Source organism: Nyctereutes procyonoides, unplaced genomic scaffold (assembly GCF_905146905.1).
Source record: "Nyctereutes procyonoides isolate TBG_1078 unplaced genomic scaffold, NYPRO_anot_genome, whole genome shotgun sequence".
Taxonomy (NCBI): domain Eukaryota; kingdom Metazoa; phylum Chordata; class Mammalia; order Carnivora; family Canidae; genus Nyctereutes; species Nyctereutes procyonoides.
Window position 1 is genome coordinate 79,956,540 of NW_026575140.1, and position 101,623 is coordinate 80,058,162.

The 101,623-nt window shown below is 46.4% G+C and overlaps 4 protein-coding genes across 11 annotated transcripts; 1 reads left to right on the top strand and 3 right to left on the bottom strand.

The window, feature by feature from the left end:
• The first annotated feature begins 15,787 nt into the window (after nt 1-15,787).
• Nucleotides 15,788-22,423, top strand: NRGN (neurogranin). Its single transcript, XM_055305561.1, has 4 exons — nt 15,788-15,951; nt 20,704-20,930; nt 21,140-21,157; nt 21,570-22,423. Exons 1-2 carry the CDS (start codon nt 15,937-15,939, stop codon nt 20,923-20,925), a joined length of 237 nt encoding a protein of 78 aa, XP_055161536.1. The 5' UTR covers nt 15,788-15,936; the 3' UTR covers nt 20,926-20,930; nt 21,140-21,157; nt 21,570-22,423.
• Nucleotides 22,424-22,626: 203 nt separating this feature from the next.
• On the bottom strand, nt 22,627-28,231 carry VSIG2 (V-set and immunoglobulin domain containing 2). The gene is made up of 7 exons (XM_055305562.1): nt 27,328-28,231; nt 26,682-26,845; nt 25,878-26,085; nt 24,908-25,066; nt 23,852-23,971; nt 23,593-23,737; nt 22,627-22,898 (listed from the first exon to the last, which is right to left on the bottom strand). Exons 1-7 carry the CDS (start codon nt 27,386-27,388, stop codon nt 22,766-22,768), a joined length of 990 nt encoding a protein of 329 aa, XP_055161537.1. The 5' UTR covers nt 27,389-28,231; the 3' UTR covers nt 22,627-22,765.
• A 422-nt stretch (nt 28,232-28,653) lies between these two features.
• ESAM (endothelial cell adhesion molecule) lies at nt 28,654-36,778 on the bottom strand. Of its 2 annotated transcripts, none has more exons than XM_055305563.1 (7): nt 36,574-36,778; nt 33,211-33,398; nt 31,933-32,134; nt 31,588-31,743; nt 30,115-30,237; nt 29,715-29,841; nt 28,654-29,482 (listed from the first exon to the last, which is right to left on the bottom strand). In XM_055305563.1, exons 1-7 carry the CDS (start codon nt 36,641-36,643, stop codon nt 29,167-29,169), a joined length of 1,182 nt encoding a protein of 393 aa, XP_055161538.1. In that variant the 5' UTR covers nt 36,644-36,778; the 3' UTR covers nt 28,654-29,166. The 2 variants fall into 2 exon arrangements, with proteins under 2 accessions (XP_055161538.1, XP_055161539.1); XM_055305564.1 differs by lacking the exon at nt 36,574-36,778 and adding an exon at nt 35,770-36,560.
• Nucleotides 36,779-40,773: 3,995 nt separating this feature from the next.
• MSANTD2 (Myb/SANT DNA binding domain containing 2) lies at nt 40,774-72,898 on the bottom strand. 7 transcript variants are annotated; one of them, XM_055306158.1, is made up of 4 exons: nt 72,173-72,898; nt 48,471-48,726; nt 46,786-46,846; nt 40,774-42,320 (listed from the first exon to the last, which is right to left on the bottom strand). In XM_055306158.1, the coding sequence occupies exons 1-4, from the start codon at nt 72,683-72,685 to the stop codon at nt 41,468-41,470; spliced, it is 1,683 nt and encodes a 560-aa protein (XP_055162133.1). In that variant the 5' UTR covers nt 72,686-72,898; the 3' UTR covers nt 40,774-41,467. The 7 variants fall into 7 exon arrangements, 6 of the variants coding, with proteins under 6 accessions (XP_055162133.1, XP_055162132.1, XP_055162137.1 ...); XM_055306157.1 differs by having other exon boundaries at nt 48,471-48,570; nt 72,173-72,771; XM_055306162.1 differs by lacking the exon at nt 72,173-72,898 and adding an exon at nt 52,492-52,546 and having other exon boundaries at nt 48,471-48,570.
• Nucleotides 72,899-101,623: the final 28,725 nt, after the last annotated feature.

Consider the following 101,623-nt stretch of genomic DNA (forward strand, 5'->3'; position numbering starts at 1 on the left):
GAGGCTTTGTTACATAGTCATGATTGACTAAGTATTGCCTCTTGGCTGATTCAACTTCCAGCCCCTCCCCACTCCCAGAGGTTGGAGGAGGGAGCCTGAAAGTTCCAAACCTTTAATCACAAGGCTGGTCCTCCTGGCAACCAGCCCCATCCTTGAGTGGGGTCCAAAAGTCACCTGCATTAATAATGGGACACCCACTTCACCTTCATGGCTCCGAAATATTTTCAGAAACTCTGGATGAACATCAAATATATCTGATAGACACATTTTGGTCATCTGAATGAGTAAATATATATATATTTATATTTTTTATATATAATATTTATGTAACTTTTATTAATATATTAATAATTTATATAATATTTATATTGGGACGCCTGGGTGGCTCAGTGGTTGAGCATCTGCCTTCGGCCCAGGGCGTGATCCTGGAGTCCCAGGATCGAGTCCCACAGCAGGCTCCCTGCATGGAGCCTGCTTATCTCTCTGCCTATGTCTCTGCCTCTCTCTGTGTGTGAGTGTCTCTCATAAATAGATAGATAGATAAATAAAATCTTTTAAAAAATATTTATATTATATATTTATATATATATATACATTATATTGAATCTTCCCAGATCCCCTTTTGTTCAATTAATCTCTCCCTCCCTGGTCTAAAAATACCTGCATCTTCTCACCATTACTTTTGTTTCAGATCAGTAATCTATTCTTCTGTCTCATCCACTAGACGTTTGAACTCCCAGAAGCCAGTATATTTGCAATTTTTATTTTTTTAATCCCCTTCTTACTTCTAGAATATTTGCTCACAATAGATGCTCATTAACCTTTTTATTTTTTTATTTTTATTTTTTTAAAGAATTAGAGTGGTGGGTTTTTTTTTTAAGATTTTATTTATTGATTCATGAGAGACACAGAGAGAGAGAGGCAGAGACGTAGGCAGAGAGAGAAGCAAGCTCCATGCAGGGAGCCCAACATGGGACTCGATCCCAGAACTCCAGGATCATACCCTGAGCCGAAGGCAGATGCTTAACTGCTGAGCCACCCAGGCGTCCCTCATTAACACTTTTAAAATTTGTTCATCCCCATCAAACATGCATTGAGCCCTACCAAGACTTACACATAAGTAATCATGAAACATTCTCTATCATTTAGGAGCTCTTGGCCCCAGCGGAGGAAGAAAAATAAGCAGTTTTAAACAATGTGATGAATGTTGTAATAAAGATATGCCCAGAATTGCAAGAAGTTTCCTGAGGCAGGGTGAGGGTAGGGTGGAATATGAGCAAGAGAAACAGAAATGGTTTCATGGAGCTTACTCTTGAAGAGCGATTAACGTCCACCACTGGATGATCACTTCAATCAAGAAGAGCTTGTGTGGAGGTTCAAAGACCTAAGGGGGTGGAAAAAAAGGATTGGATTTAATTGAATATACAACCTGGGTCCTCAACAAGTGGAATCTCCTGCTGGCCCAGTTCTTCTCTCTGATACCCACACCCCAGATCCATGCCCACTGGTGTCTTTCCTCAGGAAGTAAAAATCTCTTCCCTCTCCTTAGCCACCTATTTCAGGCTGTGGGGAGCAAACTGCTGCCAGAAAGAAGATAATTAAGAGAGACTAAACAAAGCTGACACATACCACAAAGCCCCCTGTGGAGTCACACTCCTCAGTGGACCAAGAACTCATTCAGTTAGCTTGACCAGCCTCCAAAAACCAACTGTCAACTCAGGAGTGGCTGATGGGACTCCATTCGAACAGAGTAGGCACCTGTTTCTTTAGGCAGTGGGCATGGAACCATTGGACAGATGGCAACATCTCCTCCCCCAAATCCAAGATTCTTGACCTTTAGCGAGACAGAAACTGCAGCAGAAATTTCTAGGTGACTGCCATTCTGTCCTTTTTCTTATTAATAGAAACACTGATCTTACATGGAGCTGCAACATGGTCAGTTGAACGACCATACTTCTCTTGTAGGTGGGTGTGGACAGAAAGATAGAGGTGAATTTCTGGGATGGCTTACAAATAGGGGGACCCAAGACCAGAGTGGATCTTTCCTGCCCCCCTCTGCCCACCCCACCTTTCTCTTGCTCCCTGTCCAGAAGACAGATGTTCACCTAAGGCCCTAGCAGCCATCTTGGGCTATGAGGTGACCTCAAAGGTGCGTACCACATGCTGAGGATGACACTGTATAACATCACAGCACAGAGGAAGTTCACTACTGTCCCCAAAAAGCTGTTTATGTGTGCACACACAGTTTTGCAAACAATTTCCAGGGTTTTGTGAGCCTTGTAACCAATGCATGGACCCCAGGTTAAAAGAAACTTGCTCTAGACATATGGGGCGAGGCAAGCTCTACCACAACTGCTTAGATCACCACTGTTAGTGTGGGGAGAGCCTAGGATTGTGTTGTGACCACGTCCCCTGTAACCTGACAAGCCCTCCACTCCCCTCTCCAATTCCAGCACCAGTGCCTCCCCTGCCTCATTCCTCTTACTGGTTCTTAAGTGGGGCCACCCACCTCTCTCACCTCCTCTCCTCCCCCTCCCCACCTATTCTCCCCCCCTGCTGCCAGTCCCACTCCAAAGTCACTGTATACCAGGAAGGTAATTAGCATTTATGTTGGGACAAAAAGTGACACTGCTCAGCTCTCCTTGTCATTCTGCTCTTAATTAATATTTAACCTCAGAGATTGTGTAGCAGACGGAAGTGGCTGACAGGAGAACACAGCCAGAGCTGGCTCTCCTTTTCAGCGCTGCCTCCCCCACGCCCAGCCTCTCTCCCAGAGGGCCCAATGGGAAGTGACGAGGAGTGGCAGCGGACACGCCTGAGTCCCTCGATTGTACTTTCTGGATTTGCATTCTCAGGATCCCCTGTCTAAACAACCCTCCTGCAACAAAATGGGAGCAGTTGGAACCCAGAACTGGCTCCCAGTGCCCAGAGCTAGACCAGGGCCTGGCCTGCCCAGAAGGATGAAGAGACAGGCGAGGGCGAAAGAAAAGCAATGCAAATGTGCCCCTCAACAGATTATATTTAATGCACTATTTTTAGCTGCCTTCAATCCCTCGGGGCTGTCAGGGCGGTTGCAGCCCCACTCCCCCGGGGAGAGGAAATGACAGGCATTATTACCCAGCCCAGAACACTGGTGCAGTGCGTGGTGGGTGGGGGAGGTGCTGCTGTGCCAGCTCCAAAATTTGGGAACTTCACTTCCAGCAGAGAACTGAGGACACCAGGGAAGATCAGGCTACGCACCAAGGGCCTGGGACCCCCTCCTCCGCCTCCAGCCAGCCTGCCAGACCATCCCCAAAGACGCGTCCACTGGGCCCGGACCAGGAGTGTGGGAGGCTCCTCAGTCCCCAAGTGTCTCGAAAACTAGGTTATACAACATCCCTCACTGCCAAGTTCTTCCTTCTCTCTAATCTTAGCCCTGCCTTCGGTCTAAGCCCATTCCCCCTTGCTCTGCAGGCAGAGGCAAAGGAGGACAGGCGGTCACATCCCCCTCCAAGGGAGCCCTTCTTGGTCTTGAAGGAAATCATTCCGTTTCCCCCGGGCCTTCTCTTCTCCAACCTGGGTCATCTCCGCTCCTTTAACCTTTCCACACCTGTCACGCGGTTTAGCTGATCTCTTTGTCCCTCTAACCCTGCTCTGGGTGTATCTCCAACTTCCTCCTTGGATCTGAACAGTTGCTGGACCTTGGCCAGGGGGCACCCGAACGTCAACTTGGACGGAAGAACTTACCGCATACGGTCTCCGAGAGATTCTCTGATCGTCTTCATGATCCCGCCTCCCTATAAGACCAAACTCTGCTTACGGATTTCATCCTCTACTTCTGGAACCTCCCTCACCCTCCTCTGCACCCAGCTAAGTGCAAAGCTTATAAGAAGCGGTTGCAGACATTTTCATTGTGTTTAGGTTTAAATGAGATGCGCCTATACCATTTTTCAGCCAAGTTAGCTATCATTTGCTTTGTAAATTCTACAGTGGCATCTAAGTGGTAGCTTTTATCAGTTTGCGCATGCCAGACCCCTGGAGAATGCTTGTTTTCTAACCGTAGCGTTGCAAACCACAGCACTGTATCCTATTCATCCCATAAACACGGATCGAGTGCCTACTGTATTTCAGGCACCACGCTAGATCCTGAGATGTCAAAATGAAAGGCCAAATTCTGCTTCTACAGGAGTTCACAGTCTAGTGAGGAAGATACGATGTGAACAATTAGGGAGCAGTGTGGGAGCCACTGATAAAGCACATACACATCCTCCGGGTATAGGGAAGGAGGGACCGACCACAACTCTTTCCTTTCTATGATTCCACCTTGTTGGGCATTGGTGTGGCTGTGCGTATGACTGCCGGCATCCTGCCCAAGGGTCGGCCCGGTCTGTGTTGTCCAGAAGTATTGGTCAGCAATGTGGGCACATACCCAAGAAGGGCTGTTGCAGAATCCTGCCACAAAATTTGGGGAGAGATGGTCTCTTCTTCTGTAGTTCAGGAGCCTTCCTGTAGCCTTCTCATCAATCTGAGGGTAATCTAACACAGAGAGACTCTGAGAGAAGCAGTGTTGAAAAATGGAAAGGAAAACAGAGATCCACAACACCATTCAAGCCCCTAGGTCTAGCCATGCCAACCCAGTCAAGTGGCTCACTAAATCCTGGGCTTTGTTTCAGCTAGGAACTCCAGAGGAAGTAGAAGCCCCAAAAGAGCCCACAGCACCAAGATGGCATTTCCTGGAGGGTGGCTGAAGGGTAGAAGGTCATTGCCCAGTGTACAGACTTAGGGTAATTTGCCTTAATGGCTCCATAGATTCTAAGCATATAGATCGAGGAGAAACTACTCTAGGGAGGAGAGGTGGTCAAGCAATAGAGTAGTTTTGGAGTTAAGCAGACTCCAGTAGAATCACAGGCCTAGGGGGACCTGGGCGGTTCGGTCGGTTGGGTCTGCCTTTGGCTGAGGTCATAATCCTAGGTTCCTGGGATTGAGCCCCACATCGGGCTCCCTGCTTTGCGGGGAGCCAGCTTCTCCCTCTCCTTCTGCCTGCTGTTCCCCTTGCCTGTGCGCCCTCTCTCTCTCTCTCTCTCTCTCTCTCTCTCTCTCTCTCGATCTCTGGCAAATAAATAAATAAATAAAAAGAATCACAGCTCTATATCCTACCAGCTGTCTGACCTTGTTTGAGTTACTTAACCTCTCCGTTTCCCCCACACGTTCCTTGTTTGTAAAACATGGATAATAGTAATTGCCTCACTGGACTATTACGAGCACTTCCTGGCTTCACGTACTCAATTGGACATCCATTGCTCAGCCAGCCTGGTCGGGAACAACACCCCTTCTCTTATGGAACTGCTCTTCCCCACTCTGCCCACATGGTTCTGGAAAGCACTGCCAATCATATAATCCAGCTGGCCACACGGTTGTGCCACAGGCTGGGTCAATTATAGTACTTTATCCTTCTAGCCACAAGGATTGGTGCAGGGATGGGCGTGTGGTCCAAGTCTGGTTTATCAGAGACCTCTCCTAGGAATGTTTAAATTATTATTAATGAAATTGGGCTTGAAGAATGCTATTTCCTCTTTAGTTTCAAGACTATAATGGTTTAAGTTCAGAGCTGCCTGCAAGCCATAGTTCCAGGAGTATGAGGATGGCAGCATTATGCAGAAAGAAGCAAAGACCAGAAATTAAAAGGGAAAAGGAGAGTCTTATTAATATTTTATATTCCTGGATTTGGTTCTTCCTGAAGTTCCAGCTCCGTCCTCACAGTAAACTGATGCTTATGCTAATATAAATTGGGTTTCTATCCCTTAAAACCAAGAGAATCTTGATCAACACAACATGTGATGCCCTTAGTATAAAGGAGATGGGACATAATAAATGCTCAAAATAAATATATGGTGCAGCAAGTGCTCCCAGGAAATGGTTTGAGACCTTCCGGACTTATGACATATTTACTTTAAGGTAAACTCGGACGTTCTTGCATATATGTACTGGTTTACAATAATTAATAATAATAATAATAATTACCCTCCCAGTGTCCCAGGGGTTTCTGCTTATAGGTGCAAAGCATTCCCTTCTAGAGATTAAAAGTCATGCCTCTTTCAAGGGAGACACGCCTTCGTTACCCCAAGAACTGGTAGAGAATCTTCGTCCTGGGGGTATCTAATTAACCCTTCAGAATATCAGCAGGACTAGACAGGCAAGGTCAGGTGGGCGACACAGACTGTCTGCAGGAATGATGGAGGAGAGAAGCGTGCCCTGAAAGAGCTTGGAAGGCTGTACCGAGATTCTGGATGCATATCTGCTCTGCCTTGTATCTAGCTCCTTCCAGTGCTAACCCTGGAATGTTTTCTTTTTACTGAAAGAGGTGGGAACTTGCATCAGTACGTGACCTGTTATGGTTGATCCCAATTCCCTTGAATAAGTTGATATGTTAACAGCTTCTCTCCCTACCAAACTAAACCAGAGGCCTGTTGGGTGGACAAAGACCAGCCCATTGCTGCCATTTATAAAGAATCAAGGGTCTACCACCTATAACTTTTAAAAAACCAATATAGAGCAGCCATCTGGCTAGAGATAAAATGCCCAAACCCAACCAGTCCTCATCTAGCTCTGGGTTCTTGTCTCTGTGTTAAAGGAACTTTCCTTAATTGTCAGTAATTCTAATTATAGTGAACCCACACACCAGTCATGGGACAACTGAGAGGTTGATGTGATAGCAGTGCTGAGAGGCCAGGGACAAAGACTTTGAGCGTGACTACAGGAACTATAAATGGTCACTTAGAATCCTACAATGGTTCCTTTAATTATGCAGAGCCAATCTAGGACAACCAATCAGGAAGTCAGGCTGCATGAGATCACCTACACTCATGTCTGAATTACTAGCTATTTTAACTTAGAATTTTCAGGTCTGTCATCAAAGAATCCCTGGAAATCACCTGCACACGCAGTCCCTATCTTGTCCACGATAGGTACCCTGATCCGACGCTTGAACCTCTCTTGTATTACAACGTCATACTAGGGATTCATTTGTGTAAACTTTCCAGAAAGTTTGATTGATAATGCCTTAAATATAAAAGAGGTGGGTTTTTTTTTCCCTTCATGATTTCAGTATTTGATTTGCTGCATGGTCGAAAGATAGCGGATGCAGCTCTAGACTTCAGGTCTGTTTTAAGGCAGAAAGAAGGGGGCTGGTGGTGCCAGCTGCATCTGCCTCCTCCTCTCGGGAAAGCAAAAGCTTTCCCAGAAGATTTCTCAGCAGAAATTTGCTTATACCCCATTGGCCATATCTGGGTCTTGTGACCAGCCCTAGCTGTCATAAAAGCTGAAGTAGAAACAGGCTTAGTCTGATTATGGCAGAATGTCAGGTCCGGACCCATGACTGCTCCCAACAAAATCACAGTTCTGTTAGCAAGCAAGAAGGGGAAATGCGTAGATATTGGCTAGGAAGCCAATAGCGCCTGCCATGATGGATTTAGTAAGATCTATACGCATCCTCACATAGTATCCCAAATGTGGAACTTTCCTGCTATTATGATCTGACATATGTTTAGCAAATCATAACACAGCATAGCTCCATGATGCTGTTCCCAGTAGAACAGAAAGTGCTCTCTCTTTTTTAAGGACCAGGCTTTATACCCTTTTGCTTGTGAGGAATATCTGTGACATAGGATTGTGTCTACGGTATTGACCTTTGACTCTTGTCTCCCAGGTAGGTGTGAACACTGAACACCTGTAGAAAGACTACTTAAAGACCTTAAGGCTTCAGGGTCAAAGGACAGAATGGTTTTACCTGGCATGCCTTCTATCTAAGCAGCAGGAACATTTCCACTAACAACCCAGTCCCAAAACAGCTCATGTTCCAGCACTCCCCACTCACCCCACTCCAACACACAATCCCACGGCAGGCAAAGCAAAAATAACAAGAGTATACCAACCCCAAATAACTATCAGTGCTTACCTCGTTAAACTTAAATGCTCCACCCAAATTACAGAATAACAAAAGCTTGTAGCTAATAATCCTTTACTTTTCAGTGCTTCCATCTGGCCAAAAAGGGAAAAAAATGCAAACAAAACAACAGCACTTTCCAAGGCAGGGTTAAGCTAGGTAGAACTACTCTCGTTTTTACACTGAAAGACATTTGAACTAATGGCCAAATTCCTGTGTCATCCAATTCCAGGGGTATGTGACATGTCTTTCATGTTGGGTTGTGCCTTTAAGGAAGCTTTCTCCTGCAGATGGCCCACCACCCAGGCCTTACAATGGCTGAATTATAATATCTGTTCCCCCATATCTTGGCCATATTGGATGACAGTCTGCTAGGGAAATGCTGTCAATGTCTCCTTCCTTTGGAAGTTTGAGGGTAAGAGACCTTTCCATACCAACACTTACTGTTCTCATAGAAGCTCAAATGGAAATCCAATAGAAGATGATCATTGGTAGACCATCTCCAGCCATGTGGCTGATCTTTATTGGTCTAAGGAAAGTGATAGGTGGTAGGTCCTTCATTCCTTATAAATGGAAGTGGCAGGCCAGTCTTCATCTACCTATCAGACCACTGGATTGGCCTGGTAGACAGAAAGCATTAAGATATAGACTTATTCAAGAGAATTGGGATCAATCATGATCAGACCACCAAATGAAAGAAACTTCCCCTTTAAAAAACAAAAACAAAAAAAAACCTCTCCAGGTTATCAATGGGAAGAGAATCTCCCAGTGGAACAGGGCAGCAAGACCTCAAAGCTGGACTCTGATCTACCAAGAGCCACCTTCCTCATCAGATGCTCCATGAATGGCTGCTTTCACCAAGTTGGCTATTCCACCTTGGGCTCTTCAGCCTAAGACTGAGTATATAACTCTTCCTTAAATGTCCCCTTTCATAGCTCAGACAAAGTTGAAATGCTTAACCAAGATAAAGTAAAGAAGCAATAAAACAGAAATAGAAACAAACTCAATAAACTGGTTTATAGGCATGGCTCCTTCCCCTGGCATGATCCATCTCCAATGCTGCTCCCATAAAAGGGCCCCCTCCGCATGGACTTCCAAAGAACACATGGGTCTGTGTCTCAGCTCCTCAGAATGGAAGGCCTAAGACTGAATCTTATAGAGATAAAGGGTTCCCTCCCTACTTAAAATCCACCTAAGTGCTTTGCTGAAGACACACTTGGCCTCTAACAAATTTGATCGTTCCTGATCACAGATATACGCACGTGCCTACCCCTTGTTACCTTTTTTAAAAAAATATTTTATTTATTCATTTGAGAGGGAGATAAAGCATGAGCAGGAGGAGGGGCAGAGGGAGAGGGAGAAACAGACCCCCTGCCGGGGAGGGGGCCTGACTTGGGGCTTGATCCCAGAACCCCAGGATCATGACCTGAGCTGAAGGCAGGATGTCCAATCCTCTGAACCCTGCTCTTCGCAACCCTCCAACCTTGTTTCCCTGAGACAATATTATTCATTCACCCCCTTATTCATTCAATCATTCAAAGAGTATTTACTGAGTATCCACTATGTCCCATACACTGTGCTAAGGCTACAGTGGTAAAGAAAATAGCTCTAATCTCTCCCTCCAGAGCTTCCAGGCTATAGAACACACGCTTTAAAAATAGGTATTAAAGAGTTTGTATGTTTTAAGAATACATACTTCAATGTTTATGAATGAAATGGTAATGGGGGAATCATAACAAATATAGGTTATAGGAATTTGGTGATGAGCTGGAAATTACAGAATGTGGGTAATGGTACAGTGGGGTTCATTATATACTACTAACTCTTGCAAGAGTTTAAATTTCCTAAAATAAGCCAAATGATTTAAAAAAAAAAAGAGTACATTGGTAGATGCCAAATGAATGAGAGCCATGGCCAGTGGATCCAGCACAAAACCACCACTCTAACCTCTCAGATTAGACAGTGTGAACATAGGAAGTGTAAGGCTGGAATACTAACCCCATAGACACACTCCAAAAGATGCTCATTCTGAACAATTATGAGAGGGTGTCCATCTCCTAGATAAGAGTTTCTTTTCTCTGCCCTGAGGTAGACAATGATAAGGAGAATGGCTTGAACCTCACATGACACATATTGCTGGTTGAATCAAGAATTTCTTTTATCTGAATATCTGGGGGAACCACAAAAGAAAGGGTCTTTAAATGGATTAAAGAGGGGCCATCTGGGTGATTCAGTCAGTGAAGCATCTGCCTTCAGCACAAGTCATGATCCCAGGGTCCTGGGATGGAGCCCCGCATCGAGCCCAGCATCGAGCCCCACATCGAGCCCCACATCACATCAGGCTCCCAGGTTAGCAGGGAGCCTGCTTCTCCTCTCCCTCTGCCCTTCCCCTTGCTTGTGCTCTCTCTCTCTCTCTGTGTCAAATAAATATATAAAATCTTTATAAAAAATAAATGGACTAAAGAATAAGGTGAGAATTATACCTCCTGTAAGGCTTTTTATAAAAAAAACTAATTAAAACAGACATTTGCCTGGACCCCAACTGAGGTGGTTATTAGGTTCATGCTAGAGTTTGTCATTAAAATATTATCAAGATGGTTGTTCCCTTGTTACAAAAATGGTTGTGTTGGTCCAATGTTTACAGATGGCATGTGTAGGACCAGAAGGTACGTGCACTGCTTAGCCATCACTGGCTGTTATTCATGAGGAAAGGTGGGAAAGCAAGCTGAGGAAAGGGAAGTGAGTGGAACAAAACAAATAGATGTTTGGGGCAATTTAGGAACAAGGCATTAAGCATATCCAGGACTTTGAACTGCACAGGCCCAGAGAACAAAAGGGCGGAGGTGAAGGAAGCAGCCTCCTACCACATCAGGAGGAGCAAGGGGTAGGTGTGTGTTAAAGCACCAAGGAACAGCAGGCTGCTGACAGGCACAAGTACACATTTGCTGTGCACCTACAGGTCCTGGGGTGCTTCAAAATGTTGCCATAGGTAAAATCAGGGCGCTGGGCTTCAGACATAAAACCTTGTTGGGAGGCGAGGGGTGCAAGAGGGTGTCTGGATGGCTTAGTGAGTTAAGCCTCCAACTCGATCTCAGCTCAGGTCTTGTTCTCAGAGTCATGAGTTCAAGCCCGTGTGGGGCTCCACACTAGGTGTGGAGCCTGCTAAAAACAAAACGAAGCAAAAGGACGTTGTACGAGGGGGAAGGAAATTGGGATTGCTGTCCTCACAGTCTTTCTGGACTGGGGTAGCATGCACACAGTGCCACCACGTGCAGTGCACCGCTCACAACATTTGCTCCTGCCTACAATGTCCTTCTGTCCATTTCTAGCCCCCTCAGCCAGGAAGCCTGCCTGGATCATCCAAATTTTCAATCATTTCTCTCACAGCTCAACTCCCATTAACACTTATTGTCTGCATCACTCCTTTGGCACCTATCATTTATTACTTTAGGAGATACAAATATATCTCATATATATATATACACATAGATATATATATATACACATCTATTTCTATACATATATGCGCACACATATACATATGTACTTCTATCATCAGACTGTTGGATCCAAGAGAGAAGAGACTATGTCTGATTTGCTAACCACTGAAACCCATTCCACTGTAACCACTGCAGCCCAGTACAAGTCCTGGCTGTGGTACAGAGCAGCTTAGAGGTGAAAACACAGAATTTGAAGTTAGAACTCCTGTGTTTTAGCCCTGGTTCTGCAACTCACCAGAGGGCTAATTCTGGACAAGTCATGTAACCTCTCGAGACCTTACTTTGTCCTCAGAAAAAAGAGGTTAAAGATACTAACACCTCCCCAAACAGTTCCCACCAGCGGCAAATTAAATCTCAAATGTGGTAGCACTTTGGAAAGTACCATTCCTGTGTCGGATGATGTTATTACTCTGCTCTGAGTTTTGATCTAGATTCTTCCATTTAATGACGATATAACCTTGGGTAAATTCTTCAACCCTTTTGCTTCTTCATCTATAAATAGGAAACATAATGCCTAAGTCACAGGATTGTTGTAAGAATTAAATGCAACCATATACATGATGCTGCTAACTCAACACATGACACCTGGCAGTCACTCACAAGTGCCGGTTCCTTCCCCTCGTCTTTCCAAGTATATTAAACCTTTTCTATCATGTCCCTAGTAGCACCCTGCATGCAACAGAAGTTCAAGAAGTATTTCGTCTTCTGGATAATGCTGCTAATGATGATACAGCTGGTGGCTGATACTGACTATAGGGGAAGACTACTTAATGGTCAGCTAGTGCCCAGCAAACCTGATTTGAACGCAGCCCTTAAGCCATGTGCTTTCTCCCCATCTCCTTTAGGATGTGTGGGGTAAGGGTGGGAGGAGGCCTCCAGTCTGGCAGAGGCCCCTTTAAAAATGTACCCGGGCTCCTCCTCTGCCAACCAAGTTGCTAAAAATACTACTACAGCAAAAGCTGAAATATTTGCAGAGAAAACTGAATTTCCTGCTACCCCCACCCCCTCCATTCAAATGGGTGAAATCCTGACCTAAGAAGCCCCCAGATCAGCTCCGCCAAAGGCATAGGCCTCCTACTTTCCACCCCCATCTCATCATGGAGTCCCTCTGTGGGCTTGAGCTGGGATGTTATGTTCAGAAAGTGCCCACTCCAAGGAAGAGAAGCCACAAGTATTGGCAGATAGCTTGCCATGTGCCTTGGCTTTTCTCTCTGCTTACGAGGACCAACTCTCTCCAAATCCCCCACCATCTGTCCCCAGATGGATCTGTATTGGACCCCAGAAGCTTCCCACTAATCCATCGCCTCTCTTTTCCTTTGTCTAAAATCTCTTCCTGTGCTGGCCTTGGCTTCTGCTTCGCACCCCTGCCTCCCTGCTGGAGGCAGCCCACCGCACCCACGCGCCCCAAATCCCTCTCTAACCTGGCCCTCCGGAGTTCATCTCATTTCCGAGGCTTGCAGACCCTCTCCTTCCATGGCCGTGGGGGCCCGCAGAGTTTATGAAATGCGAAGAGTCGCGGAGGACAGCTACGGGGCTCAAGTCCAGCTGGTTAATCGATGACCCTCCAAAAGATGACCCCGGCACCCAGGTCCTAAGCCAGGGCAGGCAGTCCCTTGTGGGGAGGGTCATCTGGCGCCCCTCTGCCAAGCTCCTGAGCTTTGCAGACTGAGGCAGCCGGCCCCTCAAAGCAGCCAGCCCCAGGCATTCCACACGGCTCCTGTCCCTTCTCCTAGCTCCTCCACTTGAGCGGGGGCTCAGAGGCCCACCCAGCCCATCTTGCTGCTGGACCCCGGCCACCTAGCCCAAGAAAGGAGGCCCTCACCACGGAAGCATGTGCCCTCGGTGCACCATGGTGAAGGGGCCCACTTCCGTGCAGATCTTTGGATGGCAGTGGGTGGCAGCGGTGTCTCTGGATGTGAGAACAGGGGGTGTCTCTGTACCTCTGGGTGAGTGTGTGCCATTTAAATGAGAATGTACGTGTTGCTGCTCCTTCCTCTGGATTATCTGAGTTTGCATGTCTTCTGATTCCGGTCTCTGCCTTCCTCTCATCTACCTTCTCCTTACCTCGAAGACCGCCCATCCCCCAGGGCAGGCACAGTGGCCAGTTCTGCGTGGGCGCCTCAAGTGGGCTGTTGCCGAGATGCTTGTTTTGCGGATGGAACTGACAGTTGCCATGTCTGCTCTTCCACGGCCCGCCAGCGTTCAGAGACACCCTCACCCCACACAAGGGCGTCCTGCGGGAACAGGGGAGGGCTGTGCTGCCTGTGTGGGAGTTTAGGGGGCCATGTTGTAAAGGCACCCCCCCTTCAGCTCTGACCAGCAGGAAGAAGGGCCCAGAGGCAGCGCAGCCTGCAGAGGGATGTTGCCTAGCAACTTCGAGACTTTACTGCAAACTCGCTAAATCCCGAATTCCTCAGCTCTAATTTGGGAAGAGAAAAGCAGAGTCCAGGGCTGATACCCATTCTGTCCCCAATTTCCTCCTTCCCTTTCTCCTCTGGATTCTAGATTTGAGGCCCAACAGGAAGTGGTACAACCGAAAGCCCCCGATGCGCCCATCACCTAGGCAAGGGGCTGAGTTCCCAGGACATCCTGCCATTTGGTGGAGGTGGGGGATAGACGATGTACCAGAGACAGATTGGGGAACAGATTTTCAGTTACAAGGGTGGGTGGGTCCCAAACATGCTGGGAGAGACACCCCTGTACCCCGAGCCCTGGAATCCCGGCCAACATCCCGCTTAATTTTGGGGGCCCAAGCTGACTAAGCCTGTTCCCAGCATGAGTGGCCACCAGAATTTCCCTCCCACTCAGTTTCCCTTTGGCAAGCAAAGCCTGTAGCCCATTCAGGTAGGAAGGAAGCATGCAACAAGCCATGCTGTGACTGCCCAGTGGCTGTGGATTCACGGCAGAGCTGTTTCAGGGTCCCCTGTCCCAACCAGACCCACAGGGCACTTGCCTCTCTTTGCTCTGCTTCAGTCTACCTGCCTGAGCAGCAGCCATCCTTTCTACCTTCCCTTCTCTGGGACCTTAGCTGAGAAAGGCTTTCTATTTTCCTCCGAGGTGGCCCCCCACTTAACATGCCACACTGCCAGCAATAATACCCTGACAGGCTGGGGATCCGAGGGGGGCACTGGTCAGCACAATTATGGCTAGGCCACCGCTCCATGGTGTGCCTCCTATATCTTCTTTTTCCAGCCTCTCACAAAGCCCACATCCTTCCTCCACCACAGACCTCAAAAGACGATTTTTTTTTTTTATATTTCCTAACACTGGGGTTTAAGGTATTTTTCTTCTTCCCACAGGCAAGGTGAAAATGGCTAGTTTTTGTTTTATTCTGAAGCAATGGATCAGGAGGTAAGGGAGGGACAGTGAGGGACTCTTGGTTTTGGCTGAGGTCATGAACTCAGGGTGGTGGGATCAGCCCCAAGTGGGGCTTCTCTCCCCATCAGCTTACAGAGGAGTCTGCTTGCCCCTCTCCCTCTTCTCCTCCCCACCCTTGCTCTCTCCCTCTCTCTCAAATAAATTAATTTTTAAAGAGGTTAGGGAGATTCTGGTATGGGGAGTGAGAGGGAAGGGTATTTCTCCTAAGCCAGTGGCTATGCATAAATACATACATTAGACACAGGACAGATAATAGCTAATGAGGACATCGCAGGTAGGGCCAGCACCTGCCTCCATAGGCGGCGCACACGTCTGCATTGACCTGCCTAGTGTGCACAAGATCTGGGTAGCTCTTTTTTTCAGGTTGTGTCTGTAGAGTGTGCACGTAGAAGTGCACCATTTAGTGACCCCGGGGCACCACCACATTTGCACATTGCACCACGTGGGGCTCGTGAGCTTTTGTGTTGCTGTGTGCTCCCCCTCCGGTTTTGTCCGGACGGTTTTCTTGGCTCCCTAGCAGAGCGATGAGGGGACTTTAAAAATGCACGTCTTAGGGGGCTTTTCTTTGAGGACTGGCGCGGGTGAGGGGAGGAGGAGTCGGAGCCATACTGGGGACTCCAGCTAAGTTGTGGAAGTCTGGGGAGGTGGGTGAGGGGTGCGCGGTGTTCCGCATGCGGGCGGGAGGGGTGCCGCGCCCAGATGTGAGTGTATTTGTGCCCGGGATGTCGGGGGGCCCCCCCTCTGCCCGCGGCGGCATGAATCTGCCTGGCAGTCTGCCGCCTCGCCAAACAGGGGGGCTGGATTTGGGAGGCTGGGGTGTGTAGGAGGCAGGGATGGAAGCGCGTAGGCGGAGGGGTTGGGGCGGGGGGGCGGGGCGAGCGCGGAGGGGGCGTGGTCCCCGCGGCAGAGTCCCCGCCCACCCGGCGAGGGCCCCTCCTGATTGGCTTCCCGACCGAAGGGCTCAGGTTACATTCGCGAGCCGAGCGGAGCGCGGGAGAGAGGACCCGGGAGCGGAGCGGCTGCCGCGGCGCTGGTCAGCGGGCGCGCCGAGGCCCCCGAGTCCCCACCCAGCACCACCCAGACCCCACCCCCGCCCTGCGCCAGCCCGTGCCCCAGCCAAGGACCCCCAACACCAGCATGGACTGCTGCACCGTAAGTTAGAGGGCCGTGGGGACCGGCGCTCGGCTCGATCCGGGGCAAGGGGCTCCCAAGAACCCCCTGGAGGGAGAGTAAGGGATGGAAGCGCCTTGCGGGTGCAGAAGACCCAGGAGCAATAAGGGGCGCCTGCTGAGACGTGGGTGGTGGGTGGTGGAAGGTACCCGCCTGACTTGGAAGCCCTAGGCAAAATGCTCCCCAACTCGCGGGGGCGTCCGGGCGCCCATCCGCCAGGCAGTCTAGGTTGGACCGGGAGCTCGGCTGCAGGTTAGACGAGAAGAGGAACTTCCCACCCCCCACCGCCAGAGAGACGCTGTAGACTGCAGCCAAGCTGCGGCGACTCCTTTCGGTGTCCTTCACCCTGGCTTTCGCCCCCACCCCACTCCCCATCCCACTGCCACCGCCGTGGGTGGGCAGACAGGATGATCTCCGTGACCCTGGTGCACCGTCCAGCGCAGGGACGGGAGGGGGGGGCAGTCAGTCCACCCTGGTTAGCTCAGGAGTGATGCTGGGCAGCAGAGAGCCTCGTCAGTGAGGTTCTGGGGAGGGGTTGGCCCGTCCCCCAACGCCTTCTAGCCCCGGAGGGGGCTGGGTGAAGTGACCGCGAGAGAGCCCTGCTGGCGAGGCAAGGAAGTGTCTGCAATTTGTCAGCGCCCACACGAAGACCTGGATGCTGCGAGTGCCTGATGCCAAAGTAGGTTGCTGTTAAGGTGACTTGGGTATGAAAGCGCCTGGCACAGGACCTGGCTCCTAGCACACTAGTGGAGTACAGTGATCATACGTCTATTAAATGTGTTTATATATTTTTTTATTTTTAAGCATTATTTTTAGCCCCTATACATATGGAGAAAGACTACTCCAAAGTCCTTGCATTCTCTGTCATTCAGTCAACCCAGTTAATGATACGAGAGGTTAAGACTTTGCCAGCTCCCCACCCTCCACCCTATGGCTTACAAAAGAAAAAAAAAATGAGGTTTGGAAGGAAAGAATAGCCCACTTTAGAAGAGGTGAGACTTCCCTATGTCTGGGTACCAAGAGGGAGAAAGAACATAGGGGCACATCATTGTGGTTGTTCTTATGACTTTGACTCACTAATATCAATAATATTGGTCAACTGGTGAAGGCTTACCGTGTATCTAACTTTATATTTAATCATCACAACCGCCCTATGAGGCCCTGTCCCAGATCCGAAGGGCTAAAGGACTAAACAGGAGATGGCACCATTGTCAGACTGTGCAAGGGGCAAGAAAAGAGAGAAGAGGTGATGGGGGCAGAGGGCTGGGACAGGGCTGGGACTGAGCATCTTTTTACCCCATCCCCATTCTGTGGAGGTGGACTCAGCTGGAAGGGGGCTGGGACATGTAGAGAACAGAGTGCATCTGGGGTCTAGAGGCAGGGCCCTCATTTTTTTTCTTTTTTTAAAGTAAGCTCTACACCCACCCCCACCCCGTGTCAACTCCCTTCGCATGTTCTACCCACTGAGCCAGCCAGGCACCCCAAGGAAGGGCCCTCTTTATCTCTCATCCTGGGGCTCTCCTTGCTGACCATCTGACCTGGTGTTTGGGAAACAGTCTTGCCTTACTACCTTCTTGCCCCTTGGGAAGGAGGCTCAAACAGAAATGAGAAGAAAACAGCCTTTTTTTTTTTTTTTAAGAGGCAGAGCTGCTGATTCAAATGTACCAGTTGTTGATTTACATGGTCACATATATATGACTTCCCTCCATTTACTTAATATGAAAAGGCAGAAAAGGCAAAGAGACTTTTTTTTTTTTTTTTTTGGATCCTACTCCTTGCTGTTGCTTAGTCTAGTTGGCCTGGTCTAGCTGAACTCATAGAAATAATTACCTGCCCTGAGGCAGTGGCTAACAGGCAGGCTTCTGAATCCCATCACAGTTTGTTAGTTCTGTGGCCTTGGGTAAGTTACAAAATGTCTCTGAGGCTGTTTTTTTGACCTCTGAAATGGGGATTAAGTGAGGTAATGTGTGCAAGCACAGGGCCTGGCATATAATAAGCGATAGGCAGAGATAATTCTTAAGGCTTTTAGGATTGGGGACCTAAATAATTTATTCCTCTAAGCTGAGTTCTAGTTGCGACAGAAGAAACTGAGACCCTCAGAGGTGCAATGATATGCCCACCTGGAACCAGAAGCCATGGCTCCTATTTTACTCACTAGTGTATTTTTCCACCTCTGGTTATATGGAGCTCTCAGGCACACACCATAAATCTTGGCTTTAGAAGGCACCAGCCCAGAACCACAACCCTTCCTGGATTCCTTTTATTTTCTCTCCAGTTCTGCCTGCGGACAGGCCGCCTAGCAGCTCTGCCCTGAGAATTCAGCTAGAGGGAAAGAGAGATGATTGAGGGGAGGAGCAGTGTGTTGGGTGGCTTGGCCTGTATGGAGTTCCAGGTTTCCATTCTGGATCTGGCTGAGGTGGGTAGAGATAGCAGGTTGGTCATAGCATGGATGGGGGAAGATACCCCTTCCCCCATAACTGCTGGCCAAGGACAGGTTGGTCAGGAATGGGTTTGTGTTGCTGTTGTGCTGGGGTTTTTTTAAATCATTGTCCTCTGTTGAGGAGAAGCTTCACTGTTCCCTAAGGATATCCCAAGAGGGGCATGAGCTCTGAGAAGCAAGGAACCCAGAAGAGTCATTTCTGATTACAGGTAGAGACTAAGATGTCAGAGAGAGAGAGAGAGAGAACTAGACCTGCAAAGACAAAAAGGGTCAATCCCCTCCACAATCACACTGGCTTCTTAATAACTCCCTTTAACTGCATTTAAATCAATTGTGGGCATCTTGAGCACAAATTGCAGCACTCAGAAGCCCAGGAAATGAAAATAGCATTGCGAAGTATGATGAGGGGAAGCCATTTTTAAAGCAGTAGAAGTCCTTAGGTAAAAAAAAAAAAAAAAAGAAAGAAAGAAAGAAAACAATTCCTAGATGCCAGAGGGTCAGATCAAAAGAGAAATGCCTTTCTAACTCCCTAGTAACCATCTCCAGCCCAATCCACATTAATGCTGTGCATAATATTAAGCAACAGAAGGGCTCAGGGACTGAGGCCCTCTCCATTTCAGAGCCTTACCTCTAAAAGCAATACTTTCTCGGTTCCCTAACCCTCACCTGTCTCAGCTAGGGCAGGCTGTGGGAGATAGAAACCTGAGGCATGGGGGTGGATGTGATTATTACAGGCTGAACCGTAGGAAATTATTTTTATCTGGCCACCTTTGGCCTACAAAAACAACTATTTCACATCAACTTATTAATTAAAAGAATCGTCCTCATAGCTACCATTTATTGAGCAACTAGATTGTGCCAGAAACTGGGTGTAGATCTTGCTATTTATTCTTCCTCACCACCCTAGAGGCAGGTATTATGATCCTGATAAGAAAGCATTAGGTAACAAGAGGTAGAGCTTGGCTCCTTTTCTTGACTGCCTTTGCTTATCCTCCAGAATAGGGGTTGAAAATATACTCGGGCCTCTGACATACAAGGGTCTGAATCTTCGGTCCACTAGTAACTATCTGTGTGACCTCATGTCAGGTTTATAAACACTTAAATCATCAGTTTTATTAGAAGTAAACTAGGGGATCTCTGGGTGGTGCAGTGGTTTAGCGCCCGTCTTTGGCCCAGGGCGCGATCCTGGAGACCCGGGATCGTATCCCACGTCAGGCTCCCCGTGCATGGAGCCTGCTTCTCCCTCTGCCTGTGTCTCTGCCTCTCTCTCTCTCTGTGACTGTCATAAATAAATAAATAAATAAAATTTAAAAAAAGAAGTAAACTAGGATAGTGATAAAAGGTACATCATAGCTTTGCCAGGACTGAACAAAATAACCTCTGCAAAACATTGTGTTACTGTGCCTGGAACAGCAGGCGTGCTTAGTGAGTAGCTACTGTCATACTCTCTTTCTTCAGGAGCACACAACGCAAAGGGCTTCTTGCTCCTCCTTATCTTTCCTTTGTCCTTTTTTTGGATTGAAGCCTTTTCTCCCTAGCTTCTTCCTTCCAGACCACCTCCTCTGTTCTGTGTTTGCCTACCTCCTGGGGAGCATTGAAGAGGAAAGAATCCACAGCCTGGCAAAGCAGTTTCTGGGCCTCTAGCCCCAGGTGGAGGGAGGCTGACTCACGGGGGTGGGGGGGGGTGTTAGCCCCACCTTCACCCTAATTCCAGCTTTGAGCCCTGGTGTGATTTTCCTCAGGTTAGGGACTGGCCTGATTCTTCTACACCCTGTCCCAGGGAATCCTGGACTCCGAAGGGGCCCTTCAGAGCTGGAGGCAGCCTCTGAGGACAGGGGCAGGAGAGGCCACGTCCAGGAGACCTTACTGCTGTTCACTTTGCTCCTCCCGGCCCACGCTCCATCAGCTCTGCAGCTCTGCAGCTCAGCTGATGGTGACAGGACCCTTGGCTCGCGCAGGGCCATCCGGCGGTCCTGTACCCCATGCCACCGCGCGCGACTGTTTTCTGAGTTGGAAACAGCTGTGTCCACCTGACCCCCCCACCCTAACTTTTTTGCCTGCCGCTCTCCTGGAGGGACAGACGCACACGTGCACACAGGCGCGCGCACAGGTGCACACACACACACACACACACACACACACACACACACACCAGTGCGCGACCCCTCCTTCCCTCCCCGCGTTTCCCACGGGCGCGCCGCCCTGGTCCCAGGCCCCCAAAGCTCTGCTCCCACCCCACCCTCGCGGGGTCCCAGCCCAGTCACCCCACGAGTGCCCCCCTGCCCCGCCCCCAGGAGAGCGCGTGCTCCAAGCCGGACGACGACATCCTAGACATCCCGCTGGACGACCCCGGCGCCAACGCAGCCGCTGCCAAAATCCAGGCGAGTTTCCGGGGCCACATGGCGCGGAAGAAGATAAAGAGTGGAGAGCGCGGCCGGAAGGGCCCGGGCCACGGGGGAACGGGCGGAGCTGGGGGCGCCCGGGGAGGCGCGGGCGGCGGCCCCAGCGGAGACTAGGCCAGGTGAGGCGGGCGGCAGCTGCCCTCCCCAAAGCCGGGACCGCTCCCCCCACCCCGAGGAGCTCGACGACCACGGGGAGGGCTGCGGGGTGCAGTGGGAGCTAAGGGTGGGGGCCTAACCTCGGAGATGGGGAGGCGGGGGGGGGCGGGAGGAGGCGAGAGCTCACCTGTTCTCCTCTCTCCTCCTCCCTCTGCCCCGCCCTGGACCGAAGAACTGAGCGTTTTCAAAGGTAATGAATACGCCTCGCAAGCGGGTGCAAGGCCCCGGGGGGGGGGGGGGGGGCGGGGAGGACCAAATCCCCCACCCTGCCCTCTAACCCGCCCTCACCCCCGCCCCCAGCCTGCGGGGTTTGATACATCAGGACGCCCGAGGCTGCGGCGGGGACCCCCCTGGGCCGACACAGAAACGCGGCCACCCGGGTTTGGCCGCGCGAACACGGCCTGAGGCTATAAGCACCCTGGGCGCGCACGCACAGGCCGCCGGCTCTTTTCCGCTCAGTGACTCGGGGGGCGGGGGGGGCGGTTCTGGGTGACTGGGGTCCCCTGGCGCTCGCCGCCCCGGTGTCCTGGCTCAGGAAGGGGGGCAGGACGGGGGAGAGGAGGTGCCAGGAGGGCAGGCGCTCAGACCTTCTCTCTTCGCAGTTGCCGAGGAGCGATGGATGCCGCGTCCCCTTCGCAGTGACGAGACTTCCCTGCCGTGTTTGTGATCCTCTCCTTCCCACCACCTGCCAGCTTCAGGAGCCCTCCCCGCGTCCCTGGACTCCCTCTCCCAGGCAGGCTCCGTCGAGGAGTCGCTAAGTCCGCGCCCTTTTAGTTAGTCCTCCGGGCTAGTATGGTCCCCACTCGCCCCTCCTTCCCACCCGAGCCCCAAACCCCAAGCCCCGCGCTCTCCTGTCTTCCTTCTTTTGCTTCTCGCCCACCTCTGCCCGCGCCCCGCATGCAGCTCTGCCTCCGCAGCCGCCGTGCACTTCCCGCGCGCACTGCGGAGGGCGCCCTAAGCGTCGCCCAAGTACACTCACTTAAAAAAAAAAAAAAAAAGTCCTTCCGTTCTGTGCGCAGCTAAAGGGGGCGCTCTGCGTCTCTGCGCTGTTCGCGCCCCAGCCGCGCCCCGGAACTTTGGCTCTGGGGCGAGGAGAGAGAGGAAGAGGGTTTTCATGGTGTCGGATACCTCCTGCTCTGATCCTAAGGGAAGTACCTATTGCTCTGATCCTAAGAGAAGTACCCATTTCGCGCCCTCACCCCACGCCTGCCTGTAATCTGCTTCCCCCCTCCCCAGCGCACCCCGAGAGCCGCCTCTCCAGCTCTCACCTGGTTTATGCAAACGCCGAGCGCCGGGGAGGCTCGGTAGGAGGAGTCTGCCGCGGCCCCGCCCCCGCCCCTGCTAGCCCCGCCCCCCGCCGGGCTCCTGGGGCTGTGGCCCGAAGGATTTTTATCTCCGTGTGTGCATGTGACCGTGCTGGGTTGGAATGTGAACAATAAAGAGGAATGTCCAAGTATTCAGAGGGTGCCGGAGGGGAGGGAGTTTGGGTGCACCAGGCCATCGCCTGAAGCTTGAGCAGACTTCCCTTGACCAAACCAAAGAGCGGAGGGGGGAGGACGGGGACGAGGGGACGAGGGGACAAGGACGACCTTGGTTAAAACCCACTGTCTTGGCCGCCAACCAAACTTCCCACCCGCAGCATCACCTCTAGGACTCCAAGCCCATTCCTTCCCGTGCTGGTAATATTTTTGTGCCGCCTGGGGGAATTTGCTTTGCCACCAGAAGAGAAGAAGGGGAAACAGCATGGTACCCAAGGGCTTTAATTCTGGATATTCCCCCTTAAGGATAGGGGGAGAAATCAGACAAGCATAGGAAGCTTGGACTTGGTGGTTGTCGCACTGCTGGCAGAGGGGGGCCTCTCCAGGAACCCTTTGCTAGAATCGGCTCTCATGGAAGTTTGCCCAGAAATCCCAGGAGCAAGGGCATCCTCCCTGATAGACATAAGAAAATTTTTAGTGGAGGCTGAGAGCATCCCTCAGAGGATCCCCCCATTCCCCCCATCCTCTAACCTGAGGACTTTACATTTTTAATGTGCATGCAAATCATCTGTGGAATTGGAGTTAAAATGAAGATTCCAGGCCCCATCACACACACACATACACACACCACACGCACACTGCTTCAGGAGGGATAGGAAGTAGCGTGAATCTGAATGTTTAAGAAGCGCCTGGTATTTTCTGTCCAGGCAATCAAAAGACCACACTTTGAGAAATATTGCTCTGCTTCCTATTCTGGACCCCAGGACTGACAGCTAAGATGGATGACTGAAGTGGCGTTTGCCTCTCCTTTCCTTACTACCCCACACAGAAGATCTAAACTCAGTTGAAGGCTCTAACTCCCAGCATCCATATCCTGTATATGTATAGGAAAAGGCCTTAAAACCTGAGAAATTCTCTTAGTATGAGGAGGGTAAGGGAAGCGGTGAACCAAGTCCTCCACCCTCACACGCAAATATACTTGCTGTACTGCCACCCCCAACACCAAATCCCAGAGCTGAGCAGCACTGCTCACCCCAAAACAACCCTACAGATGTCAGAGTTTGAGGGCTGAAGTCACCTACTCATAACCCAAGCCCTTGTCTCCCATCCTGTCCCGCACACCACCACCCCCCAGCCCTCTGCTCACCGAATGTCACTGCCCCCATACGTCTCCTTGGGCCTCTTCCTCCGCTCTTTCTGGAATCTTAACAGGCAGAATGCAGCAACTGACAAGAACAGCACGACCAGGAGCACCCCAATCAAGGCCCCAGCCACTCGGCCTTTGGATGGGTCTAAGGGGACACGGGAAATTCAGAGCTGCGGACATTCTTGGCCCCCCCTCAGGTGTCTGGCACAGCCTCCCCAGCCCAGGCCCACCAGCGGGGCCTCTGCCCGGCATCCCCTACCGGTCACAGAGAGGGTCAGCTCACAGGAGGCACTGCCCATCTGGTTGGTGGCCACACAGCGGTAGGTGCCAGAGTAGGTCAGGGAGAGATTGGTGAGAATGAGCTGGCCAGACACCTCATCTAGAGGGTAAGGAGGAAGGGCTCCATCATTCACTCAACTCACAGTGAGCAGCTACCAGTTGAAGGCATGTCTCATTTCACCCTTCCAACAGTCCTGCCAGTCCTGTCAGGAAGGGACTAACCTCATTTATTAGGGGGAAACTGGCTCAGAGAAGGCAAGTGATTATCCGAGGTGACCCCGGAAGGAAGTGCCAAAGCTGCTGCTACTTCTGTGCTCTTTCCACCCTACACAGCGGCCTTTTTAGGGGAGGGGGAGGTAGCACACTCATGGAATTGGGGTGATGTCAGGTTCCTGGTTGGGAGGGGTGGAGAAGGCTTGATTGCTAGAAACTGTATCTTCTGGGGTGGCTCAAAGCTCACCCAAATGTTTTACTAAGCGGCTTGCCTTCCCTTTAGAAGGCAGAGCACACACCAGATGGTCTGGAGGGCTCTCTGCACTGATAAAGGGGTGTGCTGGGACTGGGGCTGGGGCTGGGGCTGGGGCAAGGGACGGGCCCTGGAACAAACATGAGGAGGCTCCGGAGCCAAGGCTCTTACCCAATGATATGGTTCCTCCCAAGAAGCTGACTACATGACTCCAGCCAGTCCATGCTATTCTGCCTCAGTTTCCTCTCTGGGAAGCTTACAAATGATTCACAACCCTTAAGAAATCCCCAGAAGTGGGAGTCATAGAAGACCCCCTGCTTTCCACTGTCTTCCAAGAGATCAGAGGACATTCAAGTTGAGAAATGCTCCCAGAACCACGGAGCCACAGACTGCAGGGAGGCAGACAGGAGGGAACCATAAGGACACCAAGAGAGAAGCAGGGAAATGTAGAGCCGTTTCTCTCACACCCACAGGGACAGAACCAAGAAGGGTGGGTGTGTGGAGTTTAGAGACCAGATTTGCTCAGATCCTGAGTCCCCCTTCCCCCCCCCCCATGCCCTGGGCCCTTACCTTGCATCATGCTGCCAGGAGAAGGTGCAGGGGAAGATCCGAGGCGTACCCAGTTGTACACTGGCCTGGGGGCTCCCTGGGAAGAGCTGCACTTCAGTGCAGCAGAGCCCCCCACGGAGGTCTGCCCACTTGCACTGCACGAGGGACTACTGGGGGGCACTGCAGAAATCACAGGAAGTACCTTAGCCATCTCTTAGCTCCCCTCCCCACCCAGTAAGTGCTAGATTTCCTGCTCTGACCAAATAGTAGTCCACCTCTGGTCATGTCCCACTGCATCCCCAGGAAATGATTCCCACTATTGGAAATTCTGATTGTTAGAAAATTCTTCCTCGTGCTGAGCCAAAATCTGTGTTAATACAACATCCACCCGTTTGGTCCCAATTTCTGTCCACAAAGAGAAATGAAAAATCTCTCATCCCCAGGACAAACCTTCAGCTATTTGAATGCAGTTGTTACACACCTCCTAAATCTTCACTTTTCCACCTAGACATCCCCAGCCTCTTTAAGAGTTTCTGTTTGCTCATCTCTGAGCAGGTTCTGGGGTGGAGCGAGATGGAAACTTGGAACAGAAGGTTGGTGCCTTAGTGGCAGGGGCCCTTGTTCCTTTAATGGCCACTTCCCTTCTCTGCCACTGACCTAAGGAGAGAAAGAATCTGAGCTACAATTGGGATGTTCCTCCAAAGAGAGAGTTGTTGGGGATGTGACTCAGATCCCTATATAAGGGAAGGGCTTTCTCTCTCTTGCACCCTTTGTTACTAGGGACTGAGGAAGGAGGCATTCTTTGTGGAGGGTGGAGCAGGAGTAGGACTATGGAGATTAGAGGATTTGGGGAGGGAGGTATTCTCCTTTGAGGTCCAGGTTGGAACAGGGTGTGCTTGGGCTGGAAATCGGGATATGGGGGTGGACTTAGCAGGCCCAGTGCAATCTTTCACAATACAGGGGTGGCTGGTGGCTCCCCAGGCTGCCTTACCGAGCACAGTAAGGTTGATTAGCCCCAAGCCATTGGTGTAGAAGTCTGGCGGGTTATTAACTTGGCAGAGGTAGGTTCCAGTATCTGAGGGCTGGACATCAGTCAGTTTCAGGGTGGCCACCCCTCTTGTGGGGGGATTCTGAAGCAGGCTGGCCCTCTTTGCCTTAGAACCAGTTGGATACAGGTGGCCATTGGTGAAATACAGGATCTGGAGAGAAGCAGAAGACACCCGTGTGTCCCTTTTTCTGCCTGGCGTCCACTCTACTGTCCTTTCTTGGAAACAGGCATAAGAAAGTATACGAGGCCCCTCCTTGTATACCAGGCAGGGAAGCTAATGCTCTGGAGCAGGAACCAGCAGGGTCTATCTGTCTCCAAATGCCATCCCTTCCTGGGTGCTAAATGAACTTTATTTGCTCATTTATTTGCTTGTTGTATTGCTTTCTGCTAAGCATGGCTCTCAATTTGGGGGGGGGGGAGTTAATGCAGATATTCTTGGAAGGGGCATCATTTGATCCTACTAACAATCACCTAGAGCTCAACAGCAGTGGGTTTATTTACTGGAAAGGCACTAGGAGAGGGGAGTTGCTTGTAGAAGGTAGGGGAGAGGAGGATGCACAGAGCCCTGTAGGGGATACCCCGGCAGGCAGACTGTGGTGCTAGGATCTGGGAAGAATCCATTCTTTTTTTTTTCATCCAAGCATGCCGATCCCCAAACCCACCCTCTCTGACCTGCACCCTCATCCTGGCTGGGCCCCCTGTTCCAGCCTCCCCCAGCCCCACTCCCAGCCACTGCTCTCTGCTCACAGGATGGGCTGCCGAGATGGGCTTCCCAGGCTGCACAAAGCTCCACTCCAGGGCGAAGTTGTCTCCCACGGACGTGCTGTAGCTGCAGGTCAGCTCTGCGCTCTTGCCGGCAGGGGTGCTCAGGGGCTCCACGGGCACCTTTACCTCCACGGCTAGCCCGGGGGCTGGGGGACACAGAGAGGGAAGGCCAGCCGAGAAGGGCTGGAAGGCGCAGGTCTCGGGTGGAGGGGAGGCCCGGCCCCAGATCCCTGGGAGCGATGTGGGGGTCTAGCCCAGACTGGGGGCACCCAGGGCCCAGGGTGGGGGACCCCCTCCCTACTCCTCCTCCTCCTCCAGAGCTCAGTTCCCTTCCATTCCCTCCCTTCTCGAGGTTTCCGGGAGGGAGGAGCGCACAGCTCGGCTGGGTTTTGTAGGTAAAAGGACGGAGCCGAGGCCCCATATGAGGGTGTGTTTGTCGGGGGAGAGAAGACAAGTGGGGGGGAGGTGGAGACCATCCCCAGGAAGCCCAGCTTGCCCCCTCCCAGCGCCCGCCTCTGATGGTCCCAGCCCCCCAGCGCCCCCAGCCCCCCAGCGCCCCCACAGAGCCAGCAGGCCCCAGGAGGTGGCCCGTGCCCCCAGCCCTGCCGGCCGCCCGCAGCCTCCTCACCGCCCAGGCAGACGAAGCCCAGCAGGGCCGTGCAGAGGAGCAGCCCCCGAAGCCTGGCCATGGCGTGTCCGGTCAGTGGGTGGGTGGGTGCGGTGGGTGCGTGTGGGGGGAGGGACAGCGGCACCCACGGGGGCAGCCTTGGCTGGGCAGGAGCGAGACTGGCTATCTCAGAGCAAACAAGGGGAGAGGCCGGGCCCTGAGGTAAGGGAATGCTCCTCCCTCCTCCAGCCCCAAGACTGGAGCCTTTGTAGGCCTACTCCCTCTTCCTCCCTCTTCCCCCCAAGTTTCTGAAGCTGCCAGCCAACACCACCCCAGTCCCCAGACCCGCTGGGCTTGGAAGGGCACCCTCCCCACCCGGGGCAGGCATCAGATCTGGAACTCTCTGTAGACCCAGAGGTGCCCTGGAAGAAGAGGGAGGCATTCTGAGAACCTGAGTTGGCCATCGGGGCGTCACCACTTTGGGGTCCCGCCTGGAGCATGAGGCCCAGGCCAAGACCCTTCCCGACCCCTCCAGAGATTCTTACTCCTTCCCAGGCCTTTTCTCTGAGTTCCCTTCTTTGGCACCTTTATCACTGCCTGCCGAGGTAGGGGTTTCCATGGAAACTAGAGCCACCTCCCCACTCCCAGAGCGACTCCATTTCTCCAGGAGAGAAACTGAGTCTTGGAGGAGATGCCACCTGGGTAGGAAGTAGGACAGGCTGTGGCAAAATTGGGGTGCAGGCCTGCACCCGGTCCTATGCCCGGCTTTCCCTCACTACATGGAGGGCAGGAAGATGTGTCTTTTAAGGACTTGATGGTCTACAAGTCAGGTTTCTCTCTCCCGTCCTTAAGAGGAATCAGAAGATTAAGAGGACCCACACCCCAAATCTGTGAGCAGTCAAGCCCTAGCTGAAAGGGCACCGGCTTCCATCCCCTTGCTGCTCAGAGTGGGTTAGGATCTTCCTGGCCTTAGATTTTCGGAGCCTTCCCCATGCCACCTGATAGCAAATGATCCTTTTAATTTTTTTTAAGATTTATTTATTTATTTATTTATTTATTTATTTATTTATTTGTTTGTTTGTTTGAGACAGAGAGAACATGAGCAGGAGGGGCAGAGGGAGAGGAAGAGAGAATCCATCCCAAGCAGACTCTGCAGGGCTGGATCTTAGGACCCTGGGATAATCACTCTGAGACCACCACCTGAGCCAAAACCAAGAGTTGGTTGTCCATCTGACTGCACCACCCAGGCGCCCCCACAAATGACCCTTTTAAAGACCCTAGGAGAGCTGTTCCAGGACGCTGTGTGGAGAAGCCCTCCTGGGTTTGAAAAGGCAATTTGACTCTTACTTTCCATAAAAACACAATGCGTCTTTATTAAAATTTGCAAAATAAAAACAAAAACACATATTTCAAGTTAGTTCAAAAAAATACCTTCCTTATCCCCTGCCCCCAACAAAACCCAACCAAGCCAGCAGGACAGGTTATATGAATGCAGGGAGCTGGAGTGGGAGTGAAGGATGCTGTTAGATGGGGTGGAGTACAGATCAAGGGCCTGGAGGACTCCTGGACTGGCCGTCCCTACCAGGGCCACCAGGGCCACATCTCAGCAGTGTTCCCTGCAGTCATAGGAAGGCCTGGGGGAGGGGGTGGCCCTCTTCCTAATCCCCAAGATTCACTTCCTCTTCTACCTCTTGAATGTTTGGATCTTAACTGAGACTCGGTTCCCCCATAGTAAAGAAAGGTGTGAGCAGAGAACTGGAGGTCTGGAAGGTGGTCTCCCAAGACTCAGGCCTCTGTGCTAGGGGGACCCATCTAGGAAGGAGAGAAACCAGATGGCTTAGCTGATGAGTGGCTGGACCATCACACCAGAGACCCAGCCTGACTCTGGGCGGGCACCATTACGGGGACAGCGCCCATGCGGCTCAGCGTGGAGGAAGAGACCCCACCTGGGCTGGGGGATATTGGCTGAGGCTGGGCCCCGTCTGTCCTGGGCAGCCTGGGTGAAGGCAGGACCTGGCTGGAGAGGCTGAGCGTGGGGGTCAGGGCACCGGGCCTGGGAGGCCCTTGCGGGTGCCGGAGGGCTCGAGCTGAGGTGACCGAGGAAAGGGTCCCATTCTTGGAGATTGTGTCTGAGCCCTTGGGCCAAGGCAGTGTCCGGGGAGCAGTGGCATCCTCCCTGGTCATCAAAGAAGTAATAAGAGGTCAGAAGCTGGAAGGGGGAGCAGGGGAGCATTTCTACATGCTTTGTCTTCCTCCCTGGTCACACACCTTTTCACTCTCCCCTCCCTTAAAGCCCACCCAATGGAAAGAGGGTTCAGCCACTGCCCACCTTTCCCTTAGAGGACAGCTGCCCAAACTCTGAGCGCCAAGGGAAGCAAGCAGAACCCCATTCGAGCAGAGACACTTACTTGATATCATTGGCCGGCTCCTCTAGGGCCTTGCTCCGGCGGTGGTACAAGAGGACCAGCCCGGCCAGCATCCCCAGCCCCACCAGAGTGCCCACGACAGCTCCAGCAACCACCGCAGGCCCTGGCCCTGGAAAAAGCCTTGGGGTCAGAGGGAGACTCCCAGCTGGTCCCCGCCCCCTCCAATCCCTGTACCCCACCGCCACCAGAAACCTTTTCTTTTCTTCCCGTCAAGCAGAAAATGGTCAGTCAGTGACCAGATATTTGTACAAACATTTGACCAGGACAAGCTCCTTGTCCTGTTGACATTGAGAGGCCTCAGCAGACAGGCCTCCTCTCCTCCTGCAACCCCGCCCCCACCTGTGTCCAATCTTCTCCTTAACCACACTTACCCCTCACTGACCTGTGCTCACTTCCAAGGTCACGTTGCACTGGGCACTGCCCACCTCGTTGTGGGCCTTGCAGATATAGACTCCAGACATGGGACTGGAAAGGTTTGTGAGGCTTAAAGATCCACGGATGGCATCTGTGGACACAATTTGGCCATCAGTCCAGGGACCCTCTTTCCCCCTGAAAAAATTCTGCCCCTTCTGGAACATCTTCTTTGTCTCTCTGGGAGACTCATCTGTCTGTTGCCTCACAGTGGGAAAAGTTGTGACAGCCAGCATGCTGGGTTCTGGCCCCAGGTACTGAACTGCGAACCCCATGCCCCTCACCATTTCCACTGCTCAGTGTCTCTGATTGACTTCTAAAAAGATTCAGAGAGGAACTGATGCCCAGAACAACCCAAATACCATTTTTACTTTTATTTCGGATTGGCTGTGTGACGAGAAAGAAAACATTAGGCTAGGAATCAGAAACCCTGAGATTCCCAACAGGCCATGTGACTTTGAACAAGTTACTGCCTATTCCTGGGTCTTAGTTTTTTTTTATCTGTAAAATGAGGTAATATGACCTCTTTGATGGTGTTGAAAGGATAATATAATATCACCATTGTAACAGTTGGAGTTTATTGACCACTTACTCTACCCCAGAGACTAAGTCCCTGACATGGACTAACTTATGAAAACTTCACAACAAACCTATGAGCTACGTACTATTTTAAAAATACAAATAATTTTTTTTATTATCAAACTGGTCAAATGAAAAGTAGAAAAAGGGACAAAATGAAAATCCATATACCCACTACTTTGATTCGATGATTGTTAACATTTTGCTCTACTTACTACATTTCTCTTTTTTGCGAGACATTTAGAAATAAATGCTTCAGCATAAGTCTCTAAAATATAAGGACATCAGCCGCATCACTACAAATCCACTGCTGCATCTGATAAGTTAATAATTCTTTGAAGGAATTATCTAACACCTAAGAGTAATTATCTGATTATCCATATTGAAAATATCCAGGGACGCCTGGGTGGCTCAGTGGGGTCCTGGGATTGAATCCCCTGCAGGGAGCCTGCTTCTCCCTCTGCCTGTGTCTTTGTTTCTCTGTGTGTGTCTCTCACAAATAAATAAATAAATAAATAAAATCATTAGGAAAAAAAAGAAAGAAAATGTCCAATTGTCCTCAAAACATCTTTTATAACTAGTGGGTCCAAATCAGGGCTATGATATTACCGTTTTAGAAATAGCTCAGAGTCACAGAGCTAGTAAATGGCAGAGCTGGAATTTGAATGCAGATTACCTAGCTCCAGAGCCACAGCACCTGAAAGCCCCCAGCACAGTGCCTGCACCTGGAGGGCCCTCTTTTCCCACCCCTTCTCCCCACATCCTCCTCCATCCCAGTACCTTGCAGCATTGCCTCCCCTTTTTGGCCCCGTCCCTCTGGTGCCTCTCATCTTTCCTTACCCCAGCCAGTCTCAAGTGCCCTCACCTAAAACTGGTGCAAAGAACACCTGGGCAGATGGGGGTGCCCGCTCCCACTGGTACTGGGCAGCTGGCTTACTCCTTGGGGACTGGCAGCTCAGGGTCACATTGGTCCCCACGCGGGGCACGCCCAGGAGGCGGCAGGAGGGAGGAGCTGGAGGAACTGGAGCAGAAAGATGGGTTAAAAACTCAAACCCAAGGGAAAACAGACCCCTGCCATCCTCACCCCCAAAATGTTCCCTGTACCCCCCTCCTCCAACCTCTACACTCTGCCATTTGGGAGAGAAACCTGCCTGTCCCCCCCTCCCCCCATGGGGCTGGGGAAGGTTTGCAAAGTGTGCTTCACACTCACCCAGCACACTGAGTTCTAAAGTTTTGCTGCCATGGCTCCTGTTTTTGCCTTCATGGTCTTGCACATTCACAGAGCAGCGGTAGGACCCAGAGTCTTTCTCCCGGAGGCCCTGCAGCCGCAGGGACACATTCTGGGAGGGCATGGAGTAGACCAGGGATACCCCAGATTTGCTTGACGTGGCCCCACTGATGTACGCCAACACCTGGTGGGGAGCACAACGCCTCCCCGTTATTCCGTGTGTGCCCTGTGCCCACAGGCTCAGCTGACCCGCCTCCCCCACGCTGGCAGTCTTCAAGTGCTCCTCCCTGTACTCATCCCTCTACCCTGTACCAGCTCCTCATTCACCTGCTGTCTCTCTAGCCTCCCTCTCTCTGCCCCTGGGTCCTCTTCCCACAACAGTTCTTGAACCCCTATGCTTTGTCTCTTCATCTCCCATTTGGGGCATTTAGAAAGGTGAGGGATAATGTAAACAAGGGTATTTATGAAAGAAACTTGGATTGCAGGGGTACTCCCAAGATTTTTTTAAAAAATCTTTTTATACTCTTCTTTTTTCTTGAAGATGTCCCCTTTCCCCATGTATAAGTTCAGACCCTGTGAACCCAGGATCTAACCCCGCAATCTCAATTTCTCACATACAGCCCCCCTGCTTATCAAATGACCTGTTGAATATACTTTCCAGAGCCTTCGGAGGAGCCAAAGCAAATATGGGCTTTGAAAATGAAGTTTCATTGGCTTCTGGGTAACTCTGCCTCGGAGAATAAGTCTGATGTCAGGAAGGAGGGAGGGTAAGTGTAAGGAGCCTGCAAAGTCTCTCAAAGGAGTGTATTCAGGGGACGGATTCAGGAAGAGAAGTGGCCTGTGACAGTGTCCAAAGCACAAAGAAGGTGAAAATAGGAAGATGCTCAGCTTTTCCATGTTGTGTGATCCTCGCCCCAACCCTCCCCTTGTGATGAAACCTCAGTCCTCACTGTCCCTCCCACAAAGCAAAGCAAAGCAAAGCAAAGCAAAGCAAAGCAAAGCAAAGCAAAGCAAAATGCTTTTCTGCTTTCCTGCATTTCATGTCCTGGATTTCGGGAGAAAGTTGGGGAAAAGAACATCGTTTCGGGCACCCTCCGAAGTCAGACCAAACACCCCGGAGGTGAGGAGGACCTCACTCCTCCTCCCCAACTCCTTCCCTGTCCCCTCTGCCCAGACCACCCCTCCCATTCCCGCCAGCTCGTCCCTGGGCCGGGTCACAGGCTGCCCCCAGCCTCTGGCAGAGATGCTTTCCTGCCTCACCTGGTTCAGATCCTGCCCTTGTTCCAAGAACCACATCACGGTGAGCAACTCCCACGGCCCAGGCTGGGCGGGCGATTGGCCTCGCAGGGTGTACCACACCGGGAGCACGACGTCCGCGCCTTCCACCGCCTTCAGCTTGGCGAGGCCCGCGGGCACGTGAAGCTCCAGCTGGGCCCGCGAGGAGGACGCTGAGCACAAGAGCGCGGAGGAGGCGAGAGCGTGAGCGCCCAGGACCGGCTCCCGCTCGGCCTGCGGACCTTGCCCCACGCGCAGCAGGAGAGGACGGAGCTCGCAGGTCCACCTCCTGGGCCTCGAACACCGCCCAGGGGCTGCTGCCCTACGGTCCTGCTTTTGTCAGAGCTCAGCCCTGGGCTCCTAACAGGGGTAGGGACACATTCCTGCGCCTCTATTTGTATCCAGAGGAGCGGTTTTCATTGCGCCCAGAGAAGGGGGCAGATTTCCCGCGGGGAGGGGACGACCCCTAAGGGGGGGCAGGTTTCATACTGTTAACCTGCACCCTTGCAGCACACTGGCTCCCCCAGTTTTCGGGGGCAGCGGCGCAGGTCTGGATGGCCAGCGTTCCTGCTCCTGCTTCTCGACCCCACGGGCGGGGTGGGGGGGTTGGGAGGCCGCCGGATTACCGATTAACCCGCGGCTCCGTCTGAATCAACAGCTCGGGCAGCGGAGAGCGGAGCCGGCCCGGCGCTCCTCCGCCCCCCGCGTCCGCACCGGGGCCTCCCCCAGGAAAGCCCAGGCCCAGGCCCAGGAGGTGGCCCCAAGCGTCCGGGCGGCCCGCCCCAGCAGGGCCGACAGAACACGAATGAAGGCCCCCGGACACTCGAGTACGAGTCTCCGGGGCGTGGGTGTGGCGTTCAGGGGTGGACGGGGTGTTGGGTTCAAGGAGACCACAGTGGGGTCCATGCTTGCGCCAAGGCGTCCAGAAACACTTGAGAGAGGCAGCCGGGCAGCCGAGTCCCCAGCCCCAGGAGGGAATAACCTTGGGCTTGTACGAGGCCAGGCCGAGGAGGCTGGCACCTCGGCAGGCCGAGGAGTCTGGGCCGCCGACCCCCGAGGTGACCCGCTCCCCGCCCCCTGGAGCGGATCCAGCCAGGATGCGCGCCACCCCCGCGGCTTTCCGGCTGCGCGTCTCTCCAGCACCCCCACCCCTATTCCTTGGCCTTCGCAGCACCCCCTGTCCGCTTCCTGGCGGGTCCCCGCGGGCCGGGGCAGGAAACTTGTGCCCGGTGATAAGGCTGAAGACAATGACGCGGGAGCCGCAGGGCCGGAGGTGCTACAGGAGAAAACAACCTCTGCTCAAGGAGCCCGACGCCCCCCCCACCCCCGGGCCCAGGGCGGACCGGCCTCTGCGGCCTCTGCGGGCCCATCGGGGTCCCCCTGGATCTCCCCCGGGTCTCCCCCGGCCTCCCTGCAGCGCACGCCCCGGTGGCCACAAGCGGTTCCCGTCGGGGAAACCAGCCTGCGCCCCGGGACACGCGCGGGCCCCTCCGCCACCGGCGCCCCCAGGCCCCGCGCTCCTCTTTTTCACTCTGCAAAAGGTGGGGGTGGCGGTGGCAGCAGTGATGGACACGCACCCCCCCGTCGGCAGCCAGGGGCTCCCCCGCCCGGGCCCCGGGTGTCCCCCGCCGCAGACGCCCCTGCGGCCCACGGCGTCCCTGCGGCGTTTGGGGAGGACGCGGGGCAGCCCAAGAAAGGGACCCTTCGGGCCCGAGTGAGGGAGCAGGCCGCGGCCAGAGGAGCACAAAAATGGGCCCGCTCCCCGGGGCTACTATTTTTAGTTTCCCTTCCTCTGAGAAACTCCCCCCGCGGGCTTCTCACGCCCCAGGGGCAGCGGCGCGGGCCTCGGGAGCGCGGAGCGCACGGCCTCCCCGGGTCGGCCGAGCCCGGATCCCAGCAGGGCCGCGGCGCTCGAGGCGCTCGCCGGGTGCCCGGGTGCCTGGGACTCGCGGGTGCGGCGGCCGCTCAGCAGCCCCCTGGGGAGGCCAGTTAGGGACGTGGAGCCTGGGCGGTCGTCGTCCTACAAACTGAGGCCCAGAGGGAGGGTAGGAAAGGCAGAGCTTGCAGGAGAGGTAGCGGACGACGCCCAAGCTGCGAACTTGGACTTTTTTCTCTTGCGTCGCAAGCGCCCCGCGGAGCTGGGCACGTTGGGGGTAGAGGCGCCGAGGCAGACGTTGGGAGAAGGGGGCTGAGACTTAAGTGAAGGGACCCTGGGGCAGGCCCACCAAGCCTAGAGGAGCAGAAATCTGTCCAGGCTTTGGTGTGGCAGGTGGGGACCCTAATGACTTCATGCCGCAACACCCTTGTGGCACATAGTAGGCTAAAGGGGGCATGGGTGAGCTTTAGGGGGTCCCCTTCTCAGTCCCCATCACTGTGGCTGAGTTCCACTCTAGGTCTCTCTGTATCTGGTGACTTGTGACCTGAGAGAAAAGGATTAAAGTTGACCTTGACAAACTCACCCTTCACCCAATTCGGGATCCCTGAAAAGAGATGGCAAGAAAGCCCCAGAGGAAGTGAAACAAGTTTATAACGGTTTGCTCTTACTGCGTCCTCTTTTCTCCAGATGCCGCAGAGGCCATCCCAGCTCCTGGGAGCTCCTGGAAGCCTTCGACCCGCCTTAAGCACTTGCTCCAAGGAGGCACCCTTCCTCTCCGACTCTCTGAGGAGCCTCCTCTCTATTTCCTTTGTCCCTTTGGCTCTAGGAACCAATGGGGGTGGTGGACCTCCCGGTGGTGGTGGTGGTGGGGGTCACAATTCTGCTCCTTTAGGCATTCAAACCCCTCCCCCATTTCCTGTGTCCCAAATGACCTCACGGCCAAGCTTTTGGGGCACCTCCCTTTATTCCCAGGGCAGGAAGCAGGAGGGGGCTAGAGGGAGGATCTGGGCTGGGGAATTGACGTGAAGTGTTTGTCCAGCCCGGTACCCAGGGAATTCCTGGGGGCTCTTGCATATGGGCTTGAGCGCGGGGTGGGGGATAGGTGGGGGGGGGGGGCTGGAGTTAAGTCCTTAAGCTCTTTAGCCAGTGTCTCATCTAGCAGCTCAGCTCATCTGGCCCTGCTGCGTGGAGGTGGGGAGTGCTGGGGAGGACTGGTTCGCACAACTCTCGCAGGGGTCCACCCAGCCGTGTCGGGACCCTCTCCCCCGGCACACATAGTCCACACCCAAGGTGATAGCTCTCTGGACATGCTGCCAGCTGGATGCCCTGGGTGGGGAGGGGGAGGAGGGCAAGAGCAGAGGCGGGAGTCCCCATCCATCCGGATCCTACACCAGGGCCCAAGACCACCTCCCTCGGGGTGGGATTCACCCCATTTCCCATCTCAGGCCCCTTCCGGGCCGGGTTGCACTCACCGAGGGTACTCAGCCCCAGGAACAAAAGCCGCAGCAAGCCGGTCGCGGGGCGCCCGGGCAGGGAAACCATGGCACTCCCTGGCCGGCCGGCGTCAGGGGCACCGGCTCCGGGACACACCGAGCGACAGGTGCTGTGCGCCTGGGCAGCCGGGGCGGACGCGGAGCCGGGCCACTGACACCAGGGCGGCTCTGGCCGGAGTCTGTGCGCGCGTGTCCCGCCGGCGGGTGGGGACCGGCGGGGACAGGGGGGCGGGGCGTCGAGGGGGCGGGGAGGTCGCGGTCTTCCCGGGCGGGGCGCGCGGGGACCCGCCGCCGGGGGTGGGGGCGGCTCGCGCGCTGCGACGGCGGATCCCGCGGCCTCCACCCGGGCAGGACGCAGGGTGAGGGCGGGTAAGTGGCCGCGGGGCCGGGGCAAAGGGGAGCGGTGCTGAGCCGCCACCCTGGGCGGCCGGAGGCCTGGGGACCCCCGCGCCGGGAGCCACCCGCACGCCCGCCCCGGCCTCGGGGGTGGCGCGCCCCCGCCTGCGGAGGAAGCCTCGGGGCCTCCGCGGGGTGTGCGGCCGGAGGGGCCCGGTCTCCCGCCTGAACGCACGGCTCTGCTCGGGGCCCGGCGGGGGGAGCGGCGGCCCGCGGCCTCCGCCCGCCCGGCCCCGCCCCGCCCCCGCCCCCGCCCCGCAGGGGCCCCGCGGCCGCCCCCGGGCAGGGGACCTGTGCACCTGCGGCGGCGGAGGGAGGGGCGGTCGGCAGGTCCTCCGAGCCTCCCTAAGCCCCCGGGGCCCCGGCTCTGGTGCCGCACACCCCGGGTGGGGAAAGGACCGGCGCGAGGAAGCCCCAGGAGCTGAGCGGGAAACTGAGGACAGGAGCCTGGCTCCCAGCTCCTCGCCTCGGAAAAGCCTGGTTTGTGGGCCTCACGCCGACTGCGGAGGAGGGGGCGGCTCTGGGAAGGTAGAGCGCACAACGCCCCCCGTTTCTTTATCCCCGTATCTTCGCTGCCCCCCATCCGTCATCAGGCCCTCTCTGATCCTTGGATTTCCGGGGCCAGCTCTTGTTGGCTGTGAATTTAATTTAACCGTCCCCCCCATCCCCCCCCCGCCAGGCGGCCCACAGGCACCTCGGCGCCCTCTGGCGGCCGCAGCCCCTCACAGAAGGGCGCGCACCTGTTCCTGCTTCTCCGTCCAACAGCCCAAACACAGATGCTTCAAACATCCGGGCACAGCTTAGGGCACAGCTTAGCCACCGAGCAAAGGTCACCGGGGCCAGAAAGCAGAACAACGAATTCTTGGCGCTGCCTGTTCTGGGTGCCAGTTGACTGGGAGGAAGAGCAGCCAGGCCTCCGATTCCATTTATTCCACACGGTTCTGCTCTATTTTAACACGGAATGTGGTCCTTGTGCCCGACTGCGCAGGGGCTTTTTCTACACCGCGCCCCGTAGACCTTCTCAGGTGCCTCTTCCTAGTGTGACTTGCCTGGCTGCGCTTCAAATACCTGCCATGCAGTGGCTTTGAGAAATGCCTGTGCAAACACTAGACCGCTCATGCAACCCCTGGAATCCAACACTTGGCAGCTCAGCGGCAGCCAGCAAAGGCAAAGAAAAGAGAACTGCGGGTCTCATACACTTATGCAAGGCCATACACACTTGGATTGTCAAGCGATTGCATGTGTGTGTATGTGTGTGTGTGTGTGTGTACTTGGGGGCTGTTGGTTTGGTTTTTCTACTCTACCACACTCAGATTTTTCTTTAGTTTACAGTGCAAACCACCACCTCCTGTATACATCCCTCCTTCATTTCCAGACCAGGGTTAAGTGACCCCAAATAAGGAACTCCTTCCAAGAAAGATAGTACAAAGTCTGTGGTCTGTGTCCAGGAATGCCAAAGCATCTAATTACACGAGTTGTGCTCAGCCCTATCAAGTGCTATACAAGGTAGAGTCTCAATATTCACTCTCTGTAGCTGACTTTTCCTTTGGAATGTAGATCCTAAATAACTTGCAACATCGGAAGTAAAGCTGGAACCAAAGATGGGTAGGCAGCAAATCTCTCCCTGTGACACAGGGGCAGGCCCTTCGGGACTCTCACACTGCCCTCATCCCAACCAAAAAATTTCCCACTCACTCCTATCCCAACCATTTCTTTCTGCTGATCCCGTGTCAAAGTGACAGAAATTAGCAGAACAGCTCCATTCCTTTCTGAAAGCTTTTGCCAGGATGCATTTTAGGATGAACACTGCTCCCTGCCCTTGTGTAATGTGCGGATGTTGGCAGATAACCTGTGAGTGACCTGGAGACTGCTTCCATAAACGTGTTGCATGCAAGAGCTAAGTTCATAGTTTGATATGTTAAGAGACATGCAGGCCACTAGCGTTTCTTCAAATCATACTTCACCTCATCTCTCAAAATGTGCTAATTCTTAGTTTGAACATGGTGTCTCCATCCCCCCGCCCCCGACTCAGATATATGGCTTCATTAAGGGTCCACTTTTTGTCTTTAGCAATGCTCATATAGTTATATGATACCCTGTTACCCTCTCTTATAGACTGTTCTGGCCAAAGAAACTGGATATTCAGTTATCAGCAATCTCCTTTCTTCCCAAGCTTCATTTCCCAGTGTTGTTTCATCCTCTTGCCCCTACTGCTCACCCATTCCAAGCCAAATGGTGAAAACATACTGGTTCCTGGATCCAGCCTTGGCCATCTTCTCTGTGCTGCCCACAGTGCTTTAGTAGTAATGCCTCATTCTCAGGTAGATTAAAACAGGTAAAATTAGGTAGATTTAAAACATCCACACTAAATGTTCCCCCAAATGACCACCCCAGCTAAGTAACAGCAACAGGGAATGGGATAGAAAGAAAAATGCACAAAGCATGATGGCTTTGGGGTTGGTTGGTGGCAAAGTTTGGGGGATACCAAAGTTTGGTAATGCTTTTTCCTGCAGCACTTAGCACTGAATATTAAGAAATTACTGCTAAAAGATGGTCAGTAGAGCCTCAGTCTTTTAAGTCTGTAACTCCAAGTTCTAAAGAAAAGCAAAGTCATGAAAATTCCCTAAGGCCCATTCCTACAGACTGTGCCCAGGGAGAAGAGGTGCTACACTCAAATTCCAAGAATATTTATACTCCCCCTGAACTAGTATCCATTGTTAAAATTTGTTTTGTTAAGTAAGCTCTACAACCAACGTGGGGCTTGAACTCCCAACCCCAAGATTAAGAGTCACGTGCTCTACCAATGGAGCCAGCCAGGCACTTCAACTAGCATCCATTTTTAGCAGCTCATATCAGAAAACAGCCAACTGCTTAAACCTAGACTAAAATGACATTAATAAAAGTCATCCCATTGATTAAAAGCACTCCAGCCATTCGAAAAATAAGCATCAACTAAGAGGTATCAGGATGAGAAAAATCACTGATTTGAGTCATTCAGGTTGTAGGAAGGAGAACATTTTTTTATCAATATGCAATTTTATCTTCAATAGTATAAAAAATAGGGAAAATTATAGCTCTTACCTGGATTTGCAGTCCATCTAAAGTAGAGAACCTGAGAGATGTTGGGGCAGTCATTAAAGATAAATCACCAATCTAACAAGTCCCGGCCATGAGACCAAAGTGACCCTTGACTGCTCTTCTAGTAAGCTCGTTGTTAGCCATGAGCACTAACCACTAAGTGGAGTGCTAGGTGATGCAAAGAAATCCCCGGAAGGTCTAAATGAGATAGCTACTTTCCTAATGGACTGATACCTTACAACTTCCTTTTCTGTGCATCACTCAAAAAAGTTTTTGAATGTTTCTATTGGATCTTCTCTTTTTTTTTTATAAACAGCATGATGACCACACTTCTCCACTTGTACTCTCATTTGAGAGAGCTGCCTTTGACTACTGAGTATAAAGATGAGGAATGAAAATCTCTTACAAATTCACGTACTTAGGGTCAGAAGGAACATCCCAGTCATTTAAAAAGAAAGAAAGAAAAGAAAGAAAGAAAGAAAGAAAGAAAGAAAGAAAGAAAGAAAGAAAGAAAGAAAGAAAGAAAAATGAAATGTCCAGTGACTTTGGTACTCTGACAAGAAATAATGATATTGGTCAGCGGGGTACAGAGAGTAAGTGAAGATATCCTACTCCCTTTGTTCTGTACATTCTCAGCAGAAAAGTCAGAGCACAGTCCCCAGTGCCAGTGAGACTATACCCTGCTACAAAAAGTTCAACTAGTACTCCAAGAGGTCAAGAATTACTTTAATATTTTTTTTCTTAAAAAGTTTAAATGGCAACACAACCGTAAAGTTGGTACATCACAGAAACAAAGGTCTTTGCAGGCAACACTGATTGGGAATAGCAAAACACTTGGGTGGTGAAAAAAATGAGACTCTAAATTATATACAATTGTAGCTAAGGGTGATATTGAAAAACAGTCTTATTTACTGTGACTCAAGATTTAACTTGCCATTATCTATTGCTTATTTATTCAGGGTTGTAAATAATACTTATATAGAGACATAGAGATGTGTAAAAATGAAACATTGTGAAAAAAATACAATTTTTCAATTTCATATGAAACTCAAAGTATAAGTTTTGTCCAATATGGAATGTACCTACATTTGTTTATATCAGGGCTCTAAAATCCATTTAAAAATTGTTTTTGTTTTTAAAAAAGAAAACAGCTGACCCACCATGCAAGTTCGCTGTATATCTTACTTGCTCAAAATGAGCATTTTCAGGTGAGGTCTGTTTTTTTTTTTTTTTTCTGCCCAAAGTCTAGTATGATTCTGTAGAAGTTGTACTGGCCCAATGGTGGCAAGAGTTCCCGTGAAGAGTCTGATGGCAGCATCTGGATGAGAGGCAGTCTGAGTAATGCCAAGTGAGTAGAGAAGAGGGAGGTAAGAGCCCAAATCCTTATGAAGGATGACATTCAGTTGTTAAATTTTAAGGGGTACCCAATGGCTTTTTCCAGGCACTCGACTAAAGAGCCAGCGGAAAGAAAATCCCTCTCTACTTCTACAAATTTGATATAGATGGATTTGGGGGAAATTCCGGGATCCACGATACAGTTTTGAGATAAAAACCCATTAATACCAACCCAATCTTTGCTGAAGGTTTTGGCATTTGCCTGGAAATGTAAAAATAAGCATTGCTGGAGAGTCCTGACCTCAGCAATCCCGAGGTAGCAATAGATTATTCGGGTGGGTTCGATTTCCACCTGTAATGAGGCTTGCGCTGAGAGGGTCTCCAAGTCAACCCGGCCCTCCTTTCCTGGGTCCAGAGGACGTCGCTCCAAGTGCGGTGAAGGGGGCCTCTCAATACATTCTTCGTAGCCAATGGCATAAAGGCCTGGACTTTTGGGAATGCCTCCTGGTAATAAATATTGAACCACGTTCCCACCAGTTGGTTTGGAATGGGCAATGGGTATCCAGTCAATTTCCATGTGCAGCTCCAGGCATCTAGCCTCACTAATGGTGATCTCTAAGAATTTGTAGTAAACATTTTTCCAGTTCATTTTCTGCACACGGGTCATAATGATTCGTCCCTCGGGCTTCTCGGAGTTGAAGTACTCCCGGAGTCGCTTGCCAAGGGGCACCTGGGAGCTGATCTCAGCATAATGATAACGGATGTCCTCTTTCCAACGGGTGTTATAACCAATTCCAAAAATGGCCAGTTTATTAGAAAGATGAAGCCTTGAAAAGTCTGTCCAGCTCTGAAATAGTTCCCATTTCAATTGTACTGATTCCAAAATCTGTACAATGTTTTGCATGATGTCTCTCTTCCTAGAAAGAGAAATACAAAGTCAAATTCCTCAGGGATCAGCACGGTCCAACAGAACTTTCTGCATTGATGCAAATGTTCTAGATCTGTGCCATCCGATATAGTAGCCATTAGCACTTAAAATGTGATCAGTGTGAGTGACACAGGAGATTTTTAGTCATAACTGGAAATTACGGTTAAATAATGGCTACCCTATTGGACAGTGCAGGTCTAGATAAACACAGCATTAAAATCTGAGAAATACTCTTTCCTAGGAAGTTTCTAGGAATTATTGATAAGCTGCTTACCATTACTTCTATAGTCTGGCTGTATTAAACTTAGTAACTATTGATATGTAAGACCCTAAGATTTCAGAAACCCAAGGATTGAGAATTTAAATTTTTTTAATTTGTTAATTCCAGTATAGTTAACATACAGTGTTATATTAGTGTCCGGCGTACAATACGGTGATTCAACACTTCCATACAACAGCCAGCGTTCCTCACCACAAGAGCCCTGCTTAATCTCCATCCCCCATTTCCTCCCCCCCCACCCCCACTCCCCTCTGGGAGTCATCAGTGTGTTCTCTATAGTTAGAGTCTGTTTCTTGCTTGGTCTCTCTTTCTCTTCTCCCTTTGCTTGTTTGTTTTCCTTCTCAAGTTGTATACAGTGAAATCGTATGGTATCTATCTTTCTCTGACTGACTTATAAAGTGGCTATTACAATGCATATGATGGCCTTCAGACCTAAGTACCAAAAGCAGATGAAGGATGTTGTATTAAAAAAGCTATCCACTGGGATCCCTGGGTGGCGCAGTGGTTTAGCGCCGGTCTTTGGCCCAGGGCGCGATCCTGGAGACCCGGGATCGAATCCCACGTCAGGCTCCCGGTGCATGGAGCCTGCTTCTCCCTCTGCCTGTGTCTCTGCCTCTCTCTCTCTCTCTGTGACTGTCATAAATAAAAAAAATAAAATAAAAAAATAAAAAAATAAAAAATAAAAAAATAATAATAAAAAAAAAGCTATCCACTATTACTTAAAGTAATGAATAACTTAATTTCTAATCTGGAAATTCTTAAGAGTTCAGTTACTTTGACCCATTCATGCTTCCTGTAGGAAATGTACAACAGATTATGACTAATGACCTGATGCAGAAACAAAATGGTATTTTCTTCTATTTGTCTGAAATTCATTACTACTCCCAAATTTAGAAGAATGGTCAGTTAAGCACAGAATCAAGATCTGAGAATTCAGATGGAAAAGGTTTACATCAAGCTTAGGATTTAAAAGGGAAAAATGAATGAATGGAGACTACTCTAGAAAAAAAAATTGTTTTTAAGATTTTATTTACTTATTCGTGAGACACACACACAGAGAGGCAGAGACATAGGCAGAGGGAGAAACAGGCTCTTTTCCCTGCAGGAGCCTGATATGGGACTCGATCCCAGGACCCTGGGATCATGACCTGAGCCAAAGGAAGATGCTCAACCACTGAGCCACCCAGGAGCCCCTAGAAAATATTTTCTAAAGGGGAACAAAAGTATAGAAATAATTTTGATTTGGATAGTAACAGGCAAAACATGCTGGGAAGTTCTTGTTTCACATGCTGCTTAACTCATATAATTCTAACTGATACTTCATGATAACTCATGTGCTATATATGAGGGGATATGTAATTACAAGTTTGTTTCTCAGGTATGGCAAAACTTTGATATTGAAAGATTGAAGTCTGTTAAATAATAACCTAGCAACAGTCTCTTACGGTTTATATCGTTACAGGTTTGAGTTACAAAAATATTCAACGACCACCCTTATGTACAATCAAATGTAAGCAAGAGACGAGGAGGTATATGGTTGCTAACAGGTTCTTGGAAGGAGATGGATGCTTGAAAGTTTCATATTAAATCCTTGCATCTTGGGGGTGCCTGGGTGGCTCAGTTGGTTAAGCATCTGCCTTTGGCTCAGGTCATGATCTCAGTGTCCTGGGATTGAGCCCCACATTGGGCTTCCTGCTCAGTGGGGAGTCTACTTCTCCCTCTGCCTCAGCCCCTCTCCTTCCCCTCCCTCTCCTCCTCCCCCTGCTTGTGTTCTCTCTCTTGCACTCTCTCTCCCTCTCTCCAATAAATAAATAAAATCTTAAAAAACAACAACAACAACATAAATCCTTGTATCCTCTAGGGGCAGAGTTTGGGGAACAAACTGGGGGAAGCTTCCACATAGTCATTTTCAATCTGTCCTCTTAACACTCTTTGGCTTTCTTTGCAAGATGACAAGAGACTAAGATTTTGTTATCTGCTGCTGCTTGGAGCCAAAGACTGCCCTAGACTCCTCTTCCACTCTTTAGTTTGTTATGAAAGTTCTCAAGCTTTGGAGTGGCCATCAAGATGAAATCACTGCATTTCTGGAGAACTGTTTTTCTTCTCAGAGTACACAAAGGCACTCAGTGATTGCTAATGTTTAGCTTGGTGTTCATGAGGTGAAGATATAGGACCGTGCTTCTACATGAATGCTTTAAAGAAAATCTCTCTTTTGTAGCCACCCAGCTTCCTCATCTTCTTTTGAAATGCTACACTGATCACAAGGACTAGGCTAAGGAGTTGAGATGGACGGCAGAGATTTTCATCTGTTCTGCTCATGATATATCACAATGCCTGACATAAAGTAGGCACTTGACAAATAAACATTGGCTAAATGAGATTAGGTGACTCTTCTTTATGGATGAAGGATGGTATATTTTAACTACAGGCTATGTCCACTAGCTCAGGCTAATCCCACCTATACTTAGAGGGGAAAAAAAAAATCCAATGCCCAGATGGAATTATTTTACTGAGCACTTTCCTAGCCCTAAATAATCAATAAGGAACAGTTCTGAAGAAACTTGCACTGGAAAATAAATGGCCTAATAAGAACCACTAAAATCTCTCACCATGTGAGCTAGAACCTGGAGAGCAAAGCTGTCTATTTCTATGGAACCTGTCAGTGTCTTGCCCTGCTGCTCTGATGCCAACCTGAAGATCCCTGGGCCTAAGACTCATCACATTTTCAAAACTATGGAGCACAGTGAAAATGAGACCCAGTTATTTAAATGGCTCTAGAAAACTGTCTATTTTAGTTCCTGATTTCTAAAGTTCCAACCACGGGAAAAGTGCAGATGGTTTGAGGATGACACTAATTCTGTGAGGTCTGAGTTCACATCAACTGGGCCTCCCCTGTAGTGAAACGAGGTGGTGGTGAAAGGACGAGTGGGATGTTTTAGTGAAGGAGAGACAATGGCCTTTTTGGGGACTAGGGGTTTGAAGGTAGGGACTAGTAATAATGCATCTTTAAAAATATTCATCAAAGTTTCCCTTCCTTTGGGACATTCTGATGTCACAATTTGAAAACAGACCCATTTCCTAACAAGAGATGGCCTCAGTAAAACCTACTGACTTGAATCATAAACTTCTTTTTTGAGGGGTAGGGAGTGGTTATAATTTTAAGGAATAATCCTGGATCCCTAAACTTTCACCATCTCCCCAGATATGGGAGCAGCTGGTACTCTGGTCCCACAGATACTCTGAAGACAGTAGCATTCGCAAAGCAGGTGGTGGTGGTGTTTTGCTCAGTGAAAACCACAGTTTCCTTTTCATATTGCTTGTTGCTTATCATACCACCTTGCCTGTTCTCCTTTTTTCCCACCATATCCCTCAAACATCAAGATCACATATGTGGAATGAAATACAGAAAGAAAAAAAAAAAATGGGTGCTGTCAATGCTTCCAGGTGACCAGGTGGGAAAAAAAATGGTGTTCCTCTACTTTTCCCATAAATTTATCTTTTAATATATTTGTTTCATACATTTAATCAGGGACTTCCTTAAAGTTAAGGAATAATTTCCTTAAAGTTATTGAAAAGAACCACAAACATAGTATCACTGAAACCCAGACACCTGTGCTATCCTTACAGAAGAGATACTGCTGAGGAGGGAGGATCAGGTGAAGTAGCTAGCCAGTGGAAGGAGCCTGGCCCCAGACTTCATCTTTCTTCTGGCAACTGCTTTCTTTTCCAAATGTATAAAAAGGCCACCTACGAGCTTGCTTTTTGATCCCCAAAGTGTAATATCATAAGGAAATGTAAGTGCCCCTCTGGCTCTCCTGTCACCTCACCCAACCCCAGCTAAACTCAGGGCCATTTTTGTGCTATAATTAAACACCTACATATCTACATCCGCGTACGGGGAAGCACCATCAACACATTTATTTTTGTGTAATACATTTATTTCTTTATGTTGTATACAAAATCCTCAACATTTTAGATTAAATACTGGCAAATGTAAGCTAAGAGGATGAGAAGCAGTGAGTACACTTGCTCCCTCAGTGGTACGGCAGTTACTTTCCATACGTGCCTACAGTTACTTTCCATACGTGCCTAATGACAGCAGTGACTTTCTAGGTCTTCCCAACAGTCATTAAATTCAGGTAAATATACTTTGTAGAAAGAAGCATCTACTTACTGCGCTTCTTCAGAAGACTCTTGTTTTATTTTTAATGTTCTCTTTGTGACAGGTATTTCATCTGAAAAGCAAGGTTTTTGAAACAAATTATATTTTTCTAAGTAGCATACATTTAGGCAGAGAAGTAACTGTGTTGACTGTTCATCCCATACTTTCCAATGCAAGGCTGTAATTGTAGTGTCAAACCCTGTCCAATGCCAGATTTATAAATATAACTCTTTTATAATGAGATGCATACATTTATATGCAAGATCAGAAACCAGCTCTACAAGTATAAAATTCTTCAAGGTCACCAGTGGATTGCTAGCTAGGAGCTCAAAGCTTAATTTCACTGCAAACATGATTTTTAAAGGAACGAGAATGAAAAACGATTCTCTTCTATTTAGATTTTCTGTGTAGGTTTTACAGAGCAATTTTTCCCCCAGTATCATGATCAATATACTCTGGACATTATTTTTTCCCTAAGGTTTGGGTGACTTAACTCTTTAGGGCAAAACTCCCAGTAATGGGATGCCAAAGCAATTTAGACCTTATTACCTTAGAAATTAAAAGGCAGCAATCACTTGGCATCAGCCCTTTTTATTCTCCCAATCTTTACATTGCGTTACTCTTACAGCTTTACAGCCTCTTTCTTCTCTCCCTTCCAATATTGAGAGATTTTTTTAAAATAGCATTTGTAGGAGATATTAGCATTTAATCCTTTTTCTTTTCTTTTCTTTTTTTTTTTTCCTTTTTCTTTTCAATTAGCATTTCTTTATCATCAGGAATTCTATGAAATGGTGCCTATGGATTTTTATCTTAAGCTAGGAAAGCACATTTAGAGTGCCAATCCTACTTATACTTCCTTGGAGGTTGCCTGAGCAACTCACTGAGGAGTCGGAACATTTACTTAGAAGTGAACACTCATCACATAACTTGCTATCAAAGCACAGTGGCTGCAGCAGAAACTGGATTCGGACTTCCAAAGTATGAAAATCCAAACTGGAGCATTTGTTGCAAAAAGAAACAACAAATATTAGGCCACCCCAGTTTGGACTTGACGGCCAGGAGTTTTGTTTTCCATCTTTAATGCTAAGTCTAAATAATTCCAGCTACTGCTTGGATGGGATCCTTCATGAATTGTGAAGGAGTATGATCACTGACAAAATTCAAAAGCAGCTCTTTTCAAGATAAAATGAGTCTTCTCTTCCTTTTTTTGTTTTGTTTTGTTCAGACTCAAGACTGGCTGGGGACCTTTTCCAAATCATAAAGAGAAAAGTATTTGGAATAAATACTCATAAGATACTCATAAGCAGTTGAACCAAGAGTATCAAAAGATACTCATAAGCAGTTGAACCAAGAGTTAACATTCTTGGCAGTTGTCTTAGAACCAGGGATATACAGGATATTTTAAACTGCTTAGGATTCCACCTGCCACTGATTAGGAATTCTGTGTCTTTAGGACTTTTGCTGGTACCCAAATCCAAATGACCAACACCAAGCACCTGTTGGCAATTTAGGGCTAAACCAACAATGCCCCCAAGTAAGGCTGGCTGTGTGCCTGATGCTGACAATGGGAACGGTACCAGAAGAAATGACAGATACTAAGTACCGGTGCATATATAAAGATGTACACACACACACACACACACACACACACACACACGCGTGCACATGTTAAGTATCATATATATTGGCTTTCTTACCCAATTCCTGATCTGTTGGATAACCATGGAGATCCTGACTGTGGTTTCCCCAGTCCTCCTGTGGATACTCCTCCATAGTGCTGCCATCTGACTCCAGCTCCTGGTACAAGCCACTACTGTTAATAAGTACAGGCTGGCAGGGCTGAGCATCCCATCCTCCCTGACCAAACACCTGTTCCAACTGTTCAAATGTGTAACTGCTCTTTCTTTTCCCAACACCATGTTCTTTCACCCGACTGTAACACCTGCGAAGGGTCTAAGACACAAAGTCTTTTGTTATTCCTTTAAAGCTGTACTTCCTCTTCCAGGTACGGACCACAGATATTAATTACTATGAGACAGACACAGACAGACAAACAAAGACACATTGTTACAGGAATGCTAGATTTCAAATTCATTATCATATTAGAAAAAAAAACTAATTTAGCATTTACTCAAACAGGTTATAATTCAAACAATTATTTTGCAATTAATCATCCATTTAACAACAAGAAACATTACAACATTATTGCATGTACCCCATACACATATTTTTATACCCCCACCCCCCCCTTTAAAAAGAATAAGAAAAAAAAAAAAAAAAGAAAACAAGAAATACCAGCCAGCCAATAGGATGCACACCTGCCACAGAGGAGAAAGAGCTGCTATTGTGCCCAGAATTTGGAAAAAGTGAGGGAAGGGAAGAGAGAAAGAAGAATTTCCCAAAGCAAAGAATATAACCTTCCTTACGCTTAAGAAGGAAAACAGAGTAAAAAACAATGCCTCAATGAATCAGCTAGTAAAACATATTACTTACAAAGTCTGTAGTCCTTACTAACTTACTCTGTCTTTAGGGAAGTTGCTAAAATTTGAAGGAAGTCAAATCAATTATGCTACAGATCCCTAGTCTCAAACATCAACCATCAAGAAACAACACACTACTTTCTACAGCGAAAGATCAGCCAATACTCATCCATTCTATCAACTCAAACTGCCAGCTAAACAAACCAACAAAGGAGGCCAATAATTTCCTTTTTTGTTGGGGGGGGGGGGGGGGGAGTGAGGTGGAGGGGTATCATTTCATTTCTTCCTCTGCCTTGTGCCACACAACAAATAAAAATCACTACTTGAGTCCACAGAGAAAACCTGGATGATTTTATTATCTTGCACAACCCTTCCATTTTCATCTTGGTCTTCTAATGAGTACTTCTGATCATTTGCCCAGTTTTGTTAATGAATGGTAGATCTTAATTCTGTCTTACATGATATTTTAAAGGATAAATCATGGACTTAGTCCTGGCATCCAAATTTAGTTAGTGCTACCCAGTGTCTATACCATCTCTGCTCCTCTTGCTCCTTCTAATCTCCCTTCTACTTGACTGGCTTTCACTCATAGTTTTCTTGAGAGACAAGACCTTTTCTCCTTGATGGCTCCCAAATATTTTCTAACTCAACTGTGCAAAACCAGCTCACCTCAGACTTAATTTATATGCATTAGCCAGACTGTCAGTTTCTCCTAAACGTGAGATTACTTTCCACTTTCCATAAGCCAATATATCACATATTCTCACCAAACTAAACCAACTCTTAATAATCTTTACAGAGCCTCCATGAAAGTTCCATATCTACAAATCACAGTTGACAAACGACAAGAAGACACTGTCAAATACTTTGCAGATCTGTCCCCTGAGAACAGAAATCCAGATGGGCAAAAGGAATAATAAAAGCATGACACATAGGATGATCTTCCTCGGACATAAACACAGCCGTGATTAGTTACCCCATCTGAAAACCAGACAGTCTACCCCCTGCATAAGCACCTGCCTTTCTCCCTTTCTAGAGAGCTCTTCTGGTGCCTCAAATGATGCCTTAAAGAACTGAGATTTCTGATTAATGCACTCAAAAAAAAGTGTGCCCTCTTTGCCTTTCTAAAACATAGTTACAACTACATAATACAAAACTTTCTAGAAAAAAATCAGACATGAACTTGGGAAATGTGTCTCAGGGCAACCCTTCCAATGGAAGGAGACATATGCCTGCAGCAGATCTCATTTGACTTTCTATATATTCCCCTTTCCCAGTGCCCTCTGCCCTCCTTGCAGGGATTGGAATTTGAATTGCAAACATCTCCTGCCAATTTATTTTTATCTCACAATGTCTAGCTGCTGCCTCCAAGAACATCCCAACCACTCTTTTCAACTGCTCCAAGGACCGTACATGGAGAGTCCCGGCCGTGTCCCTTTCACCCTTCCAAGGCCATAAATGGAGATGCCACTGCTCACTTCTGACTGGCTGCCTAGAGAAAAGCATGCAGCACACCAAAGAGCCCAGTCAGATCTGTCACTAAGGGTTATTTCAGAAGTCAAGAAATAAAACTGATGTTCCTTTGAAGAAAGGTGCCACGGTTATCAGGATGGGATACAGACATAAACAAAGCCACCAATCTCTGACAATATACATGGTGGGAAACCACAGAAAAGATTTACTTTCTTTGAAACCACCAAATTGAGCTTGAAATTTTAATTGGCTTATGTAATTTGAATGAGGAAACTACCAATATCTAATGATTTTAGATACAGAAGAACAGTCAGATGATGTATATTTCATCAAAAAAGGCTAAAAGATCTTGCCACCTCTTTCATCGTGTACTTTTGTAATACACTTTGATAGTGTAATATGCTGATATGTAAAATATCTATCAGGGGCCTGGAAGACAAATGTTTAGTAATTCCTAAATCTGTATGATAGGAATTCACTATATTGAAATCCTGTTGAAAGGATTTCCAAATTGATTTAACTCTCTTAAGACATAAATACACATAAGAGGTACCTTCTGGGTTCAGTAAAAGATCCACAGATCCAAGGAGAAGCTGTTTGGATAGGACACATCAACTAAGATAGAGGAAAAAAAAAAGTGAGAACTCAAATGTGAACTTGACCACCACTATAGGAGACACTGGAATTCAGTGAAACTGCAGGGACTTTAGAAACGGATAAAAGGAGCATATGGAGACCTTCCAATCAGAAAAAGTTACACTTCCCACGCTCTAAATGATGAACCAAAGCAGGCAATTAAATGACTGTGTGTCTGTGTCAACAGTCCTAAATAAGCCAACTTAAAAACCTACTCTAAATCTGAGATTAAGAGAACACTCCAGAATCTAGGAAAAACAAAGTCTCACCTCCCATTTCAGACAGCCATGCCAAACCCAACAAGAATCTCAGTTTAGCCTACTTGGAAGGCCATTTCCTACTCAACACAAATACCTTACTTCCCTTCCTTCTTTCTTTACCTCATTCGTCTTAGAAATGTGCGGTAATTTAATGTCTAGCATTTATTTTTTTAATTAAGATCTAGGTGGTGGGGGGCAGAGAACGGGGAAAGAATCTGCTTAAAATTATTAAAGACTAGTCTATTCACAATTGAAAAGAATAATATTATCCTTATTGGCTAGAAATTTCCATGGTAAATCAATCTTACAATCTCACTGGGGAAGAGGAGTGAGATAACACTGTTATCCTGAATGAAGTCAGAGGGATAGAGGTCAGGAGGAGTCAAGAAAATCTGGAAAGAAGAACTAAAGCATAGGTAACAACTAGATCAGGCGGTCAAATCAGAGGAGTTCCTAGGGAACCGATTTGGAAGAAATGCCAAGTGTTTAATGATTCTGACAGGAAAAGCACCAGAGAGAAGACTAAAGGTTGCCCCATTACCAAAGCAGGGAGGAAAATAGGTGGCTGACAACTGATAATTTATAGACAGAGCGAAAGTTTTATCAAAGTGTAAGATTGGAGTGAAAGGAAATGAGAGAATAAAGATGACATTCATTGTGGATGAATGTAAGGAGGGAGAGGGTCTGGGGGGGGAGGGGAGCAGGTAAACAAAGGCAGGAGTCTTAGATTGGCAGGATTGGGGATTTAACGGCAGCAATGCAGAGAGACCCAAGGTTACAGTACACGTAACATTAAATACAGTGCACAATGCAGCTATCTTGCCAAAGTAAGTAAATCCAGTATTGGGTTGTATAAGCAGAGGAATCACATGTAAGCTATGAAGGTGGCTCTTCCTCTCTATTCAGCATCGGTGAGGCCACAGCTGGAGCACAGCATTCAGTTCTGGGCATCGAACCAGCTACAAGAGAGGGAAATTGTAGAGTTCAGAAAAGGGTAAATAAAATAATGAAAGGCTTGGAAAATAAGATCTATCAGCAGGGCCAGTGGTTTCATCAAAGCCCTTCCTGACATTATATAAAGCTACTTTGGAGGGGGGAGTGGTAAAAACAAGGTCTCTTCCATTTCAGTGTCCTCCAATCCCTCGTTGACTTTCAGGAAGTAGAAGGAATTGAATCCTTCCCTGGTGTAGCAAAGTAGGAAAGCAAATGAAATAAATCGTATGGGCATATGCCAACCAATTCTGATACTGGCTCAATCATTTTCTCAAAATTTGCCCCATTGCATATAATCATAAGATAATCACCATGACAAAACCACTGTTCTCATAGAACTGACTACAGGTGGGGCAGGGTCTATATAATGAGGAACAGAAATAAGGCTTAATAACTACATAAATGTGTTGTTTAGAAAACACTGGCATGATCAGTCTAAGATGTCAGATGAAAAATAAAGTCAAACTGCAAGGCAGGACAGCTTAGTTATAGCAGGAAACAATGTTATAAGAAAAAACAAGCAGTGAAACAGATTTTCAAAGGCAGTTGTCAAACTGGACATCCTAGGAATGGATTACATAGTTGATCTTAACCCTCTGGCAACTAAATATAAATTTGAGACTTTTTTAACCTCAATGATTACATAAAGAATATACTTATTTACAGTCCAAGTCTTAAAAATCACATATTATATTTCACAAGAGATAGGGGAAATTATCCTGGGGGCAAATCTCCAATGACTAATTGTTTATAAAAGTGTTAAAAACAATACCTCAGCCTAAGATGTGTATTTTGCAGCAAAAAAGTCTTTGTGAAATATATCTATCTTCCTTCTTCCTTTAAAGTTACTGCTTTAGGGGCACCTGGGTCTCTCAGTGGTTAAGCGTCTGGTCCTGGGATCAAGTCCTGAATCGGGCTCCCCCTGGGGAGCTGCCTATGTCTCTGTCTCTCTCTCTCTGTGTGTAATAAATAAATAAATAAATAAATAAATAAATAAATAAATAAATATTGCCTTTGGCTCAGGTCATGATCTCCTGGGATTGAGTCCCACATCAGGCTTTCTGCTCAGCGGGGAGCCTGCTTCTCCTTCTGGCCCTCTCCCAACTTGTACTCACATTCTCTCTCTCTCAAATAAGTAAATACATTCTTAAATAATTTATTGCTTTATTGTAACTGTTACAACTAGTTGCTCTTAGTTAATGAGGCAACAACAACAAAAAAAATCACTGAATTTATTGCAATATCTTGTAGAGAGAGTCAAAATTTCTTTAGCTAGCTTTAGTTTTTTACTGTGAGCACAAAAGGTGGAAAAAATTTTAAAAACCTGAAAGAGGAGACACGAGTAAATAAACACATTTCTGCACACAGTAAGAGGGATATTATGAGTACAGCATATATCACTGCATATGTGTGTATATTACACAGAGCTGTGACTAATGATTAGGAAGTCACTGGAGGCACAATCCATCCGGGGCCAGCAGAAGTTTTACTACCTGTTTTCTTAGGTTCTCCAATATATCAAAATCTGGCAAACTGATTTGCCAGGCACCTAAATCCTTTAAAACCAAGCAACTCTAAATCCCAACAAATCAAAACCAAAACCAAAAATATAGCACTTGTTTCACACTCCCCCAGTCCTTAGCGCTACAGGGGAGGTTTTGGCAAGTGAAAGATATTTTTTTCTTAAATTTTCTTTTTCTTTCCTCTCCAGAATAGAGGTTCTTAACTTTTTTGGGTCGTGGATCCCCTTCCCAGAAAAACACACATATAAAACTGTTCTATACAATTTTAAGGGGAACACAACTCTCTGAAAAGCCCATACAAGAACCTCACGTGCAGAAACTGCTCTATACCATGTTGTTGCTTCTTCCATAAAATACATCAGGTATTAGTTGGAAGTCCTAAAACAAGGTAGACTTAATTTGTGTATTAGGTTTTATAAGAGATTCTAAAAATTGGGACAACCAGTTTATGTATAATTTAATCAGTTCGCTCCATATCTTGTTCATTTAGATAAGGCAGCATTAATATTACCTTCAGGAGGTAAATTAGTCGAAATCTCCTGCTTTTTGAAAGAAACAATTTCTAGCAGTAAAAACATATAAGGATATCAATTTACTTATCACAGAAATATAGCACTTTTTCCCCACCTGCTAGGGAGGAAATCTTTTTTCTGAAGTGGCAATCAGGCAATATTAAATGATTCATAAATTATGCCAATTATCTGTTCCAATTGAATCACATAATATATGATCATTCATTATCTGATTCACTTATCAATACAGATGCTAGATAAACTACATAAGGTAACAACTTAAAACAGGGAAATTCACCATCTAGAAACAAGTATAGGAAAGAAAGTGTTGACTACTTTCCTTAGTAGCCACAATGGCTAAGCTTTAGCATCTTCCCATTTTAATACTTTCTAAAGACCAAAGGGTCTCAAAGGAATAGGCAATGTCTACACTAATTAGTCCTTAACCCAAGGGGACTAAGTCTGATCTATCATTCTGCTGAAATCATTCATATCATGGTCATCGATGTCTTAATTACTAAGAAAATGACCCTCAAACTTTGTCCTTAACTCACTGGAGCACTTGATACTATTTATTATCTGTCTATATCACCATCCTTGCGGGATAATCTTGTGGGTGAATGGAGCTGCCAAAAGCTCCAAGAGCAAACCAGGTTTCAGCTTCCAAAATATTATGGGCGTTTTGAATGGAAAAGAACCTCAGAGATTATGTTAGTTCACCTTCCTCACTTACAAATGAGAAGCCAAGGACCCAAGATAAATAGGTATTCCTTCAAAAGGGATTTGGTAAAAAAAAAAAAAAAAAGTCCCAAATGCCACTCACATAATGTGAATGTTCCCTAAGAGAACTATTCCCCTAAATCATAAACTCTGTGAGGTAGGAATTATGTCTGCCTAGTTCACAGTTTCCCTGAGCCCAGAATACTTCCTATCACATAAGAGCTATATATTTATGTGTGTATATATATTTATTAGGTAAATGAATTAGGGTAATTTCTACCTTGTAAACCACTAGCAGGATTCTTTTTTTCCTGGTGAAGAAAATCAGGAAACTCCCTGTATAACCACTATGGTCTATTATCTTTATAGAAATGATAACTCCAAGGTAGGTAAGGCTCCTACTTGAAAAAAGCAGGAGCAAAAAAGGGTATAAAACACAAATACAGCTATAATTAGCAAAGCAAACTCCCTCTGTAACAAAAGGAATAACTGCAGAGGGCAAGGGCTATTTTAAAAATATCTACCATTCTGGTTTATATTTTTCCTTGGGTGGGGTCACTCACCAAAGAGAGCTCTGTCACTCTGTCCAAATATTATTATTACTTATGCCTTACAAATTACATAATATAATATTCAAGGATATAAAGTAGAATTCTGTCAAAGATAGAAAAGGAAAAAAAGACTCAACTGTTCCCTGGATTCTGATAGGGTCAAATAGAAGAACAACCACCAGAAACCAAGAGATCTTACCTCGCTGGAGCCCCAGTCTCTGTAGGGAACTGTCCAGGATTGATTTTATCAGCTCACACCGCATTCCAAATCTGGCTATGAATGACTCACTTTTGTGTCTATAACTGGGCAGTACTGTCTTCATGAGGGAGAGAGTCTTGTGTAGAACAAATAATTCAGGAAATTTTGATTCTGAGTATCAACTCTTCTAAGTTTCCTAGTTCCCTCCATGCTAGCAGGTGAGGGTCCTATCCATTCAGACTATGCAGAAAAACCCTCAAGGAGGATAATACCAATTGTCAAAAACAAACATCTTCCATTGCTCAAGAAAGTATATTCATATGACCATAAAGTTTTTAACCCTATACCGTTGGTAAATCATAAGGGTGCTCATACAATATCTCCTATTGGTGGCAACACTGTACAAGCCATACCTAGTAAGTGTAGTCATGTTTAAGGGCTTCTCTGGGATACAAGAATCCTTCTAGGCGTGAAATCCTCAAGTGCTTCTCTATTTAGAACAAGACAGGTCAAAAAATTAGGGCTTACTGAACTGCTTAACTATTTCAGACACAAGCAGCAACAGATAGTTAAGAGTCAAGACAGCCACATACCACTATTTGCCTAGAACTTCTTCGGCATCCAAATGGGGGAAAAATCAGTTGTTTGGCAAAGAATTAACCTGGATTAGGTTATTTTCATCTGACCTCCTACATCACTTCTGAAGTTGCTACATTAGCATCTCTGTTAAGTCTTTTTCTTAGTAATTCACACCCGGGGGCATCACCTCAAAGTGGTATTCAGATGATATTTAAAATGTTAACTTCTATTAATATGTGAGAACTAAACACTCAAGAGAATTATCTAAAATATTTCTAGGATAGTAGGGGAGAATCATTCATCTGTAAAGGCCTCCCACACCAACATCCCACACTGCACACTAATTGGTCCATAATCAACCATGTCTAACAATTAAAAACTACACATGCAAACACACACACGTGCACACACATTACAAAAATACCTCACACAGCTTTACCATTACAATGTTGTCCTGCTCCCCAAACAAGGGGTACTTTCTACCAGCAATGAGACCAGTGTTTAGAAGGGAAATGGTGCAAAGCAGTTCGCCTCCCCCAAAATGGCCACCTCATTCCTTTCATGTGAACCATGAAAGTTCTGTAGTTATTTTCTAACTAAAAACTACCATCTATTATGCAAAGATAATCTATAATACAAATTCTTTCCATTAGTAAATTTTACATCTTTGGTTGTGACATCTAGACAAAATCATGGAAGAAATAAGGTTATTAGAAATCCTCCATCAAGGTATCCGGGTACAAGCATTAGTCTTGACTTAATTTGGGACGAGATTCAGTCAATTGTTTTAAAAAGGGTAAATACTGGGGATCCTTGGGTGGCTCAGTGGTTTAGCACCTGCCTTCAGCCCGGGGCGTTATCCTGGAGTCCTGGGATCGAGTCCCACATCAGGCTCCCTGCATGGGGCCTGCTTCTCCCTCTGCCTGTGTCTCTGCCTCTCTCTGTGCGTCTGTCATGAATAAATAAATAAAATCTTAAAAAAAAAAGGGGGGGGTAAATACTGAATTAAAGTTGACCCTTGAACAACACAAATTTGAACTACAAGGGTCCACTTACATGTGAATTTTTTCAATTACGTTACTGTAAATACATTTTCTTTTATGATTGTCTAACCATTCTTTTCTCTAGCTTATTTTAAGAATACAATATATAATACATATAACACAAAAAATATGTTAATTGCTCATATCATCAGTAAGTCTTCCAATCAACAGCAGGTTATTAGTAGTTAAGTTTTGGGGGAGTCAAAAGTTATAACCAGATTTTTGACTGTTAGGTGTCCTTAACCCTTATGTTGTTCAAAAGTCAACTGTACTTCAAAAAGTAGTGGGTTTTTTGCATTTACATGGTATAAACTACAGATCATAAATGCATGAAAAGAACACATCTTCATATGCTGACAGATATCCCATGAAAAACCTGAAAATAAGCATGTTTTAAGTTTATGCATCTGTCCTTGGGCAACCTGAACTTATATAGGAAGTTGTCAGAAAGAAATTCAGGTAATCATAAACACTTTTTATAGCTCATTTGGCTGCATTTTTATATTTTATTCTTACCTTTATGAGGATTGCTAAAGCAATAGCCATATGAAAAATGTAGTCTACAAAAATCAAACATTTTCCATATGTGGCTCAATGTCCTGTGCAATGAAGGTAAAAACCTAACTACCACTTCTCTCAGTGCCTACTGTGTGCTGAGATTTGAACTAAGCAGTTTATATTTATTATTCCTAATTTTTACTGCTAAAAGAGAGGGTCCTAGGAAATAGCCTGCGGAGTCCGTGCAGCAGGCTCACTGAGGAAGGCTCTTGAAAACACCTCTGAGAGACTGACCCGAATAGGGTTGGGCAGACAAAGTTGAAATAAGACAGGGCTGCAACAGAGGCCTTGGCTAACCCAAAGTGACATGTGGCAACCGGGATGACCCTTCAGAGTTGTCCTGAACTGGGGCAAGGTGGCTGTATGTTGAATTTCAGCACTGACCAGCCACTGGATTCAGGGTGCCCCTGGAGAGGAAGTCTAACCTTCGGAGAGGTAGCTCCCTTGGGCTAAGGGAACTTCCTTCCAGGAATTCAACTGGAAGCCCTGGCCAGTTATTTGTCCAGGTGTGGGGGCAGGCAGATTAGCGTCTTATTCCTGGAGGGATCTGCAGAGTGTATCCCATGTATATGAAAGATTTGTGATATATCCTTATTTAACTGAATGGTGAACGAAGGGAAAGGTTAAGAGCTTATCCAAGGTCACTATCAGAACCTCGTTAACATAAATTTCAGTTTCAAAGCTAAGATCTGGTGTTCCCCTCTTCGGTAGACATTGAAAAGTATAGAAAGTCACGGTGTTTACCTTTTTGCCATAATTGCCAGGATGTTTATACAGAGCTCATTTTATTTTTTCAGAGCTCATTTTAATATTTAGCAGAAGTAACCATATTCATGTGGGTTACTCCCTGCACTCTCCTATTTTGTTTTTAGCTTTCTTCATATGCATGTATACTTTTGGGGGGCACATTTACATTATATATTACAAACAGCCCATCTCATCCTCATCATCTCTAAGAAGAGTAAACCATTTACATATTAGGTGAACGATGGCAGCTTAGGTAATGGACATTCCATGGCCTCTTTTCGGTAAGCCACATCCTTACCTGCTTTTACTGCCAAAAAGTAATTCTACCTTTAAATCCTTCTGCAGTTCAAACTTACTTCAAGAGGAGTTGGTAGTTCAATAAATATCATCATTTATATAAAGATTTGAGCAAACTGAGTCTTTAACAATAAAAGCCTTATTTATGTTTCAACACCTGTTGTCTTTCTTGAGACTTCCAAATCAGATCTTTTTCACTGTGCTTATAATCTCAGGACACCATGAATTATCTGCAAGGATTTGAAAACTTCTGTTTTCCTTCCGTGATAAGTAACATGTATGAGAATAATAACATCCATCTGTGTTGCTATGTGTTTTGGCTATTGCATTTGATTGTTTATGATCACACTGTTGCCAAAAACTTACTTCCATTGTTAACATTTTATAAAAGGTGGGCAGATGATTCATAAAGGGGGAACAGAAACAAGTGGTTAAGAGCATGGAGATAGACTGCTCAGTCTAACTTCACCACCTGCTAGCTCTGTGACATTAGATAGAATTAATCTCACTGTGCCTCAATTTCTCCATCTGTTTGGTGGGGCTAATAACAGTACCTCCATCATAGATTTGTTGTGAGTGTTCAATGAAAAATGCAAACAGAGCACTTAAAACCATGTCTACCTAATAGCTTGTACTCAATAAATGTTCATTATAACAAAAATGACAGTCACACCACATGGAGACCACTTATAAATAAAGGTTAGTTTAAGTAAAGAAAGCCCCGAAATTTTATCACAAAGCACGTGGCAGGAACAACAAACTGTAGCAGTTAGTATCAGAATTTTGTCTGGAAGTAAGTTTCAACTAAACCACCTCATCTGATGTTAAAGGATTGCTAGCTTGATTTTCTCATTTTTAGTTTTATTGGTATGTAAAAGTAATTTAAAGTTATTTCTGATTACAAAGGAGATCTGTAAGTGTTATACCTAGATTTAGGTTTGTTACATATTAAGTAACATTGTTGTATAAACATGCTTTAGATTTTTCAAGTTTCAGAAACACCTGACTACTAAAGGAGTATAGCTCCTTTAACTTTTTGCTTGTATTTCCTCTTTATATATAAAGGCCAATCATTTAACTATTTTCAAAGGTCTGTAGTCTTGGCAAGAATATGGTGACTAACACTGACATATAAAGAAAAGGGGAGAAAAGGAATCCTAACTAACCACAGGAATAGGCCTCACTCGTTGGGCAACCTGCATATGAGAACCAGTAGGCAGACGGCACAGCATGAATCAAATAGTAAGTATGAATGACCCATAAATTTTCTTTGAGTTCGATAGGGGAAAAAAGCATGTGGATCTCTCATTCCTGTTTTGGCGCATGGAAATTTACTGGAATTAAAATCATGGGGTGCCTGGGTGGCTCAGTCAGTTAAGCGTCCAATTCTTGGATTTGGCTCAGGTCCTGATCTCACCCCACTTTCGGCTCCATGTTCAGTGGGAGCCTGCTTGACTATTCTCTCCCTCTGCCACTTCCCTGCCCCCTTCCTCAAATAAATAAATAAATCTTAAAAAACAAATCAGATTCACCACTTCTTGAAAAATAACATGTCATAGATATGTAATTAATCATGCTACCGTGAAGTTAAAATTTCCCCACTGATTTTTCTTAATTCTGTAATGTGGTTTACAAAGGAAAAAATATTATTTTATACTGTTCTAGAACAGGCACGACTCTGATCCCTCAAAGTCCAACTATTAACCATGTCTCCTAATCGCAAAAGAGAGAAGGGACATTACCTGATTATGCTGAAGACTAAACAGGGGTGCTCATTATCTAATGACTGAATGAATATTAACAATGTTGCACTTTGCTGCTTGATGGGGCAAACCTCAGTGACCTGAGTGGACATATCACAATAAAAAGGTATAATATAAAATCATGTAACTCTTGTTAATAAAGAAAAGGCAAACTGAACCTCTATGGCTAACATACAATGAAAGATAAGAGCTCAAACATTCCGGAGCTCAAACATTCCCCGGGCGCCTGGCTGGCTCGGTCAGCAGAGCATGCGACTCCAGATCTCAGTGAGTTCAAGCCCCATGTTGGATGGGGAGCTTACTTAAGGGAAAAAAATAAAGAGCTCAAATGTTATAAGGTCAATAAGACTGATATCTATTAATATCATATTTGAGTGGCCTTCTTTCTTTTGTGCTATTTGTTTTGAATTGCATATTTAAAATATCATATTGGTTTCTATTAGAATGTAAGCTCTTTGAAGGGAGGGTTTTTTTGTTTTTGTTTTTTCGATTTTGTATTTCTAGCACCTAAATCAGTGCCTGGCATGCAGAAGCAGCTCAACGGATTTTTTACTAAACGAATGAATGAATAAAAATTCCCTAACAGGGGGATCCCTGGGTGGTGCAGCGGTTTGGCGCCTGCCTTTGGCCCAGGGCGCGATCCTGGAGACCCGGGATCGAATCCCACGTCGGGCTCCCGGTGCATGGAGCCTGCTTCTCCCTCTGCCTGTGTCTCTGCCTCTCTCTCTCTCTCTGTGTGTGACTATCATAAATAAATAAAAATTAAAAAAAATTCCCTAACATTTTATATGGTAATTGAGAGATCAAATATAAGGTTGAGGTTCTTTTTGACCTATCACATTCTTCTTTCTAAATCATAAACCAGCTCCTTCCATTTAGAGAAAGTATCTGTAAATTTAAAATAATAATAAAAGCAGTTTTCGAAGATATGAACTTTATTCTGGTTTTATTAGTATCAATTACAAACATAATTGACTTATTCAAATAAATGAAGAAATCTGAAGGTAGATATTAGAGAAACAATATTGTGAGTTTCAAAACTTCAGGCTATTACAACAAAATAGACTTACACAGGCTGAGAAAATGCAACTAGAAAACATCTAAGTAAATAACTTCCATTCTGCATCAATTTTTATAGAATGAAGTATTACTTGGTAGCTCAAAACATGTAATTTATGAATATAGCCAAGAACACATATATAAAAATAAAATGATGGCTGTTATTCCTAAAGTCTGAGAATAAACACAGGTTTGTATTTTACTAAGGAATAACAATACATCCCGCTAAGTGACAAGATAAAACTCACTTGATTAGTGCCGAGAGAAAAAAAAAAAGTTTTTCCACTGGCTCAAGGACCCTCAACTACAATTAAGTTAAGAATTAAAACAGACTTAAATACATGCCTTTTTTCCAATATGCAGACATTTTCCAGTGATTCAGAACAGTAGGAGGAAGACTCCATATAGATTACAAACTCCAGATAATTTATAACATATGCATACCAGGCACAGATTCATTAAGCACTCATTCTGAACACTGAATAAAGTTTTTGCAATGGTCAATATCAGGCAGACAAACACACTGCATGGGCGCCACAACAGAAATAACATTAGAGAGTACCTAATAATCACAGCAACCCTAACAATCGTTTAAAACTAAAGCTCTTTGTGGTACTGGTCTTTGTTTTTGACATTTTTCCTCCTATTTTGAAACCTTTTTGATACACAGATGTGACCTTCATAAAGGGGGGGAAATTGCTATTCTATCTGACATGAACATACTTCAGAGTGCCTGTATGACAATTAACATCTGAAACTGGAGACGTGACTTTTAGTCCTTGCCCTTTGGTAATGTTAGAAAAGAGGAAAAAATAAAAAGGCAGGATCATTACTTCTGAAAATCACAGAGATCAGAATCCAAGAGACTCCAGAGTACATCCTAGAGGTAACATAGGACTGTGCTAAAATGGTGTTTTAGATGGGTTCTAGAACGAACTCTAAAAACTGAGGTTACGAAGCACTGTGACAATCTTTGAGGACTACAACAAAGAATCCTGTGTAAGTGGGTAGAAGCTGTGACCGGTTAAGATCTATCAAACCCTACAGATTAGAATTTTCAGATTCCCCAATCAACCCCTCCGATTTGGGTAGATCTGAAATCTACTGTCTTGTTTTCATGGCACTTCTTGTCGAGCTTACTGCAAGAAGCCTCTGAATGGTCTTTGCGCTTCTAAGTCTCATCCTTTCCAACTCATTTCCACATCACAGCCAGTACTAAAACCTAACAGTAACCATGTCCACTCCCCATCTTACAGCTCTCTGATGATTAGGGTAAAGTCTAAACTCCTTGGTTCATCATCTCACCTCTTGTTTCTATCTCCAATCTCATTTCTAATCACTTCCCATCTCCTTCCACCTTCTTCTCTCAAACCCTAGGCTCAGGCTATCTAGAACTACATAGTATAAAACATTTCACCAGAATGCCTGGGATACAACCTGTTCCAAATTATGATATTTCTGAAGTTCTGACACCTTAAATCTAAAAGAACACAATGACCAAAAAACCTTGATCTCACACCAGTATCTTCTAATCTTTTATCTAACTGCAGGTTAGGGCCCATTAGTAGGTTGGGAAATCAATTTTAGTAGGTTATGACCACCTTTCTAAACATGCCAAATGGGAGATGAAGAGACAAAGCATAGGGGTTCAAGAACTGTTGTGGGAAGAGGACCCAGGGGCAGAGAGAGGGAGGCTAGAGAGACAGCAGGTGAATGAGGAGCTGGTACAGGGTAGAGGGATGAGTACAGGGAGGAGCACTTGAAGACTGCCAGCGTGGGGGAGGTGGGTCAGCTGAGCCTGTGGGCACAGGGCACACACGGAATAACGGGGAGGCGTTGTGCTCCCCACCAGGTGTTGACGTACATCAGTGGGGCCACATCAAGCAAATCTGGGGTATCCCTGGTCTACTCCATGCCCTCCCAGAATGTGTCCCTGCGGCTGCAGGGCCTCCGGGAGAAAGACTCTGGGTCCTACCGCTGCTCTGTGAATGTGCAAGACCATGAAGGCAAAAACAGGAGCCATGGCAGCAAAACTTTAGAACTCAGTGTGCTGGGTGAGTGTGAAGCACACTTTGCAAACCTTCCCCAGCCCCATGGGGGGAGGGGAGGACAGGCAGGTCTCTCTCCCAAATGGCAGAGTATAGAGGTTGGAGGAGGGGGGTACAGGGAGCATTTTGGGGGTGTGGATGGCAGGGGTCTGTTTTCCCTTGGGTTTGAGTTTTTAACCCATCTCCCTGCTCTAGTTCCTCCAGCTCCTCCCTCCTGCCACCTCCTGGGCGTGCCCCGTGTGGGGACCAATGTGACCCTGAGCTGCCAGTCCCCAAGGAGTAAGCCAGCTGCCCAGTACTAGGGGGAGTGGGCACCCCCATCTGCCTTTGGCTCAGGGTGTGATTCTGGAGTCCCGGGATCGAGTCCCACATCGGGCTCCCTGCATGGAGCCTACTTCTCCCTCTGCCTATGTCTCTACCTCTCTCTCTGTGTGTGTGTGTGTCTCTCTCATGAGTAAATAAATAAAATCTTAAAAAAGAAAAAGATGTACTGCTCTGGTTTTTCTATATAAGAATGAAATATATAATAGATATCTGCACAACTACAATCCAACACTACAGAAAGGTTATTCATCAAAACATAAAATTGTCTAGAATTGGTATCCCACTCTACTGTTATTCCAAAACTACCTGCTCCACCCTTTTCTTGGTCCTTTAAGACACCAACTAGTCTTTGGTAGATTCTAAGTCATACCTTCATCAAATGCCATGCGTGGCGTGACTTTTAAACAGCTTATCACTTATGAATTTTTTGGAACTACAGCGTTTAGGTGTTTTCAGTTTAGGATTCTTGAACAAAAAATATTTTACTGTATTTGTAGTTTTCAGTGTCTTAGGTTATGCTGTCTCTGATCTTTTACCCCAACTGCTCATCTCTCTCTTCCTTCTCAGTCCAGTCCCACGTTACCTTCAAGATCCACCTCCTGAGAGGCTATGATCCCAAGATACCCTCCTGGGCCTTTGCTGTGTGCATCTGAAGCACCATGAACATAATGTCAACATGCTACACAGACCTTGATCACAATACTGTAATTGATGCTTTACTAATCTGCCACCATCGCTGGAAGGTGGACACTCAGTGGTAGATGGTACCCTGCTGCATTTCTAGGGCCTAACAGGCAAGGTACTCAAATATTTGTGTGTGAATAATAAAAAAAATATCAAGTCCTTATTTCAGACTTTAGTATTTGGAGAAACCCTGTGATCAATCTGTCAATTGAATCTGATGAAAGGGAATGGGCAAGATCTCCAAATCCTCCCAAAGATTCTTGGACTTTAGCCAAGAGTTAAGCTCCACACCTTTCTCCTGTTTCCTAAGGGCAATGGAATCTAATGGCCCAGTCCCACTATATCTGCCAAGAAAGAAAGAAAGAGGCTCAGAGTTCTAAAGCAGTGGCCTCCTACTGGGATATCTCTACTCTTCCTTTAATGATTAATCAAGGCACCTTAAAACATTAGAAATTCCTGGCATTTCTTAGGTGTAAAGTTTGGCTTTTAATTTAGAATAACCAAAGCAAAATAGGCTAGTGATATTGTTTCTTTTAAATGTAAATGGAATATTGTCTGATTATCAACATTTTCAAGATGCACTTTGATAAAATCTACAGATAAGAATTTTGCATGGATTTTTCAGATTCAGAGCACATTACTAAGTTTACAGCCAATCCTCAACTTGTTCATCTCATACTAAATTTACTATTTCCTATATCCTATTAACTTCCTGTAAACTTTCATATATAATGAAAAAATTGTAATGTCAGTTTTAAAATATTCAAGAGAGTACAAGAACTCATTTGGGAGTACATAAATAAAGAAGCTCGAATACCGTTATTCCAAAGCTGTTCTGGCCAATAGCCAGTGGTTACATACATAGGACTATTTAATTAAAATTAAATAAAATTTTAAAAATTTCATTTCACACAGTTACACTAGCCCCATTCAAGTGTTCAGTGACCAGCTATGGCTAGTGGTTATTGCACAGTGACAGATGGGCAAACAGACAATAGGACACTCGTATCACAAGAAACTTCTATCAGATGTCATCATCCTAGAGAACCAAGAATATGACACTCTGCCCCAGCCAACTGCAGTTACAGCACTTTATTCCTTGCACTAAAGCTCTTCCTCCCTAGTACATGGACCATTTTTCTTGACTTCTATCAAGGTTCCTCTGACACAGGAATAAAGTGACAAGGAGGGCAAGAAAAGGGAACTTCGAGCTTCCCCTAAAAGTTTGAGTATGTAGCTAAGAGACTTGTTTCATAAAACAGACTTCTTTAGGACTCGAAATAACTTTTTATGGACACTGTTCAATATAGTAGCCACTAGCCACATGTGGCATTTATAATTTAAAATTAAAATAATTAAAGGGGCGCCTGGGTAGTTCAGCTAAGCGTCTTAACTCTTAATGTCAGCTAAGGTCATGATCTCAGGGTGGGGAGACAGAGCCCCATGCTGAGCTCTGCACTAAGCATGGAGCCTGCTTCTCCCTCTCTCTCTGTTCCTTCCCCCTCACTCTCTCTCTCTCTTGAGATTCCTGGGGGAATATCTCTTGAGATTCTTGGGGATTCCTGGGTGGCTCAGTGATTTAGCGCCTGCCTTCAGCCCAGGGCGTGATCCTGGAGTCCCGGGATCGAGTCCACATCAGGTTCCCTGCGTGGAGCCTGCTTCTCCCTCTGCCTGTGTCTCTGTCTCTCTCTCTGTCTCTCTCTCTCTCTCTGTGTCTCTCATGAATAAACAATAAAATAAAATCTTTAAAAAAATTAAAACAAAACAAAATTTAAAATTCAGTTCCTTGGGCACATTAACCACCACATTCCAACGTCTCAACAACTATAAGAGATTGGTGGCTGTCGCACTGAACTGCATTAGATATAGAACATTTCCATGATCACAGAAAGTTTTAGAAAACAGCACTCTTTGTACTGTACTGTACTCTTGTGCTTTCTAAACTCCCTTTTCCTTTTACACATCTTCTTCATGAAGTGTCCATAATAATTTCATTCCACTCTTCATTAGATTTCCCAAAATGCCAAGAAACAGACTTGGAAGCCTATTCATCCAAAGTTTTAACATGTGCTCATTAGACCCTTACCTCCTAAACTGAAAGCCTCTACATATATGGTCAATAGTCTAAGATGGTCTGGTCTTTTAAGACACACACCAGGCCTGTATCAGATTCACAAGCCGGCAAACATTCTGGAACACACAAGTTTCTGGGAGACAGTGGCATGACAATAACGGAAAAGGAATATCTAAAAAAAATGGAACCCAACAAACCTGACTAAATCCTCCTTACAAACTATTTGGCTGGTATACCATATATCTTGGAAATCTTTCAGTGATAATACAGAGGGACCGTCTGGGCTGCAAACACCAGAGAAAAGTCCTCAGAGATGGGTGGAGTCTGTTAAAAAGCTTACACAGGAACAAAGGTATCTAGCTTCGGGCTCCAAGTCATCTTTATCCTATGGGTTCTTGCAAACAAATAATGACAAGGCTTGAGAGCTAAAATGAAAGACCAAATGTACTATATGTAATTTGTCTGTTAAACTATGAAATTTATTCTACAGATTTTAAGAATTACTGATGAATAAATCTAAGCAATATCCCTTAAAAAATAACCATTTTTGTTTGCTAGGCAGAAGGCTCCCGACCACGTTTAAATTTGATGAACAACCCATATTGGTCCAGCAAAGACAAGCTTTTTAGGTCATACAATCACCTTGCATTTCATCTCAAGGCAGAGCAAGAAGTACACATCTGTTTCAAAGACATAAAGCCAACTCTCAAGAGGCAAATTTTTGGAGAACACCCAAAAATCTGGGACTTGAGAATGAGTTTTGCAGTGCATCAGATTAACTGACTGAAGTGTGAATACAGCATCTGGCTCAGAAGTGAATGCTTTCATGAATGCCAAGTCTAGATGGATCTTTCAACTACTACAGTATGGACTGTGATGAGATCTTTCCCTCCTTTGAAGTCATCACACTTATTGTCTGCTTTAGTCATATGACACTTAATCAAATACTGCCATCACATACCATCCCTTGTGTTGGAGAGCTTTTTAACTCTTTGATGTGTGTACAGACTTCAACTGCCGTGTAAGCTCTGGAATGTATATTACAATTTTTTAATTCATCCTAACACCTAGCATACAGTCCTGCATTTAGTAAGCAGTGATGTATCTGGTAGATGGAAACAGGGAAAAAAGGCCTTTAGGAGATAAGTCATACATGGACCAGACAGAAAATCACCTCACTATTTATCTGACTCTAAAATTAGACTGCAATTGTTAGTGGGCAAATTTTCTTCTGGCAAACAAACAAACAAACAAACAAAAAAGCAAAAAAAAAAAAAAAAAAAACACTTCAGAACCAAACAATAATCTGTGGAGTGAGGCAGTCAGTCTCAAACACATCCATTTCATCCAACTGACTGAACAAATACCAATAATAAGACATGTCAGACTTTAAAATGAAACTCTTTACGGCAATAAACAAAAGGTTCTATGTGACTTTAAGCTAAAATCCTATGCACTTAGAAATACATGTATTCACTTGGACAGTATTCAAAAATAGTACTCTGGTAGCAAAATCCAAGAGCCATGACTTAAGTTCAAAATTTAGAATTTTAGGGATCCCTGGGTGGCGCAGCAGTTTGGCGCCTGCCTTTGGCCCTGGGCGCGATCCTGGAGACCTGGGATCGAATCCCACGTCGGGCTCCCGGTGCATGGAGCCTGCTTCTCCCTCTATGTCTCTGCCTCTCTCTGTGTGTGACTATCATAAATAAATAAAAATAAATAAATTTTAAAAAATTTAGAATTTTAATAGGTAAGAAGTCTCAAACACAGTTCTGAAAAGGGAAGGGATGTGCTTTCAGTTTATTCAGAAAGGTGGCCAGGCTGGGCTAGCGGTCAGCTTTCTGATGCCTTCTTGTGATGAGGTGGAAGGCTACTACATTAACATGCTGAAACTAGGATTGAGGGAAAGTTTCGTGAACAAAATCTAAGTTACTATCTATCTCTTCCCTCCTTTCAAACTTAGAAGATACTATGGAGTTTTCATAATGGAGCTTTAATAAATATTTCAGCCAGAAATTTCATTGACACATGATATCCCTTCCCTGTGAGCCTCTGACACAAGTCCACATTTAAGGGAGCACATTATCGTGCACAAGAAGTTCCTCATGGTCCACATCTTCCTGCACTGCTTTTCTCTTTTGTAAAATCTAAAGCAAAAAAGATTTTTTTTTTTTTGCAGTTCTCATCAAGACAATAAAGTGAAAGAGATTTCTGAATTACAAATTCTAAATAGGTTTTCTGAAACTGGGATCTAAATATCTGTTTTCAGGGATTTGAGATTCTCTGAGAATTTTTCGAAGTTGTGTTTTTATTTTCATAAACATATTCTGGATTACTTGGACATCCACCTCAAAACTGTGTAAGGCTATGCTATGATCCCAGTGACAACATTTGCTTGTATGCTTAAGATCTCATTCATGCTGTCTTCTGGACAGAGCTTAGCTTTCAATGCAAAATGTTTCAAATGGGGTTTCAAAGCCTATGTCTTTGGATTAAAGTTTGAGGAACACTAATCTAGATTTCTATATGTTCCAAACTTCTCCTTCTAGACTTTATTTGGTAAATTTAGTAATCTCCAGTGTCTACTAGGTGCTAGGCACTGTAGATACAGCAATGAATAAAAGAAATAAAAGAAAACCAGAACTTGCTCTACTGAGACTTTATTTGGTAAATTTAGTAATCTCCAGTGTCTACTAGGTGCTAGGCACTGTAGATACAGCAATGAATAAAAGAAATAAAAGAAACCAGAACTTGCTCTACTGAGCCTATAATTCTGGCAGGAAAGACCGACATTAAGAAATCTGGTTCCTTGTTGGAAATCATTTAACAAGTAGAGAGTGTAACACACATACAGTTATCTGCCATCCTTGTCAACTACAACTGTTGATCACCATCAACATATTCTCAAAATATTCTAAGAACTTGAGGTCAATTTGGTCTTATCTGTTCAAAAATAGGTCTTATCTGTTCAAAAATTCTCTTTTAAAAATTCTTCAGAGACGCTCAATCTCCTTACTTTGCTTTAGGTTATGGTTCTCATAACTGGACAAAGATGCAACCCAACTAGACAGATAGTTCCTGGTTATCTGAGAAACAATTTTATGGAAAGATTTAAATTCAGTGAGGTTTTGATAGCACATTTTTTTCTGTTTGATTGGGAAATTTCTACGGCAAAAATCGATTAAGCTAAAATGGTTACAAATGCCTAAGTATGCTTCTAAAGTCAAGAAAAGTTCATGAGTGGATGCTAACCAACACAGTGCAAAAACTCCCCCAGAAATGTAACCTTGATGATCTTGCAATTGAATTTATAACTCTATTCTTTAATGCAACAATGAATGAGATTCAGAAGACAGTGGCTACTATTAGCTACTACTTTAGTCCTGTCTATAAACTGTGATTTTAATGACACTTTGTTAAGAGGGGAGAGGAAGACCTGCCTGGATACAAGAAAACCTAAAGGTATATGTTATTGAATAAACCAATTTTGTAATTGACAAATGGGTGCCGAATTCCTTGAACAACAGTTAATAAGTCTGAAACATCTTACTTTCTGGCCCAAATTTTCTAAGCAACATCGCCCCAGGATGAACATTACTTGAGCCAAGATCTCCTCAACTTTGGAGCCATCTCCAACTTTAGTGTGATTGCCTTTGTAGTCACTGGGTTTTTTAGCCCCCTTCCCTCCCCAGGGAGCTCAAAAAAAAAAAAAAAAAAGAGTGCCATCCCTATCAGAAAAGAAGTACACAGATTAACTATGACCATCATTAACAAGAAGTAGTTCACTGACAACTGGGAGAAAGAATCCTAATACAACCTTTCAGCAGACACTATGATGAGGGGAACCAGCTTACCCAAAAAAACAAAAACTTCCTAGCTGCCAATAATACAAATCGGAAAGCCTATATTAAAAGTCAATAGAAACAGCAAAAAGATAACCTGGCTGGTGATTAAAAAAAAGAAATGTCTAGCCCGAATTAAGCCTCTATATTTAAACATTCAGATAACACAGAGATAATGGCCAGATGCACACACTGAGAGCTTTACTCGTACCACATCCGGCACAGTAACTACAGCAGGGGGAAAACTGGCTTCCACGAAGGAGCTTGGTCAGAAACACAGCAGGGCCTCAAGCCAATCTAACTCTGGAGGCATCCACACTCCACAAATTCCAGGCCGACCCTCAGGCAGGCTAACTTTCACTGCGCCCCTGACTCCGCCGTAACAATACGCTCTCTGACTGCGATCGAGCCTTCCCAATTCTCCAAAGCATCTCGAGGCTTACTCGTCCTTCGAAGCTCAAGTTAGAAAGCAAGGCGACGGACACAAAGGCCAGTCGTCCAAAGGCGCTTTTCTGCAGGGCTCTGCACGGCCACTCGTTTGAAAATTCCTAAACTGGGGGCTCGCCGGCCCCCCCCTCCTCTACCCCTTCCTCGATCCCGCCCCGGGCCAGTAAGCCTGGAACAAAGCGAGGGGCCCCGGGCGGTGGGGGCGAGAGGCGCCAGCCACACGGGGGCCGCCGCGCAGCGCACAATGAGCAAACTACCAACTTCGGAGGCGCAGGAACATCCTCAATTGGCAAGAAAGAGGGGCGGCGGCAGGCACGCCCAACTTCAAACTCAGGAAACCTACGGGCTGGCGGCCATCTGGGAAGAGAGAAAAAAAAAAAAAAAAGAAAGAAAGAAAAAAAAAAGAAAAAAGCCCCCTTCCCAGGGAGAGAAGAAAAAGGCGGAGGAGATGCGAATCGCCCGCGCCCCCCCCCCGCCCCGGGCCCCGGAGGGGAGCCCCGAGCTCGGACCGGCCCCCGCCCCCGAGGCCCGCTTCCCCGCCTTCTCTCTGCCTCTGGTTCGCTGCCCCAGGCCGGGCGGCCGGTTACCTTGATGCGCTCCCGGCACTGGGACGGGGTCCGCTCGTAGCCCAGCTCGGCCAGGGCCCGGGACACGCGCTCGTACATGGCTGGCCCCGGGGCCTTGCTGCCGAACACCGTGCCGGCTCCCTCCAGCTGCTGGTACCGCGCCTCCACCAGCCGCTCGTTGCCCCACACTGCGATGAGCGCGTTCGTCTCGGCCGGCGTCCACGACATGCCCCGGCAGGCGGCGGCGGCGGCTGCCGCGGCCCCGCCGCCGCCGCCGCCGCCGGGGGAGAAGGAGACCGAGGACGAGGCGGCGCTGCGGCCCCCCAGCCCCAGCCCGAGACCCCCGGACGCCGCTGCCCCCGAGCCCGCCGCACTGCCCGGCCCGAGCGGGGAGGCACCCCGAGGCGTGGAAGGGTCGGACAGCGATGGATTCCCGTCGCTCAGGCCACCAGGAGAAGCCGGGGAGAGCACCTCCATCTTCGGGATTTTTAGCGGCGAGTTGGCGGGCAGCTCCGAGCCACAGGGCGCAGCCATCTTCCAAGCGGCCGCCGCTGCACCGCCCGGAAGTGACGCGCCCGCGCATCCGGCCGCCGCGGTCTCCGGGGCTGCCCCGGGGCCTGGCTCGCCGGTGGGCGGGCGGCTGCGGGCTCGCGCTGCCGGGCGGAGGCGGGCGGCTGCCGCCGGCCTGAGCCCGCGGGCCCTGCCGCGCCGCCCGCTCCTCTCCCGGGGCGGAGGGCGGGGGTGAGGCGCGCCGCAGCCCCGAGCCGAGGAGAAGGGCGGGGGCATGAGGGCGCTGGTGCGAAGAACAGATTGCAGCCTTCCCACTTCCTCTGCAATCTCAGCCCCCGGGAGGAGGGGGCCGGCCCGCGAGGGGGCCCGGAGTTAAGGAGGACTTGACCGCTGGGCCCGCTCGCGCCGCCGCGTCCCGCCGCCCGGCCTCGCCCCGCGCGGGGCCGGCCCCGGGGTGCCGAGGCTGGCGTCCAGGGCGCACGCCGGGGGCACCCGCGGAGGGCGCACCCTGCCAGCGCCCCGGCCGGAGGAGCGCATTTCTGGGGGGAGGCTTAAAAAAAAAAAAAAGGCAGCGAGGACCAGGGTTAGACCTGGGACGCTGCGGCTTTGCAGGAAAGCCCTGCGCGCTCTTGGAACCGCAGCCGCGCTGCCTCCGGTGAGGCTCAGCTTTGCAGGCAGCCGGGGTGGGTGTGACCGTGTGCACGAAAATGAGGCGCCCTCGTCGCGTGTCGGAGTTTGCAGCTTAAATTCGCTTTTACGGACTCTGGAGGCCCGGCCCGGAAACTTACTTTCCAATAACCCCATCCTCCCTCATTTCGAAGTTGCCTCGTAACTGCATTTCACACTCTGTGGATTGTCGGGAGATTGAAGACTCAGTTATGGCAGCTCCTGTGGCCCCTAGTAATTAGTGTATTAGCGGTTCCTGAGTACCCCTCAAAGTGTTGCTTTTTTTTTTTTTAAGATTTTATTTATTTATTCGTGAGAGACACAGAGAGAAAGAGGCAGAGACACAGGCAGAGGGAGAAGCAGGCTCCATGCTGGGAGCCCGATGTGGGACTTGACCCCGGGGCTCCAGGATCAGGCCCTGGGCCCAAGGCAGATGCTCAGGTGCTGAGTCACCCAGGTGTCCCATCGTGCTGCAGTTTAAAGAGCATTAGAACGCCCACTCCAATGCATAGCTGAAAGGTAATACTCTTCAAAGCCAAAAATCTAATTGTCTAACTTGGATCCTTAACTTAAAAGCCTCAGCGGAACTTTTTTCAAATATGAATAAGCCATGCGATAGATACAGATTTTTTTTAAGGCAGCAAAAAAATGCATTAGGTTTAAAAAAAAAAAAAAGAAAGAAATGCATTAGGATTAAAAAAAAAAAGAGCTGAGGTCAGCTACATTTAAACTCAGAATCACCTGGGAGATAGAGTGATGGGGTTAGAAACCCATGAGCAATAGGGATGAAGTAGAGGAGGGGACTCTCAATTTCACATTACGGGGCTGTCATAGTTTTAAGTTACCAGTATGAGAAGTCATAAAGAAGTTCCAGAACTTATGCTCTCTTTTCCTCTTTTTCTCAGAAAAAAAGATAGAGTCAAGCACCTTGGTTAAGAGTACAGAGTCTAAAAAAATAAATTTAAAAAAAAAGTGCAGAATTTAGAGTCAATGCCTGGCTTCAAATTCCAATTCTGCAACCTCAGCCCAATTTTCTTTTATTTCTTTCTTTTTTTTTTTTTTAAGATTTTATTTATTCATGAGAGACACACAGAGAGAGGCAGAGACACAGGCAGAGGGAGAAGCAGGCTCCATGCTGGGAGCCCGATGTGGGACTTGACTCCGGGGCTCCAGGATCAGGCCCTGGGCCCAAGGCAGATGCTCAGGTGCTGAGTCACCCAGGTGTCCCATCGTGCTGCAGTTTAAAGAGCATTAGGACACCCAGTGCAATGCATAGCTGAAAGGTAATACTCTTCAAAGCCAAAAATCTAATTGTTTAACTTGGATCCTTAACTTAAAAGCCTCAGCGGAACTTTTTTCAAATATGAATAAGCCATGTGATAGATACAGATTTTTTTTTTAAGGAAGCAAAAAAATGCATTAGGTTTAAAAAAAGAAATGCATTAGGTTTAAAAAAAAAAAAAGCTGAGGTCAGCTACATTTAAACTCAGAATCACCTGGGAGATAGAGTGATGGGGTTAGAAACCCAAAAAGAATGAGAAATAGGGATGAAGTAGAGGAGGGGACTCTCAATTTCACATTACAGGGCTGTCAATAGTTTTAAGTTACCAGTATGAGAAGTCATAAAGAAGTTCCAGAACTTATGCTCTCTTTTCCTCTTTTTCTCAGAAAAAAAGATAGAGTCAAGCAACTTGGTTAAGAGTACAGAGTCTAAAAAATAAATAAATAAAAAATAAAAAAATAAAATAAAAAAAGAGTACAGATCTATCTTGATAGAAACGCGAACTCTTCTCACTGTAGCATTACAGCTGTTCTCTCTTTAACTCTCAGGCTGAATTCGTAGATTTTCAGGATGATTTGAAGGTTATCTAGGTAATTGGTGGGGACAGGTGACTTGGGGACCCTACTCTTCCACCATCTTGCCCCTCAGAGTACAGTCTAGAGTCAATGTCTGGCTTCAAGTTCCAATTCTGCAACCTCAGCCCAATTTCTTTTTTTTTTTTTAAGATTTTATTTATTTATTCATGAGAGACACAGAGAGAGGCAGAGACACAGGTAGAGGGAGAAGCAGGCTCCATGCAGGGAGCCCGATGCAGGACTCGATCCGGAGTTTCCAGGATCACGCCCTGGGCCAGGCAAACGACCGACCACCAAGCCACCCAGGCGTCCCTCAGCCCAATTTTCTTAATCAATCCCTCAGTAGCTTGGTTTCTTGGTGGATACAATGAGGGTGGCCTCACAGCATGTGGTAAACGGGTTAAAATCGGTAAAGCCCTTAGAATGGTGCCTGGTTCACAGTAAATGCTGTATGAGCATTAGCTCTTTTTTTTTTTTTTTTTAGCAGCATTAGCCCTTACCTCACTTTGGTTATGCATTAGTTCCCTCTTATGCCTGGTTTCACTTTCAGGGTTTCAGTTAGCAGTTCCAGAGGCAACTGGGAAAGCAAATCAGACTCCTGATCTGTGGTCAGAAGGTCAAAAGTAGCCTAAGGCTGCCTCACCAGCCTCTGTCACTCACCTCTCTTCTCTCATCATGTAGGCAACTTATTGTTGCACCTCATCCCAAGAGGGGGTGAGTACAGTACAGTAAGATATTTTGAGAGAGAGGAACCACATTCACATAACTTTTATTACCACATGTTGTTATAATTTGTCTATTATTATTGTCCTTAATCTCTAGCCATGCCTAATGTATAAATGAAACTTTATCATAGCTATGTATGAATAGGAAAGAGCATAGTACATGTAGAGTTGGGGACTGTGTGTACTTTCAGGCATCCCCTGGGGGTCTTGGAACAATCTGCTGTGGGTTAGGAGGACTACTGTACTTTAGTTAATAGAGAATCTTCCCTTTGTCGCTTTCTCTCTACCACTAGTTTTCAGTGTCCTCATTGTCAGTTCTCTTAAGGGCCCTTGTGGCATCTCAGACACCTGTCAAAGCACAATTCTCTCTCGTTCAGCCCAACAGTAACTTTTTTTAATGTCACGAGGTATTTAATGTGTATGAAAGGGAGAATCATGTCTAGATCAGAGACTTCACAAAGACTTTAAAATCACTGCTTATCCTGCTCTCATTTTCCCACAAGCCTGAAAAAGATCCTCCCTCCCTCTATTGTTAATTCTGGATGATTCTCAAATCAACTCTGACTCATGCAGGAAGCCTTCCTAGATAAAGTGGGTTGACTGGGAAGTCTCCCTTCCCACCAACTTCTGTTTCTAGACATTATTTCTCTATACCCCCCCCTTTATTCCCACACTCGTCAGTCTATCCAATGAGAAAAAAATCTCAAAAATAAAATTTCCAGTAACATCCTGAAGTTAAAATTAATTCAATAACATAAAAGCTATTAATATGTACTACACAGTGTGGAGCATTGCTACATAGGCGACCTGAATCATGTGCTCGTCATGTTGGCTTACCATGGCTGATCCTGGATTCCAGGGGCTGTGTGATGTGCTCGCTCAAGGCTTCATAGTTCGATCAGAATGTATAGAATGTGTTTGAAGTAATGTACTGCACCTTTTATCGTGCATTCAAATGATAGCATAAATAGATAAAAACCTATGTGAGATAATGTATGCAATGTCTCAAAATAATATGCAAAGAAATACAGGACAATGCAAGATAGCTTGACCTGGAAACTGTCAACTCTTCCCTTTAATTGTATCCTTCCCCTTTTCCATTTCCTCCACAATCTGTGTCCAGGATATGTTTCTCAGCTTTTCTTTCTTTCTCTTGTTTTTTTCATTTATTATCTCCCCATGACTTATTCATCCCATAACTGGAAGCTGGTATCTTCCATTCCTCTTCACCTGTTTTGCCCATTTCCCTACCTCTCTCCCCTCTAGCAACCATCACTTTGTTTTCTGTACTTATGAGTCTGTTCCTGCTTTTTGTTTGTGTGTTTGCTTTGTTTTTTGGATTCCACATATGCTATTTGTCTTTCTCTGTCTGACTTATTTCACTTAGCACAATACTCCCTAGGTCCATCTATGTTGTCACAAAGGGCAAGGTCTCATCTTTTTTTTTTTTTGGCTGAATAATATTCCATTGTGCATATATACCACCTCTTCTTTATCCATTCATCTGTCAGTGGACATTCATGCTGCTTCCATATCTTAGCTAGTGTAAATAATGCTTCAATAAACATAGGACTGTATATATCCTTTCAGATTAGTGTTTTCATTTTTCTTTGGGTAAATATCCTATTGTAGAATTACTGGATTATATGGTATTTCTATTTTTAATTTTTTGAGGAAGCTCCATACTGTTTTTCACAGTGATTATTGTACCAGTTTATGTTCCACCAGTAGCATATAAGGGTTCCTTTTTCTCCGCATTCTTACCCACTCTTATTTCTTGTCTTTTTTAGTCTAACCATTCAGACAGGTGAAGGTGATGTCTCATTGTGGTTTTGATTTCCATTTCCCTGATGATTAGCAATTAAGCATCCTTTCATGTGTCTATTGGCCATCTGGATATCTTCTTTGGAAAAATGTCTATTCAGGCCCTCTGCCCGTTTTTAAAAATGTATTTATTTGAGAGAGAGAGCACAAGAGCAGGGGGAGGGGTAAGAGAAGGGGGAGAGGGAGAAGGAGGATCCCAAGCAGACACCCCAGTGAACACAGAGCCCATAGCAGGACTGGATCTCACGACCCTGGGATCATGACCTGAGCCGAAATCAGGAGTCAGAGGCTCAACCACTGAGCCACCTAGGCGCCCCTCCTCTGCCCATTTTTTATTGGGGTTATTTGTCTTTTTGGTGTTGAGTTGTATAAGTTCTTTATATACTCTAGATACTAACTCTTTATCAGATATATCATTTGCAAAAAAAAAAAGATATATCATTTGCAAATATGTTCTCCCACTGAGTAGGTTGCCTTTTTATGTTGTTGATGGTTTCCTTCACCGTACAAAGGCTTTTTATTTTGATATAGTCCCAATAGTTTAGTTTTGCTTTTGTTTCCCTTGCCTTAGGAAATATATCTAGAAAAAATGTTACAGCTGATGTCAACTAGATTTCTGCTTGTGTTCTATACTAGGAGTTTTATGGTTTCAGGTCTCACATTTAGGTCCTTAATCTATTTTGAGTTTATTTGTGTGTATGGTGAAAGAAAGTAGCTGTCCAGTGTCCCCAGCACCGTAGAGACAGTGCATATTCCTCTATGCAGTGTTTGTTGTATTCCCAACTTTTCTATGAAGCCTATCCTAACCAATTGGACAGAATTCCTCTGTCTGATAACCATTCATACAATTTAGGACTTCACTTTAATGTCTTCTGTTTCAAAAGCTTTGTTAAGGGCAGCCCGGGTGGCTCAGCGGTTTAGCGCCAAGGCCTGATCCTGGAGTCCCGGGATCGAGTTCCATGTTGGGCTCCCTGCAATGGAGCCTGTTTCTCCCTTTGCCTGCGTCTCTGCCTCTCTCTCTCTCTCTCTCTCTCTCTCTCTCTCTCTGTGTGTGTGTGTGTCTCATGAATAAATAAATAAATCTTTTTTTTAAAAAAGCTTCTTTAATTCTGTTTTATATGCTCTTGCTGTGTTTTATGACCATCGGTGTGTGTGTTGCTTCATCTTTTCTACCCTTCACATCCCACATCAAGACCTGTTACCTCTACCTCTGAAATATTTCCTGAATCTGACTGCTTTCTGGCTCTTGTGCAAGCCTACATCATGTCTTTGCTGGACAACTGGACTTCCTGCTTGCACACATGCCTGCTTACACAGTAGCAGAGGTGAATTTGGCTTTTTACAACTCTTTTCTTGTGAAATATAACATGAGTATAGAAGAATACATGAAACACACATGTACAACTATTATATGATTTACTATAAAGCAAATATTACATAGCTATCATCCAGGTCAGAGAAATAGAAGCGCTCTAAAAGCCCTGCCCCATAATCTCTGCCCAGTGTTAAGCCTTATCTTCCTTATAAAGATAACCACTCTACTGACTTGTCTTTCTTTGTAGTTTTATCACTGTATCCTGCATTGCTAAAAGTTTTTGCAAGTGAAGTCACATGTATTCTGTATCTGGCTTCTTTTATTCAATATTATGTTTTGAATTAAGATTCATCTATTCTGTATGAGGCCACAGTTATTCATTTTTGTTGCTGTAAAATACTCTTATTTTATGAATATGTCACTTTTTATTTATCCATCCTACTGTTGAATTTTGGGGCTGTCTCTAATTTAGGATATTATGAATAATGCTGCTACAAACATTCTTGTACATGTCTCCCAGCGCATATGTGCAAGAGTGTATGTCTTCCTCTCTCTCTTTCTCTCTCCCTCCCTTCTTCCCCTCTTATCTTCCTTCTTTCCATGTGGATACCCAATTATTCCAACTCCAATTTCTGAAAAGACCATCCTTTCCCTTCTTATTTTGCAGTGCTATCTTTGACATAAAGCAAGTGTCCATATGTGCCTGGGTCTGTTTCTGGGCTCTTTGTTACATTGGTCTATTTGTCTATTTTTCTGTGTTCCTTTCAGCGCTATCACACTGCCACAATAATGAGTCACACTGGTTTTATATCTTATGTCAAGTAGAGAAAGTCTTTCCTCCTCCTCCTCCTCTTATTTTTCTTCCTCTTTCAAGAGTGACTTGCTATTCTTGATCCTTAATATTTCCATATATATTTTATTTTTAAAAAAGATTTTATTTATTTATTCATGAGAGACACACAGAGGGAGGCAGAGACATAGACAGAGGGAGAAGCAGGTTCCCTGTGGGAAGCCTGATGTGGGACTCAATCCCAGGACCCCAGGATCATGACCTGAGCAAAGTCTCCACCACGCCTGAGCCACCCAGGCATCCCTCCATATATATTTTAGAATTAGCTTGTCAAGTTTACAGAAAAAGCTGTGGGTATTTTGATTGGAATTGCACTGAATCTATGGGCCAATATGAGAAAAACAGACATCCTTATAATAATTGGTCTTACAGTCCTTGAAAATGATATCTCTTGGGATATATCCTTGGAATGATACCCCTTCATTAGTCTAGTCATTAGTCTCTCAATAAGGTTTTATAGTTTTCCACACAAAGTTTTCGTATACCTTTTGTTGGCTCTACCCCTAGGTAGTTGGTATATTTTTTAACACTCTTGTAAATGGTATTGTTTCATAAATTTTATTTTCTAAGAGTTTACAGTTACAAAAATTACAACTGATTCTTGCATGTTTATTTTCTATCTAGTAATCTTGATGGAACAGTCTTATAAAATTGTAAATCATTGCACATCCTTCCTCTGCTAAAAACCTACCAATGGCTTCCTATTGCGAAAATATAATCCAAATTCTTTGCAATGACCATGATGATTTTAAAAACATATTCACACATTATTTGACACTCTTCCAACAAGAAATTGAGTCTGTGTTCCCTCCCCTTGGACCTGGGTGAATCTTTGTCACGATTTCAATGAACCAAATGTGGTGGAAGTGATACTGTGTGACATTCAAGGCTAGGTTTGGAAATACCCTGAAGTTTCTGCCTGTTTCTCTTGATGTACTTGCTCTGAAGACCTTTAGCCATCATGTAAGAAGTTGGCTACCCTACATCCATGTAGAGAGACCTTGTACATATAGAGAGAAAACCAAGGAGCCGGAAATGTTCCAGTCTCCAGAGTTTGTCTACCTAGCCACACATGTGAATGAAGAAGCTTTGATATAATCCTAGTCTCAGCCACCACCTGACTGCCTCCTTGTGAGATACCCTTAACCAGAGCTGCCTAGCTGACCCTAGGTACTCCCAGATTCATGAGCAAAATTCATGATTGTTGTTCTATGCCACTGATTTTTAGGGTGTTTTGTGAGGCAGTGATAGGTAATTGAAACAATGATGTTCAAGATCCTTTCACTGCAATCTCAGCCTATCTACTGCACCAATCCCACCTCCCACCTCAGATATGCTCCAGCCACACTGGCCTTGTATATGTCCTATCGAACAAGTCAAGCTTCTTTCTGCTTAGGGGCCTTTGGAGTTATCACAAATCCTTATCTTAGAACACTTTTAACTCTTCACGTGGCAGCCTCCTTCTTATAATCCATCTCCTCAGATGCCATCTCCCCAGAGAAGCCATTACTGCCTCTCTAATCACATTACTGCCTTATTTTATCAGTGCACATTTTCCAAAATCATTTATTTGTAATATTTCTTTTTCTTTCACGTATTTATTATCTACCCTCCTCCTCTGGAATGTAAACTGTTTGAGTCCAAGGATTGTCCATTTTGTTCGCTTCTAATAGATCCAGACCTTAGGATGGTGGCAGGCAGTTTCTCACCATCAACAAAAATGGAGTAACAGGGACTAGATATACCCTCCTATCTCAAATAACTAGAAAACCAGACAAAGCATATGAAACAATGGATTTCAAGACAATGGTACAACCACTTAACAAACCTAAACATAGTTTTTTACAGCAGTGGTGCCTGTGTGCCCACAAAAACCTGCATATGGGTGTTTGTAACTGCTTCATTCATAATTGCCCAAGGCAGGAAGCAACCAAGAAGTCCTTCAATAGGTGAATGGAAAAACAAACCGTGGTACATCCACACAAACAAATAAAGGAAATGAGCTATCAAAAGCCCTGAAAAGACAGAGGAATGTGTATGGCTAAGTGAGAAAAGCTAGTCTGAAAAGCTACATAATGTAGCTTCAAACCACATAATGTAGGATTCAAACTACATAATGTTTTGGGAAAAGCAAAACTATGGAGAGAGTACAAAAAGAAAGTGGTTGTCAGGCTGGGCAGGGGGGAAGGGAAGGATGCATAGGTGGAACACAGGATTTTTTGGGGCAGTGAAAATAATGTGTGTGATACTGGCGTACACATGGATACTTACATATTGGTCAAAACCCATACAACTCTACAACATAAAGAACCCATACTAATGTGAACTATGGCCTTTAAGTAATAATAATGTATCAATACCAGCTCATCAGTTATAACAAATATACCACAGGAAAGTAAGATGTTAGAAAAAGGAGAAGCTGCAGGATGGGAAGGACTCTCCAAATTTTCTGTTCAATTTTTCTACGAACCTAAAGCTGCTCTAAGAAAAAAATGTCTATTAATAATTTATTGGAAAATAGGCTTCCATTACAATTTATTAATTTTTAAAAGGGTTGAAATAATATGCAACAAGTTTTAATACTGGTTATATCTCAATTCTGGTTTTTGTTTTGGGGTCGATCTTTGTTTTCTCACCAAGAAATGATGGTGTTGTGATACTTGAGGAATATTTCAGTGATTTTATTTGTATTATTTTTAAACTAATTTTTTATTTGAGTGTAGTTGACACACAATGCTACATTAGTTTCAGATGTACAGCATAGTGATTCCACAAGTTTTAACATTATGCTGTGCTCACCATGAGTATGGCTACCATCCGTTGCCATCCAACACTGTTACAGTATGATTGACTATATTCCTTAAGCTGTGCCTTTTATTTCCATGACTTACTCATTCCATACTTGGAAGCCTGTACCTCCCACTCCCCTTCACTCATTTTGCCCATCCTTCCACCCTACCTCCCCTCTGGCAATTATCAGTCTGTTCTCTGTGTTTTACAAGTCTGATTCTGCTTTTTAAGACTGGTTATTTTTTTTTCATTTTTTAAAAGGATTTTATTTATTTATTCACAAGAGATAGAGGCAGAGACACAGGCAGAGGAAGAAGCAGGCTCTCCACAGGAACCTGATGCAGGACTCCATCCCAGGTTGCCGGGATCATGCTCTGAGCCAAAGGCAGCTGCTCAACCACTGAGCCACCCAGGCATCCCAGATCCAGTTATTTTAAAAAGAAGTGTTGGGGTGACTGGGTGATGGGCACTGAGGGGGCCCTTGATGGGATGAGCACTGGGTGTTATGCTGTATGTTGGCAAATTGAACTCCAATAAAAAAATATACAAAAAAAAAGATGTGTTGGAAGAAGTAATGCAATAATCTTCCCTCTCCCACTTCTCTAGCACCTGTGGGACACTGTGACACTGAAGATGGACTCTGTTGATTTGTTCCCAAATGGGGACATAATGCCTACCTCTTAGGAAAGTACAAAGCATAAAGAAGATAATGATGAAGTCCCTTAATAAAAGATAGCTGCTAAGGAAATTTTCCCACCCCAAGCCCTGACCCAATCCAACAGCAACAGCCTTGCCACCACTATCTGATTTGGGACTATGAGGACTAATCTAATTGTGCTCCTTCCTTGTATAAGTCACCCCACACGCCACCCCCCAGAATACAAAGACATCCTAAATGCATTCGAATTTAATAACCCTGGGACTCTGCAAATTCTCTTTAATGATTCCGCCACCACCCCCTTCAAACTCCCGTGTCCCTTGTGTTTGTGATCCGTGGTAAGAAAAACTCCCTATGTCCTCAGCTCCTTCTTTAACGCTTCTCTGTGCCTTCTTGCTCTTACTCAACCTTGACGTCCCCAGCTTCCCACTTCAGCCTGTTATCTTTCATCTGCTTGTTCCTTTCTGTCTTTGTAGCCCTTATTGGCAAAAATCACAATCCTGTTTAAATCCAACTGTCTCCCTGTGCACCCTGCGCTGTGCAACTGCTGGTGGTTGGAGGAAAACAAATCAGGCTGACTGGTTTGCCTCTCAATCATGCTGATTGCTGACCTCAAGAGGCCCCTTGATATGGTTGAGCAGCCATTTCACTTTTCTCATTCATTCTCTCACCCTCTTGTATGACTAGACTTCAATCCTTTTGTTCATCTCATATTAAATATTTGTGAGAAAAGGATCCAACTTTCTTTTCCTTCTTTCCCTTTTTTTGCACCTAGATATCCAGTTGTGCCAGCACTGTTTGTGGGAAAGACTATTCTTTCCCAGTCGAATTGTCTTGCTCCGCCCCCCATCAGATATCAATGGACTGTAAATATGAGATTTATTTCTATATTCTCCATTCTATTCCACTGATCTGAATGTCTATCACTTTGACATAATCACAATGTCTTCATTACTGTAGCTTTATAGTTTTTAAAAGATTTTATTTATTTATTCATAAGAGACACACGAGAGAGAGAGAGAGAGAGAGAGGCAGAGACACAGGCAGGGGGAGAAACAGGTTCCATGCAGGGAGCCTGATGCGGGACTCGATCCCTGGTCTCCAGGATCAGGCCCTGGGCTGAAGGCGGCACTAAACCGCTGAGCCACCCGGGCTGCCCTTTATAGTAAGTTTTGAAATTGTGAAGAGCAAGTCCTCCAATTTTATTCTCATTTAAGATTGTTTCAGCTATTCTGGGTCCCATGTGAGTCCATGTGAATTTTAGCATCAGCTTGTGAATTTGTGTTCCTACCTCCCCTACCAAAAAAAACCAGCAAAGATTTGATAGGGATTGATTGGATCTGTACATCAGCTTGCCATCTTAACAATATTAAATCTTCCAATCAATGAACATAGAATATCTTTCCATTTATTGAAGTCTTCTTTAATTCCTTTCAACAATTTTTGTGGTTTTCAGAGTAGAAGTTTCATATATTTTTGGTTAAATATATCCCTGATAGTTTATTCTTTTGGATGCTACTCCAAATGGGATGCTTTTCTTTCTTTCTTTCTTTCTTTCTTTCTTTCTTTCTTTCTTTCTTTCTTTCTTTCTTTCTTTTTTTCTTTCTTTCTTTTAAGATTTTTATTTATTTGTTTGACAGAGAGAGAGAAGCCAGAGAGCACAAGTAAGGAGAACAGCAGAGGGAGAAGGAGAAGCAGGCTCCCTGCTGAGCAGTGGGCTCGATGTGGGGCTTGATCCCAGGACCCTGAGATTGTGACCCGAGCTGAAGGCAAACACTTAACCAACTGAGCCAACCTCGAGTTGTTAATTTTGTTTTCAGATTGTTCATTGTTAGTGGCTAAAAATTCTATTGATATATGCATTGATCCTGTAGCCTGCAACCTTGTTGAACTTGTTTATTCTGATAATCTTTTAGTGAATTCTTTATGATTTTCCATATGCAAGATCATGTCATCTAAAAATAGAGATATTTGGGGTACCTGCCTGGCTCAGTCAGGGAAGCATGGGGCTCTTGATCTTGGGGTTGTGAATTCAAGCCCCACATTGGGTGCGATTATTTTTTTAAAAAATTTTAACTTAAAAAAAATAGAGGGGGCACCTGAGTGGCTCAGTCGTTGAGCATCTGTCTTTGGCTCAGGTCATGATCTGGGGTCCTGGGATCAAGCCTCGTGTCAGGCTCTTCACAGGGGTGGGAGGTCTGCTTGAGATTCTCTTCTCCCTCTATTCCTCCTCCCACTCTCTCTCTCTCTCTCTTCTCCCTCTCTCGAAAATAAGTAAATAAATATTTAAAACAAAAAGGAATGAAGTACTGTTACATGCTACAACATGGATAAGCCTTAAAAAAGAAACTATGCTAAGTGAAAGAAGCCAGATGCAAAAGGCCACATATGTATGATTCCATTTAAATGAAATGTCCAGAATAGGTAAATCCATAAAAACAGGAAATAGGTTAATGACTTCCAGGGGATAGGAGTAGGAGGGAAGTACATTAACTGCCATGAGGTATAGAGATATCAGAAATGTCCTGATATTCTTGGGATGTTAGAAATGTCCTAGAATTTGATAATGGTGATGGTTTCACAACATAATGAATATACTAAAAAAATCACTGAAGCATTCATTTTAAAGTAGTGAATCATATGTTATGTGAGGCATATCTCAATTTTAAATGCTATTAAAATAAAATTTAGGGATGCCTGGGTGGCTCAGCGGTTAAGCGTCTGCCTTTGGCTCAGGGCATGATCCCAGGATTGGTCCCCCATCCAGTTCCCTGCAGGGAGCCTGCTTCTCCCTCTGCCTGTGTCTCTGCCTCTCTCTGTGTTTCTCTCATAAATAAAGAAATAAATAAAATCTTTAAAAAACATAAAAATAGAGATTTTTTACTTCTTCCTTTCCATTCTGAATGTCTTTTACTTTATTTTCTCACCTAATTACCTTGACTAGAACCTCCAATACAATGTTGAATGGAAGTGGCAAGTGTGGGTATCCTCGTCTTATATGTGATCATAAGGGGAAAAGTGTTCAGTATTTCACCATTAATAATGATGTTAGGTGTGAGTTTTTGGTATATGTCCTTTATTAAGTTAAGGACATTTTGTACTATTCCTAGTCTGTTGAGTATTTTTATCATGAAGGACTAATAGAGTATTGGATGTTGTCAAAGTACTTTTTTAAGCCTCTATTGAGATGATCATGTATATGATTTTTGTCTTGTCTCTATTGATATAGTAAATTATAAAGATTTTTACTACTTTGCATTTGGGGAATAAATCCTACTTGATTATGAATTATAATTCCTTCTCTATGTTGCTGGATTCAGTTTATTAGTATATATTTTTTAGGATTTTTACATCCATATTCACACTTGACAGTTAGGCTCCACTAATCGTCAGCTGACTGTTCTCTACTGTTTTCTTTCATCAAATGGAGCACAAATTGTCCCGCAGTGGAAACCAGTTAAATCTGGTCTGCTTTGCAGAGGTAGTTTTTTTGTTTTTGTTTTTTTGAAAGATTTTGTTAAGTAATCTCTACACCCAGGTGCCTCCTCAGCCAGGCACCCCTACAGGGAGTAGTTTTTGAGGTTTGTCCTGACCCCAGGAGTGCTGTTCTTAGCTGACTTTTTCCCCTGTTCTCCCTGGTAAGTTTATTGGCCTACAGCTTAGCCTATTGTCCTTATGGAGCTACCAACTTTTCAATTGCTTACCACCAAAATCTCCATTGTTTTCAAGAGCACCTTTAGGCTTGAACCTCCCCACAGTCTGTTCCAAATCAAGTCAGTTCCCTTGGCAAAAGCCGTGGCACTCTATGTTCTTATGGCCTACCTCTCCCTGTGGGCAAAATCTTTGCACCACTGCTTTAGAGCTGGTGGCAGGGACAGTAGTCCTAGTGCCTCAGAGTGACACACCTCTCCAGGGCACAGGATGGGGGTAGTAACTATCTGGTCTTCGTGGCTTGCCTCTGGCTAAATGGAGCCTCTGTTCTGAGTGAATTGGGCTGAGAAAGATTGAGATCCCAGTATTCTAGGCCTGTTACCGCTAGGTAGAGCCTCTGACCTACAAATGAGGGCTCAGTGAAGAAAGAGACTCTAGCTTCTTGGGAGCACTTCCCTATAATTTAACGTCTGCAACACAGAGTTTGGAGGTGTGGAAAATGCTGGTGGCCACACTGCACAGGGAGATAACACATCTGTGATTGGGAGGTGGGGGGAAAAGAAGCCCTGTCTTCATGGTCACTGCTGCTGTGATGAATTTCTATCAAGCAGAGGTGGGAGAGTGGTCAAGAGAGGCAGTGTGTTGTGGCTGAGGTGCTACAGACTCTACCTGTTCAAACAGATCTAATAAATTTTTCTTGGATAAATATTTCTTCATTTGCTATATGCCCTTAGGACAATTTCCAGGGACTGAAGGTTTGTTTTTTAAGAAATAATTTTCACCAGTTATGGCTGTTTCACTGAAGAGAGGATCCACAGGGCTCCTCATACTACCATTCCAGAAGGGATTCTCTCTCCTTCCCTCTGGAGCAAAGCTTCTCAAAAGTGTTGTCAATGCTTCCATGTTCAATTCCTGTCTCCTTCTCTCTGACACCTGCCAACCTCTTTCTTGAACCAACTCCAATAAGGCTTTGGTCCCCCACAAAGTCAATGAAAATGCTCTTGTAAAGGTCATTGATGCTTTCCATGTTGCTAAATTCTATAGCCAGAATCTCATTTTCATCCTCCTTGACTTGGCAGCAGTATTTGACACGATCGATCTCATCTTCATCCTTCAAATGTTTTCATCACTTTGCTTTCAGAACACTACACTCTCTTGGTTCCTAGTTTTCCTCTGACCACCTTCATTGTTCCTCCTCTATCTCCTTTGCTAGTGTCTCAGAACCAGTCCTTAGACCTCTTGTCCTTGTTATCTACGCTCATTTCCTTGGTGATCTCCTTTGGTCTCACAGTTTTCAATAATTCTCCATATACTGGCTTTCTTTTTTTTTTTTATTTATGACAGTCACAGAGAGAGAGAGAGAGGCAGAGACACAGTCAGAGGGAGAAGCAGGCTCCATGCACCGGGAGCCTGATGTGGGATTCGATCCCGGGTCTCCAGGATCGCGCCCCGGGCCAAAGACAGGCGCCAAACCACTGCGTCACCCAGGGATCCCCATATACTGGCTTTCAAACATCATTTCAAGCCCAATCTCTCCAGGCCAGGCCTCCCTCCCAAACTGCTCACTTATGTAATACACTGTCTACTTGATGTTTTCACATGATCTCCAAATGGGCTTCTGTTTTGTATGTACAAAACAGCTCCTGATCTTCTCCTACAAATCTCTTCCTTCCAGTCTTCATCATTCCAGTTGCTCAGCCCAAGAACTGTGGTATAGTCATTGACTCTTTCTCACTCTAGCTCCAAGCTATCAGCCAGTCCTGTTAGGTCTACGTTCAGAATTATTCAGAATATGACTTCTTACAGCTCCATTGTCATTCCAAGTCACTAGTATCTCTTACCCAGATTATTTCAAGAACTGCTTGAGTGATCTTCCTGTTTCCCTTTGGTTACCTCTCTGACCTCACCTCTTACTGCTGTCTCCAACCTCCAGTCACACTGACTTCCTTGCTGTTTCTTAAATATACAAAGCATGTGGATGAGTGTCTTGGATTGGCAATATTCTGCATATTACCACACATCAATGTCAGGAAGGAAACACGTTCTTTTTTTTTTTTTAAGATTCTATTTATTTATTTGAGAGAGAGAGACGATGAGTGAGAGAAAGGGCAAGCAGGAGCAGGGGGAGGGACAGAGGTGGAGGGAGAAGCAGACTCTTTACTGAGCAGGGAGTCAGACATGGGGCTCAATCCCAGGACCCTGAGACCATGCAGAAGGCAGACACTCAACTGACTGAGCATTTGGAATCCTCTCACTTTTAGATTGTGCCGTATATATCTTTTCCTCTGGCTGGCTCTAATTTGTATCCTTTCATTATAATAAAATTACAATCATAAGGCCTGAGTTATGTGAATTATTCTAGCAAATTATTGAATGGTGGTCGTGAGAGCTCCCTAATTTGTAGCCAGCCAGTCTTAAGCAAGGATAATCCTAGGGGTTCCCAAACTTGCAGCGGGTGCCTAGAGTCTAAGACACACTTGACAGCATGGAGGACTGTGCCCTTAACCAAGTTTGGCTATTCATGGTAGCCTTAGAAGAGGTTAGGCAGGAATATCTAGTATCTTGACTTCAGAAAGATTGTGGTGTCTTAAAGGCAATGATGGTTTAGATCATTGAGTTTCCACATCCCGCACTGGATCCCGGATGGCATCTAGAACCTCTAGGTAAACATCATAACACCATATAGTTTTTATCTTACCTTTGCAAATTGCTTTCCTATTTGAGCTTCAAAACAGGTAGTACCACCCTCCTTTACAGGTAAAGAAACTGAAGTGAAGGGGAAGACACTTGTCCAAAATCATTAGACTCAAGCACGGGGGTCCTACTTCAATGCAGAGCTCTTCACAAGGGCCCGCTGTGGAGGTCAGTTACAACATGTAGGCGGTGGATATCTTTATGATCAGTTTTCCTTTAACATTCATGAGAGATCGATAGAGAGAGAGAGAGAGAGGCAGAGACACAGGCAGAGGGAGAAGCAGGCTCCATGCAGGGAGCCTGACATGGGACTCGATCCCAGGTCTCCAGGATCAGGCCCTGGGCTGAAGGCAGCACTAAACCACTGAGCCACTTAGGCTGCCTTCCTTTAGCACCTTTTAGGAAATTGAAGCAACTGAGTCCCTCCAGACTTAGGACTCAGGATTCTCTCCTACCATGTGATTTTCTTCCTTGGGGGGCAGTGAGATTTAGGGGAATATCTAGAAACCGGGGTCTTCTCCAGTTAGAGAACTACATATTCCTTTAGAGCTCATTGTGGTCTCCTCTTGCTAATGGCCCTTCCCAAGGGATAACATTTGTTACCCTCAGCAAGACCAAAATTGAGTACGTAAGGAATCTTTTAGTTCAGAGACTCAAGTGAGCCTGTCCAGGGTTGGTGTCCAAGCATCTCCAACTATGAACATGTGCAGGTTCTCAAGGGCATTGCAAGATGATAAGTCATGCCTACAAACCAAATGGAAAATGGCAAACATATGACTTGCTAGTTTCAAGAAAAGAAAAACACAATTGGCTCTCAATAAAATATGCCCAACCTCACTCATCATGTGCAAAATACAAATGAAAACTACAACAAGCTGTCATTTTTACCTGTCAGGTTGGCAGAGAAAATAATTTGGAAAACACATTGTGGTATGAGATCTGGGGAAACCTCATCTGGCATCATATGTTGCTGGTGAGATTCAAAATCTGTATAACCTCTGGGAAGGTTGGCAGTATTTCACAAATATGTATTTGCATTTGACTCAGCAAGTTCACTTTTAGGAATTTATTCTAAAGATGTATCCACATGTTAGTGTAAAGATGTCTGTTGTAAAGATGTGCCACAATATTCCCAACTCTTTCTTTTGAGAGATGAGTTTTTTTCCCCATCTCCTTAAATCTGGGATGGCCCTGGGAAGGCGGCTTGCTACAATAAAACATAGCAGAAGTGATGCTGTTCCAGAGTCTAACCTCAAGAGGCTTGTAACTTCCACTCTCATGCTCCCGGAATTCTGCCCTTGGACCAGTTGGTGGTTAGAGGCTGGAAAAACACCAAAGAGGCTGTTAGCAAAGCCTGGAGGAATGGTGGACAAACAGTTGCTGGAGGCTGGGAATGCACTGAGAAAATAGTTATCAGAAGCTGAAGAGAGGGCAACTTGTGTTATGTAGTGATGCAATAATTGGCAAAATGTCACCTGTGAAAACTTGAAAGATAGAAAATATACCTAATAGCCTTTTTTTTTAATCTTATTTATTTATTCATGAGAGACACACAGAGAGAGGCAGAGACATAGGCAGAGGGAGAAGCAGGCTGATGTGGGATTCGATTCCAGGACCCCAGGACCCCGACCCAAGCCAAAGACAGATGCTCAACCACTGAGCCACCCAGGTGCCCCTAAATTATGATTAAAGAGATTTTTAAAATATGATTAAGGAGATTTCCAGGTAGGATGTTGAAAGAGCCTTTTGGCTTCTTCTAACTGCATGATAATGGGCAGGAAGAAAAAGATGAGCAAAAGAAGAAACTTGGAAGAAGAATCTAGAGGATATCTAGAAGCCCATAGATTTGCTAGTTTGGAAAATATAACTCTTAACCCAGTTCTCCCAGCTGGTAAACATTTCTAAAAGCTCAAAAAGTCCAAGGTCAAAAACCAAATCAAGGGTATGGCTGTAAGGACCCTTGCTCAGTGTCCACAATAGCCAAACTGTGGAAGGAGCCTCGGTGTCCATCGAAAGATGAATGGATAAAGAAGATGTGGTCTATGTATACAATGGAATATTACTCAGCCATTAGAAACGACAAATACCCACGATTTGCTTCAATGTGGATGGAACTGGAGGGTGTTATGCTGAGTGAAGTAAGTCAATAGGAGAAGGACAAACAGTGTATGTTCTCATTCATTTGGGGAATATAAATAATAGTGAAAGGGAATAGAAGGGAAGGGAGAAGAAATGTGTGGGAAATATCAGAAAGGGAGACAGAACATAAAGACTCATAACTCTGGGAAACAAACTAGGGGTGGTGGAAGGGGAGGAGGGCGGGGGGTGGGGGTGAATGGGTGACGGGCACTGAGGGGGACACTTGACAGGATGAGCACTGGGTGTTATTCTGTATGTTGGTAAATTGAACATCAATAAAAAATTAATTTATTAAAAAAAAGGACCCTTGCTCAGACACCTGAGTGATTTAAGGTAATGCCTAAAGGACAGTCTCAACTGGAGCTTCTGAGAACCTTAAGACTATCTTCAAGCCTCAAATTATTGCCCAGAAGACTGTACATTTAACACAGAACACCAAGAAGTTCCCCTTTTCTGATAACATTATGTTCATGGGATCACTTGAATACCAGAGGGGAAAAAATAAACCCTAAAATGACTCAAGGGTCTACTTTATCAGTGAAGCTTTTAGGAGGCCAGTTGTCTGAAGAATGCCAGAGCATCTACACCAAGTTTGGGGACAAATGTCTTGCTTTTCCTACCACTCTGAGATACAGTACTGGTAGGCCTCTTTAGACCCTGGTGACACCATGTACCACATTTAGAAATACCGCTCTGATCTATGTATAGAGTAACAAGTTTTCAGGGGGGCCCAGAGCAAGAATAGACTCTGAAGCAGGTTCTGACTGCAGTTTAAGTGGCCTTGCTGCTTGGGCCTCGTAGATTCCGGGATCCTGGTTTTATTTGTAGTGGATGTCTATGACATACAGTAAGCTCCGTTAGGAAACCTGCAGTATAGACCTTTAGGGGTTCTGCTGTACATTCATTCTTTTTAATGTTCCCAGAAGCAGATATTAACCAATGCTGGATGGAGAATTGGTAAATAAATATCCTGGGGCACCTGGGGTGGCTCAGTGGTTGAGTATCTACCTTTGGCTCAGGTTGTCATACAGGAGTCCTGGGATTGGGTCCTGCATCGGGCTCCCCACAGGGAGCCTGCTTCTCCCTCTGACTATGTCTCTGCCTCTCTTTCTCTGTGTCTCTCATGAATAAATACATAAAATATTTTTAAAAATTAATTTCAAACCCAAATGTTGGTCTGAATGAGTCTGGATATTTGCCTTGATCAATAGTATCTCAGTAAAAAGTAGGGTTTTGTTTTGTTTTTAGGCTAGTTTCCTGGTATGAGAGTCAAGATGACAGGACATTCTGGAAGTGTTATGGATGGGAACACAATTTCATTTATTGGTGGCCACTAATGGCCTATAACCAGGGCATAACCTTCCAGGTAAACATTTAACTTTGGAGCATTCGTAGAAAATGATTCACTAACTTCTGAAGTTAATCTTCCCTTACATGAACACTATCCCATTAGGTTGGTAGCTTTTAAGTCCATATACTCAGATACAGGTGTGAATAAGTTCACATAGATCATTTCACTGTGCGATGGTTTACATAAGACCTTCCTAGTACCAACGAGGCTGTTACCTTTGCATCTCAAATTAGTTCCTGCTAACCAAGCAACTAAAGCAAATTCCTATGTGAAAAAAAAGTTTCCAAGCATGACCTGGTAATTGCTTTAATGGATTTTCAATGAAGGGTGAAGTACCATGCTATGTGCCCTGAAGGCGTTCCATAAATATGTTTTGAGTGACTCCGTTAACCCACATAGAAAAAAAAAACCACAACAAATATGTACTATTTAAATAATATTCATTTCATAGTCTCTATCTTTACCACCCATATCCACAAACATTGAAGGTGAACAAGGGAGCTGCCACAGTGGCAGAGAATTGACCAATAAAGTACTCTGGGCTGGGAAGTTTTGCTTAGTTTGAGATTATCCATGTGTACCTGGGACCTGCCCACTCACTCCCAAATGAGGGAGAAGGCCTATAGTTGGTCAACTGAGAGAAGCAATGACCTCTGCAGGCTAACAGGATAATATCCACCTATGTTAGAGAACCTGATACTGGCATATACAGTTTCCTCTCTTCTGTGGAAGGAACAGATCTGCTCTGACCTTGGCATTGGGGTGTACACCACTATATCCTCAGTATCTGTTGTACCCCCACCTGAGATGAGAAAGGTATATAAAACAGAAATCTTCACCTTCCCTTCTCCCAAAACTTTCACTGAGCCCTCCTGTAAGAGATACATGCATATATTCTTCTTGTTGTACATGTGTAACTCTTGCTTTAGTTATTGTAGGATTTAGGTTTTGTGGAATGTTGAGTATCATCCGAGGGGCTCGAGCATTCCGGGGAGTAATAGAGACCATCCAAGTGTCCACTAGATTGCAAGCTGGAATTTTGTAAGAAGGCCCCTGAGCAGACTCTAGAGTTCGAATGAAGCTTTCCTTTTTTTGTTTGAAAAGAGTTCAATGTGAGCAACAGAACAAAGAACTCTTGGATGGTAGGAAATAGAGGAGTACCTCCCTGACAAAGGCCTGGGAGAAAGAAGCCAAACAATGTGCCTAAAAGGGGCTGAGGGCTGCCCCATGTCTTTATGGCACCAGAAACCTCTAGTGTGAAGTTACATTCTTTGTATTTTTCTTAGTTTAGTAACCCATTTTCTTACATCTGCAAGAGGGTGTACCTCTTTTCCAGAAGGAAAAACTAGATCGTGTCATTGATCCTTTTCTAATAAGGAAGCGCTGGGAATCATTCGAGCACTTTGGCAGCAGTTACAAAAGTATTTATAAGCAATTGCTCTCCCTGCTTCAATTCTGATCTTATAAGTAGAGAAACAGTCCTTTCTTTAGTCCTGGCTTTGATTTGAAAAAAGTAGAGTTTAGGTCAGGCTGCAAATGTAGGTTTATTCTCATTCCTGAGGAGAGGTCTGCCACCTGGTGGTAAGAGATAAAATGCCACTTGCTTTTCTCATCCAATCTCCCTCCTTTCCTCCCTCCCTCTCTCCTCCTCTCTCTCAATTCAATTTTTGCAGGTTCTTCCTCAGTTTCTGACTTAAGGCTTGCTTGCTAGCCACCTGCTAAAGGCTTCTGACTGGTGACAAAGACAATGACACCTCAAAGAGAACTTTTCGGCAAATATCTGGAATTTGACCATGTTAAACCACCTTTTAATTGTTTTAGAACAGCTGGGAGAAGTGAAGAGAGAAGAGGAGGGGACTTGTAAGTGTTGGGGTTCTCCTAAAGAGAAAAAGAAAAAGCATAACTGGTTTATTCATGCACATTCATTGATTCACTACTGAGTGCCCAAAACCTATGCTAATCAGTTTGCAAACAGAAACATTTATGACAACACCCCTGCCCCTTTAGTGACAAAGAGATAAATGGATGACCAAATTAGGTTGGGAAAATTAATTAGAGTTCCTCTTGTTTCCATTCCTAAGGTGGAGGAAAGCGGAGAATTGTCACAGTCCATTAGGGGGAGTGCTGAGTCTCCGGGAAGGTCAGAGGCACTGGGCTAATTCTGGACGGTGCCCACAATTCCTTGGGGATTTAGCCCATCTACCCCACACAGAGAAGAGACCCAGGCACCCTTGGGAACGTGAACTGCCAATAACTATTTCCAGTACCCTATATACCGTCCCTACTTACTACCGTTCCTACATACAGTACTTCAGTACTTCAGTCCCTACTTTTGCCTTCCATCGAGGCTGAGCTCAAAGTATGGTCCCAGGCATCAGCATTGTCATCACCTGGGAAACTTTTAGAAACCCAAATTGTCATACCCTACCACAAACCTACTGGATCAGAAGTTGGGACTATTTTAACAAGCCCTCTGGGTCATTGTGATGAAAGTGAAAGTCTGAGAACCACTAGTCTAATAAACCATAGGGATGTGGACCAGTGAGACTGGTGAGAGTGGAAGGGGAGGGAAGGAGTGATGAATCTTACAAGCCACATGGTGTGAGCACCACAGCGTTAGAGGAGGGGGAGGGACAGCTGTAAGGAGGGAGACAGAGTCCTTGCAGAGGTTGTTGGCACCTATGTTGCGGACACTAACTCCCAACTTTACTCTAGGTCAGACTGGCCATGGTACTATGATCTTCATACTAGAAACATGGACTCAGCCTTCCATTCATGCTACTCTGGGGAGGGAGCCCAACAGTGTCCAGGCCAGGTAGGATAAACCAGGCCTGTGCCCACCTGTACTCATGCTCAGCTCCAACTCTCTCCCGGATCCATCCACGGAAGGCCCATTGTACCCCCCTGGCAGTGTGGTGCGGTGGTAAGCCCCCTCCAACAACAGCCCCCCGCCCGCCATGAGTGTTTGGGATGCTTGGAACGAATTCGAACTCCCCCCAGGCCCTGGTGGCACTCTGCAAGCTGCTCCCGGTGTCGAATGGAGAGAATACTACTTGCTAAAGGAAATGCTGCTTTAATGTATAGTATTGCGGTGCGAATAGTAGGGCAGGCATTAGGCCTTAGGGAATAATGTGTGTGTGTATGTGTGTGTGTGTTGCTATATTGTGTTGCTATATTTTCTCACTTTCCTTCCACCACCACCCCCCCTCCTGTCTGCCTGTACCTCCCGACCTGGAATTTCTAGCACAAACTGGGCACTTGATAAAGAAGAGTGGAAAGCACAGCGAAGCACGCTTCTGCTATTTCCCATATTTTCCTCTAGCTGCGGCCCGAAGTGCCAGCTGAGAGCCAGGGCCTTGGACTTTGCCTGTCTCTTCTGGAAAACAAAACCAAACAAAACAACCCCCGCCCCCCAGCATCCTTTTTTAAAGTAGTAAGCGGGGGATCCCTGGGTGGCGCAGCGGTTTGGCGCCTGCCTTTGGCCCAGGGCTCGATCCTGGAGACCCGGGATCGAATCCCACGTCAGGCTCCCGGTGCATGGAGCCTGCTTCTCCCTCTGCCTGTGTCTCTGCCTCTCTCTCTCTCTCTGTATGACTATCGTAAATTTAAAAAAAATAATAAAGTAGTAAGCGCACTGGGGCGTGTCCCTGACCTCGTCCCTCCTGCCCACCCGCGCGCGCACAAAGTGCAGAGCGCGGTGCGATCGGGGCGCAGGCTCCGCGGTCCCGGGTCCCCTCGGCCCCGGGTGCGTCTAACTCAGCTGCAGACTCGACGACCGGGCCTGGGAGGGGGGCGCGGAGCCCTCCCCCACCCCACCCCCACCCCGGCTGGGTGACTGTCAGGCCGCATCTGCTCCAAATTTATAGCTGCTCCTGGGCCGCCGCCGTCCTCTCCACGGCCTCTTTACCAGGCGCAGCCCCAGCTGAGACCCCTCCCGCGGGGAGGGGGCCGGGGACACGCCCGCGCCGGCCCGAGGCTGGGGGCGGGGAGCAGGTGCGAGGCGGGGGCGGCGGCCGCGCGGTCACCCTCCAGCGCCGCGGAGACCCGGCCTCGCCCGGACCTGCACACAAAGGCGCGGGGCCTGGGGAGCGGCTGCTGGAAGCGGCGGGAGCAGGCGCGGCGGACGCGCCAGGCCCGCAAAAGGGACCCGGCCCGGGCGCGGCGGGGAGCGACCTTCCCGGTGGCGGAGCTGGGCTCCCGGGCGGGGGCGGGGGGGGAGGAGCCAGGGAACAATGAGAGGCCGGCGGGCTGGGAGGACCCGAGGCTGCCCGGGCGCGCGCTCCCGGCGGGCGCCCCCCGCCCCCCGCCCTCCCGCCGCAGCCTCGGGGTCCGCTGATTGCCTATTGTCCGTCTCCCCCGCGCCCGCCTGGCGCCCGGCGTCTCGGCCCCGCGCCCCGTGCGCTCCGCTCCCGTAATTCATCCTCGCAGCCCGCCTCTGCGCCTCTAAATGAGCAGTTAGTGCGGCAGACACGTGCCGGGGGAAGGGTCTCTACCTCTGCGGAGGGAGGGTGGGGGTGGAGGCGGTGGGGTGACCCGGAGGGACCGCGCGCACACACACAGACACACACACGCGCGCACACACGCACGCACACGAGCTCCAAGCCTGGGTCCAACACTGCCCCTCGCACCTGCCCTTGGATAAGGGGACTTGCACTCGCTCTCCACCCCCACCCCAAATGCTCGGTCACCCCACCTTGACAACTCTCTTCTCTAACCCCAACCGCTCCGAGGAGATTCCTGCCCTTTCTTTTCTTTTCTTTTCTTTTCTTTTCTTTTCTTTTCTTTTCTTTTCTTTTCTTTTCTTTTCTTTTCTTTCTTTTCTTTTCTTTTCTTCTTTTCCAGGGCAGTGGATGCCTTTGTCTGGGTTCTGGAACGCGGAGGTAAAAGGTGGGAGGTCTGGCCAGGGGTTGTGTGGACCTTTAAGGTGGGGATGAAAGGGCGGGATGCGGGAAGCGTGGAAGGGCGCACGCAGGCGGGGGTTTCTGGAAGGCTGCTAGCTCGTGACAGCTTCTGACTTCCAGCTCCACACGCCCTAATCCTGTGTCTTCTGTCCCCAGAACTGTCCTAGGGTTTATGGCTTTCTCTAATGCTCCTCTCTGCACACCATCTCATGTTCCCTGGGAGATGGGCTCCTCTGGGGAAGGACCTGAAAAGGGACACAGAAAGGTTTGGGAAAATGAGGTCCACTAATAAAGGTTCTCACCACTAATGGTTTGGTTTATGGGCAGTTTAGAAGTGAATGAACCACAACCTGGCTGCCCATGAGCCCAATGGAGGCAACAGACATATTTTGGCCCAGAAAGTTTTTTTTAAAAAACGTTCGATTATGGGTAAGAGCATATTGTGGACAATAAACATATTCAAAATTCAAGAGAATAATAGAATGAAGCCCCATGTACCCAGCCTGAGCACTTATCATTCAAAGGCAATCTCCTGTCATCTATACCCCTACTCTCCACTCATGATTTAGGAGCAAATCTTGGAAATCGTATTTGTTCTGTAAATATTTCAATGTAGTCCCATAAAGTAAGGACTCATTAAATAGTGTAATGACAATAGCATTATCAACTTACAATATGGCATCATATATAATCAATACTCAAACCTCTCCAATTGTCTCAAGTATTTTTCTTCATTCGTATTGTTGTTCAAATTAGAATCCAAATGAGTCTGTACAGTGCAATGACTCTTTTAACCTGATGTTCTCTGCTTAATCTTTTTCCCCCTTGTAATTTATGTGGTGAAACTAGGTCGTTTGTTCTGTACAATTTTCCACAGTCTGGATTTTGTTGAATGTATCCCCATGGTGTCATTTAACATGTTCTTCTGCCCCTATATTTTCTGTAAATTAGTTGCTAGATATAGAAGCTAGATCAATTAATGCCTGATTTTTTTTTTTTTGCTTAGATACTTCATAGGTAATATTGTGTGTCCTAAGAGTAATGGCTGTTTGTCTGTTTTGCTGTTGTCGTTGTTGTTGTTATATTAGCATCCAGCAATGATCATTGCTCGGATCCATTATTTCATTAGTGAATGCCAAATTGTGACATTCTGTTTTTTAAAAAAGATTTTTATGTATTTATTCATGAAAGAGAGAGAGAGAAAGGCAGAGACACAACACAGGCAGAGGGAGAAGCAGGCTCCATGCAGGGAGCCCCATGTGGGATTCAATCCCATGACTCCAGGATCACGCCCTGAGCTAAAGGCAGGTGCTAAACCGCTGAGCCACCCAGGGATCCCCAAATTGTGACAGTCTAATTCTGTGATTCCATCTTCATGTATTAGCTAGAATACTTCTTTAAAGAAAGTTGATTACTTAGTATCTATCCTCTAAAGGTGAGCAATGATTTAAAAAATCATTATGATTTCATGGATTTTGGTACATTTGATGTGGTTCACGCCAAGTATGTTTTTGATTGCATGGTGCTTGGGTATTTTTAAATGAGATATCGTATTAAGAATACTAAGCTCTGGCTTCTCCTGTAGATGATGTGGCAATCCTAAACCTCTTTCCAGCATGGCTGGAGTAGTCTGTGGTTGAAGGGCACTGCCCTCTTTAGTGGGCATTTGTTCTCGCCCTGATCTGCATAAATCTATCTATCTATCTATCTATCTATCTATCTATCTATCTATCTATCTATCTCTATCTTGCTAGGCCCCCACAGGTATGAGCCCTATCCAATCCATGTTTCATTTTATAGATGAGAGTACTGATAAAGTAAATTACGTGGCACTAGAAGATAATCCTCCCATGAAGGGAGAGGTGGCTGGACTCTGCCTTCCCTCCAGGTTGAGTTAAGTCACACACCTTGGAATAAATACCTCAATACCATCTTCCTCCCAGTTCCCCAAGCCATCCTTTGCAGAGGAAATTTGGGAATATTTGAACCCCCCGCCCCACCCATTTCTCCTGCCATACCCAGTCAATCACCTAGCTTGCTAATTGGCCCCCCTGCCTCCATTCCTGTCCCCTCCAAATCATCTTCCTTGCTGGAAAAGAGGTTTTTCAAAACATGAGTCTCATCTTGTCACCTGCTGGCTTTAGACTCTGTAGCTCCTCATTACCTTTAGGTTGGATCTAATCAGCCTCCCTTGCATAGCCTAGGAGGCCCCTCTTCACTTGGGTCTTAGCACCCTGCCTCTTTACCTCCTGCAGTCCGCTGGTCGGGACCCTGTCCTCCAGCCAGATCACATCACGCGCAGGGCTCTGCACACACAGTGCAGTCTACATTTTGTCCTCTGTATTCGCTATTGGCTTCTTTAGGCACCAGCTAATTCCGACTTTAGGTCCCACTTCAAGCTTCGATCCCCTTAGGAAAACCTTTTATTTGGCAACCCCTGGCAAGTCCCGCTCTGCACTTCTGTAGCATCCCGTGCTTTCTTTAAGAACGTCACGAGAAAAAAAAAAAAAAAAAGAACGTCACGTTGCCAGGGCGGCTTTTTGCTTTTTCAAGTTGGGTTTGTTTTTTTGTTTTTTGTTTTTTTTTCTATTGGTCTCCCTCCTGGCCGGTGTGGGAACTTCCTGAAGCCACTCTGTCTCTGTCTTCCAACACCTAAAACCACAGGACACAGCAGGCAGCTCAGCAAGGGTTTGATAAGTAAATGAAATTAGACTAAAGAGATGAAGATTTGTGGACCTTTCCCAAAAGGGAAGGGACTTCATGCAAATGACACCTCCGGAGTAGACTCCTTGGACAGACGACAGACGCCACGGTGTAGATGCTAGAGCTACCTGGGGCTGATGTAGCGTCCCGGGACCTGCGCCCGGTGCCTGCTGCCCGGGCTGGGTCACCACCTAGGACCCGCCGGGGCCGGCCAGCCGCGGGCAGGTGTGCGCGCGCGCGCGCACGGGCGGATCGGTGGTGTGCACGGGGCCGGTGTGTGTGTGTGTGTGTGTGTGTGTGTGTGTGTGTGTGTGCCCGCGTGTGCCCCCGCGCGTTCGCCGCCCACCCCGCCTCCTCCCGCTGGGAGGATAATTAAAGCGCCAAACGGCGGAGCTGGCGGGCAGCGTTCCCGGGGGCGCATTTCATCGGGGCTGATTAATGAGGCCGGGGAGTTAATGAGGAGAAAGCTAAACGGAGGGAGCCCAGGCGCGGAAGCCGCCGCCGAGGCCCTGGAGGGGGGCCCTCCGAAGGCATCTCCCGCCCTCCTCTCGGCGGAGGCCTGGCGCAGGCCGCGGGGGCCGGGGGAGGAGCGCGCGGGGCGCGCGCTGCTGCCTCGGCGAGTGTGCCCAGTCCCGGCGAGCGGAGAAGGAGCCTGCCCTGGCCGCCGCCCACGCCGCAAAGGACCTCGGAAGATCGCCCTTTTTCTTTTCACCTCGAGGAGCATCACGGGCGACGTCGCAGACCACCTGCCCATTTCACCACCACCCCGCCCCCCCATGAAGCAGCAGCTCCGTCCTTGCCAACCTGGTGACCTGCATCGGAGGCCTAGTCATTGGGG

Coding starts and splice junctions, on each gene's coding strand:
- VSIG2 (XM_055305562.1), bottom strand. CDS start 27,388: ATGGCCAGGCTTCGGGGGCTGCTCCTCTGCACGGCCCTGCTGGGCTTC. Junction 26,086..26,681: donor CCATCTCGGCAGCCCATCCT/GTGAGCAGAGAG, acceptor GCTTCTCTCCAG/ATCCTGTATTTCACCAATGG. Junction 23,972..24,907: donor TCCTGGCAGCATGATGCAAG/GTAAGGGCCCAG, acceptor CTTACCCTCTAG/ATGAGGTGTCTGGCCAGCTC.
- ESAM (XM_055305563.1), bottom strand. CDS start 36,643: ATGGTTTCCCTGCCCGGGCGCCCCGCGACCGGCTTGCTGCGGCTTTTG. Junction 31,744..31,932: donor TTTAGAACTCAGTGTGCTGG/GTGAGTGTGAAG, acceptor TTTCTGCTCCAG/TTCCTCCAGCTCCTCCCTCC. Junction 29,483..29,714: donor GAGCCGGCCAATGATATCAA/GTAAGTGTCTCT, acceptor TTTGATGACCAG/GGAGGATGCCACTGCTCCCC.
- MSANTD2 (XM_055306158.1), bottom strand. CDS start 72,685: ATGGCTGCGCCCTGTGGCTCGGAGCTGCCCGCCAACTCGCCGCTAAAA. Junction 48,727..72,172: donor AGTGCCGGGAGCGCATCAAG/GTAACCGGCCGC, acceptor TTTGTGTCTTAG/ACCCTTCGCAGGTGTTACAG. Junction 42,321..46,785: donor GAGTCTTCTGAAGAAGCGCA/GTAAGTAGATGC, acceptor TTCTCTTTCTAG/GAAGAGAGACATCATGCAAA.